Genomic DNA, 125,109 nt, shown 5'->3' with positions numbered 1-125,109 from the left:
TTGCTATTACTATTCCATTTCACAAGTGTAAAGTGAAATAAATCACATAAAAAAACTGTCATCAATATTCAAGGATGTTAAAGACGACAAGGTAAGGCATAAAACAACAAAAGCAGCTCCCGGCAGTCGCCTACAGGATAGAAACTTGGCAACTGCTTGGTTTCTTTTTACTGTCTGTCTTTCCTGTACTGCTTGCTGTCAGCTGTAACAAACAATGACATAATTCATTTTTAGATCTTGCTCAGTTAAAAAAGAAGGCAGCTCCTACCAGTCAAGAAAGCAAGTTATTTAACGTTAGCATTGTCTGTGCATGTCACCAGAGCAAACTAAGCTGCAGCAAATTCTTTCCAGTATGAAAAAGGTCACAAAAGGGAGGTCAGAGCAAGGCGTTAGAAGGGCATTACAACTAATGCAGAGGACATCAGAAAGCTAGTCAATAAATTAATCAATACATTTCTGAAGCCTTACCAGTGGCGTCGTTAGGTCCGATCTTTCGGGGCAATAGCCCCGAATATTTTCGCCTTGAAAAAGGAGGTGTTTACAGCAAAACAACAGACTAGACTGTGTAACAGAGCGGAACTCGACTTGCAGCGTCTGAAGGTGTGATAATATTTATTTATTTATTATAAAGGTAGATATAACCTCCCCAACCTACTGATGCCAATCTCCCTTCAAAAAAAAAAAAAAAGACATGCCCCAGGCAAACTTGACTTAGCCCCGGGTCTTTTCAATAGCTAAAAACATCCTTGAGCCTTACCATGGCTATATAGGGTTTTCCAGGCATTTGAGGACAACTAAAACTGCACTACAGGGCTTTCAGAAACTTCACAGAGCTGCAGTGGGCTTCACAGGGCCACCCAGTGCAATTTTAGTCCAAACACCACAGACCTGGTAAGTAGCCCTGGTCAAGGTACTTAACCCACAATTGCCTCAGTAAATTTTCAGCTGTATAAATGGATAACATGTAAAAATTGTAACAGACGTAAGTTGCTCTGGATAAGTGTGTCTCCTAAATGACAGTTATGAATATGTACGTGAATCCCCTTGTCATGCCTAGTCACTCATGCATGGTCTTGTTGAATTTTGATTATCACCTAACTGATAATTTGTCCATATAAAGGTTCTCTTTGTTTCTTTCTCTCGTCAGTCAGTGAGTAAGACTGTTGGGGACTCCCAACATCTCCTTTCTGCTTTCCCTGTAGCACTCTCTTTACAATCTGCTGCAGTGAAGAAATAAAAAGCAAACTAAAAATACTGCCAATTGGCTTTGTTTACTGGAATTCACTCATGCTGCTGAAACGTACATTTATTAATGAAATGCAGATAGCGCACAACAACCCAACATCCCCTGAAGACGGTGTCTTTATGCTAACCATAACAACATCAAGAATGTTTCATTTACCATGTTTCATTTTCCATGTATTCCCTGTGCAATTCAATGTAATTTGCACATATTGATTATTTTAAAAGTAAAGAAAGGCTAGCTGTAAAGGATAAAATAACTAATAATTTATTGTAACACATTCTCTGGTACTTTAAATTACTTAGCATAGCGTGTGTGACATCAACAGCAGAGAACTGTATTTCCTTTATAGTGCAAACCCATTTTTCATCAATTTCAGTTTGGCCTTTGTCTCCTTGGGCAGTGGTACCAATAAAATTCTGTTTTTAAGGACATTAGCCCTTTGGCTCAGATAATTACTCATGGCACCATAATATATCTATGTTACCACCCAGTGTCCATAGTGAGATATTATGATCTATAACATTTTTCAAAATGAGGTATGCCCACTTTGAAATATGCTGGTGCACCAAACTCCTGACATGCATAGAAAACATTTCCCAGGATGAAACAAAGCGGTCAGTGGCTGTATTGTTGGCCTATAAGAGCCCTGTCAGCTCAATCTGTCATGTCAAAAAGGAAAATAGGGGCATCTGCTTGGAGGAGAACAGAGAAGAGAGATGGGAGTTAGGGAGACTCTGAACACAATGAAACAAAGCCAATGTGAGTAAACCAAACAGAAACCCAGGAAACTAAATCAACTGCAGAGTGCCACAGAAGGAAAAAAACTGGCTTAATTTAACCAGCCTGCTGTAGTCCAGTCATCCCAAAATAAACACTGCAACAGCAAGCCAAAAACAAAAAAAATAAACACGCTATTTCAATCAAACTACTCACAGAAAGAGAGGAGGTATGACATCATTCATTGCAGGTGCTGAGAAAAAGAAAACTGAGAGGGACTCACCATCAAACACAGCTGGTCTATAGAGTCTGTGCTAAGCACTTGAGTGTTATACTGCAGCACCTTACAATTCCCCCACCCCACCCATGACAATCAGTGACTAAGCAACAACTTACTCTAAACCAAGACAAGCAAGTGCTAATGATATCAACCACTAGTTTGCTTCATATAATCTAACATCTCCATTTTTCAATTCAAAATTCATAGGCTAAACTCTATGGATATCATCAACAACATTCAACATTCACCCAATTGAATACGAATGAACATCTCCAAATCACATGCCTGTAAAATAAATTTCACCATATCTTATATTTCATTCTCTGTAGGAAAACTAAGGGGTTATGATCAGAGTAAATAACCCCCGTGTGGACAGCTGCACCCACATACTTTAAGAAATATCATGACAATCAATCATTTCTGTTGGTCAGTATTTGTTATTCACAAAACTGCCTCCTTCTCTTTAGATCTGCAGTGGTGATGAAGGGGTCATCATCGTTCACTTCAGTCTCTGGACCGCAGAAATGAGCCTTAGGAGGAAGCCAGGAATAGCAAGAAAAACAAACACTCAGTCATGAGGACTGAAAGTTCTTCGCCAAGCTTTGTGATCTTACCAAGCTTTCATCTTCTTCTGATGTAGTATTTGCAAACCCACAAACTTTAGCAAGCTTGTACTGAAAAGTGCACACACTGTCTAACAAGTAAGCTTGTAGGGCCTTTCACCAGACCACTTCTCCCTCAGCAAATTCAAAGCAGTTCAGAGGGACTAAACAGTCCAATGGCCCACAGAACATTAGTGATTATAGAGCTACATCCCAGGCCTTCATAAACTCAGTAAAATCTCATAATGATTCCAAAGTTTTGGTAGAAACTGTCCAGAGACCAATGAGTGATATGTACTAAACTGACATTGCTGAATACCAACCTCTAGCACAACCTGTCTGAAAATTCCAGACATAAAAATGATGTGCTCAATTGTAACAGTAGCCTTTCATCTGATTGGCTAGATATTTTCACTTTATAAGGCTATGTGTGTCTATTGCTATGTGTTTGCTAATGAAAGCTAGCCATGGGAGCAGTGGAGGCTTTTTAGCACTAGATTTACTATATGCTGGAACAGCAGATGCACCACAATGTCAATACTGATAATTTAACGTACCTGTTGCTTCCTGACTTCATAAAGGTAATTCCTGCGTAATACCCATAAATTAGCACACACATTAACAACATTTACTAAACTACTTAAAATAAATTACTCAATTTCCGTAAATTGGTTTAACATACATATATCATATGGCAAATATTTAGTTACATTATGTGGAATAGCATTGCGTTTAGTTTTATGGCTGTTGATTTGTGTTTTTTCTTTCTTTTTTTTTTTTTTATCAATGCCTGAGTTTATGAATATGGGCGTCTCTCATTCAGTATCTTCAGTACATTTTCACACGGAATTCCGTGACATATTTCAGATAATTTAATGCTCAGATATCTGTGTACCGCGAATCTGTGGAACAGACCTTGTTTGCTTTTTGAACCGCACTCCAGCACGGTAGGTGGCGGTATGCAGTTTATTACTCATGGAAGATGAGAATGAAGTCTCGTGTGAAGGTCCGTGAATGAGAATACCGCGAGGACAAAATCGCGGGGTCCCTCTAGCCCTAATAAAATAAGGCCTAAATTGACTAATGCGAACTGTGAAATGTTAGGAATATATGCAATGAAAAAATGAAGATTGTCACTTGGAATATAAATGGTATCAGGACGTTTAAAGGCGGGATTAAGAAAGCGCTGGACTTGTTAGACGCAGACATAATCTGTTTTCAAGAGACCAAAGTGACAAGTAAGAAACCCGCTGCTCATATGCTTGCAGTGGATAAAAATATTTTGTTATGTTCTAATCGCGGTCTCGGATGCTTACTGTCTTGTTTGAGTGTGCGTGGAGCAGAATGTTCCAAACGAGTAAATCACAGCTAAGATAGCTGTGTGTAATATTTGATTAAATAATCCAAACAAATAAAACTGTTGTGTTGTTCCTTCAGCTCTTATCAGAGGACTTTCTCTTCTGTGACAGGAGACCTTTTGGACGAGAGAACTGCAATCGTAGATGGGTACAACTCGTACTTCAGCTTCAGTCGAGGACGTAGTGGTTACTCAGGTAGCTAGATAGCTAACTGCTCCTCTGCATACTCTTAATGGACGCGTGCGCTTACTTCTGTTGGAAACTAACTTAGGTTTCAGACAAAAGTATGATTCATTGATATTCAGGTACAATAAATTGCACTGCATTGCACGGTAATATTGTCCTTGAAACTGTGCAGCGTTCATAATCATTTATAATACAATATATATAAATCTGTCTTATAACGCGCCAGTTAAACCTACTTGATGCGCATAGGAATTTACTAAAACGAAATATTAGTATCAAAATTTTGATGCCTTCTATATTTATCTGATTTTCAAACTGAAAGGGGTAGCGACGTTCTGCAAAGACAGTGCTACTCCTGTCGCCGCTGAAGAGGGACTGACAGGCCTGCTGACCAATCACGGAGGGGCTGTGGGATGCTATGGCGACCAGGGAGAGTTATCTACCGAGGAGCTGCATCTGTTGGACAATGAAGGCCGAGCTGTCATCACACAGCACAGAGTAATGTAAGGCCGAGCCAGAGAGCATTCTGCCATCATCTGTTAGAATTTGACTTGTGACTGTGACTTGAACTAAAACCCGAACAAAGTCAGCTCTGATGTCTGAAGCTTAAACAGAAAGGACAAAAATAAAGATTATATGTTGGATGAATTTGCAACCTTAATGGTCAAGACAAATTCTGGCTATTTGAAAATGTTATACTAAAGATGTCAGTTGTAAAAGATTTCTTTGAACATATGTACATACACCCTACCAAGTTAAAATGACCTAATGCAGGTGATTTACCCTTTCTGGGATCTGGACTATAAGCCTTTGAGGGCATAACAACTGAGTTCATTGCTGACTCTTTTTGGTAGGCACTTACCTGCAAGACCTGCTGTCCTCTCTCCTTATTTCATACACCCAGTTTTCCTTTCTTTAATCATGAAGACTTTTCAGCAGACACTCTTGTACAGGGTGATGTATTGTTAAATTGACACTAGTTACGATAACAAGCACAGACTGTCAAGGAAAGTAAAGAACAAGTCCTTATAATAGCAGCACTCTTCTGCTCTTACAGACGCAATAGTGGACCTAATTGACGCTTTGACCCTACATGAGTTGATCAGTCTCAAGTCTCAAGTCTGGTTTTACCCTCAATGACTGGAGGCCATGATGATAATCTGGTGCAGTTTCAGACAAAAAAAGAAGTGGAGAGAACCTTGTGATCATGAGTAACGCACACATTGCATGTCTCCACTCAGTGGAAAAGAAGGGTCTTTATCTTGAAGCTTCCAGGCCTTTATAAGCATCACCAGGCAACTGATAATCAGTTTGCTCTGATGTAAATAAACATACAATATACTGAAGGCATTCTGCCATATTAATATGTAACTTTATGTAGAATATGTAGAATCAACAATTAAAGCAGTGTTAGTTGCAAAGAAAACATTACTGCCCTTAGTTCTGTGATTGATATATCCTTTTACATTTACATTTATTTATTTAGCAGACGCTTTTATCCAAAGCGACTTACAAAAGTGCAAAAGTTTTGATAATGATCAGTTTGAAATGTGCTATCTTTTTGCTCTCCATACAAAAAATGAGGAAGTTAGTATCTTAGTGTACCTGTGTTTAACATAACATATGACCCCATTTGTGTTCCATGCAGGTGCAAGAACCAGGAGAAAACTCTAACAGTTCTGAACGTGTACTGCCCACGGGCCGATCCAGAGAAACCAGAACGCAGACTCTTCAAACTGCAGTTCTACAAGCTGCTCCAGGCGCGGGCTGAAGCCATACTGGGAGCGGGGAGGTGAGAAAGAGCTGAGACTTGTGGGACGCGGTCTGGGATGGATCTCTTGCCTTTGCTGTAAAATGTAAAAAAAAAAAAAAAACCTTTCTCTGTGTTTGTCCTGATTTTCTCAGCTACGTGATTGTGCTGGGAGATGTGAACACCTCCCACCGGCCGATAGACCACTGTGACCCGGACGACATTGTACGTTTCAACCATGGAGCTCTGAAAATAGAACCTGCTGCGCTTTTGAATCTTGTACCTGCTGACCGCAGCTTGTGGCTGGTTTGAGGGTTTCTGCACAGGGGCTGAGTTGATTCAGGGGTCTCCGGTGGTGGTCTCAGAGAGCTGTCGTCCAGTTCTACCACCTCATCCTTTCATGCCTTTTTCCAGGAGGGCAATGGCCACCTGCCCAGTTCTGACAATTAAATCAGTCACTTGTTTAAAAAAAAGCAAAGGTGTTTGTAGTCCAAAGGGATTGATGTGTAAGACATTTGATGGAAATGCTATAGCTATAGGGATATGGAAAACATAAAATGTGCTAGCTCTTCAGGATCAAAGCTGAAGAGCTATGCTTTAACAGAGCTCTCACAAATTTGCTCATCAGATAGTATCAACATTCTCATTATCAACTTATATGATAGTAATCTCATGAAGTAATGAATGAAAATATATTTTTAAAGGAATATATCCAATTTGTATATTTAGTTGTTTGTATATTTGTTATTGCACTGTTTACAGGAAAACTTTGAAGACCATCCTGGCAGGAAGTGGCTGGACAGCTTCCTGTTTGAGCGTAATGAGGAGGATGAAGAGGATGAAGAGGGAGATGAAGAACCAATTGGTGATGGCAAATTCATAGACACTTTCCGCTACTTCCACCCAACCCGTACCAATGCCTTCACGTGCTGGTCCACCCTCACTGGAGCCCGGCAGACCAACTATGGCACGCGCATTGACTACATCTTTGCCGACCGAGTGCTCACCGAGACAGAGTTCCTGGCCGCGGACATCATGCCGGAGGTGGAAGGGTCCGATCACTGCCCGGTCCAGGCGCACCTTCGCTGCGCCCTCCTGCCCAACCCGAAGTGCCCTCCTCTCTGCACGCGCCACATGCCCGAGTTTGCGGGCAGGCAGCAGAAACTCTCGCAGTTCCTGGTCAGGGTGGACCAGCAGGCTCTCAGGGACTCCAGGGATTCTCTGCCCGGGTCGCAGGACTCGGGGGAGATCCGCGAGAACCTCAACCCTTTGGAAACGGGAAACGGCACGGGCAAAAAGAGGGGGCCGGCAGCCGAGGCCTCCGCGCCTAAGGGCAAAAAAAGCAAGACCACCAGGAACGCAGCGAAGCCCCAGGGGAACCTCCTGGCCTTCTTCAAACCCAAACCTAGCCAGGCAGCCCACCTGTGCGAAGCGCCTCAGAATCGCCTCGGGAACGGACAGGACGGCAATGTCATGGGTCCGTCTCAGGGCCTTGTGGTAGAGAATCCCAGCAGGCAGGAACCTGTGGAGGGAGTGAACTCAGAAGAAATTAAGGAGCTACAGGGAGGACAGGAGGAGTCGTCTTCATCTAATGATGTCAGGAGTGTGGCTGCCAAAGAGGACCAGTGTAGAAACGGCAGGGCTACGCCCACAGAGGACGATGAGGTCGTCACGTGCCCCAAGAAGGAAGGGTCGCTTGGGTTCTGGAAGTCGGTTTTACGTGGTCCGCCGCAGCCACCCAATTGTAAGGTGCACGATGAACCCTGCGTGCTGAGGACGGTTAAGAAGGCAGGGCCCAACATGGGCAGGCAGTTCTTCGTGTGTGCCCGCCCACAGGGCCACGCCTCCAACCCTCAGGCACGCTGTAACTTCTTTGCTTGGGTGGACAAGGGGAAGTAGGCCGGACCTGCCTTGAATCAGTGGTGCTGTGTACATTGAGAGGTCGATGAAACTTGAGTCCAAAGATTTGACATCAGTGGTTATAGGAGGACTTCTCTGCTTGGAAATCAGTCAGTGAAAGCAAGGGAAAGAGTAAGAAAGGGGTGATCACTGTAGAACAGAGGTCTGTTAGGTTGCTTCAACTGCATCCAGTTTTCACACAAAGCTGTTGTGAAATGGAGACGACTGTCTTGACTTACATGCACACTGAAATCAAATGCATTCTCATCAAGACCAGTGGTACTGAGTATATAATTGGCCAGCTTTTCCAGGAAGCTGAAGGTAGTCAGACCAAACTACAGTGACACGAACACACATTGAAGGGAAGTTCATTATTTTTAAGCCACCGACCATTATGAGCGACAGTTCATCATGAAGGTCTCCTCACCCAAGCTTGGTTTAACTAAGGGTTGACCAAGGACTGGAAAGATAGATTCGGTTGAAGAATCTTGCAACCAAGTATAATAGTATATCAAAAAGAAACGTGTTACATGTGTGTAACTCCTAACAGGGCTACAGATCATGAATAAAAAATCCAAATTAGGTTCATGCAATTTGTGCCTCCCTTATACGGTGTACTAACAATCGTCATCTGGTGCTATCAGTACCTGTTACTGTTCCAGTTTAATTGTGAGACCACCTATACATTCCATCCAAGATCACCATTTTTAGTTTTCCAATCCCACCTGCAGTGTTTGCATTGGGCACCTTTTGTACGTGTGCTCATGAGTTGTTAAAATCTGTTTTGAAGAAATAAAGAGTGCATTTTTTCAGGGCTTTGTGTGCGGTCATTTCCCCCCTTTATGTAATGACAGATTACGAAATGGAAATGTCTGTTGCAGACTGCTGTTCACACGGTGCACCGCCCTGAACACCAGGGATTCTGTCTCCTGTGCTGGCATCGATAGGAATACTAATGGAAGTTCCAGAACAGGTAGAGCAAGTCTCAAAATGCAAATTGCAAAATCCAAATTCCTGTATCTGTCAGGATCTGGTCAGATCCAGTTTATGTGGTATTTTGTCTTCCCTTGCATTAAGAATAGAGGCCATTTGGCATTGGGGAGGGATGTAAATATCTTCATATGGAATTTGCTGAACCATTTTAGATGTTAGACTATCTGACTTATATCTATAACTTTATTAATGTAGAGAAATAAAAATCATTCATCAGAAACACTGAGATGTAACATGACAGCTGTAATGTGCTGAACAGTTAGTTTTATCAACTGCACTTGCTAGATTTGTAGATGATACATTTGTTGTGAATAATTAATACTAATAATATCTATTATTTCTGTAACATATTATTATAATATATTATATATTAATATATTATTTCTGAAATTGAATTCATTTGCAGTGTGGGGAAAAACACAGAAACAATTAGAATTTTCTTTCATGACAATTTGCCTGGTGCTCTTTAACAAGGAAAATCTTAGCACAGTTCAGATCCAATTTTAATATAAGTACCTAATATGAATATCCATCAGGCCAAAAGACATTCAAGAAAAAGAAGCTGTATAAATCATGCCCACATTCAATACTACTGCTTGTGTTCTTTTCGCCATCTGGTGGTGAAAAACGTTACTGCTGTTCCATTCAGTCAGTGAGGGACACAAACTTGCACAGCTTTTTCCTCCTGCTTCTCCCATGAATGACATAATTCATCTGTTTCACAGTTGTAGGTGAGTATTTTAAATTTCAACAATCATCACAACTCTGACGTCAGTTAGCCAATGTTAAGTAAGTTAGTAACTCAATGGTTTCCCTCGAAGGCAAGACGTTATTTTTCCGTAATACGTCAGAAGGCCCTTTTGTCAGAATGCCATGACATGCCAACAGCTGTAGCTCCCCTCCCATATCCATTGTCAATAGCGGATGAGCAAAGCTATATTATACTCTTGTTCAAACACAATTATGTGTGAATTAGCACCTCAGGCTATGTTCAGTTGTACAGGTGCAGATTTTCATGGCATTGTTAAGGGTAATCCAGTTACAAGTGTATATGCTCCAGGTTTCCTGTTTTTTTAAACCTCCTTTAGAGAACATATTCTGTAGTGCTTTCTTGCAATGCACTGTAAAACATTTTGTATTTTCGGCAATACATGACGTCCTTAGATGACACAAGAAGCTGTGTGACAACTGAAGTGATCATTAGCAAGCTCTGGACTGGAAACATAAAAATCGAAGAGACTGGATTTGGGGATGGAATAGTTGGGAATATAATTATTTGTGAAGGAGATGTAGGCAGCAGTATTCAGGCAAACCCAAACTTGTAACTAATTCCAGGTTCAAGCTTTGTCAATGGCACTCCTACTGTATCCTGGAGAAAGGAACATAGAATAAATATCTGCTTGCAGAGATCCATTCGCAAATGTCAGGTAAGCAATCTGCCTTGACTAAGGGTGTTTAGAAAGCAAATTTATGCTGTCATGTTTGGTACTGAAAGGTTAAGGGCAATATTTGCTGGCGCTTCTTTGAGCAGATGTCCCACTGCCCCCCTCTGACCACTAAGTGGCAGTGCTGCTGTAAAATCGGTGTTTTGGTGGCAGCTGTCCCTCAAGGATGGGTGTTTCAGCGCAAAGCGAAAAAGGAAGTTGCAGCTCTAGAGCATGCTTTGCTTTAGTTCAACACAATGGTGTCAAAACTAATTTCCAATTGGAACAAATATGTATTAGTTACAAGAATTTATTTTTTTTATATTTATTTTTCCTTGTTCTATTGCTGAAAATTCTTTGTACTAATTCCATATGATGGTATTGAGGCAAAGTGAAAATGTGTCATGCACATTTAAGAATAAATGAATATTGTTTTAACAGTTTACTCTATAATTCACCACATCGGTGAGTCACGCAACAAACTGTATATTGATGGAAGTAATGCTAACTATGCTTTAGCTGAGTTATAGAAGGGTTTATGTGACATGATATGGAGTTCTTGGACATAGGTTGCCAGCAGGACAACATGTTTGCAAAACTTGTGAGGACTTAGTGAGAACATCCCAAATTTCAGTTTACCAGCTTTCATTTTGCCTTGGGGACCTGAACACACTTCATCACTCATTACTTCATCACCATGTGCATTTTGTTTTAGCACTTAATGTGAAAGGGAGAGTGTGAGGATGGTCGATAATAAACGAAAATCGCAGTCTGTCTGTGGCCTTCTCAGCGTGTTTCAGTGTGTCTCAAAGCGCCATGAGCTCCACTGATTGTTACACGTTGTGTGCAGTGGAAGTGAGCATGCGTGAAATCATCTGAAATATGAGCCTGTCATTTTCAAGCAGCCCTCCCCCCACTTATCTACATGTGCCCGCTTTCCTTTCTTTCTTTCGGCAGTCCTGCAGTGGCTCCCCAGACCTGACATTCCTCTCCTTACAATTAAGGGAAAACAAAACAAACTACAAAAACAACATAAAAACTCATCCAGGGATATGATTGGCTGGATCTACTGCTTTCGCTGGCGGCTGGTCGTAACTTAAGGGCAGGTATGAGAGCGTTCATCCTTTACGGTCCCATTCATCTCCCGGCCACGAGGCTCACTCAGAGGAAGGCCACCGTCCTCCTGGTCCTCCTGACAGTAAACCTTTGTGTCTGAACAACAATATGATGTAAAGAGCAGTAGCATGGCAACAGATGGAGTCCCTGAAAAGGACAACATTCGGATACATTTCTCTCTGGACTTGACCATGGTGCTAGCACAGAAGGGGGGTGGGGGGGCAGACAATGACCGTTTTTGTGTTTTGTGAATGAATTTCCCGAGTGGCAGCAGTCTCATTTCTCTGCTCTTGTCAGGCCATTAATGCTTGAATTCGTCTGCTTGAATTCTCAGAGAAGTGAGATCACTAAAACACGTGTCTTAGACAGGCATGCAAAGCTTTCACGCAAATGCACATCTGAAACGGAGTCTGTCTGTACGGACTCTTGGATTATCAGGTGTGATACTAACAGTCATGTAACAGTATGAGATTTGGGTGTAAGAAAACATATCTGGCAGGTAAATGATGAATGAAACATATTCATGTATTCATTTTCTGTGACAGAGTAATTTGATTCAGTGGCGCAACCTAGCGGGAGAAGTCATTTTTTGACAACCATTTCCTCGCAACCTACTCATGGCTGAATGTTTTCTTTCTCTTTCTAGTTTGAGGCGCCACTTTTGTGACACATGTGACATGAGAGGATACAACCTCACTCACACAAAACTGTTCCTGGTAATGAGGAACTGTGAGGCATTTGTTGTGTGATAAGGACATGTGTAGGGTGTGTATGTGGCACAGCTCATATCTGAGTGAGTCAGTTTTCAGAAGAAGCAGCCCTTTAATCTACATGTCCAACGTATCAATAGAAACAACGGTTGCACTCTTATAATGCTGAGCATTAATGAGCTACACTGCTGGAGTAGCTGTAGGAGATTAGGATCTGTAGTTTCACTGTTTCCCTCCTTCTGATCTCAGATGATTCATGATTCAAATGATCCTTTTGAATAATCCCGCATGTCTTTTCTAGACTGTGGGTTTAACACATACCTGGCTGTATTCCAATATTAATCTGGAAAAGCAGGCTTTGTAGTTGCAGTCTACAGTCCACAGTTGCTGTCTTACTTCAAGCCCTGTTGATTTTCAGGACCGCAGCCCTCTGGTCGAACAGGCTTGTGTTGAATTTGTGACCTTTGTTCTGAACTAGAGTGCTATATCACAACAGGCACACTGCTTGCCTGGTGGTCCACATCAGTCAGATAGTGATGAGAGATCATGGCCTGCTGGTCTGTACTGCGCGTGCATTGATAGCAAGTACTTGCTTCATTTGCTTCTAGTACTTCACTTTGCACCTTTGTATTGTCTCTGGGAACTTCATGTGGTCCTAAGTAAATCCCTCTCTTTATCACTCTCTCTGTCACACACACATACACACACATTCATTTGCATTCTGTTAGTCTGTGTCCAGAACCACGTCTGCTGTTTCTAAAAGACGGGTTTTTACCAGTCTGCCTAGCCGATATGTAGTATTGGCACTTACTTCTCAGTGACGAATGGGTCATCCTGTTTTGGTTTGGCCTACTCCATGGATCAGTCTTTGTTTGCTTACCCCTAATAGGATGACCATTCTGTGCAACAGCCCAATCACGATGGCTAAATTAGTCATTTCTCGACCCACACCCAGAGGTGTGTATGACTGACAGGGCAATAGTAAATTGAACATCTGACATGAAATGTAAGAGTGGAGCTCCGAAGGCCAGATGTTAGTAGAATGGCCTTTTCTATGCATGGGTATGATGACATGATTTCAGTGGGGTGACTAGGTTTTTAGCAAGGCAGATTGTGGAGTGGAGGAGACACTAATCACTACAACACTGGTCCAGCCAACCAACCAATATGATTCACTATCCAAGGCTTTGTTTCAGACCAAGTTTCATTTAAATTTCTGTCACAGTCACAGATGTCACCTGTTTCAACCAGTGCAAAATGAAGCCATAAGACAAGCATGTGGATGAATTACACCATAATACAATACAGTTCTTAGGAAATCCTTCCTCTTCCAATGAGCCTTAAAAATCAGTAAAAAGTCAGGAATCAAATTTCTTTATGTCTCACTTGACATTTTTAAAATTTCACCTATACCTCATCTCATTATGTTTTTTAAATCCCCTCTGCCATCCACACAAATCCCCACCCAAACAACAACAATACACTTGCTTTAGGGATTCCAAGGGTTGCTTACATCATTTAAATTGAAACCATGACCAAAACATGGCATTTACCTCATTAAATGTGTACCTCATAAAGGCCTGGAGATCAGAGAAGCAGGCTGAAGATCAGTAAAGCAGATTTTATAACCTTATCGACCTATTCTCTAGCCTGAGATGGAAATGCAAGTGAGGGGAAAAAGGAAAAGGAGGTGTGACCGGGTTCAGCTTCCCCCAACAGAATATTTATCAGATGACGCATGAGAACGCCAACTATGGAGAGTGAGCACACACACTAAAGCAAAGTCAATAGCTTGATAGCCTTTTTTGTTTGTCAATTTCGCATAAATGTCAGGTTAAAGGGAGGAGTAAGCAATACAGCGAGTTATTCTCACTACCATTGCCTTTCAGAGTAATTATGAGGTGCCCAGTATCAGTTGCAAATAATGGCTTAGTGTAACAGGGCCTAGGTTTTTGCATTTTATCGATCATGAGCTTTGTCAACTAGCCTCCTCTGGTTTTCTTTTTTCAGTTAATTCCAAATAATTAAATACCTGTAGGGAAAGGCTTAAACTGTAACTTTTATGTTTTTGGAGCTATTCATTTCATGTCATAATGTTTTTAATCTGTCCATGATATGCATATTTCCTGCTCATCCCAAATGAATTGTTGTTAGCACTGATTCAAATTTCACATATGCTACAGCATTTCGCTATATGTCATAGTGTGTGATAGCAATGTTGCCTGATTGAACCCATAGGGCCCTCTTTTGGGAATGTGCAGGAATCACTGCCAGTAATTACTGTTTCCCTGGGGAACGAATACAGACAAATTAGACTTGGAAAAAGGAAGAGGTTAATTGATTTGATGAATTAAAAACCAGACATCATGGTGGAACTCAAGAGTCTGAACAGCCTAAAAGTAGCGTATTGTGAATAATACAGCTGTGCAGTATAATCATACAAGAATTGACAGGCACCTTGGGTGTGAGTGCAAAAGGTTTGTGGAGTGTTTATGTCATAGTTCATACAGTTTTACATTAAGCTATATTGGATGTCATGGTATTTAATCCCAAAAACTGATGATGCCAACAGAAAGGAACTTTTATGCTGTGAACATTCTAAAATGTCAAGGTCATTACTGATATATGACATACCTGCTTAAAAGACATAGGGGCTATTTCAAAAAAGTCTTTCTCCTCTCAGACAATAATGTGCTTAGAACAGGCCACAGACTAGAAGATCTGGGGAAGCAGCAGCCACATGTGGAGGGAAAGTAAGCTACACAGTGGAAACTGCAGATAAGTTGTTGCTAAAAACAATATCTCGAAGAGCGGCAGTTACTGTAGAGACAGCTTAGGTACACAAATCTGCTGCTTGTGCAATTTCTGAGGGCAAACTCTTGGATCTGCCCCTATGTTTCCGTCCCTTGTTGACAGTCTGAAATAGCAAGCAATTTGCAGCATGCTCAAACATTTGCATTTAACACACAGACACATCACTGCCCAGGTTCAGAATTAGCACAGAGAAAAAGTAAATTATGTTAAACAGAGGTCCTGATGACAAGACCCCATAGATATGGGTGTTAATCGCCGCGTCCAGCTGACTGGATGTGCATTCTTCTGTGCTCCCTTACCCACCTTGATTCCACAGGTCATCACCATGAATGAAAAATAAGTTGTCACTTGACCTTCCTGTTTTTTTTTTTTTTTTTTTTAAAAAACAAATTAAATAAGCCTGCATCCTCCTTCAAACATTCGCCTTCCTCTTGCTCTACAATTATACTTACCCGGGCATAGTCCTTCCATTAGGCGGGCAGCTGCAAATTTTCATTAAACTGAGCTATACTTATACCATAATTACCTATTTAATTGCCTAGTTGTTTTTTGTTGTATTCATATCCGCTGGATATGACAGACCAGAAAAAAAGGCACAAAGTTGTGACATACCTGGAGGTGGTAGAGGCATGACATTGCAGTAGTTGCCTTGCTAGTTTTCTGGGCTTATTAGCTGTGTGCAACTGTTGAAGGAATAATGCGTCATCACAGGAAATATATCATGCTTTTCAAGGACCTCCAACATCATCAGTCTCTTGCATGTCATTGGTCAGTGCAGTGTTCAGTGACAAGCCGTAATGAAGTAACACTGAACTTGCGTGCCCTGCTTCTGCTTACACCAGTAACATCGACTTTGCAGATCCGTCTCGCTGAAACCCCAGGCACTGTAGGTTGAACTGGAGTGAAGATTTTGCTTTAGTAATGGGTAAGCATTGCAGACCCTCACAGGCTCACTTATGCATAATTTCCTAGGGTACCTCGTCAAGACAATGAAGCCATTGTCTTTTTATCATTTCTTCTTTTTTCTCCCCAACTTTTTAGTATTCACTGATTATTTATTTTAAACCTGTCACCACTGCAACGACATTCACCAAACCCATGTAGGAGCACAGGGCGGGGTACTTGCGTTATACACGCACACTTGCTTTTCATGCTACAAATCCTACAGTGCCTACCAATCCCTATTCCCTGTGGAATGAAGCCAGCTTGTTCCACGGATCTGGGCTCCGGTCATGTTGGTAAATGATGCAGCCGGGCCCTTAGTCAACTTTTGAAACAATAAATTTTACTGAACCAAGGCACTGGAGACTGGGGGGCAACTGTTAGAAACTAATGAAAAAAAAAACCCCACTAAAATGAACCAGTAAACGTTACATCTTGAGTTTGCTGTTATTATATTTTAGCCCCCTTTGCAGTGTAAATGTGAAATGGAATTAATTGTAAATAGAGTTTTAGTTATCATGGCAAGGAGCAAATAATAACAAGGTCATGTTTTCAGTGGAAAAGACTGATTAACAGAAACTTGTGTGAGCAAAAGAAACAGCATATAGGAAAAAGCAGCTCATGGTTTTATCATCAAACACTTGATAAATGAAAACATATCAAATACATTGTGAACAGATAAAACTAACCACGTTAACAGTATTTACCCTCAATAAACACTTAAAAATATCAGAAACTGTAAATGTATATAGCACCCTGTAAATACTTTGAGGAACAGAGAGAGAGAGAGAACTGTATCAAGTGGGGTCTTTTGGGACAGACGGGTAACACTGGAGAATTTCACAGGCAGCCGGTGTGCCGGACTGTGTCTAGATCTGTAGCCCTGATACATGTAGTCACATAAACACGTTCATGTCACCTTGTACTCCATACTGGAGGCAGAGGCTGCCTATAAGTGTCTGTCTCAGACCACATTCCTCAAACACAGTTCTAACCATGAAAAGCTAAACAGCAAAACTGGTCCTAGATCAGCACTTATGGGCTACTTCTGCCTCAGGTTTCCTCATAGCGCTAGATCACAGCCCTTAGTGTGGACTTTCTTACTGTCAGAACCAGAACCAGGCAGAATGGTGAGCTTATTGCTGTGGGTTCTTATCCAGTTGGGTTGAACTGTAATCATGTGACTTAACTAAGATAGTGATTGACAGCGATCAGGGACATTTGGGGGGGGGAGCTCTGAGCCCGTATTTTAGCTTACTAATCTTAGGTAAGATCAATGCTAAATACCTCATACTGTTGGCAGCTTAAAAGTGGACAGTTTCCCCAAGAATGACTATTTAATTTTCTGCTTTCTGTAGGAGTAGATTGTCTGCCATTTTGTTAAAGAAACGTTTTATCTCTCTATCTCCACTGATTGGCTGGGGCTGGAAATGGGTGGGTCTGCATAGTCTCTCTGTGAAAGGAAATGCTTTGTGGGACTGAGCTCGGAAGTATGAGCCAGCATGTGATTGGCCTCTGCAGAATGTGACCGTTGCATCACCCCCTGGAGCCACAATAAGAGTATGTTTAGTCCCCATAGCTGGGAACCTTGATCTTTAGGGCAGAGGACTAATGGTGTTGCTTGTTGTGTCAGAGGAAACCCTCAGCAAACTTTCCCCTGTGAGAAATGGCAAGATGAAAGGAAATTCTGTCAGCATATTTGGTCGGTGGTTTGTGGTTATGCCTGGTTCTGATTCTGATGATGGTGGCAGGGGCAGAAGTGGCGGAGGGGGGGCAAAGACAGGAAGTGTTCATAGATCGCACACTACAGCTGCATCGCAATACTTTAGAGATGTGTCCTCACATTTCTTCTTCGATTCCTTGGTGACACCCATCGAAGGAAGAGACAGGAGGAAAAAATAAGCAGGTACCTAACACAATGAGGAAAATAGAATGTCCTTGATATTCATCAATTTCGTATAACATTTCATAGGAATCCCTCTTCTTCTTGTAATGTATGTTTAATTTGACTATTTTACTTGCAAAATGGACTTTTGTATAAAACTTCACTTTATAGAGTTTTTAAGGAAGCCTTAAAATATCACAATCACCTCTATGCACTATTCAGTGAAAAATTCAGAAGATACACATAATTCAAAATATAATTTATTTGTATTCGGAGTAGTCATTTTTCTCTGGTTGCTTTTATGTTGTATTCATTTTTTTGTTGTATCTCTATGATGACTGTTTATACAACTGCAAATAAATGACATTGTACAGAATGCGACACCTGTTTGGCAGTGTACATCAGAGATCCTTGGAAAACTCTTCCACACGAGGATGCATCGCTGTATCGTCTGCTGGAGGAGACAAATGAGGAAATGTCTGGCTTCCTTCATGTCTCCTACAGAACTGGAATCACCCTTAAGGAGATGACAATTTCTCTGCCACAAAGGATGTGAGGATATAGGAATTGAGGAAAGGATACAATTTAACGCTATTGAGCCCGCACCTGGTCTTTGTAAGCCATGTCCAGGCCCTGTTCATCTACAATAATGTACACAGCCTCAAAGTCCTCAAAGCTAACTGTACACTCAGTAGAGGCCTACATTGAATGCTATTCCAAAACCCTTTAAAAACAGCTAATGTAGTCATTTGGAATGCTACATTCAAGGAGAAAGAAGGTGTGTATGCCATATATATAAAGTGCAACCCACTTTGGAGCAACCCCTCCATCAGCAGATGTCCATGGACAAGGTTGCTCCATGCTTCAGCCTCTGCAAAAAGGCTGTAAAAACCTCCTCTGGGGTTTTCTTTGCGCTGGTAGACACCACAGAGAGAGCCACCCGAGTCCTGTTTGATTTTCCAGTGTTATCAGTAACAGGCGCGGGAGTGACCAGTGGCACTGTGCCACGCGATCACATGCAGTACATGTCTCTGTCGTTTGCACAGGAGGCCCAGGTCCCACCCTGTTGCCACAGAGTGTTTGATTGATTATGAAAATTGCGGGGGGGGGGGGGGGGGGGGGGCAGAGGGGAGGTGAGGAGAATGGGGTGGGGCAATGAACAGAAGAAAACCCCAAGCAGGGAGCAGAAAAGGAGGAGGGAAAAAGGGAGGGAGCGTGTGTTTGCTGAGTGGGTGGAGGGAAAATAGAATGCCAACGATGACTCTGGAAGCCACACAAACAGTGTCCTCCATATTTCTTCATACCAAAAATAATACATTTGTGAGCAATATGACTTTGATCTATGTAATTACATCAACATGAATGTATAACATTAAAATGACATCCGATATGCAGGCCCACTGCTATGGGGGTGCTTAGGGGTGCATTGCACCCCCAGATGGACCTTGGTGCACCCCCAGTTGTCTCCTTATATCCTGATGCCTACATAGTATTTGTAACTTTTTGTGCACCCCCATGGATTGCAGTTGCATCTCTTTGTATTGTCTCCTGTTGCCAAGCCTGCTGATTTGTACTTTTTTTCCCTGCTATACCATGTTTTTGGTCCTATTTAATCAGTGTATTGCTTACATACACTTACTTCAGAAAACATTTATTGTCACCACTGTAGTTAATATTTTGTAAATCCTCCTTTTCCATAGATTACACTGAGAAGACACTTCCTGATGAGTGTTAGGTGTTTTTAAACATTCCTCTTGGTAGAACTGATCTAGGTTTTTCAGATCTTTTGGTCTTGAGGAATGAAGTGTTTCAAACAACAAACATTAGACTGGTCTGAAAATTGAGATGACTAAAAGCAAACATAAATTTTGTGCTCAGTTGAACATCTCTTTGTAAATTTATCTGAAAGCATTGGACTGTTGTCAGACTGAAATGTCTTCTCAGACAGGCTTCAACTTCTTGGCAGATGGTGAAGTTTTTGTCCAAATGACCTGGTACAGCATGTATTGAAGTTCATGACTTTTAACAAGGAAGCCGAAGCCCCTATATGCAACAAAGTAGTGTGGAGGTCAACAAAGTAGCATGCAACACGTTTTAAGGTGTGTGTAGGGTTTTTCCTCAACACATGTGTCATCTTTTTACACATTTTATGATGCTTTCTGTTTCATATGATAATGAGAAGTGCTTTCAGTTGTCATCCAGATGTAATTTACCAAGGCAACTACTTGTGGTTTGTCTACAGAAGATACTTAGCCCTTGCAACCCTGCCATGAATACCACACTCATGCAAACAGCTTTAAACAGTACTTTTTAACACTTTCTATCCTGAGGATTCCAGTTTATTCTTTGATTGCCATCTCTTAATTTGTGGGGGTCTTTGATCACTTGTTGACATTTTTTTGCTTGTATCTCTGACCTCGACAATGTATGCTAGTGATAATTTTTTTCTATATGTAACTTCTTGTTGTACCCCAGATAAACAGGAAGCCTTTGAATGCCTCAATATAGTTTCAGAAACATCCACTGAACTTCCGAAAAGCAGAATGTTGGAATTTAATTAAAAGGTTACTTTCAATCACTATGAGGTGTGAATAAATAGCACCAATATATTGTCTGGAATAAAATGTACTATTTCTGAACTGTCTGAACTTGTTCTGCACAGTGATGTTATAATTACAGTAAAATATTTTTAAAATTTCATCATGAAAAATCATCACATTTTCTTTTATAGGATATTTTTGTTCCAGTTTAATCAGTGTGGTGGACACCCTTGTCCAGGGTGACTTATGTGGCCCCCATCCACTTGTACTGCTAGATATTTACTTAAGCAAACCAGATCAAGTACCTCACCCAGTGCACTGCCTGGTAATCACACCCTCAGCCTTAAAGGTTCAGGTTTAAAGGTTCTTAAAGGTTTAAAACTGCATCACACTGCCACATGTTCCAACATAGCGATATAAGTATTAAATTGAATTGAATTTCCAGCTTTCACAGACTGTCCGACATTGGTATTTCCTTTACTTGTCACAACATGCCTGATACTCGGCAATGAGATATTTGCGAATGAATCAGTTTTAAAATATTACACACCAGGGGGATGTTTTATCATTTGGTTGCTATTTTGGCAAAGCCTTTTCCATGATCCCGCGCAGTCATGCAAAGTCTACTTAGCTCAGGGAACATTTAGTGCTAGTGTACTGCACACTCTAGGTGGTAGGGCCTTTTTCCTCAGTAGCTCCATAGGCTATGGAATTCCCTACCCACCCATGTCAGGTCTGCAGACTCTCTCTCCTCTGTTACAATACTTTACATTTTGCTCTGCCGATGCTTTGATCAGAGCCAATTACATATTGCCAACTGCTTACAGTTGGCACATGTTATACATTTATACAGCTAGTTATTTACTGAGGCACTTTGGCCTACCTGATTACTGCTCCTTACCAATATGCCACACTGCTGCCTGTTTTTTAATCTCATTTAAAATCCTATCTTTTCAGACAGACTGCTACGAGCAAATGAACCCATCTTTGAATTGTTGTTGTACTGCACTGTATGCATATCTTGATTTTATCTTGAAGGTGTTCTGTCTTGCACATTATACCCGATATAACATGAACAATAGGGTATAACTGAATTCTTAAGAATTTACAAAATATGCTAACCAAATCGCTGCACATGTGGAGAAATGTCAACTAAATTTTAACTGCATATAACAGACTTCTTGATTATGTGCAGTAACCTTTCCCATGAGGGGGTGTACACTGTGTACTTGGTAATTGCTCATTTTGTCTAATCTCACTGTGCCTTTGAATTCACACATTGTGGTATTGTATTCCATCTTGTTCTGCATAGCATCTTCAGTGTGGGTGCATAAAAATAAAATCTACTTATATTATTATTGTCTGTCCAGTCCTGCCATACTAGGAAGAGGGATGAGACTTTTGCACTGTATTAAAGTGCCACAGCTAGAGTTACCTTGATGAACATGTTTCTGAGGTCTGCAACACCCTTTCAATTTACCTGATAATTTGAGCCACAGACTGGTTTTAAACCGGCTCATCCAAAAGAATGACACATTGCAATCGAAACGGGCACTTTCAAGGAAAATATTTCCTAGGAAAACGGCATAGATATATTAAATAGTGACTGTTCAGTCACGGTCAGTCTTTCAGTGGGGAGGATGATCATCCACGCAGTAAACTAACTGGAGCAAGAGCGGAAGCTGATCGTCCGTCTTCTCCTGCCATTGGTCGTAGTGGCAAACAGTAAAGCATGTCGATGTTCAACCAAGTCGACTTTTTCCTAATCCACTGCAACTACCAACGTTCAAGCCCAAAGCATGGAAGCCTCCAACACATCCTGAGGCAGTCATTGTCCTTAACTGACCTTTTCAGCACGCTGCATGCCTGATCACGAGGCATAACCCGCCTTCAGTTTTTTTTTAACGTGCAGTTAAGTATGAGACGTATGCCGTCGTTCTGTGCATTACTGGTATTATTGCAATTTTTACATATTTTTCACTCATTGTGGACAATCAGTGCTGACAGCGTTGCACTTGCACCGTTCTTTTCCGTCACATTTTCTATACTGTATGTACACATTGCTTTACACCCCAGATGCTTCACGCTACTTTTCCCTGATCCCCCACCCACATATACCGTATCCATTCATAACGACTGTAGGGTAAGCTAGCCTATGTTGATATGTTCCTTCTCTGCTCCAAGAACTCTTTAGAAACTTTGAACTTTTGCAAAAAGCAGCCATGGCTCAGAGGTCTCGGGTTCTAAAATTCAGTTCATGGGATGAACTTCAATCTCGCCGCACTGGCACGGGCCAATTAGTGTCCCGTAACTGAGGACCTGCTCTGGCACATGACATGCGTTAGCGTGTCTTCTGTTTATGGTCTTACTGCCGTGCGCGTGAGTAACCTTAAAAAAGCACTTATCTCATAAGCTAATTAACAACTTACAGGCACCTCGCAAAGGTCTCGAAATCCCAGTGCATTCTCTCAGAATCGCACCCGAATTGGCGACTTCTAATGAGGCAAATTAGAATTACTGCACTTTTCATGGTCTCTGCTATTGTCCTGATTTACGCTCTCGTGGTTTATTGAGCTTTAATGAGATCTTTTGTGTTCTAAGTGAAGGAAGGACAGAATTCTTTAACCCACTGAATGCCTACCTTGCTCTAAGTCTAAGAGAACATACACCCAACAGATGTTGACAATATTATCATAATCATATTGTATAGATAACCTTTTGAATTTTGTTTTAATTTTGTCCTTATCACACCGATCAGACCCTTGAAGATCTGAGAAGTACCCCCTTAAAGACGACAGGGATTAGCACAGTAAAACTGCACTCGCATGAGGGACAGAGACAGAGAGAGCAAAGGGTTAATTATGGGCGTTCATTCTCCCTCTCTCTCCGCGGTGTGCACTAAGCTTTCTCTCTCTCTCTCTCTCTCTCTCTCTCCCAGGCACTCCTGAAGGCGGTTAGGGAAAAAAACTGACTGACTGACTGACTGGCTGGATGTCAACAGGGCAGACGTGCTGAAGCTGGCGGATTTAGTAAGGATTTCTGTGAGGAAATACATAACAAAAGGAGGACAAATACCCAGAACCAGAGGCTGGCTCGGACTGATCGGGGTGAGTCGCTCAGAGAAGAAGTTTCTGCGCCGTTTTGGGTCCTGCTGTTCTCCGTCTGTTAAGCTGGGAGGGGAACTGTCAATATAGAAGCAGTCTTGCATCAGACAAGTAGCATGCGCTAAGACAATGCTATTCTTTCACTTCAGCGAGCAGGGTTACAGGTCATAGATCCCTGTAATATAAGTACTTTTTATGATTTTTTTTTTTCCAAACAGTTCAAATGACTGTTACCTGTTATCCATAGTATGACATATGCGTTCAGTTATTCAGTTTGCACTTTGCGTATGTGTATTCTGTTTCTTAATACACAGACTGTGTGCGTGTGTGTGTATGTGTGCGTGTGTGTGTGTGTGTGTGTGTGTGTGTGTGTATATATATATATATATATATATATATATATATATATATATATATATATATATATATATATATATACATATATAATCCTAGTGCTTTATAAACTCCTGTCTGTGCTGCAACAAGACACCACAGTAGGCACAATAACTTCTGGGTCATCCTAATTGATGGTTAAAAGTCAGAGCAGTGGGTCAAAATGAATTATTACAAAAAAAGACTTTGGTGTCAAGTTTCCAAGCCCTTTTCCACACTGAGGCCCATGTGATTTAAAAAAAAAAACGAGCATTCAGCTATAAATTCAGTCTGCCTCAGAACGCTTTGGCTTTCCTCTGTGTCCCTGCATGGGGCGTTGACTGAAATCCTGAAACTTCGGTGCTGTTCGTCTCAGTTCGACACAATGCTTTGATCGATTCTGTGTATGACAGGATTTATATGGTTTGCATTACACCGAATGTTATACAGAAGAGAGAATTCAGTTGCAGGGGAGCTTACTCACAGCTGGTGACCTGACAGAGTGATTACGACTACAACTAATTACCTCTGGACAAGACCCCATTTTCAGTATTTGGCCAGTGCATTTAAGCCTTAGTCATGCTCACAACATATTGGTTTGGGTACCATGGTGCAGGGGAGGTTTGGTCACAGTGTACCTGTTTATGCTTACTCATGCTAACTTAGGGATACTTTAAACAGGTTGGCACACTTGAGACACTGGGGAATATCTTATTTGTCAGTTTTCAGTCTTTAAATGACATTTTGCTGATATTCACATTTTTTCCCACGCGGGATTTACACTTTGTGTTTGCATCCGGCAATCCTCAGGAAAAAAACATATAAGCGCAGCATATGTGCTAAATATGAATCCTTGTCAACACTAGGAGGAAATATAACTGATCGGGCAGAGCTGCTTGTTGAAGCATGTAGAATTAGTATCAAACACGCCTCTCGAAACAATGTCTCAAAAAGATTTGAGATAAGACATTTTAATATACTTCATTCATATGTCAAATAGATTTTGCATTAGTAACTTCTTCACAGAGCTTTTGTGAAAGACAGATCTGGAGAAAGGGCTACAGTCACAACACATATTTGCCGTCCACTGTACTGCTTGACACAGTGAATTTTAATGCATTAATACATATTTGACGTAGCCTGTAATGGTAAGGGGTGGGGTCACACACAGTTCAGATTCTACTTATTTACAGTTTAGACTGTCACTGCACCATCTGGGCTAGAGGCCCTATACATTTGAGCAGAAATGTCAAAAAGGGGGAGATAATGGGGGAATAAGGGGCATTTGATTTACAAGCAATAACACAGCAGTTATTCCCATGTATTTTATTGTCACCATTACCATTTCAGTAGATATGAATTTCCATACATTCATAGTGTGAAGGTTTGATATGGCTGTAGCTGTACTTTATTTGGCTTGGGGTCTGACAAAGGAATTGCACCTGGCTGTAGGCCGAGGTTGTTGACCCCCCCCGTGTGGGCATCATAAACAGGGAAAAGAAATGGGGGGAAATGGGGTGGAGGAGGGATGCTGTGAACAGCTGACATGGAAAAGAAGTGGAAGGTTGGATTTTTATTATAATGGTTTTTATTATAATGGACCGGTTTGTCTAGATTTTGTTAATTGCGTAGGTACTGTCTATAAATTCTCCTCCCGAATGTTCCTTTGGAACTTCAGCAGGAGCTTTGTTATGAGTGAAGGAGGATTACAGATATTACAAAATGCAATTGTCCAAAATGCATGCAAAATGTAATGTTTGGACAGGGTGTAACTATAAATAACAGTAACTATTCTATCATAAGACTGTTGGTGCACCCTGTAGAGAGAATAAAAACCTCTCCTGCCTTTTTGTCAAGAAGGTTTGCAACTTCTTTCAGATCACAATAGGCCACAATGGGCATTGCAAAGAGTCGTCTGCAACAGAAATAATTTTATGCTGAGCTACAGAATATGCTCGATGAGAATGCCAACTATCATTTGAATGTCATGATGAGTTATGCCGTCTAGAAAAACAGGAAGAAGAAGAAAGCCACAAGAATAACAGGCTTCCAACCATACTGGCTTGGAGGCCTAAAAAAGTTTATGAATGACAGGCAGACAGCCAACCAAATGCTAGGTTCGGCTCATAACAGTTATTGGCTGGATTACATTAATGGCATTTTTTCCTTCATATCAAATACACTTTTCTTGCTCTAACTTGTTGTATTCAGTTTTGCATTTATTAGCACACAATGCATAAATGGAGCCAGCTAGGGAGCTGTATTTACCTGCCTAGCTACTGTAGTGTACCTAGCAAGCTAAATGGCTAGCTAAATTAGCTAGATTTGTTATTAGCTGTCCAGCTGGCTAGCTACAACAATGTTATGCTAATAAAATGTTTTAGTGATAAATAAATCTATTATTGGCGGTTAATGACCAGTATTCCTCTAAGCAAATTCCTTCTGGTGGGAGGTCTCGTGCGTATGAACGCTAGTACTCCATCGTGGATGTCGTGAAAGGTTGCCCCCACTGCATTACATGCCTTGACGTGAGGAGTGCCAAGCTTTGCTTCAGTGCATAAAGGTCTAGTTATGTGCTCTCTGCATGCCCATGGTCCTAATCAGGGAGAGCAGACCAGCTTACGACATTTCCTCATTTGAATCACAGTAGGCCCCCATCCCTGCAGGTTTGGAAATCTAAAAACCCAGTTGCACTTTCCAGGTCGAAAAGGGCTTGTAAGGTTAAAAAAAAACGAAAGAAATAAAACGTGGACATCCCAATTACAGTATGCTCCTTGGAATCTGAACCTGGATCGAGCACAGACTTCAACTAGCTAATCACAAACTCAAATTCATCGGTCTGGTGGGCTTCCTTATTTTTTCAACAGTCTCCATACTCATTAATCTGAGCACCCTGGTGGCGTATCACCACAGAAATGAATAAATCATGGGTACTTTGTGTGATTTTGTTAAGGTGAGGGAAGGACCAGACTGACTAGCAGGCACCCAGGGGTATATGACTTTATAGATGTCATTATGTGCCTGTGTGGTCTCCTCATTGATTTTCCTTACAAACTTATACACCTTCAACATTCTCTTGCCCCCTAAGAATGGGAATTAACTGCACCTGATCTAGAAAACAGGGGCAATTTTTTGCTTTGTCGTAATTATTCGTTTTTTTTGGCAGACACTCTTTGCTCTTATCCAGAGGGCCTTAAATTTTGGTGAGACATGCAAAGTGTATGTCACAACAGCAGTGGGGGCAAGGGCATAGGTACGGAACAGAAGGAAGCATGCCGGTGATGAAGCAACAAGATAATAAACAGTGCTAAGATGTAAGCATAAAACAGCAGCTGTCTCTCTTTGAATACGTGGTGCTTATGAATGTTTGCAAAAGCCACATTACCTCACATCATAGCATACACACAGTTTAGTGCCTAACAGTGATCCGTAAGGGCACCCTTACCAACATCCTGTCACACACGTGGCCCCGATTCAGTGTTGGGTAAATATTTGTTCATTGACTTAATATTATGTGTAAGTTCATTTTTTTTCCTTCTCGCAAACTCAAGCACAATTCGGCGACTTCAGCGATGAACCAAAATCAGCAAAAAGAAATGTCGGTTTAGACAAAAGTCAAAACTAAAAATATTGATTAATGGGGTAGTGCTTAAGGGTGAAGTATAAGAGCAATGCTGTGTTACAGTGTTAAACCTCAGTTAGGAGAGAGGGTGATCAGGTACCGAGACCAAAGTTCAGGAGACATCCAGGACCTTAAACCGTACCGTTCCGTCACAGTTGATGCAACGCATCTGAAGTGCTGTGCTTAAGGCACCAAATAGGGAAATTCTCCAAACACAAATACCTGTGGCTGTGGCGGTGTATTTTCCAATCCTGTTTTTTTTTCCAGTTGCTACCTCCCACAACTTTCTCCTTCTCGGTACTGCAGCCTCTGGCATATAAATAGCGCAGCATAGTTACACAAACAAACACATTAAACACTAGATCTGCTGTAAATTGCATCTAATTTGGTCACCACCTACAACTGAAAAAAAAAATCTGTTGTATGTATTGTGCCATATACATATATAACCGATGTCTTCTGGCATATGAATGGCACTGCTCTATTTTAAGTTACTGCCTCCCTTCTTGGAAAAACAGTCAATTAGTCAAGTCAAAAAGGGCATGTTTGTATTACTGTCTATGTCTTTTTCTACAACAGTTGTAATGACTACTAAATGCATGCCTTCTGGCAATAGAATGCCAATGTTTTACTTCACTATTTTAAATCTTTGTGTCACTCCTACAAAAAAAGCAAAACACAACAGTCATTCATGTCATTATTTTTTAATCCCCTAAATGGAGCAGTTGGGATACTCAGAGATACTACAGAGCGAGCTGGGAGTTCCAATACTGCGACCGTCGCTTGGCTCCCATGTGCTGGGTCTGCTCAGTGTCACAGCTAAAGGCACGTCCACGGGCAGGGCGCACGGCTACGGCACATGAAAATCCACCAGGTTCTCTCCGGGGAAGTACAGATGCCCTCCTTTTTACCTGGTGGTGAACCGCACACAGGAACAATAGGCTCACTCACAGTAAAGCCCTCTCTAATCTGAAACTAGTGTATTCGAGGAACGGAAAAACGAATACTCCTCTGTTTAAACATTATTACGGTAAAAGTCTGGCTTTTTCCTTCCAAAGCCACAGTAACACGCTGCAGCAAGGTGTAATAACTGGCAGGGTACTACAGATCTGAGAATCAGCTCAGACATGCTAATCTCCCTCATGGGTATGTTGTACCGATGCCAAATCGCTCAGTATATTTGCATACAGTCCTGCTCCTTTTATACTGAAAAATGTTCCACTCTCAAATCTGAAACATGTAATTAAAAGTGTGACCTTGACCTGCTAAATATAATGAAAAGCTGCAGACGCGTGACATTATAATTGTTATAATCTATGAATGATACTAAACATAATACTGAATACTCTTGATATTTATCATCTGAACTAGAGAAGAGGAAGGGTTGCTGATGTGGCCCAAAAAAAACCCCACAGAATCCCCTCTTGTCTGTGATGCCATGTAAAAACAGCTTCTGACCAGACTTCCTGAAACGCACCAGCGCGGGAATCAGAATTATATCAATTAAGTGAACAGAAGCACACAAAACAGAGAAAATATGTGAATTCATCAAGGTGAAAGGCTCATTGAAACTTTGGCTGAAAGGAGGCGTGAGGGTTGGGCTAAGCGGAGACAGAGTGCGGTAATGGACAGACAGCCAGCCAGACAGAGAGAGAGGGTATTTAGTGGTAAACACAGCCATGTGACACTGTGTTCCAGCTGCCTGCTCGCAATCCGGCTTTAAACTGTAAAGCCAGGACTGATTAGAGGTGTGACTGCATATGCGCGCCACCAGCGTCAGTGTAAATATGCGGTTTGGGTGGATCCCTGCAAGCGCGAAACGAAATTTCTGACACACGTACGCGACACAGTGAACCTTATGGCTCGAGAGACGGGACTCGGGTTTTGACAGCGTTTTAAGAGCGGAAAAGGAGTGAGGTGTGTTCCGGTCAAAGCTCGAGTCGCAAGCAGGTGGGTAAAACGGACGTGCTCCTCAATGGCGTGGCTGTCAGCAGGATGTGTATATGGAGGTGATGTGTGTGTATGTGTGATTGTGTGGGTGTGTATGTATTTCGTCTGTTTGTGTGTGTGTGTGTCTACATATGTGTATGTGTGTACGTGTGTGTGTGCGCGCGCGTTTGGGGGGGAGTGAGCATCTCAAGTCTCTGAATTCTGCTCTACATTTTTGTCAGTGTGTGGTATTGTGCAATCCATTCTCCATTCTCCATTCTTGACTGTGTAGGAATTATTGGGACTCAATGAGGGTGTGCCCAGCTAGCAGAAATGAGCTACTCGTGGGGGGAAAAAACAACCTTGTGCTGTATGCTCCTTTTTCTGTTAGGAATTACTGTTATCATGCACACCGAAGAAAAGGGGGGAAGAGACATGTACATCATCCATGCAATGAACCCTGAACTTTCACCCCTTCATTACTGTTGCCACAGCTGGACATGCTGTGGACTGTTGTGATACTAGGCACACACATAGAGTATGCATGCAACAGGATTAGGTGAAGTAAGTAACATTAAAATAGTGCATATTATGCAATGAAAGACAGCATGGGGTTGCGATATGCAATTATAGGGTACTGACTACATGTTAGTAATTTCAGCCAATGAAAAAGACATTTATGTGATTGCACATGTTACTCTGTGTGAAAGACAGGAGCATTTTATGTGTCAGTTTACTTCATGTGAGAAATAGTCATGCGAACTTAACTGTTGATAATAAACATAATTACACAAACGATTTACCAGCAATATTAGCCATTAGGTTGCCTCGAAAAAAGCCAACTTACTGTTCTTCTTATTACTTATTCTTTATTACATCTAATTTTCTATACGTTAATCTTCCAACAGCTTTTTTTTTTTTTTTTACAAAACTTGGCTAATACCTTCAGCTAGCATGGGACCTCGTTGCTTGTGCTTTTTGAGATATTTACAATTTAACACTGAAAAAATTCTCATTGAGTAACATGGAAAGAACGTTTAGAATCTGAACATTCTAACTAACACATGCAGCTGGTGTCACAATGAGTGTGCTGCAGTGGCCACAGATACAGTCTGTCTCTCCTGAGCAAAACTTGTAACTACAAGCTACTACAAGCTACTACCAGCTACTACAAGCTACTACCAGCTGTTACCAGCTGTTACCAGCTACTACCAGCTTTTTATGCAACTTGAAGTTCATCATCAAACTTTCCTTTCTGGTTGTTTGTGTTTTGCTCATTCATTTGACTGAATCACCATAGTTGCTGAAATAAATGAAAAGGTTCTGTGCAAGGAGCAGAAAAGGAAGCAGTTGCTTCAGTTGTAAGTCAGAGTTAAGGATAAAGTGGAAAGAAAATGACAGAATCCCCCCAGGGCTGGATTTGGACCCATGGCCCAGTGCCTTGCCAGTTCTGTATTGAGCCAAAAGTGGATAATGGCCTAATATTTTTTCCACCAAATGAAAAATTGATGGAAATAAATGGAAAAAAAGCCCTCCAGGGTTAGGTTTGGAACTATGACCCAGTCCCGTCCCTTGCAACTTATTATTGAGTAATACCTGTTGAACAAACTATACTGTAGTATACTACAGTACAATAGAGTATAATTAATAACTATAATTTTACTGGCTGAGCTTCATTTCCAACAACCGATCTATTGCAGCTAAATGGATGATGTTTATTTTTTCAGACCATCTCTGACACTCAAGCGATCTTCAGAATACACCAAATACTGTGAAATCCACTGAGAGAAGGCCCTCTATCCGCTCCACCTCCATCTGAAAAAAGGACATCCATTTCAACCCTCAAACAGTATGGAACTCCAAAAGCTATCCAACGGTAACCACTGCCCAGACCTAGAACTAGCAACAGAGAAGATCATCTTGGAAGAAGGGTACGTCTCCCCTCATACTCAGCGAACTGACTCTGAAACACCTCACCGTGACACTGGTCAACTTGAGGATATGTCTGAGGCGCTAGTGCAGTGCTAGGGACTGAACTAGATTAATAATAAAGTCAAAATGAAATATATTAGTAATAGGATCTTGTGTATCTGTGGCTCATGCTGTAGAGTACAGGGAGTCACCACTGGATGCAGCGGTAGTCAGTACTGGTGAGTAAGAATCCTTAGGACCTCCTCTCTACAGGCCAGCCTTGCTTTGCCGTCATGAATATGGGTGGCGTGGCCCAGCTTTCCCTCTTGAGTTTATTCATAATCTGTAGTACAGCACGCTCTCGACTCTGTCCTCACAAAGATATCTTATCCTGTGACCCGGAAGGAACCTACACAGCACTGTTTTATTTTGGCTTCATAATAACGACATTCTTTCAGGCTTATTGTGTTTGTTTAGATTATCCATGTACGTATTGGCATGTAAATCAGATGCTGTTAAAGTCACTGTCTCTCGAGTGAATGTTTTCCCCCATGTATAAATGTCTTCAGCTTAAACATCCTGTGTTCCTCTGCTCAAGGTTTGATGGTGTTGAAAGTGTGGAGGCAGAACGCGAGGAGTTTCTACCTCACAAGGGTGATGGGAAGAAGCAGCCGCAGTTCACAGATGTAAGTGCCGGTATCCCCATCCTCAGTAAAAGGGACAACTGCAGAAGTTACACAGCGCCAGTACAGGAGATCACTGTAGAGATTACGCACTAATTAAAGAAAAGGGGACAGTCGAATGGATCACGCAAAATTGTCGTTTAAAGGCAAAATTGTGATTAAAGAAGTTGAGAACAGGGGACATCTATAAAAATTAATCACTTCAGTTAAGAAAGCTATAGATACTACGTAGCTCCAGTAAAGGGGACAAGTCAAAGATTAGACAGCTACAATGAGGGCAAAAGAGAAACGCATAAATACCCAACATGACGCCATTTTCCTCCCTTGTTCATGACTATCTGTAAACCTGGCATAAAAGCTGGCAGTTAAGAAATCCTCCGAAATCTTCTGGCGCTTATTTAATTTGCAAATTGTATTGCTACCTGTATTGTTACATTGCCAATTTTACCTCAAAGCCAAAGTCTGATCCCATTGAGATAGCTGTGTGTGTGTTTATATATTCATAATGGACCTAGTTGGAGGGTAGTATTTGCAAAACTCATAGTTTATCAGTATAATGGTATAATTAGGTTATCATCATTACTTATGTGCTCAAGAGATACTCTTATCAAGGGCACCTTGCAATGTCAACACAATGTATTTTCTGAAATTCCATTGACATAGATGAGCTTTAGTGGCACTACTATGAAAGAAAACCTTGCTCAGAGATGAAACGGCAGCATCCCATCCTGCTATTCAATCCACTTCCTTCACAAACAGACTGTAATGGGCTAACCAATGCTCTGAATGACTGCCTGTTAATTCTGCTTCATATCTGACACACTGTTCTCTTCCTTACAATAACTCAGTCGCCTCCCTTTTACAGTTTGAAGGAAAGACTTCCTTTGGAATGTCTGTCTTCAACCTTAGCAACGCCATCATGGGGAGCGGAATTCTGGGACTGGCATATGCCATGTCAAATACTGGCATCATCCTCTTCCTGTAAGTATCCCAGCCAGGCATCTCAGAGTCTCCACTGGGAATAAATGAAAGGAATTCAGTGATGATGTCACACAGTTATTGCCTCATATAACGTATTTGCCAGCTCACTGCTGGTACCTGACTGCCTTCCATAATTTGTCTGAGTACTCCTGCTGAATGTAGGCCTTGTATTAGTCTTAGCTGTGTTATTAGTACTAGCCTTAGACTGTGCTGCACGTATAACCTTGGCAGCAAGTTGGGGAAAACTGCGCTGTTTATTTGGTGTGTTTGACTCACAGCCCGGGTATAAAACGACGCAGTGTTCAGTATGTGTAATTAAGATGGGATCCTGGAAACTTGAACGAAGCCAAGGCGGCCAGATGGGAGGGGGAGGGGGTGGGGGGAGGTGGAAGGGGAAGGGGAGGGGGGGGCGCCTTGGCCGAAAAACAGCAGGCTTGTTTTCCTGTCGCGAACAGCTGGAGGTGAGGGACTCGCGCAACAAGGCACTGCAGTAAATCCCAAAGGACTTCATAACCTCACTTTCCAGATGAATGGTAGCCAATCTATCTTGAACCCTGGCGTCCAGAGCTAAACACAGAGGGGAGGGAAGAAAAGTACACCACGCTCAAAGAAAGTGCTGCTGCTGTGAATTTGCAGCAAAAAGGTTCAAAACGCTCGCCGATTTTTATCTTCTTCTTTAATAGTCCTAGTAGCTGGTGCATTATCATGCCATCACTGACAGGAGCGGTTCAATGCAATGCTGTTTTAATGCTACGAAGCCCAAAAACTGAGATTTGAAGTTATGGCTGCGTTTATCCGCTATTTTTCAACCCAGCCATGCTGTATGAAACGCTGTTATGTAAGGATGTGATGGTCGCCAAAAGAAATATACGCGTCCCAACATGCCCTGCCATGAGAACAGATCCCGGTTGTGTAAGAGCAATGTATAATAATCATTGTTTTCCTTGAGCTAAAGAGAGTGCAGTTACTAATGTTACTCTTAATGGTCTGTGGCACTGTCCACGGTGTTACAGTAAACCATAAAATGGAAGGCACTTCCAGTAAATTCTCAGACATGGGCTTGGACAGTGTCCATAGGGGAAGCATGAGATGGAATTACCATATTGCCCGCCGTTTATTTTTGTGAAAATAAAAAATAAATTGTGAATTTATTTTTGTAAAATGCTGGTAATTCCACTGTGATAGTTCCACTGTGATGTGTGATATTCTGTGAAGGCGACGTGTCATTTATGTAGCTGGCTGTTGTACATCCACGTGCGTGCAGCTGTGGTCCCTCTCACCAGGGAGCCTTAGAGTCCATCTCCCTAAGAAAGCTTCTTGGCTGAGAGTCGCACACTCTCCCTGTGCTGCATTAGGGTAGGCGGGATACAGGTCAGGGCTATTTGCTGATAACCCTCTGGTTGCCCTCTTGTCTTTGGCACGGATTGGCACTGCGCAATGAAAGGAAATTGAATTTACCGTCCAGCGCAGCAGAAGCCAAAGTCCCTCTGTGACAGCTGATCTATAGATGATCTATAGATGCCTGAGTAATGGCCATGTAGGGCCAGGCGTGGACCGTCCTCAGCGCTTGGCTGTATTTGAGAAAGAGGCGCATGAGTCACTTTGTCAACACAAGGCAGGATTTTAAAGCCCACGATTTGACTGGCCAAGACATTTATGCTGCCTTTCCCAAAACATTCAAAAGTATGCTTGAGCAGCACCAAGACAACAAACTCTTTGATAAATATGACTATGTTTATATGCATCTTCATCCTCTCGAGTGATGAAAACAATCAACTAGTGGTTTATAAAAACATACTACGGCTGCTTATAGAGATGAATACAAGCAATAAACAAATAATGCCTACCAGACAAAATCCCAATTTTTCAATCACTTACACGTCCACAAGGTATATAGCTCATCTCACCTGATGGAATTTGACATTTCACTCATTTTCTTTAGTAATGAATGGCTTGTCAGGGCTTGTACCCAAAAGGCTGCCTTTTCAGTTCCAGTGTAGGGCACTGTTGTACCCTTGAGAAAAGTTCTTGGCCTGAATGGCCTCAGCAAACATTCAACTGTGTAAATTGATGATATTCAGGCTGCTCTGGATAAGGGTGTATGCTTAGTAAATAAAAAATAGTCATGTTAAATGGGAAATCAAACAATAAGGAACTTGAAGCGGAGAACTGGTTTTGACAGAAAGCTGCTATGGCTAAAAATGCTGGCTGTTATGGCGTCATGTTGGTAGTGCGGCTGTAACCTGCCAGCGATGGTGATCTTGCTGTGGTGAGCTTACATAGGAGTCATGGATTTTGATGTTGGTCAAAGGTTTGTGTCCCATTCCTCTGCTTGCTACAATGGGATAGTGGGATACACTACCTCCCCCACTAAACCCCTTTGCTTGGAATATTGTATTCAGTACTGCACTACATAAGTATTAGATTAGGGTGAATTGTGTTGTATTGCTGTAGCAGCAAGACTTGATGGCATAGCACAAAGGACTATTAAATAACCACTACCATGCCATTGAATGTAACCTGATCCATCATCACCCTAAGTGCATTTTTAGTGGATTCACATTTTCACCATGGATGCACATGGAAATGAAACTGCATTTCACAGCTGTTGGTACCCGTTCCTGGCCCCAGCCTGCGCCCACGGGCTGTTTCCCGCTCCTTCCCACAGGTCGTGGCATTTCGGTCTGCCTGTAGATTTCTCTGCCTTTCGAAGGTCAGCATAATCAGCTTAATCAGCAGGGAAAAGGCATGGGAACTCCAGCATGTGTGCCCCTGCAAGGACGACATCTGAGGGGGGCCTTGAAAATCAAACGTGCAGAGCACATTGGCCTGTGAATGTACCGTACGCGTATCACCTCGGGAGGCAGCTGACAGAGGCGTGCGCGGACGGCCAGCTGGTGGTCAGAAGCAGCAAAACCAGCACCGCTGCATCCTTTGTGCAGCACCAGATACTTCTTTAATGGCCAGTTCTCTTTGCCTTTCACTCTCTAAAAGAGTCCAGCAAGAAAGCAGCTCCAGGGACACCAAAGGGCCACTGAAGATCGACCTCATATCATCTCCAGGAGCTCAGGGGCCAATTAGAAAGTTGCATGACTCCTGATTCGATATACCGTATTCCCAATATGGTTAAAGAATTAGCTCGTTCGTGAAATGGATGTATTTATAGCATGGTGTGTTTGCTCCCGTGAGACACATCATCCAATCAAATGGCCGTCTGCACAAGGGGCAGGAAGTCTGTTTAACCCGTGGCTCTCCTACCACGGTTCTGGCAGGCACTCAGTGTCACTGGTTCAGGGTCATTCGCAGTTTTGTATTCTGTAACTGGTGCTGACTGCAGCCCATATACTGATATCCCATGGGTCAGCCGTGTAATTTACCAAAAATATGTAGTTCTCATGTGTGTTGCTTTGTTTGTGATTTATTCTTGTCACCAGTGAAATCAAGATGATGTTCGTCGTGTGAGGGCCAACCCTATGTGCATTTGCATTGTCATTTAATGCGCTTGGTTCACTCAGACCAACTATGGACTTATCAGTCATGGCTGTGAATCAAACATTAGCCTTTGTGCTAAGACCCTTTCTCATTTTAGATGTCTGATTTATGACTCGGTATTGTTAGAGTCAGCGGGCTACAAGGATAGGGACTGACGCTGCCATCCAAGAGCTGAAAATGTAGGCCCGCTCATGATAAAATGTAATCCTATGAGACTCAGGACAGCTGCAGTTTCTTTGTTTAAATAAGCTTTTTGTCCTCATCCTGATCCCGCACGCAGACATACATCACGGTTTCATTAGTGACCCGGAGCTCTGGATGATACATGTGCGATGTTTTGGGAGAATGATGTCCTTCGTTACGTCATCATAATGGGTTGTGAATGGTGTTCTGTGAGGGTTTGCTAATGTTGAGAGGATGTGCCCATTTCAAAGGAAGCAGCTGGATGTGGACACACGTATTACAGTTCACCAGCTGTGTTTCTGCCGCTCAAACGTCCTCCACAATCTCAGTCTCCTCTCCCCACTGTCTGCTTCCTGGTTTGTCAATAAAGTTGGCTCAACAGCATTTCCAGCTTGTCAGTCATGCACAATGCGGGCACACATTTAAATCCCTAAACAGTTGTGTGCCACCAGATGATTTAAGATCAGAAACAGTAACCGCACACTGGGACCCTAATAGCAGCATACAGGGTATTAACTTGGGACCAATTTAGCAGTGTGGAGGTATTCACTCAGGAGCATAATAGCAGTGAGTGGGTATTCACTTGGGAACATAATAATGGTGATGACATAATAATGGTTCATGCAGATACATGATTACATGACTAAGCCCTAACCCTACTAATGTGAAGGTATAAATGCTTTACAACCACAGATGACACTATACACTCTAAATTGTAAAGGCTGTCTGTCTGCAGGGAGGGTTGTAGAGTCAGGCCAGGCTGAGGAGGCTATGAGGAGAGGGGGGTTCTGGGACTGGCTGAGGAGGAGACCACAGTTGTGCCTTGGCGGTGGGCAGGCTGACCGCGGTGACGGCCGTGCGGGTCGCGATTGGGGGCCTGCGGGCGCGGGTTGCGGGTGGGGATTTCTGTTGGAGGCGGCGTGGCTGCCTCGGTTGTGAGTGGGGTGTTCCGCTTTACTTCATGGCAGGAATGAGCATTGGCATGCCGTTGCATCAGCCTCGATTAGCGTGCACTGCGAAGGGGACATGCTTCCTGGTATTAGAGATCTGGTTGCGCCAACAGAGCCCAACCGGCACGCACAATCTCCCAGCAGGAGGCGGGTGGGGGGGGGGGGCGGGGGTTTAGGTGACAGAAGGACAAGCACGCCTCTGAGCTCGACCTGCGTTGGCGTGGGGCAAGATTGCGAAGGCACGGCGCACCTACCGTGAGCCTCCTGCAAATCAGATTTGAGGGGTTAAAAATAGGCAGGCGCTGGCAGATCAAACGCGCGTCCTCGCGAGCGCGCACGAGCGCTTCCGGCCGCGTCCGAGGCTGCGCGGGTGGGCCCGGGCGCTGGCGTGGCGTCTGTCGCGGTAATGAGATTACGGGATTGGGCTCTGTTTCGCAGCAGGGGAGCGGGGAGATGACTGCGCAGTTTGTGGCCGCTGATTCCTTATTCACAGTGCGGGAAGCGTTCGGCTCACTCTGTTTATGTGGACAGAGGCCAGGGAAGTATGTGTACCAAATCAAAAGCTAACCCAAAATGCGAAGGAGCCCTGAAGCCTGGCACATATCTGCTTAAAGTTTTATGAAATATTTAGTGGACAATTAAGTTGTATTTGATTTGATCCTAAACCTCCACCACATCAAAATCTATGCTAGAAATAGTTCCAGCACTACTTGTCTGAGACCTGGAACATATCTCTCTAAAGAGGAATTTCTGTTTACTGAAAAAACAACGGGCAGATAAGTTCTTCTGTTCCAGTCTGTTCTGCTCAATTCTAAACTCTCACCAAATCAAAACCCATTACAGAATTTATCCTAACTCTCCTTGACTGGGGCCTGAAACATATCTGGATCAATGCTTTCACCAATCAAAATTTCACCTAAAATTAAGACCGGTAGTCAGTAGCAGGAAGAGGTGAATCAAGTTGTAATTTGTCATAGGTGGATCAATGGGCAGTTGAATTTTCTCACGCTCAAGTAGTTGGATAGCAGGGAGGGGGAGTGGTCAGGCCTCTGTATCCAGGTCCAGAATGTCTTGGTTTGAACTGAAGTGGCTGACACACTCTTGAAAGTCACATTTTCCATTGATCTTACATTGTATAATCACACGTGTTGACGCAATAATACAACGCAAAGTGCAAAATGTGATTAACACCCTATGTAATGCGCCAACAGTAGAAGAATGCGATGGAGATCTGTTTTCTTTTCATTAAGCCATGGCGTGTATATGTAACAGTGCATGTCCCCTCCCTGTCTTTTGCAGAATCCTGTTGACGTTCATCGCCATCCTGTCAGCGTACTCCATTCACCTTCTCCTGAAGAGCGCAGGAGTTGTGGGTAAGCGCATTGTGTAACCGGCCAAGGATGTCATACCTGTGTGACCTCTGCCACTCAGGCAGCTGCCCTAGATTCATGTCACATGACTTCAATCACTGGGCCACCGGGCCGCGGTAGAGGCGGAAGGGATTTAGCCATGACGATCATCTGAGCCGTTTGTTTTGGACGAGCAAATGTAAACACTGCCTCTGAGCAGTGAAATTCTGGGTTCATTTTTGGCGAAAAGAGAGTGTGAATGTGTTAATCCTGTATAAGGAACTCAGCACAAAATTGGCCTCTCTCTTCGATACCTGTTTGAGGGCTGTTGTTGTAGCTCCCGTTCAGCTTGCTGTTTTAACTGCATGTGAGCGTCTTTCGACTGGTGTTGTGTTCTTATTTGTTTACCGTCCTGGCAGGGATCCGCGCGTACGAGCAGCTGGGAAACCGGGCTTTTGGTCCCCCAGGGAAAGTGCTGGCAGCTGTAATCATCACCATACACAACATCGGAGGTGAGTCACAGCGTGGTGCTCTCTGGATGAGCAGATACCAGAGGTGATGTCGTGCCCGGGCTGGCACTGCAGCTCGGCCTTGCCATGCTGGGAAATAACCTGGAAAGCCTGGGGCTTTCTTTTGAGGAATGCACTATGGTGCATTGCCTGGGAAGATTTATGCTGCCTTTCTGTAGCAACATTTCACCCTCCAAATATAAACAGAACGCGGAGTTCAAGAAAATCAGATGTGCGGCTGCACCTAGAGCAGGCCTGAGCACTTTGTGGCGCGCCGGGTAACGCCCACGTGACAGTTTCCCACACCTGCTTTCCCACCAGCGTCTGTCACACAGTGAACCACAGCTGCGTCCCCGAAACGGACGAGCGACACACCCAGAGGAAACAGATCAAAACAACACCTCACCAAAAAATAAGAAACACATCAGAATCAACCTGATCTGAATAATCTAAGCAAATTATTAAACTCTGTGGAGAATTTGAGAGATGGCTTCTTTCCCTCCGATGTGACCTTCTCGTCTCTGTCTTTAGCGATGTCCAGCTACCTCTTCATTGTGAAGTACGAGCTTCCCTTGGTGATCCAGGCCTTCCTGAACAGGAACTCGGCGTCCGGGTGAGTGACGGAGGCGAGCGAGTGAGTCTGCGCAGTGGCTGTCACAGAAAAGAGCAGAGGGGAAAAAAAACTCATCTATTTGAAGCCTCAACCTACCCAACCCTCCTTCAGGATTCAAATAGAGGCTTCACACCAGAGAGACCTTACTGTTGTTTCACTGTTGGTGCTCTAAAGAACATACTACTATCACAGTTAGGCTCTGGACTTGTCTGCAGTATCTGAGAAATGGGGTGTGTGTTCATATAGCTCATATCCTTTGTTTACCGAAGATCCAGGTTTTAGGCAGCCTGTCCAACAGACAGGTACTCAGTATAGGATACATATAGGAGGGCAGGCTGGGTTTTTTGGTGGTGTTCATCTGACCATCCATCTTTCTTCCCAGAGAGTGGTACTTGAACGGGAATTACCTGATCATCATCGTCAGCTTCACCGTCATCCTTCCCCTCGCGTTAATGCGGCAGCTCGGTATGTGAGCTACGAATCCTTCTCCCGCCTTCCCTTCCATCTCCCTCCCCGTCCAAAAACCTCCATTTGCCATTTTCTCACATTCATTCACATTTCTCACAGTTCTGTTTTCACCCTTTTCTTGGCCCAGCGAATGGGTTAATTGCGAAATATCACCATTTCTCATGATTTCTACCATAGTGACAGCCACAATGTAGAAGTCCATCAATGTGCAAAAGGAGTACAGCTGTTTCTGTTTTTATTGCATATCAATATTGCTTCAATAGAAATATGGTGGTTGTGAGACATTATCATTTGTAATAATTTGTAATAATTGCGATAGAATCAGGCAACAGTGTTACAATCCGTTATCACAATAATAATAATCCATAATCCATTATCACAATAATTGCAAGTCATTTTGACCTCATAAAAACTTGGTTCAACTGAAACTGGACAATTGTAGAGATAGGGAAGTCTGCAGACATTGAATGAGGGCAGGATGTCTTTGCTTGTGTTGTGAGCTTGTTTCATGTTTGTAGGTTATCTTGGCTACACCAGTGGCTTCTCCCTCACATGCATGATGTTTTTCCTCATTTCGGTGAGTGAATTCAAGAGTACAATCTTCATTTAATATATGTGACCCCCCCGCCCCAGTAACATTTGACTCCTCCTTCACTTCCATTTGCCATCCTTTCAGTCAGGGTGCCCTGGGTTCTGATTACATTACTGTCACCGGTGGTCACCATCATGAAGGGAATTGCTTTTGCTGGTAAAAGGCCATGGTTGTCTCTCCGGTACAATTTAAAAGGGGTGCAGATTTAGTGCCATTTTAAAATAACATTTCTCTTGGGTGGTGTTTCAAAACATTATCAGAGTTCTTAGGGTTTTTTCTACGTGAGTGTGTCAAGTGGTGAAGGACACTTTGTAAAATCCCTCGTTCGACATTTCACCTAACAACGTCAGTGGCAGCTGTGCCATTTTGGCTGAAAGCGTCAAACCTAGCACTCGTACAGTGAAGCTAGATGACGCCTTCATCTTCCATTTCTTTTCCTTTCCTTCCCTCCGTTCCCCCGCTGCCTCTTTCAGGTGATCTACAAGAAGTTCAACATCGAATGTCCGTTGCCGCTCAATGACCACATTGACCCTCCTGTCATTAGTAACGCTACAGAGGATGCCTGCAAAGCTGACCTGTTCACCATTAACCAGCAGGTCAGAGAAAGCCCTCTTTTCCCTACTGCTATGTCGAGAACAGCAAAGTATTTGTGGATGTTTTTAACCGAACGGACAATTAAGCTTCATTTGATGTTATTCTAAATTGTCGCCAAATGAAAATCTATGCCAGAAACAGTCGCAGCACTCCTTGACTGAGGCTTAGAAGGTACAGTATCTGCCTAAAGAGAAAATGCAACTTGACATTTCTTTATGTGTGGATTAGAGTGCAGGGGTTTTATGTGAACCAGCAATGTAAAAATGGCAAACTTCTTACGGACCTGTCCAGGTGCCAAGGACTAACCGGAGTTTGTGCGGTCTTGGTTTCACAGACGGCGTACACCATTCCCATCTTGGCGTTTGCCTTCGTCTGTCACCCGGAGGTCCTGCCCATCTACACCGAGCTGCGCAAGTGAGTGTGTGCCAACGCACGGTTTCATCACAGCGGCCACCTGGCTTGTTTAGAAATCTCATAACCGTCAAGCCCTTTTCATCAGCAAATGCGACTCCACGTTTGCTGCTGTGACTCCCCCACCCCCCACCACCCTGATTCATTTTCATTTTCCATGTCAATCATGAATCCTGTCTGCCTGTCTGTCTCCACCCACTGTACCTCAGCCCCTCCAAGAAGCGCATGCAGAACGTGGCCAACATCTCCATATTAGCCATGTTTGTCATGTACCTCCTCACCGCTGTCTTCGGCTACCTCACCTTCTATGGTAAGATAATAGGAGAAATTTTTTTTAAGTACTGGGGTTCATGCAAAAAAAAAAAATCAGTATGAGAGATTGACACTATAAAAACAATTGGTTGATTAATAGCAAAGAGGAATTCATTCAGCTGCCGGCTGTGTTGACGCCATCTGGTGGCCATAAACACACATGTGCTTCTCTGTGCCGTTAAAATCACACAGCCTTGACTTTCTCACCATAACATTCCAGGGCTCTGTGATATAAGTGAACCTCCAGAATGCTGTTTGTCCATGTCTCCTGTGCTTGTCTTACATTAATTAGCCTGTCGTTATCCTAGACGTATCCTACATTAAGACTTACGAGACTCAAGTGTGCATCTTCAGCTTGCTCTTCCATCTTCCACCGGTTTCAGCATTATCATCTGAATAGACATTGAGTGTATAAGTATGAGTTACATTGCACAGAACAATAATAATTAAACAACAGCTTTCAGGGATTGTACCCCTGTTTTCATGAGTATAAATTCGAGGGTGAGGGCTGTTCCTGTTTCATGCGATGGTATTGTCCATTTCTGCTAAAGAGGTTAGGAAACCTCAGATTATGGGAGCCGCCTTGCCTTGTCTGACTTTGTCGTTTCTGTCTGCAGTGAATGTGGAGGCGGAGCTGCTCCACACGTACAGTAAAGTGGACCCTCTTGACACCCTGATCCTGTGCGTGCGTCTGGCTGTACTGGTGGCCGTCACCCTAACCGTCCCTGTTGTCCTCTTCCCGGTGAGACCCCCCCCGTCCCCTGCCACATGTCTCTGGGGTTATAAATGTCTTATATTTACATGTAGTTTGACGTGTACATTTCTCCAGTTACTTACAAATTAGTGTATGTTGGATGACTAGATATTGCAGCATGATATTTCTGTTTAGTGATTTCAGACATTCACGGTGCCGCAAAAAATTTTTTGAAGACAGCACAACATGTATAACTGTTGATTAAATCATTGTTTTAATGCAACACTGTCAAACCGAAATGGACTCAACATATAGAAGGCCTTGTACCACACCCAATAACATGCAAGAAAGCAAAAATATAAAAATCTTCCACTTCCTCAATGCCAAAATAAATATAACAGCTAAAAAATAATCCCACAAATGAGAAAAAGTAATCCACAGATGCAAATCCTGATCTAGTGAAAAATAAAAATGATTGATTTTACCAATCTTCAAATGTCCATACAGTCCAAAAAATCAAACCTTGAGCCGCAAATTAAACCTCTGTACAAGCTAAAAAATAAGTTCTTACTTGACAAAATAACTTTTAAATGAATGAAAGGAATGAATCATTTATTAAAATGAATTAAAATTAAAATAAATATTTTTTCTAGATTTGTAGCATAACAGCCAAACAAGCATCTCTCATTCCCTTTCTGAGGCTAAGAGAATAAACGGATGGGTCCCTAAAGCTCAACCTAGAGTCATGAAGCCTGCATATTTTGTAGGTTATGATGTGTGCCACCCTTTCAGTTGCTGGAAAGCCCAAGCAATTCCAGTCATAGAGTATTAATTCAAGGGTCAGCATTTACGCTAGGCTTCCAACCACACAAGCTACGACATTTTCGCTCTGGGGGCGTGGTCGCGAAAACAGCAAGCAAGTTTGGCTATCCTGTTAGTAGCAAGTGTAGTTGTGGTGCGGTGACGTAGTGTTTAAATGATGATCTTTGTCTCAACTAAGTTGATATAAACAACAATTCGTGTTGATGTAGACAATAAGTTCGTCCAGACATCGTTTAATCATATGAATGTTTTCATGCCAAGGCTTGCCTGGCTATCCTAGCAATCTGCGAAGTGTATGGCTGCTTCTCAAAGTCAAGGAAGGATCCTTAATGGCTGCATTTCAAGGATGCTATGTTATTGAATCCTGCCGAAGGACTGTTCTGATGTCGAGGATCCTTCGAATTCTACCAAGGACCGAGTCCCTCGTTCAGAGAATTTTCAAGGATGCATAGCGTGTATGCTCAGTGTTCTTAAAGCACCCACAATCCTATGCGCACGTACAAGGCGCAATGACGCACACCTGCATACTTGCTAGACTGTTCCATTATCTGTTCTCCGAATGCTAGGAAGGGGTCTTGCCTAGCCTCTGAAGAACCCGACTTGGAAGGGCCTGTTCTACCAGGGAAGCATCCTTGACTTTGAGAAACAGCCTATATGTGGTGTCCAAAAACGTTAGTGGTTAGCCTGTCACCTAGCTCAAAAGTTTGAGTGCTTAAATGAAGGTCTATATTGGTCTATTTGCCCTGACCAGAGCTCGTGTTGATGTAAACACAAATGGTTACCTATACATCTTTTAATCATATACATGTTTTCACGCTACATATAGCCTTTAGCCTCCGCCATCTTGGTCAGACTTTTTTTGTTACTCCCGCCTCTCTAGAGAATGTCACATACTAAACACATCACATGCTGAACTGATTGGTTCTCACATGGTTCTCATTTGCATAAAGTTGGGGATTCGCCATCTCAATTTCTCTTGCTTCGCCGATTTTGCTCCGATTTCGCCCAATCAGAGCGAATTTCGCCCCTGTACAACCAGAATTCGTTGCAATGGAAGCGTACCGTTATTCTGTGGTTGGTGAAACGCTGCCGAGGGAAAGTCTTTGGTGTTTGTTGGGCACTTTTCACTTTTCCCTCCACACTGTGTGAATGGTTGTGAAACCCTCCTCTCCCCAGATCCGCCGAGCCCTGCTGCAGCTGCTCTTCCCCGAGAAGCCCTTCAACTGGCCGCGCCACATCATCATTGCCATCTGCCTGCTCTTCGTCGTCAACCTGCTCGTCATCTTCGTGCCCAACATCCGGGACATCTTTGGCATCATCGGTGAGTAGTCCAAAGCTATTTGAATCTCCCAGGGCTTTCATAGACAGTGTGGTTGGGGGTTAAAGTGAACCTTGTTTCTCCTTTCCCTCCTTCTCTCCAGGTGCCACCTCGGCACCCAGCCTCATCTTTATCCTCCCGGGAATATTCTACATCCGCATTGTCCCCAACGATCAGGAGCCACTGAAGTCCAGACCAAAGATCCAGGTAGGCCCACAGCTCTCGTCAGCAATATTCGCCTTTGTGAAAAATCACGCCCGATTTTTCACTTTGGTAAGTGTCAGTATTGGTCTTCTGATTGGCTCCCTCTTTCCCCCCTGTGTTTGCAGGCTGCGTGTTTCGCAGGACTCGGCTTCATCTTCATGGTGATGAGCATTTCCTTCATCATCCTGGACTGGGTGTCCGGAGAGGGCAAGAGTGTAGGCGGGCACTAACACGCTGCAGCCAATCACGAGATCCGAACGCCAAAATGCATCAGACTATTCCAACAGCCCCCCCACCTCCGCCACGCCCCACATTACCCTGCCACCCCTCCCGTCTCAGTCCAGTGAAGCGCCAGCGTAAGGCTGAACCTTCCCCCTCCCCCCACACACACCTTTCTACCCGCCACCACAAATGAAATGATTTTTCCTCTGCCCCTTTTGAAAAGAAAAAGTGATGTGTCACCCTTCCGTGGTGGTAAGCCTCGTTGAAGAGGCGCAGTGATATCACTCCCTCGCTGGGATCGGGTATCCATGGCAGCCGTTCCAGGTGGCGATTCCGATTCACTGCCAGTTCACTTGCTCTGGCGCGGCTGAGAGGTGGCTGCCAGAATCTCTGGAGCCAGAACCCGATGAACACAGGGGTGTGCGCCAACCACGCCAGTCTGAGTTCTCTCACCCAGCAGGAATTCCACCTGCTTGAAACAGACACAGTGTAAAATCCTGTGAAAGGTACTTTTCTCTGTATAGATCGGTTTCAGTGGCTACTTGTCTGCTAGAACCATTGTTATCTCCTTTCAACCTTCCACTACATCAGAACTGAGCAACTCAAAGAATAGAAAAAAACTCACAGTTGGGAATTTCTTCTTTGAATGTGAAACCCCTCAGGCGTCTCAGACAATTTTTCACAGAAAATACCCAGGTATGCTCTTGGGTTGACCGTTCAGTGTTCATTATTATGCTTAGTAACCAAAGTCTGTCCAGAAAAAGATTTCCATCGTACAGGGCTAATTCCAAAGTACAGTCAGCTACTGTCCATTTGCTGACTGTCAGTTGATGGAGACAAATTATTTTGCTGTGGTCAGCCTAGTGAATGAGAAATTACATCATATTTTTGAAAGAGCATGTTTATTTTATCCTGCAACTTGAAGTGAATTTTTATTATCTTTCAATGATATTTAATATATGATGCAAACAAAAGCAAATATGAAATTATTTAAATTTCTCCACCTCCCTTCCGAAAAAAGAAAGAAAATGTTAGTTTTAGTTTTGGTGCCATTTATTGGATTAAAATGTATATACAAATATCTGTATGAAAACTGTAAATATTTGTATTTTCATGCCTGTAGAGAGGTTTACTAGAAAGCCATTGAGTCTCCAGTTTTGTGAGAACAGGACCTTAGAATGTAATTGGTTGGCAGTGAGCCAGCTGACAGTTGACCACTTCCATTGGTCAAATGAAAAGTTATTCCATTCCTACTGCGAATGACCAAAACGTCCATGAATTGATAGGCGACTCTTTCAAGTGCTTTTATATTTTTCCATGTGCATCATTTCAAGACTCCACATCAACAACTCCAAAGTATTAGCTTCAGTGTTTTTCCGTAAACATCATCTTGCCAATTCTGGCATTGCTGAGTAAATGGTTGGTCGGTCCCTCCCCTCTCTGATGACGTAAAGCCGTCCATGACTCCGCCCCTCTGGAGACACAGTTATGATTGGGTCAGGGGCTGAGGGATCGACAGAACTGTATTCCAGTGAGAGAGAATGAGAAAGGCTGACTAATGGTCAAAAATGGCTTTAGAATAATTCCATACAGATTTTTTGACATGTCCTTTATTAAGAAAATCATAATGGTGACGGTGACAGTTTGGAAACAGGGATTCCATTTATATATCATTGACAGTTTTCCTGGACAACATCTGACCAGAGCCACAGTTCAGAGTGCAGACACCAAAATGGAGAAACGTATCAGAATTGAGAAGTTGAGATGGTTTTTACCTAAGCATAGTGGTTTGTGTGGTTTTTAAGAACACATCTCACTTTATATGGAGATGAAAATGAAATATTTTAAGATTTTTTTTCACATGAAGATATTTTTCCAAAGTAAGAACAAAAGGGAGCCAGAAGAGAATTAAAATATAATGTGAAAAGAAAATATAATATACCCATAAAATATATTAATATTTCAAGATCTTAATATTGTAATAATTTTGAAACAGTGAAGAACTTTCTCTTTTATTTTGCTGTTTAACCAAAGGATTTTGGTGGTCAGTGAACAGAGTGCGGGTTCTTGATCATACAATATCAGGAATATCATTAGGGGATGATGTCCAAAAAAGATAAGCGAAACCCTGTTTGGTTTTTTGTTGTTGATGTCTTTTTTTGTTTTGTTTTCTAGTCAAACAAAAAGTGTTTGTCAAGGTCAAAGACATGTTTTGTTTTGAATAAAAGTGAGTGAAAGCCACTTCTGGTTAACTTTTGTCTGATGGTTTTTGTTAGTAAAAGTCCGGAACACCAAAAAGTGTTTCGTTACGGCAAAGAAGCAGATTTGATGTTCGTAGCAAAAGACAGGAGGTTTTTTAGCACAGCCGGCCGTGGGAACATCAGCATTGAGCAGAAGTTCAACAGGTATAGAATTCAGTTCATTTTTTTATACAGTTAATAGCAGTCACATTTGCATATGAGTTATGATAACCAGCAGGGGTGCTGTTTCTGATTGGTCTTGTGGAGCTGTGCATAGCTAAACAGCTCCTTCTCTAATTGGGTATTTCCTGAGCCCTGTAACCTAATTGGCTCCATAGGGTTCACAAGAGGCGCCGTTTGGCTCCGGTCAGATGTAGCGACATCGCTTTGTATTCAAATACACATCGCTTGTCTCCAGCATTTGTATTCGAATACATATCGCGTGTCTCCGGAACAAACGGCATGCCATTCCACAAAACTGTCTCCTAACAGTTTTCTTACACTTTATTAATGAGAAAGATGAAGAAAGCAGCTTCTCCCTTTAGGTTTGGATACTGATGTGCTTAAAACATTCAGGGTCGTGCTAAAGAGTGGTTTTAATTATGTCAAGACAGACAAAACAACACTTTTAAGAGAATATTTAAATGGTGTGCTCTTTGATCATAGAGGTACAGAGCAAAATAGCCAAACAAGTAACAAAATGGAATGAATGAATTGGAAAGCAATTTTGAAAGAAAACCTTCTGTGATAATGCAGACTTCTCATGGGCCTCATGTATGTCTGGTGCTTTGCCTTTTTGGTTGAAATTCCACACAGCATGTGTGATTCAGCAGTGTTAAATGGCAAGTGCCCATTGCTCTGCCACTACATACCTAGCCGGTTAGTTTCTCAGAACTATTTTGAAACTCAGATACCTGGATTGTACAGATATCAGATAGATATCTGTGTTCTATACTGGATACAATATATTTGTTTAAAACATATTGTATATTTGTTTGTTCTGGTTCTATTAGTGCAGGGGTCATTGGGATTCTTATTTCTTATGCTGTACTTGACCTAAATTGCATTGTCATATCTGGAATACCTCCAGATATGAATGCTCACATGTTAAAAAAAGTATTTTATGACTTTAATTCTAGTTACAGCAAGTACATTTTTTGGTGTTTTACTTCTGTTGGGTCATATGAGTTGTGTTGAGGTTAAACATACACTGTCAATTACATATGCCACGCATCATATTCGGGATGGGAGGAGCACAACATGGATTTGATGGATTACCATGCCAAACATGGAAAAGCTGCATCTGTAATAAGGTGCTAGTCACATTCTGATTGGGTCGACCACATGCCATAAAATTAATTTGGTACAGGTAGCAGTAACCATTCTGGAAATTTCCATCTTGATGTATAAAATGTGTTCATTTTACTGAATAGGTAGATTGACATAATGACCTTTTGGTGTCTCATTTAAATTTTACCTGGCTAAATTGGCAGGCAATGCATATTGTCTTTAACATGGATTGCCTTTTTTAGATTTGGATTGAAATTTGTAAATATATGAAATGTATATATAAATAAATGTATATATAAATAAAACTTGAGTCCATATAGACATGATGGCACAGCACTCTAATTCAATAGGGACATTTGACAAATTTAAAACGGGCAGACTACTCCTAGACTACGGCTGATGTACCAGGACCAGGGTTTCCTCTCCCTGATCTACAAAGACTGGTCAGTTGAACCGAGCTGTTCTGGCTAATCCGGTATCTCAGACCACAAGACAGATACTCTGAGGTTGAATTTGACTGTATACCCCAACATTAATACTTAGGTTTCAGCCTAACCGGTGTTCAGCGTCTCCTGTGAGCAATTGTATGAGCAGATTTCATGAATCCCGCAGCAATTGATCAAAAGCAGGTTTGACTCATGAGATCACAGTGATACATAAAGATGTGAAATAAGAAATACAAATTAATTTGTTGTAACTCCTGTTGAACCATTTTTCAACAACTGAAATGATAACCCAATGAGCATGGCACTGTTTGGCCACACGATGGCGATATAACATATTTAAGCAAAGCATAATAAAAAATGAACACATTTGCAGTTTATACCATCCTTACATGTGTCATCCATAGCAGAGTCCTAAAACCTTCTACATGTCTACATTTTGCTATCTGCAAGTATGATTTTTGTCATTATATGTTCCACATTTTTTAAATGGTTAAACAATCTTCAAATTAATCAACGGGCCAATGTGCAAATTTTACTACATTGTGTGCTACCAACAATCAAATTTGTGAAACTAATTTTTTGGATGCCGTTTGTCAGCATCGCTGCATAAGAGCCCTAATACACAAAATGCCATAGCTTAAGAATGATACAATTACATCTTGGAGGTCTTCCTATTTTGTAGACTTTTTTATGTTTAGATTTGCTCAACAGACACTCCTATGCAGAGCAACTGACACATTTTCCACTTCTTACACTATTCATTTACACAGGTGAATATTTAAGTGCCTTGTCCAGGGGTACAGCACCAGCACCCCACCCTTGAATTTAAAACCCTGACCGCTGGCTTACGGGCCCTGCTCTTTACTACAACGCCGCTGCCCAGTTGAAGGAGAGGGTGAGAGGAGAGCAAAGAAAAGCAGTGTGGAAAATGTTCTGCAAATGCCACAGCTGGAGGCAGACTCTCCAACGTTATGGTGCTTCCCAATGCTCACATGAAACAAACGGGAAGCAAAAAAAGTGCTGAAAATCAAATAAGCTATTTTAAAACAAAAACTATAAAAACTGCAGCACATGAAAATCTTTTTGAAGCAACAAAGCTGTATTTAATCACAGGCTAATTGCTTATTGGCAGAGGTATAGCTTGTTAACTCACATGCATAATTAAACAGGCAATGACAATTTAACAAATACAATGAACCAGTGCGCAGTGGAGTTGGTTGAATGAGCTAAATGCAATTAAAAGACAAGGATTCTTGACACAAAACAAACAGAGTTTAAACTAAAATCATTACTGACACTTCATGTCGGACATTTTTGGGTACGGGTGAAGGCTCTCCCTCACAGAAGAGATAACCAGCAAAGAGTAACAGTATATTCAGTTTAGCAGTGTGTTTGCCTTGACATGTCTGACATTGTAAGTTCACTATACTAGTCATGCTCTTTTGAATGACCTAATCAAGGGAAACATTACTAAAATACAGTGGGAGTGGCTTGTTACTGCACACATTTTAAAGGGCCTGCATCCTTGTTTACAGTTGTTAACAGTAGATATTTTCTTCTGGCCCCAAATTCATGAAAGTACTTGCTTACAACAATCTTTAAGGTGTGTACTGTGCAGATCTCTGATGGTGTTAGGAGCTAAAATCATATTCATGTGATCATGATGAATTTATTTAAAACAAATCCACACAAACCATTCAAATAAACAGATTTCATTCTAAGGACAAAGTTAGCAATGATTATAGGATGCTACAACTAGCTGAGATACTACTAAGAGTTCCTCCCTGTCCTAAAACTTTCCTCAAAGATGTAGTCACTTTTTAGGAATGCAAATTACTGGGTTGTATTCATAAAGCATTTAAAGAAATTCAGACCAAAGAAAGTTTCTCACAAGTTTCTCGTGTCAGAGTTTCAACTGTAGATTGCATTTACATTGAATTACATTATCCCATCTCGATCTTGTGACTAATAGGCACGAGATGCAGCTATTAAGTTTCAATGTGTAATTAATACTCTCACACGCTCTGCTCGATGCTTACAAAAAGGGAACTTCCATAAATATAGGCTACTGCATTACGAGAAGCGGAGGCCGTGGACTCTAGGCTCGAGAGTTTTGAGAAAGCCTGTGTCAAGTTATGGGCTCAGGGGTGTGTCTCCAAAAGAGGTCATGGAGTTCTGCTCTTTCCACAGCGTGACCTGTTTGCAGACACCATTCCCGCTGCAGAGCAGGAGCTCATATCCGTCTGTCTGTCTGTCTGTGTTACGGAATGTGTGTGCTCCCTCTGTATACCCTTACTATTAACTTCAGATCAATTACAATTACAACAATATAGATTATATTACAGTGGTTGTTGTCTAGGTTTATGCTGTGCACAAAGAACTGAGCGTGCATTAAGAGTAATGATCAGTTGGGCTTGTAACTAAACGGTGGCTGGTTCCCTGCTGGAGAATCAATTCTTAATCCACAATTGCCCCAGTAAATATCCAGCTGTATTGTAGCCTATGTAAGTTGCTCTGGATAAGAGGGTCTGCAAAATGACAATAATATAATGTAAGGAACTAATTTACATTTGACAGGTTTATGGAAAGTAGAGTATGCAAAGACTCCTCCCTCTGCTAATGATGGACATATGACTACAAGACAGACATGCACTCTCAGAGGAGTGGCATTCCTCACTCCCCATATCGAAAAAAAAAAAACATATATCAGTTTACATTTAAAAATGTTTAAAAATTTAAGGAACAAAAATACTTGTGACCTGTTCTGTAGACCTACAAAAATAGAAGTGTGACCTCACATACACTGAAGAGCTGATGAAAGTCACTCAGTAGAAGAATTGGTACATTTCATCCCTTTTTTTTCCTTGCCAGTTGTCCCATTAACTCATCTGCAACTACAAACCAGCGCAAGTGTCTCTTTTTTTTTTTTCGAACGGACAGAATGCAAAAGTTAGGGTTTGCCACACACTTTGCACTCTGTGCGGGTGTGTGCGCTCACGCTGGCTGGCACCCTGTTTTTTGTGCTTCTAGAGGAAGTCCAGCTGTGTTGCTGCACACACACAGACATGCCTGTGGTCTGTGGCAAAGCAGGTCGCGGCAATGCTACAGACGAGGGCGATGCTCTCGGCAGTAGCGGGGGAAAGGTCGGTGTGAGCGTAGAAACCAGCCAGTCGAGGGGTGCGTTTAACGGGCCCCACCCCTTTGCACCCGGGGAGAGCTTGTTGTTTGATTTCAGAGGCTCCCGTTAGAGTAGGGGTTCAGCAGCCCATCCTGCTGCAAAGACGTAAGGGGCATGCCTCAGATCTCCTTGGAGAGAGCCTGGTGGTCCTTCTCTCCAGGGGTTCTTGCAAATGCCAGCATTTTGATACCTACCCACTACAAGCAACATCCTCATGTACGAACCTGCAGGTGCCATTCACCGCAAGGAGTGATAGCATGCAGTGTCTGCAGTTTAAACAGATGGATCCACTGTTTCGTGTGGTCGGGGAGCTTCCCATCTCCAAGGCAATGCTGAAATATGATTGCCACACACCAATTACATTTTAGCCTTTTCAAATTGCCTTGAGACAGTGTTCTAACAGGTTTTGAATTCACGTAGGAAATGAATTGCTTACAGTGTTGCCAGCAGCGGTCTTGGCTAGAATGTGCATTTTATTGTGTGCCAGCCAGGCAAGCTGTCATAAGAAAAATGCATGCCATGTCAGGTGAAATGCTATGGTTATAATGTGCTCATTGAGGACTGAGCTGTTAGTGGTGCAAGAAGGTTAAGAGCGACCCTATGTACATTTTCACTAGAAATGTTTAAAAACTCTGGTTTCACACGTAATTCATTCACGTCTCTGTAGCTCTGCATGTAGTTAGGGAGTTTCATATATGGGTTGGATTTTGCATGAAAAACTTGAAATGAATTTATATTTCAAGAACTGGAATGGATTTGAATCTTAATGGAATGTTGATAGGGTTAAAAATTCATTACACATGAATTACTCACAAAAAAAAAAACAAGAAACAAAAACAATCGCACTTCTAATTGTTCTACATTTCAGATTTACACGTACTTACAACACAAGTTGCTGCATGTCCAATATTGAACACTTTTATTTAAATTATGCACAACAGTACACGCTCATATCATTCCACCATCTCAGGGACCAGCGGCCATATTGCCTGGCCCCTATTCATCATTGCTTCCATCTAGTTTATTAATGATTATTATTCCTATTCACAGTAGTGAGTGTAATAATGGTCGTAGAAATACAATAAGAGAGACAGACTTTGCAGGAGATCAGAGCTTGTCGACAAAAAAAGAAGAAGTAAACTCAGACCAGCACAGCAGCAAAAAAGAAAACAAGCGTGGCGGTTCATTTCCTGTTTGTGGGCTCAGCGTGCTGAGCTAACATCACATTAAATACGGAAGTGAAATATTCTTTCCTCTACCAGCGTGCTCTCTCTTTCTCTCTTCAGCTCTTTTGGGGAGAATTGAAGCAAAAAAAAAAACCCCAAAACCGTCTTTTTATTTTAAACGACACCAGTTTGTCTGTCGGAGCGGGAGCGGGGAGGGAGCGAGGTTTAGGTTTTAGGGGGACACGATGAGTCGAGGATCGAAGTCCAAGACACAGGAGAACAACCCCAGCTCTCTCCTCAGCTGCCAGGAGAATGAACGTGTCGTTGACCTGCTGGGCCGGAGGTGTGTTGTAAGTGGAGGGCGCTCGGGTGGAAGAATGGGTCTGGGGGGGTTGGGGGGGCTGGTGGGGGCATTTGCCAGGATTACAGAGTATTGTGTCTGCGGTGACAGGTAAATGGAATGATGGGACGCGTGCCAGAGGAGGGACAAACTTAGCCTGGCCTTAACCTCAAGGTCAGGTTCCTCAGGCCATGTTACACAGAGGCAACGGCAAGAGACCTCCATAATGCTGATGCACCTGAGCGCTTTTTGAAAATCCTTTTTGAGATTGGAAAATTGTCGGGGCTACAGTTAAAAATTCAAATCTGTGCTTTGAAATGAAATTTTGGAGAAAACATTCAAAATATTCAGATGTCCTATGTCCAAACAAAACCAGGACAGAGGTTTCAAGAGACGCAGTGCTTCATTGCTATGCAGTCTGTTTTTCTTACTGGAGTAACATTAAAGAGTTCATCTGAAGGGTGAATATTAGAGAAACTGTTCACTGGAAGATGGATTTTGCAAATTTGGAATTACAAATTAAGCAAGGTAGGCAAAAGTATCAGTGTGTGGGGTTTATTCATTATGAATGCTACCACTCATAAAGCTGCTATTGTGCAACCTACTCATGGGATCAACTACAAGTGTGCAGTTAATCTAATATAGGCCATGATATAAATCTGTGAATCAAAGGCAGGGACCAGAAGATCTTGTGGCTGATGGGAATTTTAAAAACTGAAACTGTCATTTGAAATACACAACTCAGTTTATAATGCAGCTAGAGAGATATGTACCATAATGTCATTGAAGGTGTGCAGTGCAAAGATATCAACATTTTTTGTGCTGTAAAGCTGAAGTTCCTTATGTATAGGAGATCTCCATCTACAGAAAACAGCCTTTCCCCAGTCTAAACTAGAACCAGGATCCAAGACCTAAAGCTGTAAAATTCTGTTTATTTCTGCTTTCCTGCAGTCTTTTTCTGTCTGGGGCAGAACTGGAACCACGGAGTGTAGATCTGTGTGACTTAAGCCCCATAATAGCTGGTGCTACGTAACTAGCCACAGTTAATGACAAATCACATAGGCGGACAGCCTATGGGTAAATGTTCAAGAAACAAATAGCTATTAGATTGAAGAAATGTTTGACACTTTGATTAATGTATTGAGCGTTGATTAATGTATTGAGCGCTCAGCAAAATATTTATCTCAATGGTCCTTGTCCTTGTCCAAGTGAGCAAGGAGTTCGAGAACGGGCAATGGGAGCTTGCGAATGGCTACAAAAAAAAAAAAAAACAGCTGCGACTAGAAACACAAATCACAAACTATAAGTTCTCCTGTGTATGCTTCCAGTGCACTTTCCCAACATGTCATGTCGAGATGGCCTTGCATATTGTTTAGAGATTCTCAAGTGTCTGTGATTCATTCAGAGGGCTTGGGTCTCAGTTCAGTATTGTGGTTTTTATGTTGGTCGCTGATATTTCCTTGCATGTCTTTGTGTAGGCCACTCTCCTCTTGTATTGGCCACATGTTGCTTTGCTAAGCCTGGCAATATGTAGCAACAGCAAAGTGGCAGTACCAGTGTCCTAGCGGGTCTGAAGTAGTTGTACTTGTTCAGCCCAACAGCCTACTAAAGCACCCAGCAAGGGTACATCAGAGCTCCACTGGGTGTTGGTTATGGCAGTGGAAAACATGGTCATGGTTCACTAGTCTGATGAACTCTTCCCATTAGGACTGACTCTAGTTGCTACATTTGGGAATATGCCTTGCAGACAAACAGGCAGTGGTGGACTGTGAAACTAGTGGTGAGCTTGTGCACGGAATTCACTTGTGAACATTCCAGAGACACTAATAGCCATTATTCTGGCCAGCGTGTGTTGCAATAGGTGACTTTTCAACAACTATTTTGGAGCACTTCCCTAAGCGGTGGGGCTCTCCGCCGATTCCAATGAATGTGTACTCTGCTTGTGTCCTATGTAATTATGCTTTTCTAGTTGTAGCTGACTTCCCCTGCTGACTCTTATGAAATTGTGATTGCAACATTATCAAAGTGCTGATCTATGTTTTAACTGTGAACTAAAGATGGTAGATGTTAGAGTTTAGACTACAATCTTGTACTTATGTATAGTGTGGTATCTGTAATGCTTCCATTGCTACCAGATGTGATTAACAGAGGAGTGAATATCAGCAGGGTTAGGTAGTAATGACATCATATTATGCAGATGCAATTCAATCTTGGCTTATAAGGTTTCATACTGAAACAGAAAGGCATTTTTAAGTGTTAGAATCAGTGGTGTATGTAGAGTTTGATGAGCCCATGTCTAACTTAATTGAATTCAGTAAAAAGAAGTTCCAGACAACTGAAATGTATTCATTTTAGTTTATTGATAATTATGACATGTTACTAAGTATTTACATTTATTCATTTAGCAGACAGTTTTATCCAAAGCAGCTAACAAGGCCGTTGGCAGATTATAAAGGGTTGCATGAACTGTGAGCCAGGATCACATCTGGCCATAAGACTGAGGTTTCTGTTGTTCCAAGCAGCAATCCTGGAATGGGCAAGCACAAACAGTGAACTCCAAAGAGCAAAAAAAATTATTTATGGTACAATACATTTTTTTCTTCAAATAACAGCCACAGTTGGGGAGATACACTCTGCATTACTGGCTCTCAAACTGCTTGAACTACTGCAACAAAAGTTGTACATTCACAACTGCTAAGCCCCCTACAACAAGACATTTGGTGTAATTGTTAAAAAACAGTTGTGGATTGATAACTTTATAAGCATGAAGCCCAAAGATGCATGCTTATCCAAACAGCAAATATTTTATACATTCATAAAAATATTTTTTGAATGATTAATGCAATGAGAAAAAAACATTCACAATTATGTATATATATGTACATGACATTTTTGTCTTACAGAGGTCATAACCTTAGTTCTAAACAGCTCTAAGCTAAAATTTTGAACAAATGATGTGTTGAAGTTTGCAGATTATGTATTATTATATGTACCAACTTTTGTGCGAATCAGAGAATCATTTTTAATGTATTATCCAGCGAATGGATAAATAATTTCTTTTGATTGGAAAATGTGTGTGGTGGTATGGATAAGATGCGTGTTGCAGGGTTGCTGGGGCTTTACAGCTGAGCGTGTAATAAACAGGCACACATGGGTCTAGTAGTGCCATGTAATTCAAAAACAGGATTTATTACGTACAGCAGACTCTGTTCAAACTGAGCTTTACAGCAAACCAAGGACCCTTACAGGGATTATATGTTTCATGGAAATGACTTAGTCTGAAGGAACAAAAAGCTTGTCTTGAAGTGATGATGTAATATCTTGAGGAGCAACAAGCTACCGTTAGGGAATTCAGTCTCTCGACATGAAGTCATTCCCTCAAGATAGCAATCTGTGTTTTCTAAAAGATATTGGGTTGTTCTCTCAGATGTATTTGTATGTTCTCTGTAGGTTCTGTAGTAGACCTCTGTGGAATGTAAATTCTAGATGGCTCTCCTCCTCTACTCCCCCCCTTTATGGACCCAAAACGATTGTCATGGTTACGATGTAATGAAGGTGACTCAGATGTGCTACTAAACTCTGACATGGTGTGTAATGTAAAGATTTAAAGCTTGGGATCTTTCCGCAATGAAGCACACATGTTAACAGTGCAAGCCAGTACAAAAATGAGAGCTGTCTTATTAATACTGGTGAAATGTAAATGCCTTAGCTTTACTACACAACTCTGCCATCAAACCATTAGTTGGGACTTCTGCACATCTTTACTTGACAAGGCCTCTGAGAAGAGAGACAGGAAGTGCTTTCTTAAGCTCTTCCTGTGTTGCTATAATTGGAGATAGCAGTTGCTCACAGACAAATGAACTGAGGCTCTTTCCTGCTAGTTCGACGTTTCAGTTCACCGGGGTTCCTTGTAGCCACAATCACTTGGTAGAGAAATGTGCATCCATGTGGTTGACAGAATGCCACAGAGCAGGCAGTGAAACCAGTATCATGTGGGGCCAGCAACTGGTCTGATAGTTTAAGTGTGAAGAGTGTTACCTTTGGTTTCACTTTGTCCTTTAGACTACAGCACTGTTATAGCAGTTAACAAGACTCAGAATTGTCTGTCAGTCTTTAAACACCAAATTTGCATTAGAATAAACATTAGTATGACACTGGATCCCTGGATCCAAACAACATTTATCCTAAACATTGATGCCCAATCAATGCCAATGTGACTTTTTCATCCACAAACTCAGCTTGGCGAGTTCAGCAATCTCCAAAGTTGATTTAAAAAGAGGACAGAGGACAGTGTCTATAGCCTTCCTGGCAAGTCCTATTCATTTTACTGAATTGATTCAATTGACTACGTGCATATCCAACAGGTGTCCATTACTTGTGGTGCTATCTCTTCTGCTGACTGGCTCTTTTATCGAGACAGGCAAGGAAATAGGAGCAGGAAGACTTTTCCAGAGTTTTTTCAGAGTTTTGGCACTGGAAACTCACCTACCACCAAGCAACGGCAATTTTTCACAGAGAATTGTATTTTGAAATACATTAAGAAATATCCCACTGATCATGATAGGAGGGGTTTGGGCTGGAACTTCAATGAGTGCTAAGACTGATGTTTGCATATGTGGAGAGGTGTGTCTTAGGGCACTTTCACACCATGTTCAACTGAAAGTGACTCACATTTGGGTCAAAATAATTTGTTCTCAGTTCAGCTCTGCTAAACTTTGTTTCAGATCAGGGAAATAAGATGGTTCTGCTGGTATTTTCTGAGAGGGATAAATACATTCAATTATCATCCAGAGCAACTTATAAGGTTTTTATATATTAACCATTTACACAGCTGGATATTTACCGAGGCAATTGCGGGTAAGTACCTTGCCCAAGGGAACAACAGCAGTGCTCTAGCATGGAACTGAACCAGCAACCTTTTGGTTACAAAAGAGTAACCAAAGGCAGAAACACCTTACCACGGCTGTCCCATAACCTTCTAAGGGTGACAATATCCCATTCTAGCCCATAGCGAGACACTATCCTTTTGGAGACAATTCATGCCCAGCATGTTCAGAAAACAGAGGGAAAAAAGAGACATCACTTCCAAAGTTTGGATTCCTTTTTCAGTGGTTCATTTCCAGTTTTACCTGAACACGTTGGTTTCATGCTGCACAAATTTTTGGTGGTCCCAAAAATCAAAAATATACCCAGTAAATTTCCAAACAGTCTTTTCACTGCTTCAACTCTCATTCTGTTATGATTACATCACTGTCAGAGGTTTCACAATGTAGATCCCAACTACGTATCCAAAACAAACTTCCAAACCAACTGGATGTGGAGATTCTTTCAATGTTTCATTCTCTATTTACGTTGCTGTATAAAATTATACTACATAATTCAACAACAGAGCTTTCTGCACTGATAATATTAAGCACAAAAATACTCAATACAATCACAATAAAAAAATGAACACATTTATTTAAAGAAACCTGTAAAAACCCAGTGTAAAACCCAATAAAATGAAGAAGCTACACAGCTTGTAGCAAGACTAAACATCAAAAGGAAACATACCAGGTCACCTTTTTTAGGGGCAGAGAAAACTAAAAAAGTACAAAAACAATGAGATTCAACCCAGGTGCCTGGCTCCCTAATTAAAGCTGAGCCAATTCCTGTATTTTTAAACCACACTTTTTTGGGTTTATTATAAAATTGGCATTAAAATAATTTGCACGAACATAACAGGTCGTCTTCATTGTGTAGCTTACCGTCATAGCACATAATGAAAAGGGGAACCGAACAGGAAACCGCTCGTTTCAGTCTAGCATCTTTCAGTGAGGCGACATGGGGCAATGAAGCAAGACAAGCCCTTCACCTCTTTCCGCCCCGTTACATCGCCAAATTAAGCTGTCTGTCACCGTTCGCTATGTTGCCAACTGCATTTGTTTTCTCCTGTTAGTCTGTGTTGCTATGTCATTATCCACACCGTCATATTAACCTGTATATTAACTTGTGTTCAGCCATGCTGACAGAAAAAAAAAAAAACATATATATATATATATATATATATATATATACATGTATATATATTATGCTTAATGCATATTTTGTAAGATTGCTATTGTATTTTAAGCAGTACACTAAAACCAGGGACTTAGTAAGTTGTGTAAAGTATGAATATACACACCTGCTAATGTAGCATTGCTGTTGCCATGATTTAAGAAATCAATAATCATACTGGGTCAAACTTGGTATCAAAAATAATGTCTTTTGGGTCTATTATTGTTATTGTTATCCAGTCGTTTCAACGTCATTACAATTCTTGCAGCTGAGAGTACAAAACATTGACAAGCACATTTTGTGCTTGAAGAAAGCTTAGTTGAAGTCTGAAAATTTAACTGAGCATTCAAATATTATGCCCCATGGTCACAGATTTTATGACTCCATAATAATTGTGATCCCCCTAATAGTTCACATATGGAGAAATGAGAAATGTAGCATTCATTTATAATTAAGACGCCTTATTTTTCCCAGGCACTGATCTAAACCAGTGACGTTCTCTATGAAACATCAATCATATTCATAGCTACTCTGAAAGAACAAAAACATGAAAGATACCAGAAGATGGCATGCATCCATGAAACTCAAAATGAAAAAGAAACATATATTAACATTGGGATTTTTTGGTATTTTCCCCTGACAGTTGTGTTGCTTAAGATCATCTTACCAGGCATTTGTGTGGGGGTGCAGGATGAAATTAATGCGGTCCTCTGATACACCTGCTTGCCCATGTGGCTGTTTTTCACATGGTGGGCCCTGCAGTCCCCAGTGGCGCTTATCCCTGGTGGAAAAAAAGCCAGTTTTGTCTGCCACTGTGGGCATTTCCTTCACCTCTAAATGACTGATAGTTTAAGTGGACAAGACCAGGGCTTCAGTGCCATTCCCAGGTTGACCACTGCAGTTGTACCTTTAATTGCTTCGGGTAATATCTAGCTGTTTAATGGATGACACAGAAGAAATGGTAAGCTGTAGACATTGCTGTAGATAAGATGTCTGCTGAGCAAATGTACATTTTTTTGCTTAGTAGATGCTCTTATCACTTTTTTGTTGCTGTCTTGACCCTCTCCAAGCACTCCAGCCACAGTTTCCTGTAGTTTTTTCTCTGAAGATTGTGCTAAATAATGCTGTATGTAAATAGAAAAAAGCAACCTTGAGTGGATTTTATGCATAGCGCAGAAAACCTTCTTGAGGTGAGGCTGAGTGTTTTTTTCCACTGCTGGGGGTTCATTGCGGGGGAAATATGCGTGGTCAATTTCCTTCCTTCACAAGTAAAGCTAGTAACCTGACCAGCTTTCTACTGCTCTTTTAAAGGGGAAGTGATCTTGAAGGGTGAGCAGAGATAGCAGTGGGGAATGCATTATGATGTATATCAACATATAACCAGGGCTCACCATATCCTGTCACTCTGTGCAGACACGGTCCTAAAACTTTGCCGTCATTTGACCCTATGTTTACAATAACTCTGGTAAAGACAAAGTTGCATCAACTGATTCTTAAGGGGTAGTGAATCAATGCAGACATATCAGGAAAAAAACACCCCACTCAAAAGGTCAAATCAAACCATTCACAAATACTATAACTCTGAACTGGCAGCAGTGTGGTATGGTGGTACAGAAAAGAGCTTGTATCCTAAGAGCTGGCAGTTCAATGCACAGGTTTGCCACTACTGTTATATCCTTGGAAGGGTACTTGACCCATATTATCTCAGTAAATATCCAGCAGTATACATGGGTAAAATGTAAGAATGTAACAGCCAGTAACATGTAACTGTTAGCCAAGCTGCTTTGACTAAGATTGTCTGTTAAACCAATACAATGTGCTATATTGAAACATAATGGACAGTGAACAGAACATTCTCCACAGCAGACAATGATTGGCGGTCCCACTCTGAGGGTCTCTGAACAGCTGTCCTGTCTGTCCCTGCAGAGTCTTGCCACCGCCGTGGTCCAGCTGTACATGGCCTTGCCCCACAGCCCCTCTGTCTGGAGCTTGCAGCACACCGGCGTTGTCTGCTTCGTCAAGGACAACCCTCAGCGCTCCTACTTCATCCGCCTCTTTGACATCAAGGTCCCCGGCGCCTCTCCTTCCGCCCTTCAAAGTCATAGAGTGCTTTTGGATTAGTTAGCCAATGAATTGAATTAGCAGACATGTCTCAGATGAAAGGGTGGCACTGACACATTTCTGGAAGCGAGCATTAGAGGGTTCAGGCGCCTGTTGCTTCTGCCTCCTGGTCTGGGTTTGTGACACTGCTTTGTGGCTTGTGTTTCATTCAGGAAAGGAAGCAGATATGGGAGCAGGAGCTGTACAACCAGCTGATGTATTCCTCCCCCACACCATACTTCCATACCTTTCCTGCGGACGTGAGTATATGTTACGCCCCCCCAAACCCACCCCCCCACACCCCCGTTCCAGGTCAAAGGTCAGGCCACGACCAAGGGCAAGTTTCACTTTGCCTGAAGGCTCTTGTCTCTAAAGCTGATCTTTAAAGCTACTTCAGATCCTAAGATTACTGGACTGCATTGTCACGCATCCTTCCTTGCAGCCAATCATTTCTGGCAATGCTGTAATCCTGTGGAGGGTCGCAGTAATCTGGGGCTAAATTTGGTAGACAGAGGACATGGGCATGTACAGATGTATACTAATGCATGCAAACTGACCCACTCATGCACAATCAGGCATGCTTGTATATCCACTCATGCAAACACATGTACCATACATACATTCATGCATGCATACACATACACCCACTCACATGCCCAGGCACACACACACACCCACACATGTACACACAAAATTGTGCATACGCAACCTTGCCCTATGTGGACCGTTAGAGGAAAACATATTTTTCAGTTGAAGTACTAATCAGTATGAATCTCTAACTGCATAATTATTATATAATCTATAACTTCATAAATAATTATATCCAAATGGAGTACAATTGTGTTCTGCGGTTCTGTTGCAGGACTGCCAAGCAGGGCTGAACTTCGCTAGTGAGGAAGAGGCAGAAGTGTTCAGAAACATGGTGGAAGAGAAGATCACCCAAAGAGCTAATCGTCAAGGTCGGTCACGATGACCCGGTTCTGAGTGTGGCACTCAAAGAGCTGCAGGATGAATGCAGTCATCTCTGTTGTGGCAGAAAATGATCAGAGTAGACACACACAGAAACTGATAACTGCGAGGCAGTCATACAGCACGCAGTACAAATGAAATGGTTTAGAACAATGACAGCATAAGCTCAATGAAATTTGACATCCACAGTCTGGACAATACTGGTTGTGTATGCTTAATAATATGCTTAGACATAGCAAGTGCAGTCATGATGGCAAAGTATTCCACAGTACAGGTAGCGGTTGCTGATTGTGGTTAAATGGCTTGATAATTGGAACATTGGGACATTCAGTCTACAGAATATGCAACAACTCTGCAGGACATGTCATAAATTCTTGCAGACTTGTTCACGAAACAATTTCTAGTTGTGAGTTTTGATGACTTTGGTCGTGGTTTAGCCACAGCGTTTTTTTCAACTCATGCAACGGTCACTCGTTGCAGCACTTCATGTTCCACTTTGGTACAAGTTCATTTCGTTGTTATCAAGCATAGTCTACGCTAAGGCAAGGTCTGGCAAGTCTGTGTGACCAGAGTAACATCAGTGTTAAATGTTCTAATAGGTAAATGTTACACACAAACCAATAAACAAAAAAAAAATGTTGCCTGGAACTATTTGGGGATGTCCTATTAGCATTCAGATCTCTCTGAGACAATTAGTTCATTATTGCAAGATCCGGCAGATGTTATCTTTGTACCGAATAATCTGGCACTTTGAGGTGTTGCACACAGAACAAACAATGTGGCCACACACAGGAAGATTCAGCAACCTTTTAACATGACTTTCAAGGTAGTTGTGCAATGGAAACTCATCTCTCTCTCTCCATTTCTCTCTCTCTCTCTCTCTCTCTCTCTTTCTGTGGTTCTCATCTTCAGAGAAAAGGCAACTTCCCCCACCTCCCTCCAATGGTAAGCACATGCAACTTCTGTTTTGTTTCTACCCATTTGTCACTGGGCGCCTTTGGTGCAGCCTTTATAAAACTGGATTTGTTGTATGAGAATTTGTTTCATGCGGGCCTCAGTTGCCTATGAGGCAGCTTGGTACCTCTTTTCTGTTTTTATTCCCCCTGCATCCCACATTCTCATAGGTGGTGGCAGTGTAGCAAAATGCAGGAGCAGGGCTTGTAACTGAGGGGTTGCTGGTTTGATCGCCCCCTCAGGCACTCTTGCTGTACCCTCGAGAATTGAACCCAGAACTGCCTCAGTAAATATCCAGTTGGGTAAATGGATAACATGTAAAAACTGTAACCTATGTAAGTCGCTCTGGCTAAGAGCGTCAGCTAAATGACAATAATATAACATAATGTAGGTGGCTGGTCCCACAATACACATTTCATTAACATACAATATGTTAAGGTTATTCCATAGTGTCAAATTCCACTAAACCACTTACTTTCTAAAATGGTAAACTAGTAAACTAATGGTATTACCTTTAGCTGAATGTGTTGAATATTTAATCCATTTAGTTGAGTAAATTTTCTTGCCTTAATTTTTCATCACACCTTATTTGTATTCTTTGTAATCAGTTCAAGATAGAAGGATTGTTGCATTCTGGGAGTAGAAATAATTTTGCCCTGCAAAGGCTTTCAAACTCCTCTCATTTGGTGACGCTGGCACTTACTTTGCATTGCTCTTCCCGGATGGATAGTGACATAAGAGATAGTGCCGGTCTCCTGTATGAAAGAGGTTTTGTATCTCAGAGCTGTGTTCTCTCTGCAGACAGAGAAGGGCTGCCACCTCTTCCTACACCAAACGGTGAGTCATCCTCACTGATCATTTCCTCCTATTGCGACTGATGGTTTTTCCTAACTACCAGAAGGATCCTGAAAACAGTGTATCCTTTCACAGATCTTTTTGTTATATTTTTAAATGATATTTTCCTTAAATCAATCATTTAAAACAAACTGTTGGAGCAGCTGTTTAAGGTAACTTTGGTTACAGGTTTGTGGCCCGTGGATGCTTAACGCTATGGCCTTTGGGAAAAGATCTACAATATGCACATTATATACTGTAGAAATTGCTCTGGACAAATTAACTTAAAAACTGTGAGCAAATATCCATTTGTTAAATGACATGGGTAGGTTAGACCATCGGTGTGTGAAACAGTGAAGTACATGCATCATACACCTGAAGGCAGTAAGAGTATAGTAAGAATATTTACTGCACGTGTGTTATGTATGGTCATTTGCTCTGTGAATCAGGGCCAGCGTTCCTTTCTGGGGGCCCTTCCACGCCCTCGATGACAACAGTGGAAATCCAGAACCCCGACATCCAGGCGTCTCGCTATCGTTCGATGCCCGCCCCACCGCCCGCCCGCGCCACCAGCAGCAAAGGAAAGAAGGAGAAGAAGAGCAAGAAGAAGGGGTCCAAACTGACCAAGGCTGACATAGGAGCCCCTAGTGGTTTCACGTGAGTACTGCGTGCAGGCAACAAGAAGGCAGTTATTGGAGCAGCATGCTATATAAGTTTCCCTGGACAAGTGCACTTAAAAACTTTCTGACAGATCACATGAAGAATTTACTGAGCCCTTAATCAAGCTGAGGTTCAGGCAAGCATGACATCATAACATTAATACCTTTTTAACACTTTATCACTTGTCACATAATCACTTTTTTGCTTATTATTATGTACTACATGAATACATTTTTAGGTATTCTTTGAAGATTAACTTTTAAGGCACAATGGTCTCGGTCAAAAACGAGGGAATGGCCTTGAGCCGTGAATGGAGCGGAGCCCACTGCAGTGGCAAAGCGCCGTCCCCTGTCTTTACCGTGACACCTCACCAAGCCTCTGCCCTCCCCGCCGCTCTCAGGCACGTGACTCATGTGGGATGGGATCCGAACAACCTGGACCCGGACCTGAAGAAGCTGCTCTCCTGCGCTGGGATCAGCGAGTCCATGCTCACGGACACGGAGACGTCCAAGCTCATCTACGACGTCATCGAGCAGTCCGGCGGAATGGAGGCCGTCAAAGAGGAGATGAGGAGACAGGGTGGGCGCTCAGTCCGGACCTCCATCAGACCCAATACACGTTTCCTCATTCAGTTCAAACACGAAAACCTGTCAACAAGCAGCTTGGTTGTCTATATACTTGACGGACGACCCTCACCTATTGTGGTGGATACAGTACTGTACTGTACTGCATCCATATACTGTACCAGTTGTTGCCAAATTGCCTCTGTGTCAGGCGATCTTAACGAGTGTCTGTCTCCACTTCCTATCCTGTCATAGGCCCAGCGCCGCCTCCCCAACCACCTGGTCGGTCTGGTCCCCTCCCTCCCATTCCTGGTAGTGCGGCCCCTGCACCTCCACCTCCACGCTCAGGGCCCCTCCCCCCCATCCCTGGACAGTCTCAGCGGGGACCACCCTCCCGGAGCCCCGCCCCACCACCAGGCCGAGGTCCCCTCCCACCCCCGCCCCCTGCGGGAAGAAGCCAGCCTACACCCCCTCCACCTCCCTCTGGTTCTGGGGGGTTCCCACCCCCTCCGCCTCCCTCTTTCTCAGGGGGGCCTCCACCACCCCCTCCTCCTGCTGCCTCCTGCCCTCCCCCGCCCCCCAGCCAGCACCGCTCCATGGGCCCGCCTCCTCCTCCTGCCCCAGCTATGGCGATGGGAGGAGGAGGCGGAGGTGGCGGCGGCCCACCGCCTCCCCCTCCTCCTCCTCCTCCTCCTCCTCCTCCTCCTCCATCTCTTCCCCCTGCCCCCTCCGGTGGTGGTCCTCCTCCACCACCATCCCAGTCTGGACCACCCTCACTATCTTCAGGCGGAGGGGGTAGAGGGGCCTTACTAGATCAGATCCGAATGGGGAAGAAGCTAAAAAATGTAAGATTACATTACATTACATTGCATTACATTACATTACAGTCAGTTAGCAGACGCTGTTATCCAGAGCAAGACAAAAAGGTTGGGGTAAGAGCAGAGACAATACTAAATCATAAGTGTCACAATCAAATAGCAGGAGTCATTACATAACATGCTACTTTCTATTAAATGCCATGGTAGGTGCAAAAGAAAGTTTGAGGACAGGGAGAACATGTTTGAGGGCATAGAATACGTGCTCAGTCTGCGGGGTTCAATGAAACAAGATGCTGTTTGAACAGATGAGTTTTCAGTCTGTGGAAAAAGATGGTCAGTCCTCTGGCAGTTCTGATTGTTGTGGGGAGCTCAGTCCACCACTGGGTGGTCAGAGTAGAGAATAGACATGACTGAGCAGAGGGAACGTGAAAGCAAGGCAACAAGAGGTTTGCGGTGTGGAGTAGACTGGCAGGAGCGTATGGTTTGATGAAAGAAGGTCTAGTTCTTGCTGTTCCATAGGGTAGGACCACGGATTTGTATATTATTCTGGCCACAAGTTGTAACCAGTAGAGAGGGATGAGGAGTGGCAAGGAGAGAGTTGCAGGTGTCTAGTCAGGACAGCACAACTGCCTGGACGAAGAGCCGGGCAGCAAATGCAGTGAGAAATATTCAGATTTTGTGGATATTGTAGGGAAAGAATCGACTGCTCCAGATGATATTTTCAGTTAAGGACCTCTTGTTATCCAAAACTAGACTGAAATACTTGGCAGTCTTGGATACCACTATCTTATCAAAGTTTAATGGAGAGATTCTTAAGGGTGGTGGATGAGGCCTTGCTTACATCACAGTGAAAGACTTTGATTAAGAATCACACTCAAAAATTTATTGACTTGTTTGAGAGAGAAAAAAAAATGGAAGAAAGAAAGCTCTCAAGACCTACAGGTCAAGAAAAACAAAATTCAGCACTTCAGACACTTGCTCATCTTTTGGCATCCATGACCAGAAAGCACAGTGGATAAAATGCAAGGAGACATACAGATTCGGTGCCGTTTGATGATGTCACTCACGCCATCACTGTGTGTACCAGGTCACGGAGAGCGCTGACCTTCCCCCGCCTGACCCGGGCCAATCCAGCGAGGGCATCGTGGGAGCACTCATGATGGTCATGCAGAAGAGGAGTAAAGTCATCCACTCCTCTGGTAACATTCCTCCTCTCCCCCTTTCTCTTCACGTCTTTTTTTTAATAGGACTAAAGGCAGTCACACACTCCATTTTTATTTATTATTGTTAGTTTTCTGAAAGTTGTTCTCACAGGACCTTCCACTTAAAGCTCAGTAAAATAAAAAAGGAACTGTTCGCAGGTGTCAGTGCATAAGAGTATTTAATAGGAAGGCAGTCAGATACCTGCAGGTTGATGACAAAAAAGCAACGATAACATAAATCACCCAAGACCATGTCAGAAACACACACTTCTTATTTTCAGAGAGGGTGTCGGTTTAAATGAGTGCCACCAGGTTGCAAGTAAAACTGACTACACCTGTAATGCTGGAAATATCTGATTTCATTTTCTCTGCCTTTTCAGATGAGGGAGAAGATGATGTAGCGGATGATGATGAAGACGATGAATGGGATGACTGATAATGCTCTTCTTTTTCTTTTTCTTTTTTTTTTTTTAAAAGCTTGGACCGAATTTGGTCCAGCTCATCTTTCTACGTCCTCGTGTCCTCCTCCTCGTTAGAATGGAAGGTCGTATAGGGTGGGCAGTTTTGTTGTCATGGCAAGTCAGCACAGAGATGCTGTAGTCTACACTGGACAACTACAGCCAGTCAGCGTCTGTCCCTACTCACTTCTGTGCTGGCCGCTGTGTAAAATCTACCATCAAAGAACTAAAAATGTTTAAAATAATAACCCAGCACTTAACAGTAAGTGCTGTGTCAAAAGTTGAAAGGTCAAAAAAATATAATAAAATTTAAGTGCTTTTCAATATAGTGATTAAGAGGCTGTATAGGACCAAATTATTATACAAATCATGTTTAAATATACTGGGTGTCCTATTTTAAAAGGGGTGACTGTCAAAGTGGCTCAGTTTCTTCCCTTGGCAGGAATAAAGGCACAAGTACAGGATCTTAATTCAGGCAAGCAGACTTGGGTGATCAGGTGAGCGTAAGTGCTCAGGTCCTGTGTTCCTTTGAAATTAACGGGAGATCTTGTGAATGTTGCCTGAATTGGGTATGCTGGTATGCTGTGTTCAAAAGGAAGTGTACATTAATTGTTCTGTTGTTCTTGTTTCTGTTGTGATGTATATAATGTATATACATACCACAATAGTCTTATAGCTTGAACTGCTTAAGAGCAATGGCCAAATAAATAGATAACATTAAATTAGGTGAGATTTAATATCATAAAACATTAAATGCAGGATGGTTGGTCTCCTTGCACATACCCAGCCACCTTGCTTCATTATTTCTCCCTAGTTATGTTCTTAAGTAGACTTAATCACCTAAACTGCTTATTTGAATATATTAGTTCCTTATTATTGAAACCTTTTTCCTCCTTAAGTACATGAAACAGGCATTGGGACAACTTTTGAATATAGGACCCTGTGTCTGTGTACTGTAATATCACTCCTTGAGTCACAGATTTAGGACACCGTTTGTGTCCTTCAATGGTCCCTTCTACTGTCTGCAGTGTTACGTGCTTGAACTGTACTTTTAAGAAATTAATGCCACTCAGCAATTAATTTGAACCTTGAGTGAAGCTGTGAACTTAATAAACCGCATTTTGCCTTGTTTGAGATATATTTTGTTGGTATCTGGTTGCTTTTCTTCCATGGGTGGCTACAAACAACAGCATTAGTGACTGCGATGAAAAGATTTGTAAGATACTGTAAAAGAATGTTTAATGTTAGCATATGTTCTCTGAGACATAATACAGTATAAGTACTGTTAGTATACTAAAAAAAGCATATGCTTTTAGGGACCATTTCAAATTAAAAATATTGTCATGTAATGCTGAGAATGTCCCCAAACCTTCATGCATTTCATATATAAATATATTCAAAAAAGAGTGTGAATGTATTTAGACATAAAAAAATCAATCCACCAATTCACCACAGATTATGTGGTGTATTTCTGCATAGCACTACTTACAATCGGCTATCCTGAATACTAAGATGTGCAGCTGACGTTGAATTCTAAGAGGTGTGGGTGAGGTTGAGTTTCAGAAGGTGCAGTTAAGTGCTAAGAGGCATAGCTGAGGCTGAGGTCTAATCTTCTTATCGTGTCCAGCAGCAAAGTAATCTATATAAAGTCCATCAATAACTTCATGCAGTTCTTCCCAACATCATTATATTCTGCTACGTCAGTCATGTGGCAAGGTGAGGCCAGCAAAGGGCATGTTAGGAGATGGTCCATGGTTTGTTGGTCTGTCCCACATTCACAGCTGGTGTCTCCATTTAAGTGACCCCATTTTTCTCTGCTGACCTTACATCTTCCGGTGCATGACCTCAGGCGATTAAGACACCTCTACTCTCTCCATGAAGCATCAGCTCCTGGTGGTAGATTTTCACTGGCTGGTAGCTCCATAGAGACGTTTGGGGCCAGGCCCTGGAGTCTCTCCTGTCACATAATTGTGCGCATAGTGCTAGCTGTGATGGGATCTGCCGGCAGCACATGGTGGAGGACGGCCTTCCTTGATGCAAGCCTTTGTTCTGCTGGTTGGTGGCTGAAGGGGGGTGTCTGTGGTCGCTGGCTTGGCAGGATCTCTCTCTTCTGCTTGCAGGGGCTCTCCTCACATCTGAAGGTGCAATACCTGCCAGGATGTAAAGACAGTCCATGTTGGTGGGTCTAAGGCACCCGGTGATCATTCTGCAAGTACGGTTGAGGGCAGAGTCAAGCTTGGAGGCATGTGCTGATCTCTCCCATACTGGACAGACATACTCTGCAGTAGAGTAGCAAAGGGCTAGTGCAGTAGTCCTCAGTGTCTGAGGATGAGCACCGCATGTAGTAGAAGTCAGTTTGCTGATGATGTTATTTAGACTTGGTTTTCTCAATGTGCATCTTGAAGGACAGAGTTCTATCCAGGGTGACACCGAGATACACAGGGAACTCACAGGACTCAAAGGAACTCCATTCCAGCTCACTTTCAACTGCCGTTTAGCCTCACGGTTCCTTAGGTGAAATTAAGGCAATCACGCGGGCTTTCTTCCAGATTTTAGGGGAATTCTTTGTTGACAGGCAGTGGTTGAAAAGTTCTAGAGGCCATTTCCTTTGCCTCTGGGCCAAGATGTTTGATTTCCTCAGTTTTCTCAGGTCTTGTCTAGACCCATGGCTTTCCCTGGTGTTAAGCTGGCTATTCCAGCTTCCAGCTCCTCCATGGCAAAGGGCTTTGTGAAACCAGGGTCATCAGGGTACTTCTCTCTGTCAGGTTTTGTCTTTCCCTTCTGCCCTTTTTGCTTCTTTCCACAATTGGCATTTTGAAGCACTTTATTGGCACCTTGGTTGGCTGTCACTGTGGGTTGTTGAGGTTCTGTTGTAGGGTCACCACGGAGCTTTCTATTCCATGCCTTATTGCTGTTTCTAGATATGTCAGTTGTCACAACTAGATTAACCCAGGTCTTCTGCTGCTCTTGAGGTCTAATAGATGCAACTGAGGTTGAATCAGAAGAGGCACTGTTGAGGTTGACTACTAAGAAGTGTGGTTGCGGCTGAGTGCTAAGAAGTGTGGTTGAGGTTGAGCACTAAGACGTGTGGTTGAGGTTGACTACTAAGAGGTGAAGCTGAGGCTGTGTGCTAATAGCTACTGTTGACTTCCATGTGGAGAATTCCATGTGACTCTCCCATGGAGTCACATGTGGAGGATTCTTGGTCTTAACTGAGGTGACATCACATGTTGGTCCACAGGAGCAGCAGCAATCCAAGCAGCAATTAATGAGTGATCATATGAAGTGAGATTCGAGGTGAAATTAGACTGAATGCCTTGGATCTAAGCATTCAGCATTGAGGGAACTGACTTCCATAAAATGAATGGTCTATCCCAGGGATCTGGCTAGGGGCCATTCTCTGGCTATCTACCATTTTAATAAGATTAAATTAGGGATATACTGTATATAATATACCGTGCTATATATCATAACAAAATACACATATTGGTCTAGTATTGATGAGAAAAATAAACAACACAACAAACCATTTTCCCCAAGGTTATGATACATATTTATTATTTCTATACAAACTTCAATAACAATAATGTAATAATTACAAACAACCTTACTCTTATAAGCTAGCACAAGTAAAACTAGGAGATCTGGGAGAAGGAGGAGGGAGGGGGCGGGGACAGACAGACACACTTTACACAACTCATTCAGTCCACTGACAAAGACACTGGTAAACTACAGCAAGACAAAGAGTGCTTACACACGGGTCTTATTCCAGGAGGTTCTGTGCCTTTTTCTTTCGGCTACACTGAAATTTTCAGCAATGGACAGATATCTTGCTTTGCAAAAAAAGAAAGTGCAGTAAATGTGATGGCTCTAGCAGATACAGGAGAAGATCCTGCAGAGTGGATTGGCCACCACTTCTGAGATTGGACAGTAAGCTCTGATTCTTATCACAAGAGAGGGGGGCATCTGGACTACCAGGATATTTATGATAATTTACAACCATGAGGCATCCAATTGTCCCCATATGGCCTTTTGTTTGTGTCATCCAAAGGGAACCAGGGGCCTCCCAGTGAATAATGGCAGATGTGTCCTCTTACTGTTATAATTCAGTCTAGTTTATGGTTGTTTAGCAGACTGCTAATCCAGAGTGACTTCTAAAAACTCACACTATTGTTTTATACAGCTGGATATTTTACTGAGGCAATTCTGGTCTCTTGCCCATGGGTACAACAGCAGTGCCTCACTAGGGACTCTAACCGGTAACTCTGGGCTACAGGCGGTGCTCCTTACTGCCTTACTGGCAGTAAACCTTTGACAATATGCACAAAGTCCTTTACAAGGGTATTTGATAAAGGACAGATGCACCCAATAACCCACTTCCCCTGGGTTTATGTTAACAGAAGAAACCTTTAGAATGCCCACAAAACAACAGATCCTTGTCATGACATATTTGAATACAGTAAAAGAAAAACAACTTCTCAAAAGGGATGTGGTAAAAATGAATTTGATTCAAATTTGGAATTCTTGGTTTGATGGAAATAATATTCCACAGTGAGGGCTGAAACAGGTAGACACCCTTGGATATGTTTTTGCCGTCTTGTCTCACCAAATATTGAGTGAAAACCAATAAAAGCTGTTTGACCTAAAAAGTACATTTTGTTACTCAAACTTGGTTGTAGAGTCCCCTCTACATAATTTTGAAAATCTTTTTCCCAAATTGGGAAATTGACCACTGTAACTGAAGATTTGGAGGATGTCACTTCTATATACTTTGAAATTAAACGGAACACACAAACGCAGTACACAGCAATTCTACCATTTCTACTGTCGGCTGGAATGCTCAGACGGGCACCAGTAACAAAATGGTCCAAACCATAAAAATGTGCACCTAGTCTAACAGTGGAAAGAAAACCAATACAACATATTCACTTAAAACAAAAAAGCATGAACATTTCATCACTGATGTCACTAATCACCAACGGTTACTGTTGGAGACAACAGCACTGCAAGCCATGCATGCATGCATCGCCGTGTCTTTCCAAAAAGGTCTACCTCTCAGGTCACAAGGCACATTCCATGCAACGACACAAAGTACAGCAACCTCCTGTCCCCGCTCTCCCCAAAACACCACCACCAAAAAGTAGGTAACTTACAGGAATATGTACATCCTCAAAATAAATACGCGAAACAGGATGGGGAGGAAAGAGTAGAGGGCTTGCGGAAAGGTTCAAACACAGAGCTTATATGGGGTGAAACCACACGTCTGGTCTTAATAACACCGACACGCTGGCAGTCAAAAAGAATTACCCAACACGAGAAGGATTACCTGATCTATGCAACCAAATCTGATTTGAAGCCTTTCCTGAGATTAGTGTAGGCAGATATGTGCTGGAGGCAGGGGTTAATGGCAGGGTAATGTCACTTGGCACTGTGCTGGCAGTGTCAAAGATAGGCTAGAGGAAGAGGGAACTGAGGTCACGGGTCAGCCATGACAGTAAATCACATTGAAAGTCTTTGGGACACTGGGCAGAACACTGGGATCTGACAAGAGCCTTTCCTGTGAAAACCACACAGAATGTGCTCATTAGTAGATATTAAAATAAAGATTAGTCACATGGTGTATATGGTATCATGAATGGCATCATGAACACCTTTTCCATGACTAAAGAGTTAACTTTTAGAAGAGCAATTCTTTTTAACTGCTAGGGTACACAGGTATATGGACATGCACCATCTACACCAAGCAGTATAGTTAGAACAACGACCCTTGAATTAAAGAGCAACACAACATACTACAGGTTACTGCTTACAAACACCACCCTGATGCTGTAGCTAGTTAAAAAAAACTCCACTCCAGTTAAAAAGAAATACAATTAAACTTATTTTAAATCTACTCATATTACAGATCAAACCTGGTGTTGTACTGTAACACTGATCTGAGTGAGAAATTGATTAGTAGAAATTGGACAGCTAACTATGTGAGCCAACATTGGATTGTTTCTTTCTCCTGATGATATTAATGTAAAGTAAGAAAAATAAAAAACAGGTTGAGGGGGCGACACACAGTAAACACACATATCCATGCAGGCACACACAAAAAGGTCCATTTAAAATTCATTTTCATTGGTTCTTTTGAAAGACCAGCAACTGGCTGGTGTGCCAACCAGACTGAACTAAATGGTGCGAAACTACTTGGCAAACATACATAGGTACAGCTCCAGTTGGCTTTCAACAACTTTTAACAGAAAACTGTTGGGTCACCATTTTCCACGTTCACATTTTTGAAAAGTGTTAATGCAGACCCACCTTTTTATTTAATCTATTTTTTTTCTTGCAAAGCATTCTAATTTTAGTGTATGGGATCATTTTTGGTCCAAAATATTAAAAAGTCATATGATGTAGATCAGTGCACCTCTTAGCTCATTAAATCAAAGTCTGTAAGACGTTTCATATTGGGAACTCTACTACAAAATTCGCACCGGTATGGTATGCTGTATATACATTCAAATGACCTATATTAGGAAAGAGATCATTCTAGCTTAGTACAGGTGTACACTGTGAATGGACAAAAGGCTTAACGAGTCACGAATCCTTTCCAAGGTCCAAACAATGGATGTGGTAATACTGGATCACTTTGGTCCTTTCCAGTCTTTTGATACATTTGGTCTTGTTCACCAGAAGCAATGTTACTCCAACATATCTGTTTACTTGAAACATGGCCCTTTGGGTAATACATGCTGTCGCACAATCTTGGAGAATTCCAAGGTGCCACACTAACCCTAATCTTAAACAGTATTCAGAAATCTTGCACTGTGCGTTGCCTCAGATCAAAGCTAAATACATTGTGAAAAATATCAGGATGCATTAGGAGGGAAAAAGGTGGTCCAGAATTGACAGAGGGCAAACACCATATGCAGTGGCAACAACTTTTTAGTTCCCTTTCGTTTCCCGTTCCCCAATATCTTTCACTAGTGCAACACTTTCTCAATTCTTTAGGTGAATACTACTGACATTGATCTGCCAGTTCGTCTGATCCAGACCCAACACCTCTAATAAAATACCACAATCCTGACACCAAAACAAACCGAAGTTACTGCTACAGTCAGAGACAGGTAAAGACACCATAATCAATCAATCACTCACTCATGGAGCAGCTGCGTGCTCTCTCTCTCTCTCGTGGTCGAATCTCAAGGAAATAACAGTTAGAAAAGTCTCATTAGTGACAGTGACTTCGCTATACTATCATGAGCAGAGCTGAGATTAGAGTGATCACCGAGCAAGGGTGGAATACCTTAACCATGCATAATTACTCCTACAGTGCTTAAATTGGTCTGAATCAATCCGTCAATCAACACAACGACAGCATGCTAACTGTGACAACTCTACCTAATAATTTACAGTATATGCTCTTACGCACCAGTAGTAAGTCACCACAAATCTATGCACGCCGACTTGAACATACCTGAGGTACTACTGCAAAAAACAGTCATTCGGAGGTGGGAGTCCACGGTAACGAAAACCATACGGGAAAATAAATACATCTGGCATACAGTATGTCCACAATTTCAAAAGGTGAATTCAGATTGCACGTTAGGTCATGAAAATGATACAAATGCAGGGCATACATTTATTAAACATATGGTGCATGCATATATTAGAATGTTTTCTACGACGCAGTCTAATTTAGTGAGACTGTGGATTGAATCCTGACAAAGGTGGGACAGCACGCTCAATCATATTGGTAAATTGACCACAGCAATGCCTGCAGAGGGACGTGGAGGTGGTGTTTTTGTTTTGCAGGAGCCTTTGCATGTGCTGGTGCCTTGCAGCCAGTACTTTTCAGGAGGTGTGCTACCGCTGACCTGCCTTAGCCGGTTTAATGTGAGCCAATACAGTGGTTTGCCTGTTACCCGACAGTCTTACCTAAGTGCTGCTGACCCCAGTTCACCTTTAGAGTTGAATTTTTGTAGTAACACCCAACCCTGCCTGTATTTTTAAAAAATGAATGAGATGTCTTGCTGAATTAGTGCCTTTACTTGCTGACCTGCAATGGAAGGAGAAGTCCTTATATTTCTACTTTCTTAAAGACACCATAGTAATTAGGCTACAATGTAAGATGCTGATCACATGCAGATCTAATCTGCAGCCTGTGAGGGAAAGGGTCATCTAGGGTGAACTATGGATACCTGAGGCCCTGCTAGCTCCATATCAAGATGCAAACATTAGGGGACTTTCTGACTGGGGTCATTTGCGCAAGACCTAACTGACTTGACTACTGCTGCATGCCAGGTTGGCCAAGAAATTGCCACCCTGCGTCCGTTACCTGTGGAAACATCTCCACAGGTGCAGCTGTACCACAGCTAAAGCAGGTCAGAGGGAACGCTATGGATATTTTCGTGGCCAAGTCGTGGCCAAATAGGAACTTTTGCTCCATCTTTGTCGGGTTGTATCCATGGTCTCCTTGGGGGGGTGAGTCCGGGGCATCTCTGAAGGTGCCCTGCCCTCACCTGACAGAGCCGTGACCTCTCTGCCGGTGGGGTGAAGTGAACTTGTTAACCCTAATCATGGAGTCCTTTTCTATTAAACAGCAAGGGGGAGGGGGGATTGAGAGGGGCACAGTGACTCTTCAGGGTTGGGGGGGGGGTGTGGAAGCGGAAGAGGGGTTGGGGGGACTGGGGGGGGGTTCTCAGTAGTCCGGCTCTGAGCTCAGGCCCTCTGTGTGCCTCCTGCTAGTGCGTTTGGGCTGTTTGGGGTGCAGCTGCTGCCAGTAGGACTGGCAGTACTGGTTTATAAGGCGGACCTCCGGCTGCGGGGGGAAGGTCTGGGGGGGCGGTGGTGGGGGCGGGGGGTAGTGCTGTTCGGGAGGGGCGTCAGGGGAGGTGAGAGCCTCCACGATCTCGCGGTCCAGGATGCGGAGGGCCACCCGGGCCACCGTGTGCTTGAACTTGTTCTCGGTGGCCAGGCAGTGGTACAGCCCGGCGTCCGACTGGGTCACTGACTTCAGCAGGATGCCGTGAGCCGTCTTCAGGACCTCTCTGTCCCGGTTCAGCTGGCAGGTGGGGGGTGGGGGGCACAGTAGCAAAAATACAAGAAAAGGAAAGGAGAGGTGGAGAAAAAGTGAGAAGGAACCAAAAGCAAACCAGGAGTGCTTTCATAGAGAAAGGCCACAAATAATCAAATGGTCCTCTATTTGTGCTCAATACTGCTGGCTAATGGGAAAAAGGTGTGAATATGTGATGTGTGAATTTGAGGTGTTTTCAATTCTAGACTTCTTCCCAAAGCAAATGCATCCTGGCCAGGAATGCAGTCCTCACGGTATAGTACTCACAGTAAACTACAGCTCACAGTAGCCTGAGTTCTACATCTGAGTTCCTCCAGGATATCAGCAGAGTGTCTACAGAGCACTCTGCTGCAGTTCCACTTTCCCAGATACTGATGTTACTGTTAAAACACAATTTTACCTCTGAAAAAGTAACTTACCTAGAGACTTTGCTCAAGAAAAGTGGCATATTTTTCACTATTCAAATAATAATACAATATTTGCGGATATTTGTAATTGTACACTAATGAATTAGTCTACAGCCCATGACGTCTAGCACTGGCTGCACCGGGTTGTAAAGGGACCTTGCAGCATTGTGCTGGCCCATACGCATGAAAAAGAGCCTACACTAAGCACTGTGATGACATCTGTTGACTGTTCTCAACGCGGCAAGCAGGCTGACAGCCTACGGGAGTTACATCACTCTGAGTTGTGAATTTGTTTGTTAAAAATGTTATTTCAGAAATGAACTACCATCATGAGTCTCAAGGGCAATAAATGCACTTAACCAGTGTAAAAACTGAACAAATTTTGGAAGGAAGACGACATCTGAGAATTACAATTTCATATGTGAAAAGCTGGTGTGGCCTGGTAGACATGCAGCTCCCTTACAAAAGTGATCTCTTTGCATGTTCAGAGTCACACATGTGAATATTGCTTGCTTCCTGTTGTTGCATTGTATGTGCTTCACTTAAGTGGTCTATCGCCCATTAAGGATAACCTGTCAAATAAAAGCACAGCAGAAAATGGCACCAGCCGCTAAAATGAGAGCCTGTCCTCCGTCTTACCACTTTGCGCCTGCCATCCTTCTGGAAGAGCCACTTGACCGTGGCCTGGGGAGACCTGGGCTGACACTCCAGAAAGGTGCTGCTTCCCTCCACCCCAAACTGCACCGTCTCTCTCAGGCGATTCTCTGGGGCAGGGGGAGAGAGACAGCATTAGTGAAAACTAGAGCAATGTTAGGGTTACAGTTCTGCTGGCAGCTATTTTATTTTCCTTACTTTTACATTCTGACACACCGAATGTGTCACTTTCAATTATTTTCGCTTTTTATCTTTAAGTTACTCCAGGTGCATTAACAAGGGAGACTGCCTTTTCCTATTCATAGCATGTAAAGCTGCTGTAGCAAACACCTGCTCTGCAGTGTATCCAGTTATCCATTATGTGCTTTAATGTGAATCAAGTTACACCATCATTAAAGAACATAAATCTAACTACGTTCACAGTTCAGATTCAGTCTCTGGCTAGGCATTGTTCACGTCAAAACAGTGCTTCATTTCCCCCCGAGGACACAGAATGTTGCCACGTTCCTTTCGAATTTAGGCTGGACTGTGTGGACTGCTGTGAGTTTATTGTTCTTCAGAGATTAGTGTGACCGCATCAGAACGGCAGTTTATCTATGGAAAAGCATAGGCTGCAGCAGGTGTCGGCTCACGGTACGAAAACAATTGCGGCAGGAAGTTTCTTTTCAATGGCTGGATCGCTGTTGCGGCCTATGCCTTTGCTTTGTGCATAAACAAAGCGGGCAAAGTATTTCCTGCTAATCTCTCTCTCTCTCGCATGAGCAGATACCGCGGGCGTCGGCTGCTCAGAAAACAATACAAAAGCAGCTTCTTCCACTGCACGGGCTATGGCACCTAAACGCAATAACAACAGGATTTCTGCCAAATCCTAACGAGTGCATAGCAACCCACAGTCTGTATGTGTGCTATGGAAAGCGCAGCGCCCTCAAAAAGCCTTATGACCACACTGCAAAAATTGTGAACATGGTGCTCTGAGTGGCAAAAAAAAAGTACAGACAAATCTATTCAAAACAGCCAATGAGCACAGCAACGACTGACCAAGAACAATCCAAAGTGGGTGGTTAATGTTGTGACTGCAGACGACAATGTTTCGGCTCGATTCACTACTGATTGTGGACTGGGCGTTAGATGTGTGGCGACTGTGTTGGACTATGCACTTGTGCATACAGCATGATGGGGGGGGCTTACCTTTGGCGTTGAAACCCCTACACTGGCGCAGTGGGTCTCCATGCTTAATGTCCTGCCGCCTGCTCCTCCTGACAGAGAGGGAGAAAGGCTCTCATGGCACCGTGATGCACAGTGAAAACGAGCAGGACACACTACCTAAAGGCTGCTAGGCTAATGCCCAGGTAGGGTTCTGATGTTATACCCTCAAGCCAGGACAGAGTACTTAATCTGAATTACTTCAGTAAGTATACAGCCATATAAATGGATGATCTGTCAGCTGTGTAAGTTGTTCTGGATAAGGGAAAAGCAAAGAAACTGAGAAATAAAAATAAAAATAAAAAACCCCCACAAATATAACAATACTACTGCTACCACTACAACTACTAGCACTACTGCCTTTGACCTTTCTACTAGAGTGCAGAATATAGACACACACACACAGAAAAGAGCAGTAGTCTGGAGTTGTGCGTTGGATTTGGTGTGGGCTTCGGTTGGGATAAGCAGCTCATTTCCTTTTGTCTTTTCATTCAGAGGACAGAGAAATGGTTGTGCTTCTCGAGACAGCGGACAGAGGGATGGGGCTTGACCGTTACCTCTTGGTGGCGGGGGTGAAGGCCGAACAGTTCTCCCCGTCCCACGCACAGTACGGGTCCCGGGCCAGGCAGCAGTCAGAGCAGGCCTTCCCGTAGACAGGGCATCTGTGCAGGGACACCTGCGTCAGCCCCGCTTCGGACGACACGTACAGTTGTTGCTATGGACACAAAACAGGAAAAAGGAGGGTAACGCAATTTTTTTAATCACACTTGAAAAGAACAATGTAAACTTTCGCTTGCTTATCACCGCTTTTCAGAAGCGAAACAGAAAAATGTACCACCACCCATTCTGAAACCCCAAACACCTCACCCCTCTGAATACAAATTGAACACTGTAGCCAACCCATGGAGGTGCTGTCTGAAATCCTTACCCTTTTGGAGGAAATTCTCATTGTTTTCACTGGTGCTGGGGTCTGGGAAGGAATGGAGAGCCACAGTGTCAAACGGAGAAAACATAGCATTACCAGTTTCAACAAAAGCATGAGTAACAAGGTGCTTAAATGCTTTTTTTCTATATTTTGCTATATTTTTTTAAGGCCAAAAATATAAAGTAGGTTCTTATTACCCTGAAAACTTCAACTTCTTCCAAAATGAGCTCTTCCATAGTGCTGGGATCCTTAGGAAGAACTATCACTTTCTGGACTGTTCCACGATCTGTAATGGAGAAGGGGGGGGATTGGTTATGTCAGGTCTAATTAAAAGCTGGTTGTGCACAGAGTAGTCTTGTATTCACTGTGTCTGTATCACTGTAGAATCACTCACCTGTTCCCAGAAAGAGCACCTCGTACCTCCCATCCACTGCGTCCACCAGGTCCACTGCAATGGTGGTGAAGCGGTAGTCCACCCCCGTGCGTACCACCAGGGGGCGCTTGTGGAGCGGGTAGACGGGGTGGTACATGAGGGGGTGGGTGCGCACGAAATTGATGGCCTCGTCCGAGAACTCCTTGGTGGAGCGCAGGTCTGGGGTGAAGGTGCCGCCTGGACACTGTGGTGAAAGGGGACACCGTTACCCGCCACTGCGTTCACCATGCTGAGCTCCAGACATCCTGTTTATCAACTGCAACTATACACAGCTAACAAAGTCACTGATATGACTGAAGACTGGAGGACTATATATGAACAGGCTTATTGTTAAAATACAGATGCTGTATGAGTGAGAAAGAGCTAACAGCTGTAGTGGAGACACTGTAATATGTATACGAGAGATGGCTAACAACCTTAACACACACAGTACTGTATATATGAGAGATGGCTCACAGCTATGCTGAATTCATCATAGCGTGCATGTGAGTGAGAGTGCGAACAGCTATACTGCTATTATGTGTATATAAGGGATGGGTAACAGCTATAGCATAAACACAGTAGTGTATATATGAGAGATGGCTACCAGCTATCGCTTAAACACAGTAGTGTATATATGACGGATGGCTAACAGCTATTGCTTAAACACAGTAGTGTATGTAAGAGGGATCGCTAACAGCTATAGCATAAACACACAGTAGTGTACATATGAGAAGAGTCTAACAGCTATACTGGATTTACCGTGGTGCACATGTCCGTGATAGCACTACCAGCTACACTGGAGCCACTATAATGTGTATATGAGAGATGGCTAACAGCTACAGTGGATATACTGTAGTGTTTCTGTGAGATAAAGGGCTAATGGCTATCGTGCAGAACACCATTGATACAGGTGATATGTGAGAGTATATAAGAGAGAGAGGGTAAATGATGCATTCAAAAAGAAGTTTTGGAGGTACAACATGTAGGTGACATATTTGAGTGACAGAGCTCGCTGCTACACACTCATGAGAATGAGAGGCTCACAGCCACGGCACATTTGGGGACACTGGGAGGGATACGAAAGAGGACTCACTGTGCCGGGGCGGGGGTAGGGGATCTTGCCAGTGTATGCCGTCCACTGGTAGTTGTGGCCGTGCTTGTGGGAAAAGGGGCCGTTGAACACGTTGCGGATATCGGCCATGGAGTACACGCACACCGCTGAGCCTTTGAACACGGAGCTGAGAGAGAGAGAGAGAGGAGGAGACATGAGGTAAGGCAAGATAACAGCAAGATAAAAGCATAATGAAGGGAAGACACATGGACATTCAGGAAGGGATAGGCTAATAAGAACAAAAAAAGGAAAAGACACCACAGAAACAGAGATATTATACTGTACTAGCACAACACACTGAAGTACAAACCAAAAGCACACACAGTACCCCTAGACTCAAGTAACGTTTATCCTTACCTTAGAAGGGAAAAATAAACGCAATCTTTACAAGTGTAGCAAACATAAAAACTGTCATTCAGAGCAGCTCATTCATTTCTCTGGTCAAAGCTGAATATTGACTAAACCAAGGGACGATGGAAAAGAAGGGAACGAGGGTGGCGACCTTACCCGGCAGTAGAAAAGACAGCATAGACAACAGGATTGCGCTCGTCTTGAGTGGGCTGAATGAAAACGTCCCCTGAGAACAGAAAGGAGGAATAGAGAGGGTTAATGAAGCTGGCACTGGCCAGGTAAATGGATGCCTAGCCGAAAAAAGAAATGAAACGGTCCGCAGTCTCACTCAGCTCATCGAAGTAGGTTTCTACCCCGTCCTCCCCGATCACAGAGCACACGAGCCGCGCCTTCAGGAAGGTTGTCCACTTGTTCACAAGTGACTTCTGACCCCCGTCATCATTCTGATGGTGCAATGCACACAGGCCCGAATTAGGATGCAGTGACACTGAAAATGACTTCCTCTGTGCTCAGCATCTGACAGTTGTGTGAACTGCAGGTTGCTGATTTGATACAAGGAGTCAGCCTACAGCATGATGCGAATATGCAATACTTAATATGCACCATAATCAGAAAACCTTTGCCTTTGACCTTTCCGTTTCAGGTTTAGTGGTGCTGTAACGATTGCAGCTGCTGTGGTGTGTACATAATATTGACTTATATGGACAATTTACATGGACAATACGGTAATATGAAGAAGTTCAGAAGGATGTTGGTGAATGTGGAATTTCTGCACACTCACCAGACACACGCGCCCCACCCTGGCCAGAACACTGGGACTGGCCCCGCCCCCAGCGTCCAGACTCTTCTCACGGAAGAAAAAGTACAGCTTATCGTCATTCCTCTCTGAGCTGTCAGGGATGTGCTGAATCTGAACAAACACTGGCTCTGAAGGAGACAGAGAGAGAGGAAGAGACGGTGATAAAAATCCATGCATACTTCAATGTGAGGTAAACATAGGGCTCAGCACCCTATATTCCATTGGCCAAGTGACTGAGAAAATGGTGGGAGAGGGCCACGCCCAAACACAATCTAATTACAGTACGCTTTCAAAACCTTGCTTACCTGCTATGATTCGCATTCTGGCACAATTTCAAACAAACCTATTTTTTTCAGTTACGTTTCCTTCTAATTTGCAAGTGAATTTCAGCTTGCTTCATTTCGTCCACTTGCTGCTACATGCAGACCAAAATGCTATCGTTTCCAAACTGCAACTTCTCTTGCTGCTCACCCGCAATGGAAGTATTCTCGACAATCCACAGGTGTGACAGAGATCACAGACACAGTGTGCTTGGTTCACCTGTTCTTTGGCGCGTTTAACAAGTAACTGCAGTTGAAATGCTACCCGTCTGAGTTGCGTCATTCTGTAGAGGACATTTTCCCTTTATAAATAAAGCCCTTGTGGACTCTCAAAGGCTAATGCTAACATTTTGATGCAAAGACGGACTCAAGATTTTGGGAGTTTGATCAAATTCATCCCCTTCACACATTGGTACCCCTCTTTGAGTGGTTCATTGCCAGTTGCAACCTAAACGTGTTTCAGTGCTGAGCCAAGCTCAGCTCTGGGTATGGGTCTTGGTTCCGTTGTTTTCATTTGTGTCCTTGTGCAGTGTCAGTAGTTTTGTGTGCAGCTCCCAGCGTACTGAGCTACACTTCCAATAAAGCAAAGGAATGAGACATGAAACAGCACCCCTGCTCTCATCTGCAGGAGAGCTGAAACGAACAGCTGGTCACTCCATCACTGATTCAGTAGGTTGGTACGTGCAGAACAACAGTTTGCCAGAGCTGTGGGGCTGACACTCACCGTTAAGCCATCTGGAGTCATACTGTTCAGTTCTGACTGCCGGTCTGCCCCCCATGGTCCGAAAGACCCCCGGGTCTGTGCCCATAAAGTCAACGTGGACTCCAGCATAGAGATTCCCATCTGGAGAGGGGGAGAGAGGAGTGGGGAGGAGAGAGGACAAGAGGAGGGTAGGAAGGGAGAAGGGAAGTATAGGGAGGAGCAGGATGGAGTGGTAGAACAAGGAGAATTATGGGAATTATGGAAAAACGCAATTACAATAATGTTTAATACCAGGATTTTTAATACCTTATTTTTATCAAGAACTTGATGACCAGAATTTTTCAGTACTAAGGAGGAGGGTAAGATCTTACTGATGATGGCTGCTACATTTTCCTGATTGGGGTCATAGGAACACTTTCCCTTCCCGGAATCCAGGTACCCCGGGACCAGGCGGAAGAGGTAGTCCTGCAGAGAGAGGGGAGGAATGAGATGTGACGAAGGATCAGTAAAAATCAGCCTCACGGCGGGAAGCGAGCCGTGACTGGCTGAGCGCTGCCGTACCTCAGCCTTCCAGCCCCTGTTGATGAAGGTACAGACGGGCCTGTATGCGCCGGTGCCGCAGGTGTACAGGTGGGTGCGGTTCCACGGCTCAATCAGACGGACGAAGTTGGCACACTCCCCCTGGTACACATGGAGACAAAAAGAGGGAGTGAAAACGTCTCTCTTCCTCGGGCACGAGTCTCTGCGGCAGGTTCATAAATGACATCGCCCACTTTCAAGCTGGATATGTTTCCCCAAAATGATACCCCCCTCTTTGCTTTTTGATATTAAACCCTTCCTGTAATGTTGCTTGACAACGACCCCTCAAAATGCCTTGTTCATGACGTCCACATGGGTAATTTCCATCATTTTGATAACTCTCGCGTTCGAGCGGAGCTCACCTGTCCTCCTTTTCCTGTCATGCGGCACTCCCCTTTCCTCTGGGAGGTGGCAGGCCAGTGGATCTGGGGGAGGTGAGAGACACGGAATGGAGGAGGGTAAGTTAACTGTGTCATGCATCAGTTTGACACAAACATACCCAGGACTGAATGAGTCTTTTTTATATGTACAGTACAGAATTCATTGATTTCCCCATTCCCGACTATCTCTACAATAACAAACTTCTCCAGTTTACACGAATACAAACATAAACACACATACAGACATATACACATACACACACACACACACACACGCACACACACACACACACACACACACTAGTGTGTGCACTTACTATGAGTGGCTCCTTGTTGATGTTCTGCATGTCTAGGGCCACCAGGTACTCGCGGCTGCCCAGGTAGAGCCGCCCCTGGTCCTGGTCCATCAGCAGGATGCGGTAGTCACTGGTGTTGAAGGAGAAGCTGAAGGGCCGGATGGTTTTGGTTTCCATCAGTTCTGTACAACACAGCAGCACAGTGCACCAGCCTCAGCACCATGGTACATGGACGTCTGACTGACTGCTTTTTTACCTCTCAGTCATGGCAGCCTCTCTTGACTGCCTGGCTGTTTTTCACCTCTCAATCAAAATGCAGAAACACAATACTACACAATACTCAGTCTCTATTGACGGATTGCCTATTTTTCATCTCTCCCAACAGAACACAGCAAAAGTACCTCATTCTCTGACTGACTGTTTAACATCTCTCAATCAGGACACGGCAACTCAGTAAATCACTCTCTTCACTGACTGAGTGTTTCTCATCTCTCCTCCAGGTCACAGCTACATCCACACAGTACACCACCCTCTCTGACAGCTTCTCCCCCCTCGAGGGTAGGACACAGAAAAGGAATAACATCCTCCTCTCTGTTTCTCGGCTCTCCACTGAGACACAGAGACTGTGTACAGCACCAGAACATTCAAAACAATCAGAAAATAAGTCAAATGAAGCTCACAAAAATTCTCATTGCGTATAATGTAAGGTAACTGAATGTACTGTTTCAGAAACATTTTCAATTTGACTATCCCGCGCTGACTACCCGTGAGCCATACATCACTGTTGTCAGAACAGAGCGCATATGTGATGGTTAGCCCTGCCGGATCTGTCACAGACAGCAGGGGGCGCCAAACAACTCTCCACAACCCTCCTCCCCTGGCGCCTTTTATCCACAGACCCAAGAGCAGGGCTTAGAGCAGGTGTGGAGATGAAAGATGAGATCAGCTGTTTCACAAGAGAGGGCCGCAGGGATAAGAGGGAGGCGAGGTGCAAACAGCCCTCACTGTCTCTCCGTTTGGGTTCGCTCGCATAGCTGGAGTTTGCTCGGCTTTTAGGCACGACGCAGCGTCCCCGCAAAAGTCTGCCTGGGAACTAACGAGAGGAAGAGGATGGAAGGGTTCAAGGGTGAAGAGTGAAGTGCAAAGTCGTTTTAGCGAGGACACAGTGAGGAAAGAAAAAGGAAACAAGAGTGACAGAGAAAGCGAGAGAGATAGAGAGTGAGTGATTAATCAGACAGAAACAGAAAGCGGGTGTGGTTTGTTTTGGGGCTCGCCTGAGAGGACTCGAATCCAAGGGGCTTCTGTTTTTGTGCCATGACACCAACACCGCCAGGACTTTGTGTCATGGCTCTGGCAGGGCTTCTTCGTCTTCTGATCGGATCTTGCCTCAGAGACACAGCGCCTTTGAACTACTGTTGTAATCAGACCGCAGAAACAGGGCCCAAGCTACACACGATACCCTTGTGTCATAACCACTAAAGAACTATTGTGGTCCCTTGCTCCCAGTGGCTCATTTTTGGACACCCAGACAGAAAACACCAAATACATAATCGCACTAGCAGTGTTGGAGAAAAGGGAAAAAATACTTGGGGTATTTTCAGAACATGCTGAGGACAATGGCTTCAGGGGCTTCTTTGATTCCAATTGTTTAATCTGGCATTTAAGTTATTATTTTTTTAGACTGCCAGTACCGGTTTCTTGGCTCATTTTATGCGATATGATACTTGATGGAATGCGTCCAGGGTCAGGTATATCTGAGGAAATTCAATGGAAGCGCAAACATCCGTTTCGAAGGCAGCGCCTGGGGCTACATGGTGCGCTCACGCCTGAGCGTGGCCAATGGGAACGAGGCAAATGCACGCAGATCGGAGCTGGCTCAGAGAAGGGGTGAGCTGAGGGATGTCCAACGAGGACCTCTCTCTGGTGCTGTTATTCGGCAGGGAAGTTCAGGGTGAACGATAGGTAGTGCACACACAGCTAATGAGGTGTCGCTACCTTAACGGTGTAAAGACTTGGGACAGTCCCTGAGAAAGCGAAGGCCAGGTCAGAGCTTTGGGTCATTCAGGTTTTTTGTTTTTGAGACAGATCCGAATCGCAGGATGGGAGGTTGCTCTGGGAGCACGCACCCAGGGGCGGGAGAGGCTACCAGGAAGGCGTCTATTTATAGGCCGGCGTGTCCCCTGCACAACACACGCGTGCGACTGGCATCCCAAGCGCTAACTAGGTGGCGAAGTGCGGCCGCCTGTCTGTCTCTCCCCGCAGCTGTGTGGGTGATCTACAGGCCATCCGCAGAATCCCGCCCCGCTGCGCAGGACGGAGGGCACGGGATTCCTGCCGCCTGCTGTGCAGGGGGGGGGGGGGGCGGTGCTGGACGGGAGGCGGCTCTATATTCGGGCCTCGCCTAATGCCATTCCAAGTGGCTTTATTCGGAAAATCCTCTATCTTTGGGCAAGGGGGGTGGAGGGCTGGCCGGGGAGCAGTCTGTGTTTTAAAGGACACATCTGTGACCCTGAAAGAGGTCGACCCGCTCCGCTGCCATTAGCTTTACACACAGCTCAGGCAGAGAGCCCTTACAAATCCCAAAATTCAATTCGATGTCATGAAAGGAAAGTGCCATTCTGTCAACAATCCTTCCTAAATCTGGCATCGCATTACAATGTTTTCCAATAAAGTGACTCTTTTCCTTAGGGTGGCTGGGCAGCATTGATTGGGAACACTTCACTGTCACAGAGTGCCAGATGAAAGTGGGGGGAGTGCCAAAACGAGCTTCTCCCTCAGGACCACTTGGCGGCTCTGACTGAATGCAAGGATGTAATCGGCCTCTGAACGGCCGTCCTTCACCGAGTTAGTCTTTTTTTTAAGCAAACAAACATAACTTGCGCTGCTGCCATTGTTCTGTGAGGAGTCTCTTTCGAAACTGCTCTTTAATGCCACATTTTCTTTTTTCATTTGAAAGCACATATGGTGCTGCCCGTAGCTGTGATCAGATTACAGAACTGCCACGCTCGCGGCTGCCCCCTACCAAGCCTTTGGGGTACTGCCCCTTCACGAACGCAGACAGCAACAAAACAGATTCCGTCAAAATAGTTTCTCTTTCTTCTTTGGCTATCATGAAGGAAAGGGTGTGATTCCATCAAACAGGCAAGAGCAGTCACTTGTTTATCACTTGTTCTACTTGCAAGAAAACAGTGATGGTACAACAATGTGGCATTATTCAGTAACTGTGCACTTTTAATTCTACTTTATACAGCTGCTTTAACTGTAATTCCAAATTCGGAAAGTGTTATATTAATGAAAGTGCTATATTAATTAGCCTGAGAAGTGCACTGTATGTGGAGTACAGTGAGAGGGGACAGTTATTCCTGGTGCCTCGGCCTGAACAGGTGATAAAATTAGCTTCTTCCTCCCGAACGCAAACAGAGCGTGAATGGCATGCTGCATGCAGCTTCAAAGGGACTTGAGACAGAGAGGATGTTCCCAGTGACTTTCACCGAGGCCACCCCGCGCCCGTCTGAAGCCAGGTCTGTCCCGCCACGGCAGACGGGGCCTATTTTAAAACACTCGCAGAAGCTGTGAGGAGCTGCTCCCCCCAAACACCTTACATTAACAGAGCTAACACGGCCCCCCGGGGATTCCCACAACCATAAGGAACAATCAAAAAATCATAACCTTGGGCCATTTGGAGATCGGCGTTTAATATTTGAAGCTATTTGTGGCTCTTTCGGCTCTCGATATGCCGAGCCGCGCAGGGGAGCCAGTCCAGAGAGAGGTGCGGCGAGATGAACTTTGGTTAAACTCCTGAAAGTGGAATTTCTTTACATCTTCCACTTTGCCTCTCTCTGCAGGGAAACCTCAGCCTCTTGGTTTGAGTACCTTTAATGTTAGCTTAAAACGCTTTCACGCTATGCTGGTTAACTACAGGCCTCAGGGGTCACCACACCACTCCACACCACTCAGTAACTCCTAACTTACATTTACTTAGAAGACAAGCAACTTTCATAGCTTACAGTTTTTTTCTGTTGCCCATTTACACAACTGAATATTTAAATGAGGCACTTCATCACAATATCCTGTGGAATCTCACCACCACACCGACAGCTTTTGGGTTTTAAGTCCTGCTCCATTATGCCACACTGCTGCTTTATAACAGTTTAACAAATAAAGAGTAAGACACCTAAAAAAGTAACATTTACCACACTTATGAACTGAATCCAAGGCAATCCACCTGGAACAACACTAAGTACTTTGGGTAAGTAATCTGAGAAGGAATCAGCACTGTAAATCAGAGGGGCAAAAAGCCTAATCTTTATGATATGATGGCAGATAGCTGGCTTTGAAGTTCAGGGAATGGGGGCTGGGATTAGTGCCATTTTGAATCAACCCCCTTACAAAACTAGCCTTTACTATGAACTGGACAGTAGGAGTTTGTGTGTTTGAATATGTGCATGTGTGTGTGTATTGTGTGTGTGTGTGTGTGTGTGTGTGTGCGCGTGCATGCAGAAGTGAGTGTTTGTGTGCATGCACATGTGTGTGTGTGTGTGTGTGTGTGTGTGTGTGTGTGTGTCTGTGTGTGTGTGTGTGCGAACATGCGTTCGTAACACACAAATGTACATATGTGTGTATTTTATCTGCAGTGAGCACTGGGAACCACTGCAGAAGGAACTGAAAAAGTGCCTCGATCTTCAATTTGGACAATCATTGTGTATGAATTAATGCTGTTCACCATGTCATAATCATACGTGAAAACCCAGGTATTTTACACGGGATGCTGGAGAAAAAAAAATAGGGAATATAAGGAAGGAAGGCGGGGGAAATAAAGAGAAGAGGATGAATCAAACAGCCAGGAAAAAAAGACTTAAATAGAAAAAAAAGAATGAAATGTGCTGGCACACAGGTTGAGTAATACAGAGAAGGAGTCACTGCGATCCGAGGCCTTCTGGGAAGTGTTTTGTTTGAGCCATGGAAGTGCGTCCGCATTTGATGTTCCCACAGGTCTCCACACAGGATGTTTAGTCAACCTGGTTCCAGAATAGCCCCCCACGCAGGGGTAGAGCTGTCACAGGACGGGGCAGAAGACAGCGGGTGGGTGGGACACTGTCCCTTGTACTCCGTGCGCAAAAACAGGATAACGTGCTACTGCCAGACCTATACTGGGACAGAGTGGACAGTGAGAAAAGTTCAGAGCAAGGCTATACGAAGTATGGCTGCGCTTTCTGATTCTGCACACATCCATACACCTACAATACCAACAATCATAGCACTACTACTACTACTACTAATAATAATGATAAAATATTTGTATAGTACCTTTCCCACAAAAATGAAGCCCAAATTGCTTTATAGTGCATGCCAGAGGACTATTACATAATAAATAATATAATAATTAATTAAATCAATAAACAATATCTAACTGAAGTATTGTAAGATAAACACATACTGTATAAATGAATAAAATAATCATTTGCAATCTCTATGTATTGCCACATATAAGCAAATTCAAGCCATAAAATGATAAAATAAACACCAAAAAGCCATTTTTAAGATGGGATCCTCTCTTCCCTCCCACACCACTGTCACAGGCAGAGAAGCACTTTGCAGATCTATTTTAGGATCCATCCATCCATACTCGGGGAACCGGGACTCCAAGGTCTGGAATTCAGTTTTTGGTCAACGAGCCAATGTGACTGGTGGATAAAAAAATCTCACCACGCAGCCAACATATTTTTATCACAGCAAACAAATCTACAGGCGTTGGGATACGCATTTCGAGCCGATCAAACAAAATAAATAAAAACCGCAGGCTGATAAACTTTCTCCAAAAATTACAGCGAGCTGACAGTATTCTGGAAACGATGAATATCCTTTAATGATAATTATCAGTAACATCATCATAGAAAGCTTTCCACTAGTCGTGTTCTCGTGGCTTTTTACTGTGATGGACTTCTAGTAGATATTTTTTGTTTTTCCTCATCTTTTGTTTTTTCCCGCCTATTGATGTGTCTCCAGTTTTGTGTGACACAATGTTAAGGGTAACCGACTAGCTGGCTCTAAAATCTTTGACAGAGAAATTACTGAGCAATCTGTTGCCAAGAAACACATTTTGCACTAACGACAAAGGCATGTGCAACATCATAATCAGGCACTCAGTCCAAAGGTCAACTTTTCTGGTGCATTTGCATGGGTGAGCTCATGGGATATTGCGTTGTTATTTCTGAGTTTAAAGTACACACGATGAGTGGATCTGTTGTGTTTCATCTGGACCCTGATTTGAATACTGAACAGAAGACCATGGATTGTGAGATAGACGAAGGGAAAGTTAAAGGCGTTTTACAGGTTGGTGGGTATTTATTTCGAACCCTGCTGCACACCCTGCAAAGTGGATCTCCCCCCATGATACAATGGCAGGTGAGGCACAGAATATGAGGAGAGACTTAACGAACAATTACCACATTCATTTTGGTGGGAATGGAGACTTTTTTGTGCCATCCAAGGTATTCTAGACCAGGGATGTGCATCTCCTGTCTTTGAGGCATCAGGGCTGCCAAAGTTTTAGGCTGTAGACGCATTAACTGCAGCAATAACACCTGCAGGCCTATGATTCTCCAGGACAGATCACTGAAGTCCAAGGCCTGAATTCCATTTGGGACACTGTGTTTGCAGCCTTGAGCACGCTACTTACCCTCAGCTGCTACTCTGTTATCATGCTGCACTAGATGGGTTACACAACGTGCTAACTGGACAGAACTGCGCAAACATCTCGCCAACTGTCAAGAAATGTAAATGAATAAAAGAATGTAATGAGCCTCCTACTTTACTGAGCGGTAAGTAGGCTGGCATAGCTTGGGTTTTAGATGTGCTGAACACAGCAATGGAAAAACAAAAACTGTGGTAATTTTTATTACAATTTTTTACCTGGCACTGATCCACTCTTATTAAAAAAAGTAATTCCTGACATGCCTGGGCAACCTGTTAATTAACCATTGCCTCACTGCTGTTTGTATTACACTAAATGAAAGACTGTGGCCAGACCTTTTTTGTACAAATATGGTACCTTGTTAACCGTTGATGTTTTATGCTTACAGCCTAGGCACCATTCGTGAGATTTATACTGCAGTGTGTAATCATAACATCACAGACCTGTCTTCAGGGGCAGTAATGATTGTCCTTGTATGCACACGGGAATACATATACACCTTCAGTAGTGTTTATCCATTTTTAGTTGACCCAAGACACTATTAAACACTGTTTTATAGCTCCCTAAATTATAAAACATACTTGTTTGCAGATGTGATTTATTTACATGTGTCTCCACATTTATTAAGATGAAATGTAGGCTAGTGGCAGTATAAGAATACTCCAATAAGCAGTCCAGCCTTTGACCATCCCTTTCATTCCTGGCTACACTGTCATGGCGATAGATTCCTTGTGTGGGCTTAATACTGGGCCCCACTTAAGAGCACCATAAAGGCTACCTGTATGGTTAATTAGACACAATATATTACGTTTTAACACTCAGCAAATCTGCCTCCACTCTGCATTCCCACTTTCTCCCTGACCTTTTGCCCTTTCACCTCCAAACACCCTCGCCTTTATTGTCGATGCCGTCACTCTCCATAGGTCTGCTGCTTGCCCAATGGCTGTGCACTTAAATCCCCACACAAGCACCCCAACAAAACCCCTGCCCCTCAACAGTGGAGCGCAAAATATCTGACCACTGCTTGGGCGTCTTTACCGCAACATTACATAAAGGAGTGGAGACTGCACCAGACCGGCTGAGGCTGCCGCCGAGAGTGTTCTGGCCCTGTCACCCGCGCCCTTTCAAAGTCACACGGCCCAGCAAATTCTTCCACTGCCGCCTCGCGGAACAAAGAGAGGCCCTGTGGCAAACAAAGGACAATCAATCTTTTGCGCTGGCAGTAAAAACAAGAGGCTGAGTGAATTGTTCTTTTCCGCCCATCTATTCTTGGACATGCGGAAGGGGGGCGGGAGGGCTGGGGAGGGGGGCAGCCTGACCGTCAGCATCACCGCCACCTTCGAACGACCGCAAGCACACCGCATCAGGAAAACCCCACCGTGCCGACTCAACGGAAAAGGGTTTTGTTGTCCAGATGGGTTTCACATTGCACCAACCTGGTGATGATATGCCAGGAGACAGTGATCCCAAACAATGCCTGTTGCCTGCCCCCCAAATTTTCAGGCAAAATCCATTTTAACACCTCATGATGTCCATACACAACCAGTAACTAACAACCAGTGAGCTAACAACTCAGTAACGTGGCAGTTAAAATATTGCAAGCTACAGCTAGAGATCAGCTACACAAACCATCGCATTAACCTCATTCTGCACCACTGAGGATGTACTCCCGAGAATGGCAATGGAAAGCCACTGACCACGACCACCGCTTTCAAACACACTTGCAGGAGGATGTTTTAAATTTGACTTACAGCATCGTTTCCACCAGACAAAATCTTTCATTCTTTCAAGTATATCTAACGTACCAGCAGTCCCCTCTTTACAATGATCCGGTTTACGACATCCATTAAAAATGTCAGAGTTCTTTGTCTTACGATTCAAAATCCGGATTTATGATGAGTGGAATACTCCTCCTATGGCTGAGGAGAAGGAATGGGAGCAGGATAGCAGCCATGTAAACAAAACTCGGAAAAAGCAACAGATTTTTTTTTTCCTCTCGCCATCGGGGGTCTTTCTTATTTTAGCTTGTTTTCATTCAGCAACCCCATGAGGGGGAACCGAAGAAGATCTCTAATTTTGTCATTCTTTTGTGTGAAAGTCTCACTCACCCTGACAAAAACTGCGATTTGAGTCTTGGCATTCTCTATGTCTTGCCATTCTTGAACCTTCATGCACTGTGTGTCAGCTTATGCGTCATTGCTATTGATTATGAAAAACTATGCATGGGTAAGGTATACAGTGTTCAATGGGAAAACCTGTAACCCAGATGTCAGTTTGGTAGCACACAGATGCATCATTAATAACAGATCAAAAACAAGGACATACACTCCATTCATACCATTTATATCATATGTTAAGTATTTGTTTTTGAAATGAGACATTGTCTTCCATTTCCGAGAAATGCAACCCAGACTCAATCTAGAAACTCACCAGAACAGGCCAGCAAAATCTTGCATTGTCTATCCAGTGAAAGAGGTTTTCACAGTGGAATTGTTAAAAAAGAGAACATTCAGGAAAACTTGTGTAGTACAAGGGCCATCTTGTTGTTTCAGAACACAGTGTGCAGAGCTTAAATATTTGCAGCTTTCCACTGCATTCTCTGCTTTATTAACCAAGCATTAAAATGTCAGTCTGGGCGTAGCGGCCAAGAAGTCAGGCCACTGTGACTGTGCCACAAGGAGCTGTGATGCATCTTACGGGAGGCGGTGAACTGGAGAACACACCAAGTTTAATGACCAGAACAATCCATTCAGCATATCTAGGCTCATAATTTTTCCTGTAGTCTATAAAGTTTTTCTAACACTCTATCACGCCTGGTGTTCAACATGCTGACGGTCTATGCTACCACTATGCATGGGAAAAAAAAAATTCCAAGTGTCAGTTTTAAATTATGATCTAATTTCCACTTACGTTCTCATGTTTTGCTGACAGAAGTCAGGTGGACATAGCTTCTGTATTTCTGCATTAACTTCATTGCTTTAAAAATGTTGTGGACCTAAATCAAATTCCTCCTGAGATTAAGTCTCAAGTCTTTCTTCAAGGCATATATTTGATACCTGGAACCACTCTTGCGGGGTCAGTCTTTTTCCAAGAGATTCTTACAGTGTGATGGCCAGAATCAGACACCGTACAAAGCACTGTGGTATAAGGTATAATCCCATTATGGTATAAGCCATTATATAATATTAAAATAACCTCCTATTATGTTATACTTTATTTTTCCTAAATGTTTAAGTAAGCTTCCCATTTGCCTTTTTACTGCTTCAGCACAACGGCTAGATCCAGACAGACTGGCTAAACTATCAGATGTGTACACAGAGTTGAGTATTCAGAATCCAAACTGTTTTCTCCACTTATGCGTCATGGACCCCACAAATCACTCTCATCCTCTCAGTGTCTGAAGAATGCTTTACCACAGAGCACTTCAGAGGTCTAACTCAGTCATGTGATGTTTTCTAGAAATGCACAGGTTTGGGATGACAAGGATCATTTACGGGCATGGGAGAAAACACTTTAGGTGGTGAAGTATCCTTTTAACCACAATGAAAATATCTCATCTTGAAACTCAGTAACTCCATGTACAGTAAACTGTAAGAAGCTTAACAGGTGGCATAAAAATGTCTAGAGATAAGGCCAACAGACGCCAAGAGGAAATTATGCATTGACATATTTATGGGTTCTTGGTCGAAAGTTGTCCACATGTTTAGATTGAAAGGAACTTCAGTCAGAGCTGCAGTGAGGCCAGTGGCATTAGGAGCGAATGGATTTTGATTGGACTGGATGAAATGATGGAATGCAGCTTGGGCTGAACTGAACTGGAATTGAAAACATGGAATTGAGCCCAGCCCTGCTGCACAGGGTCTGCCAAGGGAATAACTCCACATGTGAATGAAAGCTAATGGACTTTTTCGGTTTTACTGGAGGGTTAGGGCACAAGACAAGCCATCTCGGATTAAGGTGAGACTTCTGGTAAGCTGTTTTTCAGTGGACACACTGAAAATGTAGCAACGTGTGCAAATTAGGCCAAGTTGGATTGAGTGTGGAAGGAAAACATTTACCCGGTTATACTGCCATTTGCTGCCACTCACAAAACTTCCTGTTCAGTAAATGGATGCAAGTGGGGTCTTTAATATTTTAGAGAAATACAGCTTGGTATTCAATGCATAAACAAGACATTAACTTCTACGATATTTGTCAGAAAAAAGAGCAGCGCTTTAAGTCATAACAAACTAAAACTGAATCAACCAACCACACATATTACAAAAAATTAGATAATGGAGACGTGTTTTCTCCTCCAAGAATTTTTCACAGCTGAGGCTGTAACCCCTGTCATGCCATTCCAATGCCCCCCTCCCATAGTCGGTATCCAAAACTGGATGGATCTAAACAGTATAACAGACTCACGTTACGGAAAAAGTGGTGGATGTCATTGAAAATTTTGTGCCATGTCAAATTAAGCAGGGGTCTTTTAATGACCCCACTGAAGGTTTAATGAGCGCGTGTGCTCCAGCACTCGTTAAAGAAAGCAGGGCACTTTTAAATGGCCATTGTCTTCCAATCATTTCCACATGGGCGGCTGGCTTTAGCAGTCTAAAAGGAGATTTTTGAAAACACACTGTTTCATCCAAGTTTCACCCTAACTGTTATAAATGCATTTCAGGTTACTGGGCATTATAATGCTACCAAAGGGATAAGAAGAAAAAAAAAACATTTTAAAGGCTGTTCTGTTGTCATAACATTCAACAAGTATTATGATATATGATTATACTTATCCTTGAACACAACTGTCATCTTTTCTGAAGCAAACTAACTCTAAATTTACTAAATTTACTGAGCACAAAAAGGCAATATATTTGTGGACAAGTTTATCACTCTGCTAATGAACTCTGAGGCATATAAGTTTTTTATAGCTGTGATCTCACAGCATTTGGGGTCTCATAAAGAACTAAACAACATGACTGCATAGGTTACGATTGGGCCAAACCAGAGACCCCGAGGCATGTCTCTAGTATGGGGACTGCATTACCCAGGAGGCTACTCAGAGACTTTTTTTTCAAATGGACTTGGACAGTGAAGGCTTTGCTTTGCAAAACAGAGTCATGGCAAGGGAAAGAATTATGACACATTCTGGCTCCCTGCCCCAGTCCTGGAGTGCCATTCTGGCCTTTATTCCAGGCCTTCAATCCTGTCCAGTTCCTGGCTATGGAATCAGAGGCTCACTCAAAAATAATCATTTGCACATTTATGGGCATGTATTTAAGAAGTATTTACAAGATCTTCACCAGTTCTGCGCTTCAGGTTATCATTCAAACTTAAGGCTTTCTGACTATCCTATTGTAACTGAGAACACATGTGCAACTTTACCAAACCAGTGCCAGCACCAACCTGGTTGGTGTCCCTTGGATGCCGGGGGACGAGGGGTAGCCTGCACTGAAAATCTCCCACTCTCCATGGATGCTAATCTCAGCAGGGGATTAACACTGACACATTAGCAATGGCGCTCTCACCTCTTCTTCTAACTCCACCAATAAGGCTGAACTCAGTTCAGGCAGAAATCAGTTCAGGCAGGACTCAGTAATTCCTGCTGAACTGATAACCTCTGCCTGTGGTATATGCAGAGCTGAGACGCAGATGATCTTGAGTCGTTCTCTTCCGCACATTTGGCAGTGCAAGAAAATTTGGATCAGAGACTTAACATTTCCCTCCATGAAGATGATCCTCTTATGTTAGCCCTCCCATACTTAATATTCAATCCATTTGCATGAACTCTTATTCATGGAAGTCTAGAAAATGATGTTCTGAGATATGAGTAAAAACGAATGGTGAATTTATTCCATGAGATATCAGACCCATTTTTGCTCTCAGAAATCAGACACTTTTACCATTTCACACAAACTTGTTCATTCACACAGGCATCCTGTAGAAAATATTATTTTCACAAATTACAAAAAGAAATCACATTAGCAGTAACTGTCATGCATTTGTCTTCAATAACAACTACCCCATCTCTTTTCCAGCTAATAGGGACATACAACCTCTAAATATGAAATCCATGCACAACATAAAAAAGAACACAAAACATTTATCGGTGAATGTAAAATACCCCTAAATGTTAAAAAATATCACAATTACATATACAATTTCTAGTATCATAAAAATACATATCATTTAAATATTCATGCAATGTGACAAACAAGAGTGAGAAATCTAGAAATTACTCACCAAAAGTGGCAAAATAAATATGGGATTAAGTCACATATTAGTATTAGAGATATTCGTACTTGTTCAGTATGTAAACACAGCACACCATATAAATATTCAGTATTGTGATAGGCTGTGTGTTATGGCTCAGGAACGACAGAACATGGAGAACTGCACTAATGAAATTATGGTCTTTGAACAGGTGCTTAATTAGCTAAAGTGATTAAGAGAATACAAACATTCAAAGGATAACATCCTTTAATCCTCCCTTCCCATGATCCCCCCCTCATGAGTATGCAGAATAAAAACATCATTACCTCAAGGGCTCTAGGCAACATTACCTAACCTCACCTTCAACACTGATCACCTTTCACTGAATGTGCCACAGGAACTGCCAGTATCTACGCACTAGGCATGTGAACGGCGAAGTTACCCATTTCCAAATGATTTAAATGACCTTTATGATGGTGACTGTGTCGTTTCGATCCCGTGGCAGGAGGGGGCCAGAGAACAAGCTGGACTGCAGCCAGCGTAAGAGCATGGGAACTGTGAGATATCCAGGGAATGACTGGGGGAAGGAGTGAGAGCGTGCAGAGCAGAGGAGAGAAGAGAGAGCCCGGGACGAGCAGGGAGCTGATGCACATGTTAAAATGACTACCTTCACTTATTTCAAAAGATGACGTCAGTGTGGTTAATGTTGGCCAGCAGTGTGATATAGCAGTAAGGATCATGCCTCATAACTGAAAGCGATGCTGTAGTACCCATCAGCAATGAACTTAACCCAGGACAACATGTAAAAATTGTAACCAGTGCCACTCTAGACAACAGCACCTGCTAAGCAACCGTAATGTGATGCAATATTAGGACAGCAAAGCAACCCGAGTGGGCTTCTGCTGTCACTGCAAGCGAACCTCAGACGCGCATCACCTTGCGCTTGGGAGATGGCGCGAGCAGGCAGTGCGCAGGTGCGAGGTTAGCGGCGAGCGGCGAGCGCTAAGCCCACGCGTACGGGTGAAACCGGAGAAGAAGGGCAGCGCTGCAGGTGAGCTCAGGGCAGCGGCCCCCATGGGGGCCAGATGACAAGGGCGCCACTCCGCGCATAGCAGACGCTTCTGTCTCGCGGCACTGGAGCAGGTTGCTGGACGGGCGCCCTCTTATCCTCGCGGTGGGCTTCCCTGTGCTTTATCCCGGCCAAGCGCGGCTGCCGCCGCGGCTATTTATACCCTGGTTATGCGGACGCCCTCGCCCGTTTCTCAGAAGAGGAATCAGTTTCGATGTCACCTACGCGTACGGCGACACGTGACCGCCCGCCACCCCCCCGTCACCCCCCTGTGCGCACTCCCCTCTCTCTCTTTTTTCGAAATCCCTTCTCGTCCCTTCACTTCTCATCCTCTGCCAGCTTCGAACGCTCATGATTTTTTCACCCCTTCCCTCCATCTGATCCCCCCTCCTGGCTCCCTGTCTTTGTCCTGCATCACACTGGCTTTCTAAGATTACATGTGAATCCCTGTGGTACCCCTGAGCCCCTGCAACGCGCCGGCTTTCTAAGATTACACGACAGCCTCTGTAGTAGTCCCCCCCCCCCCCCCCCCCCACTCCCACACAGTAGATCATTGGGCTGGAGTGACAAGGGGTCAGGATATTTTGCTGTTATTTACGGCTGCTGCAAAGCTCCGCGTCTCTGCGTACAATAAATTGACAGCACTGTGCCACATTAATATATCATTCATGTCAGCTCTGTCCTATTACAGCATATTACTCATTTTGATGTCAGCCCTGATTGGGTCCTTTAATAAAGCCCAAAATGCCTTGCTTTTCTGGACACCGTTAAAATTTAAAAAGGCAAACGGACGTTGATCCTCGCATGGACACCGCGCTCCATCCCTTGATCCACCTCTTGGGCTTCCGTGCAGATGTGGCTAAATTCCTTGTGGCTTCTTCCACGCATAAACACACACAAACACAGGTACAAAAAAAATTCAAAACAAAAACATGAGAACGGAGCCCCAACTCAGGCCAACTCACGTGAGACACAACAGAGGTGCGCTAGAGGAAACAGCGTGTCACCCTGTAATTACGAGGTCACAGAGAGAACCGCGACATGCTTCCCTTGGCTTGTGGGAACCTTGCGCCGCGGGCGTCCGACTGTCAGAGCAGAGAGGTGCATGGAGTCCCCCCGCGCAGATTTACAACCTTAATTCCTGTTTACAGGGTTCTCCCCTCCCCGGCGCGCAATTCAAACATGAGCCATGCGCTCGGATGAATCACCTTTCAATACGCAGGGCTGGCTTTAATTAGAGGTGCAGAGAGGTGCGTCTGCGCTACAGTGTAATCATTGTAATCATTCAGCATTAGTCATGATCAAAGTCTTCACCCGAGCGGTTGAGAGATGTGATATACAATTTACTGATGATGGGGGGAAGAAAGAGAGGGAAAAGCCCCTCCGTTCAGACACATTCTTTCCCCCACAAACACAATGCAGTTTTGTTCAAACACTTAGAGGGCTTCTTCTGCACCGTGTGAGGAACTGAGTCGGACAGAGTCTTGAAAATAAGCACTTGAAGAACCAGAGCACTTTTTAAAGAGCAAAACAAACTTTTGCATGTTATTTATATGTGATTGTATGTGTGTGTGTTTCTTTGTATGCTATGTATGAACACACAAAAATTGATTTATGCAGTGGGCCTAACAAAAGTACACAGGAGAAAACAGCATATGGGTAAATTTCAAAGAAGACTCCAAAGTTGAAGGGATAACCCGCCCCCCCCCACCCCCCACCCCCCAAATTTGTTTGCTGGAGGCTCACCTTTGAAAGACAGATGCACTCTGGGAGCAGCGCGGTAGTTGCCATAGATACCACAGATGCATGAACCCAAGAGAAAGACAAGGAGCCTCGGAGCTGCTGCCATGGCGAACGGCTGTATAGGTAACCTATGGAAACGGTCAAAGAAAGAAAGGTTAAAAGGCATACGTCAGATAAATTGTAAGCCATAAATATTGTAATAAAGGAGCAACCAGTAAATAAGGCTAAAATTTAGTCTCAATAAGACCAAGAATTAGAATAATTAGCCTTCTGGAAAAAAGTTCAATGTCTTCAGCTACAGTGAGGACACTGTATTGATGAGGACAGTCTATTTAGCCAATAAAAATGTAACATTTACAGTGAAACTTCCACTGTTTCAAGTTTGATCTTGAAGGACACCAGGGTAGGTCCCAGGATAGGTCCACTATCCTGGAAAGCCATCCCAATCAAAAATAACAGGGCTGTGTGAAGAAATAGATTCTACGATTCTACAGTTTAAAAGTAAGTTATTTTTTAACACATTTCCACCTGTACCTTCTTGTTCTGTTTACATAATTTAGCTTGAAATAGCTTCTGTGGTTCACCTTATTAATCCCTTTTAATTTGAAGAAGTTAACTCAAACCCCCCTGGGTTTATTTTTAGTGAGATTAAAGAAATAACTCTTGTATCCAATCAACATTTTTCTTTAACCCTGACAATTAAAAGCAAGTGATACTTTTTCCTCTTCACAACTACTGTTTGAGGAGTTTGTAATCATGTAACTAAACGACAGACAAAGTTAACGACAAACGTTAACTGAATGTCAGGGGGAGTGTGTGTGAAAGACCCGGCCTTGCTCTTGTCCTGTTTCATAGTGCTGCTATATCTTTTTGACAGTGTAGCAACCCAAAACTAAAAACAGGTTTTTAATTGATTCACCACAACGTTTAGCTCCTTCCAAAACACCTGAATATCTTTTATGTGTACACTACTCCTATATAAATATCCATTCCTAATATTCTAATTACCATTATTTGGAACATATATTTCATGTTAAGGTTTCATTTGTCAATTATCTGCCTATTTCTGCATCTTACGCAGACTGTCCTGTATTATTTTATTAACTTCTTAACTGCTTACTTCTCTCTCAGGTTTTGTATCAGCAGAAGTCCAAATGAGGAGGTAACAAGGACATTTATGTTTTGAACTGCATATATCTCTTAATTAATGGAGAAATGTCCTCAGCTAAGTTAATCAAATACAGAACAAAACAAACTTGAAGTGTTCAGTATTTTTTACAATTAACAGTGAGATTAACTAAAATAAAAATAACATGATAATTATTTGCTACCATGTGAACTGTTGTTGCTGTTCAATCTACAACGCCATAGCACAGTCAATGTCCTGAACTACATTAAAATGTAAAATCATACTTTCACCCATTATTTTTATGTATTTCCACAATAATTGCCATTTACAGTGCCTTGCCTGTGTGAATTTGTTTCCATGATGTGATGCCTTAGTTCTATTCCATGATGTGAATCCTTAGTTCTTTGCAGAATCTTAGTGTCGGCTACAGAATGCCATATTTCTCAGCTGCATTTCCGTCTTACTACAGTAAGGCTCAAGTAGACAGGGTTTTTCATCCGTACAAAGCGTCTTTCTTATTCCTGGCATGTCGACTGCCACTCAAGTACTTAGCTAAATTGCACAACCTTTTTCTCAAAAAAATTAATGTACTGAGTGCTTTAGTAATTACCAGCCGAAACAACACACACTGTCAAATTTTAGCAGCTTTTTGTATGATTTATATACCAATGCATTCCACTGCATACTGTACAACTGCATACCTATTTTAGATGAGCCTAAAATGAAGAGATAGGCAGATTACCAGATTCTTACAAGCAAAGTTTTTGTACAGCATTAGTACAGAAATGATTTGTTATACTGATTGTTTTTAATCACTACATGTGGTTAATTCTTATATCAGTGTTTCTTATATGCTGGGTACACCACGTTTTGCCACTAATGTCCCCTATTACAATAAGTTTATTTATACATTTTGGAAAAGCAGAGGACCCAACACCGACCTAGATATAATCCATTTTATTATTTCTCCAATTACTGTCTTTATATCCTATGCTGGAGTTATTTTGAATCCAGCTGGAGAAATCTGTGGGACTTTAAAAGGTTCTATTCCCATGAGTTTGTCAATGTGGTACATTGTTGAACAATTTGAAAATGCAAATGTACAAGCCTGATTTGATTCAAGTCAATTCAATTCAAATTGATTTTAATTTTAAAATTAAATTGAATATAATCTAATCCTTATCCTTACAAATATGGGTTGACTACCCTAATAATGCCATTCTTGTCCAAGAATAGCTACATTTTCTGTCATGATGGAATCTATGATTTGCATGGGTATATTATACTCTTCTGAACCTAACTTTCTGCTGATAACTGAAAAAGTCCATTCCACCATACTGTAATTGGTGTATTCATGAAGTATGTGTCCACCAAACTGCCCCAATCGGCATGAGTCAGCCGTTCCTGAAATCAACCCTTTGATACTAGTGAAAAAGCTGTCTTAACGGGGGCTAGCTTTATAATTAGCAGCTTCGCCTAGCAGTTTTTAATGAAGGAGCAGACACAAGATACTAAGCCCTGATTCTCCTCGTGGTTATAATTCGGTCTCATGAGGGTTGTTCAGTGCTCTGACCCTTGCCCCATGAGATGAGTGAGTGTAGCTGTCAGTGGGGTTAACTTCTTCTGTCTCAGGAGCAAGAGAGTGGCAGACTGTGACAGGGAAGGGGAAGGGAGGGAGGCGTTCATGGCGTCTTACTTCACACAGTCCTGCAAAGCAGATTATCCAAGTATGCATTAATAGACTGAAAGTGCTTAAATGCTGCTGCCAGGGTCCTAGCTGGCTGACACAAATCCCTGTCACACACTCCCTCTCTTGAAAATCCAACAGTGTGATCATCTACAGGCAGCATAAGCCACCAATGGAGTCCCTTGACAAGAGAAGCCCCCCCATGGCCTTTGGAATCTAAATCTGTGATATTACAATGAGGTCAGGCATATATCTAGGCACAGATTGGTGGTTAATTAACAGTTTAATCATATCATATCATAAACGCTAAGGTCCTTTTGAAACAAGTTCCTTTTTAGCTTTCTTTAGGCCACCCATTTAGTACTGTATGCCATTAATTTGACATTTTTTGCATGTGATAGTTCTGAATTTCCTAATCCCCCCCCCCCCCCCACCCCCCCCTTAAATATGATCACAAAGCAATTCTTTAGGTTGCACATTTTCCAGTGTACCTCAACCACTGACCCAAGACAAATATATCAAACATCACTTAGGGGTCAAGGATAGGGCTGGAAAGCTAATTCTGGATCGGCTGTTGGAGCTGAGAGCTTCCAGAGCTAATTTTCCATGAACAAAGATTTGTGACAACAATACAGAGTAGTGTTATAGCAGAGGACAGAAAAGATGTCATTTGACTGTTGCCTCAGTGAAAGCTACTGTAAATGAAAAAAAATAAAAAGCTCTCAATGATTGCACATATATAAGTCACATTATTTCACATATTTCCCACAAATATACCACAGACATCATTTTATATCACATCCTGTAGCTGACAGATTAAATGTTACATACTCCTGAGGGCTGAGGTGAATGCTTCACTTTCACTCCTAGGCTCAGTATTCAGCAGTAGGTGATCTCTTTTCAATAGTTCACATTCACAACAATGGACACTACTGTATTGAGGACAAAAAAAAACAGTAGGGGTGTCTTCCTCTTTCCGTGAGTGGAATCATGATTGGTGTATCATTATGAACTCACACAGGGGAACCAGGGAGAGAGAGGGCTGCAGAGCATTTCTCTAAGGGATTAAGAGGGTGCAAGACCTACCCCTGTTCAACCAGTGTTCCTTGATGGGCCTATGTGTAATTACTGTGTCTCGATAGTTTTGAAGTTTTAAAGTTGACAAGCCGTGTCAGACATTTTTCACGTGTGCCAAGTCACTGTGGCAAAAATGTCACCTGTCTGGACCTACCGAGAACAACGCTTTCTTCTCACTGGATGGTTTTGTGCAGTTTTTTTTAAGGTGTCCCCTCCATGCACTGAGGCAAACCATTGTTGAGCTGTCAAACCTGATGCAAGCCACTTTTTTCCACCGCATACCTCAATGAAGATAAAGCTTTCCCACAGATCTAATATGAAAGAACTTTCTATGCAAGGCTTTCCCACTGAGACGGTGGAGAAACACGCTGATTTAGTTTTTGCTGAATGGCGTAAACACTCATTCAGCTTCACAACGGCTTCAGAAAGCTCTGTCTTTGTCAGTGTAAATCTATGGCACATGTGTGAATGCGTGGTTACAACACACATTAAAACACGTGTTGTTCAAGGATACAAACAAGGCGCGAGGTTTCTTAGAAAGTGCATGAAGCCGAATGAAATGGCCAACGTCCTCCAGTTTAAAAACATTCAGGGGAACAATGAGCTCAGGAGTTAATGATTTGCACGGGGGCCTCGGTTCTTCCAGTTTGCTGAAGGTGAAGGGAAGGAGAGCTCACAATGCGGGGTGTGCATGTTTGACGCTGTGGATACTGTAAGTACTGAGACCCTTGTCTAAATCTGTTTTGATCTCAGATGTAGGCGCAGCTCAGAGGAGCAGAGTCGAGCCTGGACATGTCGGAGACAGCACACGCCACACTTATTGGCGTCAAGTCACCGCCACGAGAGCGGACACTGAAAACAACACTACACCACAGCCCAGGATGGCAAGATACTGCAGACAAAAAAGAAACAAAAACAGAAAACAACAGGGGCTGTATTATTAATCTAGTAAAACCAAGCCCTTAACAAATATACTATAATGTATCATATTACATTATTGTCATTTAGCAGATGCCCTTATCCAGAGTGACTTACATAGGTTACAAATTTATCCATTTATACAGCTGGATATCTACCGAGGCAACTGTGGGTTAAGTACCTTGCCTAAGTGTACACCTGCAGAGCAACAGCGGGGGAATCGAACCAGCAATCCTTACAAGCTCTACAGCTACAAGTTAGAAGCTCTGCTCCTTACCACCACACCACACTTGTATATTGTCTGTGACAAAAGATATACCAATATTAAGTCTTATGGAAGTTAACTTGTGGAATTGAGATTTTGGTATTTGCAAAGGATTATAATAACACTCTTTTGCATTCTGTTTGTGCCACTCCTTCAAGACTGGACCTCCCAAAACAAGATAATTGTGAACTGAAGTCTCACACGTGCAACATTTATAATATTAATATAGGATGTGGCAAATGCAGTGGCACTAGGGCAAAGTTTCCCATAGCTTCATCCACAGACGTGTTTCACCCAGCAAATCACAGCCTTGTGTGGTTGACGTCAGAAGCTGATGTAGCTACAGTACTGTCTGTGGGCGTAGTGTCAACAATCAGGGTCATATAGCTCACTGCACGTGTCTACTGAAGCATATCACCTCCAGAAGCATATCAAGACATACACAATCACCTAGCTAGCTAAGTACCGCATGTAGCAAACTTGTTACATTCATCCCATTGAGTAGAGTATCATTAACGTGATACACACAACTGATACTATTGCTAATCATGGCCTTGGGTACTCTCTCTAGAGTTACAGTATACATCATTTACAATTGCCAAGACCCATGCTCGCAATGCACTGTGAGGCAAAGAGGCCAATTAACCAGGTGGCTAAATAGATATAATTTTTGTGTGTTTGTTGAAAATCCATTTCATAAATTGCCACAAAACAAAAATTTTGTCATGTCTAATGCTTCTCAGACATGAGACTGATCCTCTCTGCTGCCAAAGTATCACAGCAAACTGCATCTTCTCCCTGTAGTTTATGTGTTTGTCTGTGTAGCTTACTTCAATGACCTCTTCAGTACTTTTTTCCAGTAAATCTTGCCTTGCTTACTGAAATGCCCTTGCTTATTTAGCATTCTCAAATAAATCACTCTGATGGAATTTGATGGCAGGTTGACAGAGGTACTTTTTGCTTTTAAAGGGGAGGTCGCTGTTTGCACATAATGAAGTGGAGAAATCAACGTCAGGCTGAAGAGATGTTCACAAAAAAAAAAAATACCCAGAAATCTGAGGCAAATTTCCCACAGTTATAAATCCATTTGGCCAACTGGAGACAATAGCCCATTGTCTTTTCAATAGGTCAGCGCGTAACAAATTATTTGCCACTCTGTTCCAGCCTGGCTGCTGTGATGCCAAGTCTTCTACTTAGAAAGTTGCAAGCTTTGTATACCCACTTGGTTTTTGCGTGTTCCCATTTAAATGTTACTGTATGCCCAGCCCATGTTAAATCCATTAGCACAGCCTGCATGGTAACCTTGCTCACTCTGTGTACCTGTCAGGTTGGCCTCGCTGAGGTGGCCCACATTTTTGTGCAGCTGGAGACATTCGGCTGGCGAACAAAGTCAAGTGCCTGGATGAGAAAGTCCACACTCAGCTGTTGAATACGGGCACAAAGCAACTGCCTCTTTATTTCTTTCCTCCAAACAGAGCTTGAACCCAGGTTTTGTGGATGGTGGTACTCAGTCAGTTCAGTTTATGCTTGAACTTGTTGTTTTGTTTTGTGTTTTTCCTTAGTCATTCAAAATTAGGGCCGCATTAGTCTGACTGAGGCAGGCATTTAATCTTTCGAGACCTTGTTCTTGTCTTTCAGGTGTTATATAAACTCTGCCAGCTGAATTATTAGGTTACCGTTCATCTAGAGGCTTGTCGAGGAATGTGCTGCATGTCCAAACTGCATAGCAGGGGGAAGGAGGGAAGGAGAGGGCAGGTGAGGGAAGGAGAGGAAAAAATGGGGGAAAGAAAGAGAGAGAGCAGGAGCAAGAGTGGGAAAAGCAGAGGAGAGAGAAAGAGAGAAAGAGAGCAGGAAGGATAGAGAAAAATATGGAGCAGGGGTAAAGACAACAAAAGAACAGTGGAAAGACAGAGAGACATCAGGAGAAAGAGAGAGAGTGAGTAACTGGGGGAGGAGAGAGAAACAGAGGGAAGACAGACAGAAGAGAGAGTAGCAAGAGAGACAACTCTAAAAACCATTTGAGCAGCTAATCCTTCTTACAAAGAGAAAAAAGGGACACTGGAGATTTTTAAGTTGCACGATCAGAGTCAAATGCAGTACAATTCCTCATGAGGAAAAGTACTGAAATGAAAAAAAGTCTTTGAACTTGCTTTATGACACTCTGTCTCATAGATCAAAACTAGCCTGACGCTACTTTGTGGGCTCACTGATATGCATGGACAACGAACAAAAATCTGCAGCTCACCATAAAGTTCAGTAACACTTGATGTTTTGGATTAAAATGTCTTTATTAGTAAGAAAGAAAATTGACTTTAAGCCTTCCTGATGTACAAGTTTCTGTTACATCACAAAATCTAAAGTAATCACAAACCAATGAGAATAAAATCAAAACAGGGAGAAGATGAGTGTGCCAAATTAGCCAATGAAGTGCAGCAGTGGAAAATCAATTAAACTAGACCAACTGAGGCATTTACAGAAACAGACCAATAGGGGATCTCTGTCTCTTACGCACTCACATACTAAAACCCATCCCATCCCCCCATCCTGTTACAGATTCCCCATCCATTCGGTACACTGCTGCTCTGAAACCTTTAAACCACAGAACTTTGAGGTTAGAGTGAAAATAGGACATACTGGTACCCTGGGATCCATCTTGACAAGCCCTGAAACCACACTAAAATTGTTATTGACTTTTTTTTCCAGATGTCCACCAACAGCACAAGCCTTAGCGAGTGGGGTTGAGGAGGGGGTTGCCGTGTAACACTGAACAGAGGCTGGTGGATGGTAGCTGCTGTGGGAGATAGAGTTGTATCTTTTCAAGGGCCTCTTTGAATTCCTTCCTTTTGAACAGCAAATGTGAGTCCCGTGTCGAAGCTTGCTGAAGCTTGCATCTATCATGGGAAACATCCAGCATGGCTGCTTTGGGCAGCCTTCTGAAACGTGAGGGGATTTTCCCCAGTGTTGCTGTTTTTGTTGATGTTGCTGTTGTCAAGACTCTTGCAATCTGGTCCAATGTGAACAAATTGCTAAACCACCAGAGAAAAGATTGACTCATTGGCCTTGTGATAAGGTATGCACAGATCTTCAGTCTGGGACACGGAGAAGGAGGAATGCCTAATGTGATCTTTCATGTGGAACACAATAAAAAGGTAAAGAACAGAGCTAGCTGCATACCGCGGTACAGAGTGGTCCCTTTTGATGTTTTTTTTTCTTCTTTTCCCCAAGGAACGTTTACCTGTTATTAATCAACCTTTTTGTTCAGCATGGCAATGAGCCTGAAGGGTGATCCTGCTTGTCAAGGCTCTGTGTTGGACGAAGGAGGTGGGCTTGTCCCGTGTCAGTTCCCGAAAAGCTGCTGAAGGTCTCTCAGTATGACCCACCTTTCATCCCCCTTACAGTGTGGATCCAGGATCTGCAATGGCCTCTCTTTCCTCCCTGTGCCATTACTCTAGCCTTCACCACAGACATCGGAAATAGATAAACACATTGACCACAACATGGAAATAATACCTAATTATAGGAACATTTACAGGAATAGCACTGCAAATAACTTGTAAACGTAAAGGCCCTGGCAACTACACCATGGCAGTGTCAATCAGCATTATGTAATTACTACTTTATTCAAGCCTCCTCATTGAGGCATTTGCCATACTTTGGTAGTTTTGTGCAAAATTGTAAAAAGTGTTCTCATTAGCCATATTTAGGCCAGTCATTGTGGCAAGATACGATAGATATGTTTCACGTGGTTTCATGTACTTGTATTTATTTTAAAAGAAAGTGAAAACTGTACAGTGTAAAAAGCAGCTTGCCTGTTTTAGTGCTAAGCACAAAGCACCTAATGGCTGCCAGGCTGACAGATGTCAGTCCTCTGAACGCAAGTGTGTTCACAGTTCTTTCAGCATCACATGAGCTTGCCTATAGTCTTTGGAGGAGTCGTGTTTCTGGAAGCGCTTTAGTGTGTTGAAGCTGATCATTTTATTTTCAGGTTTGCTCAACAGACATATTTCCAGATCCGTGCCTGTTTGCGCAAGTAACTTTTAACTGAAATACATTTCAATGCAATGTCAATATCTGAGTTACAGTGTGGAAGCATACAGAAGTGGACTAGTGTTTTTCTATCACATACCTTGTATTGAACTACTGAGCAGGTGTGCATTTATAGTTTTTAGATAGTATGGTTAGTTATATAATTATTTTAAAAGAATCACATGCCTGCTTGTAATACTTCCTCTCATAATTACACAACAATGTGAAATGAATTACGCTTATGAATTAGTTTCGTTGTCTATTTACTCTGATCAGTGCAGATCTGAGGTACAGCAGCCAAACAATACTGAACTCATCTGTGATATCAAATAAACAGACAATTTTACTTCGCAGCTCTGATACCACTTAATTTCAGTGTGGCTGCCACTTCTCTGTCTCACTTAACACACAAGTGGCAGTTAGCACACTTGTATCATATTGTTATTCCTTTAGTCTGAGCTGTTAAGTGCAACCCTACTAAGTGATTAATTATTAATTGCTTAAGTACTGCATCATTTAATATTACGTCCTTTTTGACATTTCTTACACTCCAAAAACAGTTAAATGCTATAACTCCTGCAAGTGAGCCTCTGCAGCACCATAGTGAGGTTTACCTGTGTGTGTGTGTGTGTGTGTGTGTGTGTGTGTGCGTGTGTGTGTGTGTGTGTAGGTGTGTGCATGCGCATGTCAGCACGTGAGTCGCTTTTGCTCTCCCGAAAAGTTTAAACTGAGGATGGAGTGAGAGGGAGAGCGATTTAACCCGACACCTCTGTACACACATCAAGGGAGCAAGTACGCCTGTCGACCCGAAAGCTCATTAGCACGGCCTCTTACAAACTAGCCCCAGGAGGAAACGCAGAGAGCGAGGGGGTCAGAGGTCACGTTTCCACCTGCAGAAAATGTCGCTATTTACCCAAGCCCTCCGCCTCAGCAATTACCACCCACATTTCACACAACACACAGCTCTTTCTCCAGCATTTTTGACACGCACACTTCACCTTTCTCACTGTGTCTCCATTTTGGCTCAACTGGCTCAATTCAGTTTAGCTACAGACATGCTTCAGTGGCATTCATATGACACAATACACAAATGGAAAGCTACAGAAAAGGAGAACAACAAATGAAAATAAATGAGCAATGTCAACTCCTTCCTACCCTCCACTGGAATATAACCCAAAACAAAATCTGTGCTACACCAATAAAAATTATAGTTTTCATTGTTTTGACTGAACCAATTGAGCCTTCCTTCCTAATTCCAAATGTTGAGCTGTTTAAAGAGAGGTTGGAACATGCTACATTACGGGCTTTTCAGGCAGACTGTACATTCCCGTCATCTACCAACTGAAGGAAGGTCTGTAAATTAGTCACGTAAAAGTGCAGTATCGTATTTAAAATTCACAGAGCAGAGAGGTACAGCTCCTCTAGTAGCGCCATCTGAGGTGGTTAAACTCAGCAGTGAACAAGCAAATCAGGGTGAATTTAAAAATCCATGTACAGTAATGCACTTTGAGGAGTCAAAGTCTCGGTTCACACCTCAAAAAGAAGACAAGAACTGCCACAGAGACTGTACAAGACAGCTACAGTAATCCTACAGATCCCAAAAAACATTTGGAAATATGCTGTGTCAATCATTTAGATAGGCCAGTTTTAATCAGCTACATAATAATTGTCTTCATTACTGGTAAATTATTCTTCCTCAGACCTAAGGCTATCCAAGCTATCCGAAACATCTTCTGAGTTTTCTTCATCAGAGGGTTTTATAGCACAAAAATCAAACTGAATTCAAACTGAATAAAAAAAAAACAACTGATAGATCACTGCCATGTTAGAGTCTCCATCTCAGTATGTAGTAAGGACATTTGGTACACATAACTTATCCTGTCTTGGAATACAACATTATTGAGTTCTGCAAGACCGCTCAGTTAGATTTGGCCTGTATATTACTGCTTATTTCATTCATTCATCCATGATTTGCAGTAAGGAATTCATACATTTGTGAATGGGTCTTCAGCTACATTACATACACAGTCACGAGCTAAAGTTGGGATTATTCAGTCCTGGTCCATGTCCACTCTTCCTTGTTGAAGTAAAAAGCATTACTAACCAGAGTTGTTGGAAGAGTAACCCACAGACAGATGTACTAGAAAAAGTTACAGGGGTTGTTCCCCTTACTGGGGGTAGGTTTGCCTGCTCAGTACTCACTGATCTACAGATCAACATTCAATATATGATTTGCAATGAACCCTCAGGACTGTCTTAAAGTCCCCTGATCCTAACTACCAGATTCAGCACCTCCCTTCAAAGAGTCCTAAGCCCCTGCCAGCTTATCTGCTCCCCTTTGAAGTCGGCCATTTCCGTCCTCCCGTGACGCCTCCTCTGCTCTTGTGGCTCTTTGCTGTCGCCCGCAACAGGACACCGTCGGAATTCGAGCAAACGGGCACAGGGAATCGCACCAGAGTAACACTGCGTTGCCAATGAAGGCGGTATGCCGAAACGACCACATCTGTAGTCTCGTCTTCAATAAAAAAAAGAACGTTAACCATGAATCTTTCATGAATGTACCTACTCAGGTTCTTTTGATCTCCACACCTCTGTTTTGTACCTAGGGGCGCAATCCGCTCCTGTTAGGAAAACTAGTACAGGACCAAACACCCGAGAAAGGCAAGGGGGGGATCTTACGACCGCGAGCACGGCCACTCCTCCCTGAGGCCTGGGGCCCTGGGCGTGACTGGACAACGCCTCAGGTTTGGACGCCGTTCCTCAAAATGGAGAAAAAAAGGAATAACCCCGCCCCCCCCCCCCCCCACCTCTTGATTTCCAGGTGCGCCCAAAACCTGCAGAACCCTGTGGGCCTCTTGGCGGCGCGAGAGGGCGGGTTTCTGCACGCACGTCACCTTATATTTATACCACCTCTTATCCCCCCCGCCTGACTCTGCCTGTAATCCCGCCATCCCAGAGCGCACATAACGGGCGAGCGAGCATTAGACGGCTGCCGAGGGTGGGGAGGGAGAGAGGGAGAGAGGGAGAGGGAGAGAGGGAGAGGGAGAGAGGGAGAGGGAGATCCACGCCCCTCGCTGCATACCAACACCTGTTTCAATGGGGCTGCTCTTTTCACTCGTACAATAAACACGACGTTCCTCTGCAATTACCGGCCACTCTTGCACGCCTATTTATACCCTACAGCTGTTTTCCGGCATCGCGCCGGCTTACGGTGGGCGCGATATTGTTCGTCGCAATTTTCGGATCAGCGTTTGATTTTTCAAGTTTGTAGCTTCACTGTAGTTGCTAACACACCGGAGGCCATTCAGAATAAATTAATGTGTAATTGCTTGTATAAGTCCACTCACGTACACCCTTTTTATGTTTTGATGACAGAGAAGGATAAAAATACATACACTTACACTGTGAGCATTTTAAGAAGGGCAATTTTCAAACCTAGATGGATCAATGCTCAAAAACACAATGCAGTGATTAATTTACAATATGAAATGAAATTTTTTAAAAATCCTACAAGAAAAATCCATTTAAAACTGTAGCAAGCTATGTCCAACAATGCAGCAAACGTATTTAGAACTTCCACTACACAACTGAATACCTTGCTAGCACACTGTATTTAAATTGTATTAGTACTTATTATTTTTCATTTTCACCATCTGATCTCAATAACTTTGCTGACCCCACCGATTCTAAGGATTAAGCCACTAAACATCTGGCTACAATTAAAGAGAGGTAGTCCACAACTCCAGAAGAGACCATTCAACTGTGCGCTGTTCATGGTTTATAGTAAAAGGCATCACCCCTCAATTCAGTCACAGGTGACCATTATCAGACCCATACGAAAGCTACTAAACCAACAACTCTGCACAAAGGCAGAATGTGGGCTTCCCCTAGCATGTTAGAGCAGTGATGCCATCATTTATTTGCCAGTGTGTATCCTCCAGGCAGCTGGCTTTTCTCTACAAATGGTATTACACCAGCAGACCATTCTGATTGGTTGGTACCTTGCAGTTACTGATGCCACCCTGTTGCTTTCAGCTTGCTGGTCTTCTTCATGAATATTCATAATATGGTAATGATATGGTAAAAGTGCAGCTGTTTGGGCAAAGCTGTTGTTAGATGGAAGGTAGTTAGATGGAGACCGCTGTGCATCATGGGCTATAATGCCTATATTCATTTTGTACTATTTCCCCATTTGTGTGAAGTGCAAAAAACACTACCTGAATGTTAGTACAACTGAGCCCAGCTATAAAATGAAAGTTTTTCAGTAGCTGTCATATTTAGGACAGTCTAGTTTCCCAGCTGTCAGTTGGATTCATTTTGGTTCTCATAGTGATCATAGTTGAGTGAAAGTTGCATGATATGTAGTCCTGCCTCAGTCGCAGTAAAGTTTTGTTCTTTGGAGTCGCTGTGTGTGGACCCAGCCACTGCATTTATGTACTGACATCTTCTCACTGTCAAAGGATCAAACCTGCTATTGAGCAAAATTCCCATGTTATGAATATTCATGATGGGACAAACTAGTGACATTTGGGAACTGGGACATGGTCAATTACTAAAAGATATTTACCAATCAGCTCGATCTGCTGGCATGGTACAATCCTGTGAAAAATACTGATGATGACATCAGCGGAACATACACCATTGTGTAATTACTTAATTAAGCATCTAAAACAGGGTATAATTCATTCACATGAATGACACGATGCATCCATCTTTACTGTTGGACTCATTGTTCAATGACTAATTGAACTCAAGCCCAGACTTCCCCAGGGCTGGGCACACAGGTCCCCTTTAACAAGTGTTAAATCCTTCCCTGAAAAGAAGCGGGATGCTTCTCTGTTGTAAATGCTCTGAGCCCATATGTAAAAGGGCTGCTTGATCGGGGCAGGAAATCCACAGCCTCCCACAGGCTGCGTGAGTCACCGGCGTGTTCGCCAGCTGAACCAGGACACCGGTATCCATCTCTGACCCCGGCGACTGCAGGGAGATAAGTCAGCCTGTCGTCAGCGTGAGGATCTGAGGTGACCGCCCAAGGAAACATGTCTGCCTGGCCTTGCGCTCACCGCGCCCCTCTGTGAAAAACAAGCGCCCGCCTCTTTACGCTCTCTGCTCCAGAATGCCAGCCTCGCGGCTTAGAAATCCCCCTTAGTCTTTAATACCAGCTTAAAAGCCTGACCGCTCCGCGTCGTCCCCGCTTCCCCCCACTCCCATCGGACCCTCTCGGCTCCCCCCACTTCGGTCCCGGCCTGTCGGCGACGGTTCTTTAGCTTTTCCCGCGAGCAGCCAGCGCGGCACTGCCTGTTCCAGCCTGGCCGACCGGACCCTCTGGAATCCACCACCTTCTCAACCGTACGCCGTCACATGCCTTCCGCACCTGTCCCCGGCCCTGGCCGTGGCTCAGCTATCTCCAGAATGGAGGCTTACTGCTCCCCGGGCTGGCAGCTGCCTGGATTAGCTACCCTTGCTCTCTGTCATTGTCAGACTCACACCAAAATTAGGCCGCATAGTAAGAGGTGTAGCATTCGAGGCAAAGTCAGACGCGGCCGCCTCTGAGGTCTTGTTGACATACACGACTGCTTTGCTGCTTGTAATATGCACCGTTAATTATGGATTCAGATGGTGTCTTCAACCTGGTTTCACACATCACTGGCAACTGGCACAAATGATTAAGGGCCACCTCGCTGAAAGGGGCAGGGTTACGCAATGCCTTTTCAATCCACATTACGTTTAAAACTATTTTTATTCACTTCTAAAACGTGCTTCACGCTTTCAACAAAAGGATCCCAGAAACACAGTCTTCCTTGTTCCCTGCATGGCCCCCTGCTTGTATCTCCACAACAGCATTAAGCAGATGTATGGAGGACATTCCATCCGCCGTCACGGCACAGAGTATGGGAAATAAATGCAGAGAGGTGCCTTGATTCAGGAGGCAAAAGCCTCAGTGAAAACCGTGGGTGGCTGCACCAAAAAAGACCAGTGAGCAAGACGGAAAGGCAGACAGTCCCCTGACTCATTATCACCAGCCTGCCCCCGCAATCTGCCAATCTTCCCTCCTCTCACGCCCCTGACACTGACCCGGCCCGTTTCTGAGCACGAGCGCTGCTGTTACACGGGTCCCAGGTGACCTGTCACACTTGCAGTGAAGACGTGCCCAGCGGCGTCCACATCGACGGGCCCACGATAACGAGCGCCGGGTATCGGGAGAGGAAAGGGGGAGCCGGAGCGTGTCAGCACAAGAGCTGGTTAAATTTCAATTACGCTGTACAATAAGTGCGCCAAAGTGACACCAGCTGAAAAAAGTGAGACAAATGAGGTCTGAGGTCTCATAATAACAGGAGAATTTATGTGATGGAAAAACGACGATGAATTACGGCCCCGCCAGCGGGCCTGGATCGTTTCCTACTTGCTCTCAGTCCTACGAAGTCCATAAAGCCAAAATATTTACGTACCCTTCTCCTTCTGCAGATTTAAGACTTTTGGGTTGTCCCCACGATCCGCTCAGGAACTGTCTACGTCAAGCTGCATACGCAGGCTGTGTTAGCGTGGGGTGCGCTAGGGCTGACCCTTGAGTGCTGATGTGGAAAAAGTCTGAGCGGCTAGCTCAATGGAAACAGGTGTAGTTCGCATTTAGCACGGGGAGCTTCCTAACTCCATCAGAGAAGCCAGAGGGGTGACACTGGGCTGCTTGCGTCCGAGATTGTGTGCCTCCATGCAGGGTCGGTGTGATGGAAACAGCCACAGAGACAGAGGCCAAAAGGACCGAGGCCAGCCACACCTAAATGTGGCCACGTCCCCAGCTCATTCCAGCTTCTCTGAGGTGTGGGCGAACATGGCAAAAAAAGGTGCCCTGGTTCATCTCCACCACAGATTAATAGAAGCAGTGGAGTACATGACCATAAATGTAAATGTACATCCCTGTCCAGCAAGGATTCCACAAGCACATTCTATACAACCAAATCTGGGGGAACAAAACATCCACAGTCTGTGTTTGTATGTGAATTTGTCATATGCTGATGAATTTCACCAACAGCACGTACACACAAAAGCAAATTCTACTCTGTGCTTATTAAATGAAGTAATGTTTGCAAAGTCTCTGCACTCTAGTTCCTTTGAGAGATATCAGCTTACCACAATTTAATCACGTACATGATAAAGAACATGTAAAAAATTTTCTTTCCAAAAACAACACCCAGAGGGCATGTGTATTTTTATTTACAACTATTGATTTGAGTTTATTTTTATTAATCTTAAAACCAATTACCACTCTCATTTCTTGTATGCAGGACATTACTAGCTAGCTATGCAGTCCAAAGAGCCTCCAGCTATTTACCTCCTGTAGGTGTGATATTCATGTTAACACAAACATATCTTTCTATTTCAAGAATGTATTACTGCTATTTAGATTATCAGTATTTTAGTCTTGGCAAAACAAACATTTCACAGCACTGCTGGAAAAATAAGTCATGATTCTTAGAGTCCGCTCTTTCACACATCTATGCTTTCAAGGTCTTGTCAGTAATGTGGCCTGACTGCTTTTTAAGGGACAAACATTGAATTCATTCTTGTTGCCATATAAAAATTCCAAGTACAAGACCTTTGGTATTCTTTAAACAATTCTTTCGTCAAGAGTAAGCATTATATCATCACAACCAGCCCTAACAGGACTGAAGCTAAAGATCTCAGTTGTGCTTATGTAACACATTCACATTCACACAGAATAAGGAGCTAATCTTCAACTTTAAATAAAAAAGGAGTAATAGTTGTACCAGTTACAAATATAAAGCTGCTCAAACCCATAAAAGGAGAAAACAACAGCGGACAGTGTACGGCATGTTTTCACAGCTAATGCTGGGGGAGTGTGCAGCTCCCTTCCCAGTTTTGATTGCAGGAAAACGACACCCTTCTTATTAAGCTAATTATGCCCCTTCTAACAAAGTATAATAAAGGGATGACAGGACAACAACAATAATTGCTTATTTAATTAATTGATCCAAACGTTGTTCCTGCACATAAGGACCCTCCCGTGAAACTGAGGCACAGGTTTTGCAAACAAAAATCGTGATCGAGATTAAACTGACTTCTTGCTCTGTTACATTTTTTGTCTGATCAGGTCTGCTGTTTTCTAGCAGTCCAGATCCTCTCCAGTGACTGCCTCCCACCTCTTTGCCCCCCACATTGTGTGTAAGTGGGTGAAACTCAAAGCCTTCTTTCTCTCTCCCCTGCTTCTCTGCCTCCCTCTAACCGAGCTTAATCATCCAAGCGCACATGAATCAGGGCGAGATTAATTCCTTTGAGCTGAAACAGCTAAACATTGTTAAGGGGTATCTTCTCTGACAATCTTAAACGCATGCTTCCTTGTGCTGCAGTTTAGTGAGTCTGCATAATGTACCGGTCTCACGATGAAACCATTTCCACCCCCCATTTCCTTGCACAGTTTTTTCACACTCGGACATCAGAGAGAGTTCCCCCTGTCTGATGACTGATTTATTACCTGCAGCACATCAGGTCTTTTATTCCAAACCTTCACGTGAGCATGCACAGGTGTCTCCCCTGAACCGTTTTACACTCTGGCATATGTCCATTGTTGAATTGTCTCAAGCTAGCATGGGTTACTCGCCTGCGCTTTGGTGCTGCCTAAGTGATACTGTGTGGGGAGCTAATAAATGACAAAGGCTTTTCCAAATAAAACTGCAGACTCCTATCGTATCACTGCTATTAAAATTGCTTTAAAAAATATGCAAACCAAAGACAACAAAACGATTATGTTACTACTTTTATCTCTATTTATTAATGCCGACATATTCAAACTGTAGTTAATTCTAGTTCTGGAGGCAAAGCACCAAAGTCCCGTAATAAGAATTCACTTACAGTCTGACGATAATAATTTTGTTCAAAAAGGTTCAAATATGTTTGTCTGGTTGTTTTGAAGAATCCTAGCATTTATTGTTAGGTCATTTGTTAACTTGGCCCTGATTCCTAAAAAAAATTGATCCTGAATCCTGATTTTGTGCAATTCCCATTTTCATTCACATTCTCATTCAGAAAAAACCCCGAAAAATATACTCCCTGGATATGAGGATACACCCTTAAGAAGGCTATCACACCAGCCCATCTGGCATGACCTGGCCAGGGCGCAACCCCACAACCTTCTCGTTTCAGGACACGGACTAAGTCCCAAAGATACCGAATCCATTTCATGAGCACATATAGTCACGCGTAGGTCTTGTTTCATTATTGCCTACTCAGTGATCTGGTTAGCTACCAGAATTATGACTTTCAGGAGCTCACCCTGGGTTAGGTTAACACCCCGCTGACCCAGGGTGTTGTTGTTCTGTTCGCAGAGGCCGCGTTCCCCGATACCCTGATTTAGATTACTGAGCATTGGGTTTCATTTACAGTGGATCCTGTTGTCAGGGCCTGGTCTAACTGTCTGCTCCTCTATGGTTTCAACACTGCCCCCATAATAGCCTGAGATAATTACTGTTAAGATGAATAGACCAGTGACAGGCCACTGCCTCTTAACAATGTAGCTATGCAACCATTATAAACATCAGACAGATATATATATGTGAGAGAGAGAGGAGAGAGATTTTTGGAGTGAGTAGGTCTCTCTCTTAAACACAAGGGAAAGGGAACCGAGGAAGGGGATTTGTAAGGGAAAATCAATAAATAAATAAATAAAACAACTTGTATGAGAAGAAACAAAAGCATGTGATTTAAGAGTTGATTGTTTAGCAATCTGCTCCATGTTTACAGAGTACAAGAAACACCCACATTAACCCCTCACAGTGTCAGCATACTTGAAACAACAGTCTTTTCTCTTGCATCATACCTTCTGTTCCAGTTTCACCCTTTCTCACACAGCTGTGTTTCCAAGGGAATTCAGATGAATCAAAGCAAAGCCTATTACTTGACATCCAGCTACTTACACATACGTTGTGTTCATTAATTTTTCTTTTAGCTGTACATATGTTTCTGAATGACAAGCTACTGTAGCTAACCGTTGTCAAATTATAATGATCCATCAAACTCAACACTGTTGATCTGAGTTATCAGCTTTGCTGCAACGCTTTTGGCCAAGAGTTGCCATGTTTGATATTGTAGGAGCCATATTGTTACAAGTTGATGAGATTCATTGTTGCCAGATTATGTGAAAATTCCCTCCAATACTATCTCAGAATTACTCATCTATAGTTGACACTAATCCAAATTTCCAAGACTTGAGCTCCTCATTGCCTTTGAAATTATTCCCATCTCAACTCCTATACACTTCTCCTTTGAAATTTTTCTTGCAGATTTTTCATGTAATCATTTGTGGATATTAACCCATTCTGGCAACCATGACTACAGTCATATTTACATTTAGATTTTAGTAGTGCACAAATATGAAACCAGTTTGTTCAAAGTGAGCTTTCTAGCACTCTGGCCTAAGCTCTTAACACCATCTGAGTGTGGTGCCTTCCTGACATAGGCTTTGTACCATGTTAAAATGAAACAAGTTGGAGAATATATACTATGCCTGCTAAATGGCCACCGGAACCTCCAACCCTCGCATATGTACCTAGGCCGGGATTTTGACACTTTGCTGCAGTGCATCGTTTCTAATATCTGCCATACCACCTAGATTTTGCTCAACATGACAATGGGGTCATGCTGAGCAGAGCTACCTCACCTTCAAAAAAAAAAAAAAACTGTCCTTATTTGCAATGTATGAAAAAAGTGCTGCACACATTTTGAAAGCCTGCAAGTTCAACCACATCAGATGTACAACAGGGATACTGAATACAGAGAGGATTACTGCAATGAAAAACACAGCCAAGACCCAGTGATAAACAAACAGTGCAAGCAAGGAACTCTCTAAATCATCCCAGACAACAACCAGAGTCAATACACAGGTAAACATCCCCCCTGCTTCATTCAGTCTGTTCTTAATTTTACAAGAGCAGCCTAAGTTCTTGGCTCACACAGAGATTTGTTATTCCTATTAGAGTTTGAAGCTAACACAGTGAACAAGCCAGACCTTGTGAGGAGTAAACTGCACTCACGTTAAAACTGTGCCTCCCCTTCAAATGCATTTTCCTGAGCACATATACTCACATTAAAACTGTGCCTCCCCTTCAAATGCATTTTCTGCTCTGTTGCTGTCGATTTTGTACATGCTTGAACAAAGCGCATCACCTTATGGCAAAATATTTACAGTGTACTGCCAATCGATGTGCTGTGGGGTGTGCCGACAAATTGAAAATGCCTGCATTCAACATCTGTGCTGCGTGCAAGTCCTCTAGAACATGCCCTTCCCAAATCTGAGTATGTTTATTTTTACACGTTAATCAGCTCTTACGCATGGCGGTCACACACACTATTGCTCTGGTCCATCTTCTCGTGCCATGAAGGACAGCCACAAGGGCAGCATTGTGGTGGGGCGGGAAGGAGCAGGACATGAGTGACCCAAAGGCAGCTGGTTCGATTTCAAGATGGGCAAGGCACTTAACCCAACCTACCTCGGTAAATATCCAGCTGTATTAATGTATAACATGGATAAACTGTAAGCTTTCCAAATTGCTCTGGATAAGAGTATCTGCTAAACAAATGTTATGTGATATTTGTAAATACAAAAATCTTAACAGCTGCTTTAAGAGAGGACGCGATGGCTTTGTGTATAAATGTTAAAAAATAGCTGCAAATTGTGTCCATGCACCATGCATGGACACAATTGCACCATGCCAGTCATGCGCATTTATGACACCGCCACTGATAAAAAAAAAAAAAACGATCTAACTCCTCGACTGATGTCACAGAGTTCCTGAAACCTTGGGGAAGTGATTGATTGTTAATAGTTAAGCAAACAGCCATCTGCAAAGGTGACTGCTGGCACCTCAAGGATGGAAGGCAGAAATTTAGCCTGATGAAATTCGCAGCTTGAAAATAAGTCATCCCAGTTGAAAAGGTCTTACTGCTCTTTCCAAATGTTTTGAGCGTGATCCTGAAATTTCATAAAGTCGGGATACTTTAATGGGTAGTGCTTCCTTTGTAACTTTAAATAATGTGGAGCTGGAGGCTGCTGCATGCAGTAAAACAGTATTATCACCCTGTTGAGAAGAGCAGGGAGGACTCAGCACACATAAACCTCCTGCAGAGAGAGGTGAATGCTGCGGGTGATTCAGATGGTACGTGCAGCACAGCACACTGAAAGCCTCCATAAACCCCAAGCCAAAAATATTCTTTCACGGAGTTCAAAGGTCAGAATTATCAATTGTAACTGTACCCCTGTTCTAAAAAAACATCTCTCACCAAATTCCTTGGCTGTTTTTCCCCCAGCTGTGACATTGTCTGTTTGTTCATAATAGTCTAAAAGTGTCCCTGTTCAGTGATGTCCTACCTTTTCTGTCTTTGTATGTTCCCCTATGGGTTCACCCTTGATCAAAGAGTGTTTTGACTGCCCTGATGCATTAACCATGGCCATGAATGGATTCACTTGATTTTACATTCTGGACACCAACTGGCATTACATTCAGTATGGTCAGAGTGTTTGCAGAATGTGTATTTTGTGAGGTATCAACATCTATGTGCTCTGCTTCATCCAGTCTCAACAAGTGAGCTCAGCCACACAACCATTTCACTTATGACTGCTGCTGGAATTGCTATAATACAAATCAATACCTGCCAATAAAGCCAGTGGCAGCCACTGACATGGCAGTGTTTCTAAGAATGCCCGAGGGCTTATCAAATGAAGAAAGTAAAAAATAAAGTATGAAATATATAAAATGACCCCAGTGAATCAAATGCTGAAACCGTACTGTAAGAGAGAAAGATCAAAGTCGGTGGCAAATACCTAAGTGATGAAATTGTGACTGACCAATCCAACTGGACTTTTAAGCTTGCTCTAGTTGTTCTCTAGAATGAAGTGCAGTCTACAGCCGGGACGGTTCACCTTAGGGAACACGTAGTGCATTTTTACCGTCAGACATGGTTTTATCGTTGATTGCACAAAATGTGTTAACAATCAGTTTCTCCACCATTTCTCTCGCTGCCTGCCATATTCGGCCAACAATGAAACGGTTAAAGGTGTTACAAGTCAGACACACTTTAAAATGCTTTAATATTTAACAAGCCCAAGAATAATCGCTAAGACCTTTTCCGCACCGACTGTAATATTAATCGTGTCTATATTAATGTCTGATTTACGTTACAGCCAAACATTAACGCTGAACCTTTCAACGTTATCAGCGAACTGATGGATATTAACAAGATCTGCTTTATCGACAGACGACTGTTTTGGTTTTAAGTTAACATGTATTATGTATGAGCACTTCATCCAGGAAGGCGCTGTATGAATTATAAATACTAAAAGCGGTATTCGTAATGCCCATTAAAACTCCTCGTCCGTGCAGAACATTTCTCTGAAAGTTGCGCCGCCGTGGAACTTTGTGAAACAGAAACACGATTTAGTCTCAGGCGTTGATAACCGTGTAAAAGTGGGGCATGCAAATTGTTGTCTGACCATCAAAGCTAAAAACATGCGACGTCTGACAGACGCGACATATTTCGATTCATTTCCCTTACCTGTAACATCGAAGTTGACCGCTCATCGAAGAATATATGACTCGAGGCAGGTACTTAAATTGCTTTAAAGCTGCGTAAGAACGAGTCTTATTTGTGTAATATCGGCCATTTCAAGATTGTAATCAGAAGTTTTCAGAATTTAAAACCCACATCACATGACCTGTAATAGGCAATATTCTGTTTCTCTACACTAAGCACAATTATTGCGACATCAGACCAAGTGTACATTAAAAGGCAAGGAATCAATGACCATTAATGAAATAATGTTATGATTGGTGTTCTATGACAAGTCCCCAATAGATTTTCGTATGATATATCTTGTGAAATTCCATTTACCAAACACATCTACAAACATCTGTACAAAGGCTGTCATCGTATTTTTCAAGATGTATAATTTATATCGCGGCGACTGATATTGAAACCACCGTTTCCTGGGAAAAAGCATCCCCCATCTGAGGGACGTTTGTACTGCAGTCTCACGAATGTAA

The 125,109-nt window shown here is 43.0% G+C and overlaps 4 protein-coding genes across 5 annotated transcripts; 3 read left to right on the top strand and 1 right to left on the bottom strand.

The window, feature by feature from the left end:
* Window positions 1-3,880: 3,880 nt before the first annotated feature.
* Window positions 3,881-8,783, top strand: apex2 (APEX nuclease (apurinic/apyrimidinic endonuclease) 2). Its single transcript, XM_036531720.1, has 6 exons — window positions 3,881-4,083; window positions 4,315-4,398; window positions 4,712-4,892; window positions 6,038-6,181; window positions 6,295-6,364; window positions 6,902-8,783. The coding sequence occupies exons 1-6, from the start codon at window positions 3,969-3,971 to the stop codon at window positions 8,036-8,038; spliced, it is 1,731 nt and encodes a 576-aa protein (XP_036387613.1). The 5' UTR covers window positions 3,881-3,968; the 3' UTR covers window positions 8,039-8,783.
* Window positions 8,784-11,412: 2,629 nt separating this feature from the next.
* LOC118779266 (sodium-coupled neutral amino acid transporter 3-like) lies at window positions 11,413-47,748 on the top strand. Of its 2 annotated transcripts, XM_036531276.1 has the most exons (17): window positions 11,413-11,561; window positions 23,401-23,569; window positions 31,217-31,420; window positions 31,999-32,086; window positions 32,949-33,064; window positions 38,989-39,062; window positions 39,458-39,550; window positions 40,079-40,160; window positions 40,543-40,625; window positions 41,147-41,205; window positions 41,694-41,816; window positions 42,149-42,228; window positions 42,435-42,535; window positions 43,155-43,279; window positions 45,230-45,374; window positions 45,475-45,578; window positions 45,701-47,748. In XM_036531276.1, exons 3-17 carry the CDS (start codon window positions 31,341-31,343, stop codon window positions 45,803-45,805), a joined length of 1,458 nt encoding a protein of 485 aa, XP_036387169.1. In that variant the 5' UTR covers window positions 11,413-11,561; window positions 23,401-23,569; window positions 31,217-31,340; the 3' UTR covers window positions 45,806-47,748. The 2 variants fall into 2 exon arrangements, with proteins under 2 accessions (XP_036387169.1, XP_036387170.1); XM_036531277.1 differs by lacking the exons at window positions 11,413-11,561; window positions 23,401-23,569 and adding an exon at window positions 29,357-29,510.
* A 6,504-nt stretch (window positions 47,749-54,252) lies between these two features.
* LOC118779438 (wiskott-Aldrich syndrome protein-like) lies at window positions 54,253-70,166 on the top strand. Its single transcript, XM_036531557.1, has 11 exons — window positions 54,253-54,467; window positions 62,423-62,563; window positions 62,770-62,856; window positions 63,459-63,555; window positions 64,478-64,510; window positions 65,321-65,356; window positions 65,803-66,010; window positions 66,414-66,592; window positions 66,832-67,421; window positions 68,482-68,593; window positions 68,977-70,166. Exons 1-11 carry the CDS (start codon window positions 54,363-54,365, stop codon window positions 69,030-69,032), a joined length of 1,644 nt encoding a protein of 547 aa, XP_036387450.1. The 5' UTR covers window positions 54,253-54,362; the 3' UTR covers window positions 69,033-70,166.
* A 7,574-nt stretch (window positions 70,167-77,740) lies between these two features.
* On the bottom strand, window positions 77,741-124,668 carry sema3ga (sema domain, immunoglobulin domain (Ig), short basic domain, secreted, (semaphorin) 3Ga). The gene is made up of 18 exons (XM_036530696.1): window positions 124,622-124,668; window positions 101,960-102,084; window positions 86,280-86,440; window positions 85,945-86,007; window positions 85,565-85,684; window positions 85,375-85,468; window positions 85,025-85,144; window positions 83,963-84,108; window positions 83,510-83,624; window positions 83,338-83,407; window positions 82,813-82,957; window positions 81,699-81,921; window positions 81,502-81,590; window positions 81,308-81,349; window positions 80,937-81,094; window positions 80,365-80,432; window positions 79,162-79,286; window positions 77,741-78,103 (listed from the first exon to the last, which is right to left on the bottom strand). Exons 1-18 carry the CDS (start codon window positions 124,645-124,647, stop codon window positions 77,741-77,743), a joined length of 2,253 nt encoding a protein of 750 aa, XP_036386589.1. The 5' UTR covers window positions 124,648-124,668.
* Between the last annotated feature and the right edge of the window lie 441 nt (window positions 124,669-125,109).

Source organism: Megalops cyprinoides, chromosome 6 (assembly GCF_013368585.1).
Source record: "Megalops cyprinoides isolate fMegCyp1 chromosome 6, fMegCyp1.pri, whole genome shotgun sequence".
NCBI classification, from domain to species: domain Eukaryota; kingdom Metazoa; phylum Chordata; class Actinopteri; order Elopiformes; family Megalopidae; genus Megalops; species Megalops cyprinoides.
The sequence above is the reverse complement of the archived record's forward strand: the minus strand, read 5'-3'. Positions and strand labels throughout refer to the sequence as shown.

What these genes read in the sequence shown, in the direction of transcription:
- apex2 (XM_036531720.1), top strand. Translation starts at nt 3,969, where the DNA reads ATGAAGATTGTCACTTGGAATATAAATGGTATCAGGACGTTTAAAGGC. An exon ending in AGGACGTAGTGGTTACTCAG is followed by an intron (nt 4,399 to 4,711) that starts GTAGCTAGATAG and finishes TCAAACTGAAAG; the next exon opens with GGGTAGCGACGTTCTGCAAA. An exon ending in ACTGTGACCCGGACGACATT is followed by an intron (nt 6,365 to 6,901) that starts GTACGTTTCAAC and finishes CACTGTTTACAG; the next exon opens with GAAAACTTTGAAGACCATCC.
- LOC118779266 (XM_036531276.1), top strand. Translation starts at nt 31,341, where the DNA reads ATGGAACTCCAAAAGCTATCCAACGGTAACCACTGCCCAGACCTAGAA. An exon ending in ATCTACACCGAGCTGCGCAA is followed by an intron (nt 42,229 to 42,434) that starts GTGAGTGTGTGC and finishes ACTGTACCTCAG; the next exon opens with CCCCTCCAAGAAGCGCATGC. An exon ending in TCCCTGTTGTCCTCTTCCCG is followed by an intron (nt 43,280 to 45,229) that starts GTGAGACCCCCC and finishes TCCTCTCCCCAG; the next exon opens with ATCCGCCGAGCCCTGCTGCA.
- LOC118779438 (XM_036531557.1), top strand. Translation starts at nt 54,363, where the DNA reads ATGAGTCGAGGATCGAAGTCCAAGACACAGGAGAACAACCCCAGCTCT. An exon ending in TGCTGGGCCGGAGGTGTGTT is followed by an intron (nt 54,468 to 62,422) that starts GTAAGTGGAGGG and finishes CTGTCCCTGCAG; the next exon opens with AGTCTTGCCACCGCCGTGGT. An exon ending in GGAGCCCCTAGTGGTTTCAC is followed by an intron (nt 66,011 to 66,413) that starts GTGAGTACTGCG and finishes CGCCGCTCTCAG; the next exon opens with GCACGTGACTCATGTGGGAT.
- sema3ga (XM_036530696.1), bottom strand. Translation starts at nt 124,647, where the DNA reads ATGAGCGGTCAACTTCGATGTTACAG. An exon ending in GGGTGGGGCGCGTGTGTCTG is followed by an intron (nt 83,625 to 83,962) that starts GTGAGTGTGCAG and finishes TTGCACCATCAG; the next exon opens with AATGATGACGGGGGTCAGAA. An exon ending in TTCACCCCCGCCACCAAGAG is followed by an intron (nt 80,433 to 80,936) that starts GTAACGGTCAAG and finishes CCTCTCTGTCAG; the next exon opens with GAGGAGCAGGCGGCAGGACA.